Here is a 129621-nt window from a genome sequence, read left to right as displayed (position 1 = left end):
CGTTTCACGCATGCGCAGTACTGGAGCGTAAGCGTTTTCGGCCGTTTCAAGCGTTTTCAGACAAAAACGCCGTTTTCAGATCTATCCGGGCGAGTGTGGACGTAGTGTCTCCCTGTCACACTTTGAGAACCACCAGCTTCATGTTACTGCATTTTGCTGTTTAGCTACTACCCATGTGTTTGCCCGAACAACACATATTTAGTTTTCTGCAGTAGTTATCACACTACTATGGACGGCCACCATGCAAAATATAAATGAAAGAGATTTTTTAATGGTGAATAACAAGCAAAGCTTTTAAAAATATTAGACTTACGTCTAGTCTTTTATTTTGGGTAAAAGCTAAAAAAATAAATTAAGCTAGATGTTTTCAGGGGAAATCTCTCAAGTGGAACTAAATATTTTATTCAAAGACTGGTTCTTGCTGCTTTAATTTTTTAAAATTATGTTTATATTACTTTTCTCAATTATTACTTGATTTTTTAATGTAAAACCTTACTCTGAAGAGCAAGTCTTCACAATTATTTGATACCCCAAACTGTAGTTAAATACCATGCTTGAGCAGATCTAATTAGTTACTTTTTATCAGTGCCTGTGTGGAAGAAACATTATGCAGTTATCATATGGGCACTACAGAGATTTGGTGCAAAAACTTATTTTGACCTTGTAGATCTTTGCCTACAGGGTAAAATACTACAAGGTAAAATTGTAACTTCCCAGACGGGAACTGTGCGAAGCTGATATGATTCATCATATCAGCGCTCACTTCCTTTGGGCATGTTAGGATTTTAATACAATTAAGATTTCATACTCTTCTAACTTCCCTTTTACTTCAAATATTAACCATGAAACAGTGCTGTGAACAAACACTGAAAGGGCAGCTCTTTATTGTAGAAATGCTAAGGTGGTGCATTTTCTCATGAGTCTGTTTTCTTTCACTTGATGGGACGTTAATGAATGAAAACAGATGGAAATTTTGAAAGTAGCGACTTGTGTATAGTAGATGGCGTTCTGCTCACATCATGGACACTGCAGATGTCACTGAGGCACTGGAAGTCTGCTTACAACAGGAGCATTGTTTATACAGTACACCATTTTTTTTAAGTTCCAAGATTTTACATTAAAAAAAAATCAAAAAGTCTTGAAATCAGGTGAGTACAATGTAAGATGAACAGCATGACACACTACATCATGTCATTATTTACAAGAAGTAAGGCAAAATGCAGAAACACTATGTGAAAAACTAAGTATACCTTTACTGCTGCCGTAGGAATTAAGAGGTTAAATAGCAGCCAGGTGCTGCTAATCAAATGCACTTAATTATATACAGCACCTCTATAACAGCAGACATTTTGGCGTTTTGTTGGTCTGGAGCATTCGGCTAAGTGTTAACGCAATGCCAAGGAGGAAGATATCAGCAGCAGCAGCATCATCATCTTAGAGAAGCAATTGCTGCTGCCCATCAATCTGGGAAGGGTTACAAGGCCATTTCCAAACAATTTGAACTCCATCATTCTACAGTGAGCAAGATTATTCGGGAGCGGAAAACATTCAAGACACTCCCCAGGAGCAGCTGTCCCAGCAAATTCACCCCAAGGTCAGAGCATGAAACTGCAAAAAACCCAAGAGCTACATCTCAGACTCTACATGCCTCAGTTAGCTAGCTAAATGTTGAAGTGCATGACAGTGCAATTAGAAGAAGACTGAACAAGTGTGTCTTTTTCAGAAGGGTTGCCAGCAGAAAGCCTATTCTCTCTAAAAGAGCGTGGCAGTTTGCAATATTACATCTGAAAAAGCCCCATAAGAACAGCAACACAGTTTTAACCTCACCAGTCTGGTACATAATCTCATTCTTAATGATCTCCAAGTTTGATTTAGTAAAGATTTTACAAAGGATGCCCTTCCCATTTTCCAGCCTTGGGGTTGGTACTACAAATACATTTGGTTGTGGGTTAGATGATTTTATTATTATGTCCTGATACATAAAAACTTAGACTAAGAAGAGCCTCTGCCTTCTTCTGAACATTTTAAATAAAAAATAACTAATGTTTTTATTATTTATGGTGCTATTTTCTCTTTGTCATGTATGAAGTCTCCTGATTTCATCTGTTTTGTCAGTTTACAGCTGCCACAGTCCAGTTGCCGTGTTCTATTATTGTTGGAGAAGATAAAATAAAATCACAGGTGTTAAAACAAACTCAGCAATAACCCAAATCCACTTTAGCTGCTGCAGCTTGGCATCCCATTGTTCAGGATGGCTCAATGCCGTGGCTTTATCAGACACTTGAACATGAGAGCACGGCGGTTGAAGTTATTACTGTGTTATTCCACGGTTGAGAAGTCAAAGTGAAGACTAATCTGTCAGACTTGTTGCTTTGGGGCCTCCAGATGTAGCCATCTGCCTGTCTTTGTTTACAAATGCAGATAAAGGCAATAAAAAAGTTAAGTCATTTCAGAGCCATGATGTGGTTTTGAGATTTCATTTCTTCACATGCAGTCACTGTTTTGCTCTCCACAATTACTCTTTGTTCGCAAGCAGAAAATGCCTGCTCAAACGTGATTGGTCATTGGCTTCCAGTACAAAAATTCTTGCTTCTTTCCTACTGACTCTACGTATTTTTGTGCATAAATCTGCCACCTTTGCATGTCCTTTGCTTCCAGCATCTGGATGTAAATGCTATTTTATCCAAAATATGTCGTACGTGTTCATGAGGTGGAGTTCTGAAGAAAAATGACTCTAAATGCTGATGCAGTTCATTATCACTGGCTTGTTAAAGCAATGATCAGAAGGAGCCTCTCATTTTTCACTGATGTAAAGGAGAGAAAGCCCATTTTAAAAATACACATTATTAAACAGTTTTTTAACCCAAAGCTTGTGTAACCTAATAGAATGTTAAGTTTTGAACATGGTCATTAAAGAAAAGAAAAAAAAAGAATAGCTATTGGTGCATTACACAATTAAGCAGCCATATCCAGAAGTATCACATATCTGCAACCTTTAATCACCATAAAACAAAACTTTACTGATGAGTACATGTCTGATAAGGAAAAGGTAAAACAAACAAAAACAACCCCCATAATTTCAGCTCTGTTTTTTCTGCAGCCATGCTCACATTTTGGATTTTTGTTTTTAGCCACAGTTGAACTGTGCTTTAAAAATTGTGGTTCTCCTTTGGTGTAGGAGATGGACATTTTTTGTTGTGATGTGGTGCAAATGGCCTCAGAAACAAGGAGTTTCTGGAGTGATGTTTGCCAAAGGGATACCGCATTGCTTTTTACACTGGGGTGCATATAATGATAGTGCTCTTAGGGCAGCAGCTGAATGTCATTTTGTTTTTAGTTTCTTTTTCTCTCTTGCCACTTTAGGTTATTTAAAGGAATAGCTTCACAGTTCGTGAAATACTTGCTTTCAGAAGAAAAACGTGACATCAGTACATCTGTGCGCTAAATATGGAGCTATTGCCAAATAGACTGCAGGTGACTGGAGTCTGCTGGTTTGCCACAAGATTTCTTATTCCAAAATTCCTTTCTCTTCACTTAGCTTAAACTTCACTGATTGGGAAGGTTTTTGCTTCGCTGAATTTGAACGGTTTACAGGGGAGTAAACAATAAGCCTTCCCTGCATGTTTTTGTGCTGTTGCTCATCATGATTTTCCCTTCAAAACAGGTTCAGAGTTGTTATTATGGTAATTTTCCAAACCAGAGCAACTCACCTGACATTCTGCCTCCTACCAGTTTACAGAGCTGGTTCACCTGCTGACTCCAGAGTGCCGCACGCAGAGAGCAACACAGATGCTGATACTCGTGCAGAGCTCTTCACACAGTCGCACTCGTTTTTGTGCAAATTAGGAAAAAAGTAATGTGAGGAAATCACAGCGTTCTTTTCTCTTGCCAAAGACTAGATGATGTACAGTCTGACTGATGTTGTTTTTTGGGGTGTTTTTTTGTTTTTTTCAAATGCCCTGTGATGTTGGATATTACCGATAATTAGATGGGGAAAAAAACTACACTCGCCTTCGGTGGCCTTATTACTTTATGCAAAAATAACAACAGTCACCACACTTGAACAAATAGTACCTCTGGAGCAGCTTTCTTTCATGCAAATATTGAATGATAATAGGCAATAATTTTCTTCCATGTGATGAAGGCCTGATTGTAATGTGCTTTGGCATTTTGCAAAGAAAATAGGCCTACTCAAAGTTTATGGTGATTGAATGTTATAAAGAGGGAAGGTCTCCCTGATTTGTGAGAGAAGCTTGTGTGAGATGATTACTCATCACCTACTGACAAACACTTGAGATTCAGTTAACTGTTTCCAGTTGCGAGCAATTTGTGTGCCCTCCAGCCACAAACTAGCAACATTACGTTAATAGTAAATCAACATATGGTCAAGGCGACCTGCTGAAGTTCAAACTGAGCATCAGAATGCAGAAGAAAAGAAAGGAAATTTAGGTGACTTTCAACGTGAGAAGACAGACTGGGATTTTCCCACAAAACCATCTCTGGATAATGGTGTGAAAAGGTGAAAATATCGAGCGAGCAGCTTTTCTCGGGATGAAAATGCCTTGTCAGAGGAGAATAACAAGAATGCTTCACCCTGCAGGAAAGCAAGACTAACTCTACCAACCACTTGTCACAAGCAAAGTATGCAGAAGAGCATCTCTGAATGGATAACAAGTTGAACTTTGAAGCAGATGGGCTGCAACAGCAGAAGACCACGAAAGGTGCCACTCCTGTCAGCTAAGAACAGGAAACTGAGGAGACAATTCACACAAGACGGTAGAAGACTGGAAAAATGTTTACCAGTCTGATGAGTCTCTATTTCCTGCTTTAACATTAAGATGGGAGGGTCCGAATTGGATGTAAACAACATGAAAGCATGCCGCCACCCCCATTGAATACAGTACAACAGCCTTGTGGTGCTCAAACCACAAAATAAAATATAATAACAATTAAAAGAAGAAGAAATAAGAGTGAAAAACAGGATAGATTTTCCCAAAAATGTGATGAATCTGTCAAAAGAAAATGCAGTCTAAATTGACCATCCAAAAAAAAATCTAAAATGACAAGTGGGCCCTATACTGTGAAGCAATGTGAATCTCCTCAGGATATCTTTATAGTGTCTGGTTTCACCTACCCTAATACAGGCAGTCAGAATAAACGATCACATGAAAGTGATTATCAACTCCATAAATTAAACCAGGGTTTATCAATCTAGCTACAAGTGTGTTCACATGAAAAGTGGCCATTAGCAGCATATAACCAATCTTTAACATGCATAAATCAACTGGCAGCAGTGTATTGATTCTGCAATAGAAGCTTAGAGTATACTATTAGAAAAACACGCAGCCGTTACACACATAATACATGGTGAAACCAATACAGCTGCTGCAGACAAATCAGCATTATGAGTGACAGCAAAAGCATTGTACAGTTGTATAATATTAAAAGCGGTTTATCATTGTGTGTACTTCTGTCGGTTAGACTTGAAAAGACCTGCTATATTAATAAAGTTTAGCATTAATGCTCTGTCATTAAGATATTAGAGAATCAGGTGGATGGAGAATCAAACTGACATAAATGTACTGAAGGAAACAAAAGTAGCAATTGAAGACAATAATTTGAGTTTCCAGTCAATAGCAGGGAAATATAGAGAGTGAATAAATGACACGTTCAGAGTAATTTCATGTATTTATTGTAAATCAAAGCAGTTTCAATTGATCTGCAAGTCAACAATAAGTGCTCTTGACCTTTACTATCCTCAGTAAAATCTATATTGGAAAAAAAGGAAGAAAGAATAGACCGATTCCAACCCTTTGTAGCATATTCTCTTCATTTTCTTTTGGCAATGGCAGTTTTATTTATATAGCACATTTCATGACACATAAACTCAATGTGCTTAACATAAAAGATAAAAACATAAAAACCTAAGTAGGTATACCTTAAGGCAATAAACACAACAAAACAAACTTTACAAAGAAATAAAATACAAGTTAACACACACACGCACGCACGCACGCACGCACGCACGCACGCACGCACACACACACACACACACACACACACACACACACACACACAGAGTTAATAAGTGTAAGCCTGTGAGAATAAAAAGGTTTGGAGTTTGTTTTTGAATCTAGACACAGTTATAATTGACTTCAGGCGAGCAGGCAGCTTCTTCCAAAGAACAGGACCACAATAGCTGAAATCACCTTCAGCACACGTAGATCTAATTGTCGGAACAATTTAAAGATCACCACCTGATGACCTGAGAGGTCTAATTGAGTTATAGACATGTCACACATGTACTGAGAACTTTATAAGCTAATAGAACCATTTTAAAGCTAATTCTCTATTGAACTGGGAGCCAGTGAAGTGAAATACTGGAGAAATATGATCAAATTTCCTTGTGGAAATTTAAGGCTGTTGTATTCTGAACTAACTGAAGTCATCCTGCTGATGACTACTGACAAATACAGCCTTCTGACTTTTGATATTTTTTTAAAGTGACTGAAAGCAGTTCTGGTGGCCTTATTAAAACGATTATCGAGGCAAGGTTTGCAACTTGCTCATCCATTTTCCCGTCTTTGACCTTTTGAATCAACAACAAATATTTTAAAAAAAGAGATTGTTTGTGAAGAATTGAAGATGATTTCTTATGATACAGACATGAGTGAATCTATCTGGTGATAGAATAGAGTCCATCGATGATAGAATTTAAGACAGGGTACCAAAGAGCCTAGACGCTGTTGGTGATGAAGATGGAGACAACGGCTTTGATGGGTCCTGAGTGACCAGAGTGAAGTGGAGACGGAGAGGAGGTGGGTTGTGAGAGACAGACTGAAAGAGCAGCACTGAGATTTAAATCACACAGGTTGGAGGCTGACTGGCTCACTGAAGGCGGGCAAGAGAATCATTGGACTAGAGTAATGATGTCAGTATTAACTTTGACAGCGTGGGAAACTGGAAGTCATGTAAAGCAAAGACTAACAGGAAGCAGGCAGATGAGTGATTACAGATCTTCCTTATTGAACTTATGCATTGTTACGATTTAATGTTGTCAGTGTTTTGTTTTATGTTATGTTTAAGGATTTGTTCTCGTTTCCTGTTTTATTGTGAAGGTCTGCGTCTCATGTGAGTGTGTTCAGTTTTACCTCTGTCTCGTCTTGTTGATTATTCCCAGCTGTGTTCCCCACCTGTGTGCAATCTCCCTGTGTTTCCCTGTGTGTATTTAAGTCGCGTCCTCTGTCTTTGTAGTTTGGGCTGGTCCGTCTGTGTATCCACCATGTCTCGTCCGTGTGTTTCCCTGCTGCCCAACCATCATCTGTTTTCTGCTCGCTGTCATTCGTGTTCAGGTTTGTGTTTCTGTTCAGGGTTAGTAGTTTAGTTTTCCCAGTATAGTTTAGTTCTCCGTTCACCATTTTGACCATCACTTTTGTTGTGTTTGCCAGCCATTTTTTAGCCAACCTGGTTGTTCATTTTAAGATAAAGCCTCTTCTCATCCCACAAACTGGTATTCATCTTCTTTTATGTTGCGGCTATGAGCCGGGTCGTAACAGAATTGGGGGCTCGTCCGGGATACATTCTGTCGTCGCTGGAGGGTCCAAGGGACCGCTTCAGCATTCGTCATCGCTGGAGGGTCCAAGGGACCGCTTCGGTATTCATTCGTCGTCGCTGGAGGGTCCAAGGGACCACTTCAGCATTCTGTTTCAGCAGGAGGGTCCAAGGGACCGCTTCAGCATTTGTCGTCGCTGGAGGGTCCGAGGGACCGCTTCAGCATTCGTTCGTCTTCGCTGGAGGGTCCGAGGGGCCTGTCCAGCCTTCGTTCGTCTTCGCTGGAGGGTCCGAGGGGCCTGTCCAGCCTTCGTCCGTCTTCGCTGGAGGGTCCGAGGGGCCTGTCCAGCCTTCGTCCGTCTCCGCTGGAGGGGTCCAAGGGGCCTGTCCAGCCAACATTCGTCTTCGCTGGAGGGTCCAAGGGGCCTGTCCAGCCTTCGTCCGTCTTCGCTGGGGGGTCCGGAGGACCGCTTCAGCATTCCGTCTTCGCTGTAGAATAGCGGCCAGTGCCTTGTGCACTGGTCCTCCAGGACTACAGCATTCATGGCTCTCTAGGTCATGAATCAGTCATTTTCATTTGGGGTTAAATGTTTGATTTTTGGGTGGGGGGAAATGTTACGATTTAATGTTGTCAGTGTTTTGTTTTATGTTATGTTTAAGGATTTGTTCTCGTTTCCTGTTTTATTGTGAAGGTCTGCGTCTCATGTGAGTGTGTTCAGTTTTACCTCTGTCTCGTCTTGTTGATTATTCCCAGCTGTGTTCCCCACCTGTGTGCAATCTCCCTGTGTTTCCCTGTGTGTATTTAAGTCGCGTCCTCTGTCTTTGTAGTTTGGGCTGGTCCGTCTGTGTATCCACCATGTCTCGTCCGTGTGTTTCCCTGCTGCCCAACCATCATCTGTTTTCTGCTCGCTGTCATTCGTGTTCAGGTTTGTGTTTCTGTTCAGGGTTAGTAGTTTAGTTTTCCCAGTATAGTTTAGTTCTCCGTTCACCATTTTGACCATCACTTTTGTTGTGTTTGCCAGCCATTTTTTAGCCAACCTGGTTGTCCATTTTAAGATAAAGCCTCTTCTCATCCCACAAACTGGTATTCATCTTCTTTTATGTTGCGGCTATGAGCCGGGTCGTAACATGCATAAACTTAATTTCTTTCTTCTCTGTATTTAGTTCTAAAAGGTTTCCAGACATCCAGCAGTTAATTTTATCAGTGTGGTTTATTATTATGTGACCAGGGATTAGATAATCAGAGGAAAATGATAAATACAACTGTGTATCATTTGTGCAAGAATGACAGGATTCTTACTCCACAGGGTTTAATAAGATGCCAGCCGATCGTTTGCAGGTATAACGGTTTCACCTCTACCGGGAAGGCCTTCCACGAGGTTTAGGAGTGTGTTTATGGGAATTCTTTTTACCATTCCTCCAGAAGCTCCTTTGTGAGGTCAGACACCGATGTTGGAGGCCTGGCTCGCAGTTTCTGCTCTAATTCATCCCAGTGGTGTTCTGGCAGGTTGAGATCGAGACTCTGTGCAGGTCAGTCAGGTTCTTCCACACCAAACCTGCTCATCCATGTCTTTATGGATCTTGCTTTGTGCACTGCCGTGCTGTCATGTTGGAACAGGAAGGGGCATCCTCAAACTGCTCCCATAAAGTTGGTAGCATGAAATTGTCCAAAATGTCTTGATGTGTTGAAGCATTAAGAGTTCTTTTCACTGGAACTAAGGAGCAAAGTCCAACTCCTGATTAACAACCTCACACCATAATCCCCGCTCCACCAAACTTTGCACTTGGCACAATGCAGTCAAACAAGTACAGCTCTCATCAATCAGACTGCCAGATAGAGAAGCACGATTCATCACTCCAGAGAACACGTCTCCACTGCTCGAGAGTCCAGTGGTGACCTACTATACAATGACTGCATCTGATGCTTTGCATTGAACTTGGTGATGTATGGCTTGGATGCAGCTGCTCTGCCATGAAAACTCACTCCATGAAGCTCTCTTCACGCTGTTCTTAAGCTAATCTGAAGGCCACATGAAGTTTGGACATTCGTAGCAACTGACTCTGCAGAAAGTCGATGACCTCTGCGCACTGAGCACCTCAGCATCCACTGACTTACCACTTTATGGCTGAGTGGCTGTCATTCCCAATCGCTTCCACTTTGTTATAATACCACTAACAGCTGACTGGTGGAATATTCACTAGAGAGGAAATTTCACGCCTGGACTTGTTGCACAGGTGGCATCCTATCATGGTAACAAGCTGGAATTCACTGACCTCCTGAGAGCCACACATTCTTTCACAAATGTTTGTAGAAGCAGTCTGCATGCCTAGGTGCTTATTTTTATACACCTGTGGCCATGGAAGTGATTGGAGCACCTGAATTCAATGATTTCGATGGGTGAGTGAATACTTTTGGCAATATACTAAACAATGGTGATCTCCCCACCCCTCCTGTTTGGATGGGTGCAATATTCAAACCTATAATTAGTGGGCGGTGTTTCAATCACCTCTGTGCTACCACTGTTATCAAGCTTGATTTCAGCTTGAAGCAAAAAGTCCAGTTTATTACGAATAATGATGCCATTAAAAATAAGAGTCTTATTTGGTATTGAACTAACATTGGACCGAGTTATAGTGGCATTAGTGGATCGAGACCAGATGAGTTTAGTGTATACAGAGGTGTGGATCTTTGAGGTTTGCTTACTGGCTCGTCGCTGGTGTCTGGTCTGTTGTTAGTCATTACCTAGATATGAGAAAACTACTTGGGATTTGCAGAATGTCATAGGATAAAGCATTTGTAGCTCCTCAGGTTCTCCTCAGACATAAAGCAAAGATTTTTTTATTGTTCGAAATTCTGACATGCAAGAAATCATTTGAAAATGTGCTTAAAAATATATATATACACACACGTATAAATAAATCATCGAGAGAGAAAAACACAACTTTATGTTTTTTTTAAACTGTGGGTTTTGAAGAGAGGCTCTTGTACTTATGGAAGGTCCAGATAGTTTTACCTCAGATGAACAGAGAGAAAATGCCTGCGGTTACAGTTCTACCAATCTAATGTTTCAGCTCAGCACAGTATTTTCCATTAGGCTATCCTCTCTGCCAATAAAATGTGTTCATCTGTTCTGTTCTTTTCATTTTCCATACTGCTCCCAAGACCGACTAAGTTGTTACAGGGACCTTTATCTTATTACTGCAGTGAAAAAAGCTGTGGTGGATTGAGCCTGCTATGACAGTCACATAGTGTCCAAATTATTTAATTATGGCCCTTCTTGTTTGATTATTTGGGGCTGATGAGCTCAGCTGGGTGTTGTTTAAGATTGACGCGTCACGTCTCTATTTTTAGCACGTATAGTGCTACACAGTTGTCTTTCACAACAATGGGCTTATGCGCTATTCATTATGTTACTGGGACACAAATACTGAATGTTAACTTGGTCTCATAGCTGGTGACGTCCTCCCACTGAGAGACCCGATGAACTATTTAAGGGTTCAGACTTGTATTAGGTTACAGTTATGATTAAAGATTAAAGGGTTAAGGTCAGAAATAAAATGATATTTTGAGAATGAATGTTCCTCATTAATTATTAATTATCATCAGTTAATATTCATCAATCTTTGCGATCTGTGGAAATATATGAAAGTTTCTCAAGACAGTAACAGAAGGGGTGCATTTCACGGTCAACCTGCTATGAAGATACCTTTTTTTTTTTTTTTACAAAAAAAATAACTTTACACAAAAGCCAGCTACAATTTGGGAGAGAAGATCAACGCTGCTGTCGTGTGCTAGAGCCAGCAGATTACATAAGCTTAACTGCACTTGTGACAAAGGCTAGAAACTGGATGAAACGCCCAGTGTAGCTCGGTGCAAACTCAACAGCAACTGGATACTGTCACCTCACTTATTGATATGTTTTGCCTTATTTTTAATCTGCCATAAATCATAGTGTAAAATCAGCAATTTGTGGTTTTGCACGGCTTTGTGTGCATGATATTTTTCTTGTTTAGCCAAAAAAAAAAAAAAAAAACAGAAGAAAAAGAAACACTCTAATAAACACTCCACTGAAGCAAGAAAGGGTTTGTTTTTACACAGATTTTCAGTGATGTTTTCCAAAAGTAACGCTGGGAAAACAACCTTTCATGCAAGAGTGCATCAGAAAATGTTCCGCACATTTTCTATCAGATCATTTCTTAACATCCTAATTGAAAGTGTTGCCTGTAGAGCTGTCATTTATGGCCGAGACCCTTGCACTGATTTTTATGTGACAAACACTATTTGCTGCTGTTTGGAAAATGAAATCCAGCAAACAATATGCAAATGCTGACAAAGAATCTCTCATTGGCGCTGCTGTATGGGTAGATGCTTAAAAATGTGACAGATTACACATTTTCTTCCACACAGACAGTTGTAACCATCATTTTAGTGACTTGGCATATAAACATTGCCCTGCAGTGATACACATCTGCTGCCAAGTATCCACTATGACAATGCTGCGGCTTCAGGTCTGCCAGGCAGACATATACTGCTGCAGAAGACAAAAATATCATGAGAAATGAATCTTCCTGATGACTTGGAAATGCAGATTTTGTTGTGTGAACATCATCTTCACCTACCATAGAAGGATTATGTGATAATGCCTATGAACTGGACTTTGTGATAATGGCACGCTTCTAAGAGAAGGACCGGTATGATTTTATTGGCCATATAGTCTCTATCTGCAATAACACAGGTCATTGAATTTGTGGTGCACTGGATAGTTTTCAGTGATGTCAGCATGAAGATGGCTGCTGCGTGCAGAAGGTTTGGCAAATGATCTGTGATGTTTTGATAGCTCTATATTAAAACATATACAACTAATTTTGACAGTTGTTGACATTAACTTCCCAGTAACCTGTCTGTTTTCATCTCTTCCCCATTTCCTCACAGATTAGTCTCCGATCGAGCTTTGGTTAAAACCTTGCATTGATGACACTTGGCTACCTCCGTCTGTATTTGTTTCATAACCACATCTTTTCCCCTCTTGTCCTCTTTGTCCGTGTTGCACCTGCCCTACAATATCCCATCACGTCTGAGCTCTGACTCTGCCTGCTGGCTGTGTCTTCTCAGTTTCATTTGCTTCACGCTGAAACAGTTCTGTAGCTCTGGCTGTTAAATCTTTACACTCTCAAGTTTAGTTTCATTTTGCATTTTACATTTTCACATTAACCTTTCGGTTCTGTTATTTTGTATAGATTTATTCCCCCCTGCCAATACAAAGCCACAATAGAAGGCTTTAACTAGCTGTACATTTGTTTTTTAGTAGTTGTGGTTGCCTAAACTGGGGGATTATAAGGATTATAATGCCTGACATTAATTATTTAAATCTATGTTGGGCTCCTAAATTAAGAAAAACTAGGCAAACAAGCAGAAGACTTACATTTAATGATATACTAACAGCCACTGCTAATTGTCTGTTGTACTGCTTAAACAAACTCTATACAGGTAAAAAAAAAATATTCCTGCTATTAAAACAAAAGATTTGGTTGGAAAAAACCGTGACAGAGTCCTTTAATGTGAATCTGGTTGTGTGTGGAAAAAAATCTGAGCTCAACACATCTATCAAATCTGACATTTCAGGTGACATTTCACACACAACAACCTTGATTTGATAAGGGATGATGCATCGTTATATTCTTTTGTGTCCTTGTCAGGCCACTGTAATTAAGGATACACAAACACATTCATGTACTACTGCACATAACAGAGTATGTTTTTGGAGACTTTGTCCTGCGACCATAACCCCTGACTTGTCTAAGTCTGACCTTAAACCTTAAAACCTTTGTACTAAAATTTACACACATTCTGTCCTGAGTAGACAGACAGTGTCCCTTACTCTCCTCTCCAAGTAGGTTATAACATAAAAGAAGATTTGAGTCAACATTTAAGCTGCCTGCAACACTCACTTCCTGCTCTGCATAATATAAATGTTATGGTAGCCTGTTGTTAGGTGATGTGCTGATGCCATTAAACATGATGCATAATTTAAGTTTTGTGTGTATAAATGAAATGTTATTTTTCAGAAATATAGATGTTATAAAGTGTTATAAGTTGAAAAAATATGCCACAGTTGGGCTATTTTAGCCTGTAGGTTACATTTGCAGACACACACAGACAGATATTTTTAGCAATTTGAAAGTTTACATATTAGGTATGACTGGTAATTTGTATTTGGCAAATTACAGAACTATCACAATTAAATTGGTATTTAATTAACAAATTTTGATACAGGGAAACTATATGGTTATTACATATAAACTGCCCCTCGTTTCTTTATATTTGGCTTCCAAGGAGCCAGAGTTGTGTAATTTTTTAAAGCATTTTGGAGCACAAATTCTCCAGGGTTGCTGAAGGCCTTTTTAAAAAAAAACTTATTTTTATCTTTACTCAGGCACTTGCTTGCTTACTAGCTGTCTGTTGCATAAACACATAATTTGTTCCAATTTCTTTAGTTGAATGGATGAAAAATGTCAAAGATAACACAGACCAGCAATGCCCTGACACAGGACCTCAGAGATGCATCTGGCTCTTCGGTTGATGTTTCACTGAAGAAACATCAGGAATGGTCTCAGTGGAAGGCTGGCTGACAAGAAAACAAACTTAAGGATGGGAAACAGGGAGAAAAGGCCGAGGTATGTGAAATTACATAAGAACTGGACTCAAAGTCAGTGGTCAAACAGAGTAACAAATCTAGATTTGATTGGTTATAACAAAATCTTTGTTTCCTTATGTGGAATTTAGCCTTTAATTTAGACATGAGCTTTAGGGCTCACTCCAAATATTGCTGCAACTTGGTTTTGTGGAACACCAGCTTCCACTGGCCCTGTCCAGATTAGTCAGATGTGGCATTCTTGGAACAAACACCAACTGACTGCTGTAGCAGGGTCCACGCTCACAGGTGATGTTAATCAGGTGCATGATTGTCAGCACCTGTGGTACCAGAAGCTGAAGATTTGGCAAGTTTTTCATGGGTGTAACCCACAGATCCAACTCTGCTGCTTAACACATGTAGCTCCATTTAAGGTGAAATAAATAACAGTATAGGATTTATTGCCAAGAAACATTGTTACAACAAAAAATAATGAACCAAACACAAATCTCCTTACTTTATGTGCTAAGTTAGTAAAGAAATGAGGGGCTGGCTCAATAGTTTGACACAGTGCTGTAATTAAAGTATGGCAGTATGAATGCTGACCCGTGGATGCTTATCTGGAAATGGAGACTGAGCATGATCACACTTCTTGAAAACACAGACTTTCACAAAACAAATATTCTCAGACTTAACATTTTCACAAATTCAGCCTGTATCACTGCACTCCACAGGGGGAACATAGTGTAAACCAAGACAAGAATGAAGACTAACTACATTTGGCACTTAGAGTTGTTAAAGAATATATATAAGGTAGAATAAAGATACTTGACCTCCAATAAGAAAGCACAGATACAAGATTGAAACAAGTTTATCATGGATTATTAAAGGCAATCTAAGCTTTGCATGTTGACCTGTTGCTCTGACCATGTGGAAATGTTTGTATGAAGATAGATAAGAGTATAGAAAAGCCCAGGAAACAACACACAGGCAGAGAGAGAAAGGCAGCGAGGGGTAGATGAGCCTCTGCCAAAACACAGCTGCTGGCTGAATAAGTAAAACCACCTAGGAGGAACAGAATGATGAGAGGAAGCAAGACAGAGGAGCAATTCCCACAGACCCTTTCATAAACACAAAGATGAAAAAAAAAATAGGTATATGGAAAAGGTGCGAGAGCTACAACAAAAACCTTCCCTTATTTTCCTCACAGTACTCCATCACAGACAGATATATATCAAGATTGAGAAGCACAGACCTTTTATAATGGACTCTGTTTGAAGAGAAAGTAAAAAGCACCAAGAGAGACTATAATGCCTTAGTTTATTTTGTGACAAATATGGGATAGCAATATTGCAGATCATGTTTGCAAGGACACAGAGTGTCTGCTATCGGAGGGAGTTTTGCTTAATGGGGTGGTGCAGGAGATATTTCTGTGAGAGAGAGAGAGCACATAGTGAGAGACACAAGGCAACAGATGGAGGAAAGAGGCGCAGTGTGGCCGACAGCAGTACAAGTACTCCAAAGAGAGAAGACAGTGGGGGGTGAAGCCCTGCGTCCACTTGATAACCAGGAGAACTTTTAGAAGCAATGTTGTGCTTAAAAATGAGACAAAGTATTGATTGGTAGCAGCCTATTAAACTTACAATGGTGATTGTGGATGTGGGCTTCAGCAAAAAATAATTATAATGATTATTTAATGTACTAACCACTAGCGTTCATTAATTTTTTTATTTTTTTGTATTTAGTACCAAGAAAATGAATGTCATTATACCAAACTGGCTATCCCATTCCATAACAATGTAAAGGCATAATGTGCTTGCTGGAGGCCAGGAGAGATAGAAAAAGTGGGGGAGGAGGAGGGAAATGAAGATGAAGTGTCTGATGTATGGCTCGAGAACAAGAGTGGCATTAATGATAAAACACTGCCAATGAATAAGTCGGCCAGTGGACAGCACAGGCCTGTCAGCGTAAGCATAAAAGGTGATGAGTGAGAGCTTTGCACTGTTAAACCTTCATGCTCCAAGATGCACGGTGCTGAAGGCACAAGAGGAAGACGATGAATATATAACGCAGCCATAATTAAGTGCAGGAATGAAAGTGACAGTGCACACTCTGTTTAGCAACACATGAAAAATATTGCATGATTAAACAAACTATATTCTACTTTAACCAATCAAAGCTGTACTAACAATCCCACTCGATAAAACACAGGGTATTTAATCTGGTTTTTATTTTACCATGGATGCAAAATAACTGCTATCTTAGAATATCTGCAAGAGAAAATGAAGTAAGGATTTGAGTTTACTGATGAGTAATGTACTGAAAAACACTTATGCAAAGCTCTGTTGCTCCAGAGGGAACTGATAATTTGAAACAAGCTGGAAATTTAAAAAAAAAATCTATTGATGAGGATTTAGAGTGAAGAGCGCATACTAAAACCCTGCAGCCAGCTCATGATCACTGCTTGAGCTTAGTTGTTTACATCTACACATTATTTCTATATGAAGAGATTTTTTTTTTGACATTTAATGGCTTTAAGAACTTTAAAGGTACAGTCAGTCATTTTGTGAGGTCATTAATAGAAAAAAAGAACGTTGCTAATGTTGTTAATTAGTGTGTAATTATATCTTCCAACAAATGCATTCTCATAAAATTCCATTTAAAAGTGACAGGAGTGGGCACCAGTTTGATGGACATCGCTGTTCTGCATTTTATGTATGCGGCTAGACATTGGCCACATATAACGTACAGCAGAAGCAGAAGAGAATAGAACTTGAAAGGTTTTTTGTGCTGTGGAGGCAAATTTTAATTCATGTTTGTACCTTCAGACTCAACATATGAGGAATCATACCTATGTTTTATCATGGGAAGAAGGGTCCCATTCACCAAAGAAGCGATAAAGCAAAGCAAAAAAGTCAACGTAACCAGCATCTGAATAAAATGCCATCCTCTTCATCCTCACCTCAAGCCTTACCTCCTGAACTGAAGTAATAGCTCTAAAACACAAACATTTTCAGAAATATGCCTATTTATTACCAATGTTGTCAAAATTAATTATTATTAGGAGATTAGACATGTAACCCTCCCATCTCTGGACAATTGATAGCGAGTTGGCTAAACAGCAACAATAGCTAGTTAATAGCTGTAGAAATCATGCCAGCTAATGTTAGGCCACAGTGACCTATAAATCACACTTTCCCTCTGATAAATAGTGATTACATTCTCATATAGTATGAGTTTTTTTTCACTAAATGTCTGAGTCTAACTATGCTGCATCCACTTCAAAGACAGTTTCACTAAGGCTAGCTAACAGCAGCTAACACGGGCTAACAGCTAACAGAGACTAGCAGCAGCAAAAACAGCGGCACTTAAAGACAAAACTGTTGAGGGCATCCTCAAAAACTCATCTCAGTATTGCTGTCATCGAACAGACGTGAGCTTCACTGGGTCGTATCAGACTCTTTTCATAACATTTTACAGCCTGGACACTTGTGATACCACTGATTTCCTTTTTGATCTGGTATCGATGATACTGATCGGGTAATACTTTGTACAAAAACATAAAGTGTTTGGAAAATCAAAAGCATTGTATTTCAAACCATACCTTTAAATGGATACAAGACATCATCCTACTTCTTCTTATTGTTTAATTATGAAGAATTGTCATATAAAAAATGAAAAACCTGACAAGTCAATGACTGCATTTTTAAAAATAACAATCACTCAAAACAAATATGACTGATATCTATATAATTTATGAAATATTTTTGAGCTGTATTATTATTTTTAAAAAGCCTAAAATGACTGTTTTACTGCAAGTACACAGTATATTTTAATGATACCTAGCCTAGATAATCTACTTTAAATGCTCTACTCTACAACCTTTCCTGGCTAAAACTAGGCCAACTGAATTGGTGCCAGTGATCTCTGGTGCACACATAATACTCCAAGCTAAACTCACACAGCTACTTATTGTAGCATGCATTTATTTGATTTCTTATTTAATAACTATATTTATTATTGGAAATCTGAACAAATGGGATTCCATAGTTTTAAGGAATTCCCATTGTTTAAACATCAACACAAAAACCTAACTTAGACCTAAGTCACTTAAAAAATTCAGTAACAGTGCTACACGTTGCTAACAGCATCACCTTTTCTCCCTCTGTACGTGGATAGCGCCTGTCTACAGCGCCAAATGACTCCACAAGCCCATGTCTTGCCCTAGCAGCACCTGTCCCTCTCGTCCTCTTCAGTTTGCATCATCATACACTCATCATCAGGTTCTGTGCAACGATTTACTTTTCTTTGTGTTTGACAAGGTTTGTGGTCTTGCCACGTGTGTCACAAACCACGTCTTGGCTGTTTGTAAAGCTGAAATAGTTTTGCACATGACTCTGCTTACGATCAGCCATTATTGTCAACTAAGTCATTTAGTACGCGTGAGCCGCTGCACCATCACACAGTCTGTCAAATCATGTCAATCATGTGCCTTTTCTTTCATGTCTGCATATTGTTTTTGATTCAGATCATGGAAAAACAATTCCTCCTCCACCCACTAGCTACTGCCAGCATAACTCAGATCTCAGACGATAACTACTGTTGGTCTGGTTCACATAGATCAAATTATTTAAATTACTGAGAACTCTGGTGTTTTACTCTTAAAACCAAAAGATGAAGCACTGAAAATAAATAATGTGCTTTAGCCACTAATTCTGTGGACCAACATAATATTTCACTCTCATAATTTTTTATTCTGCATTGCTTTTACCAAGTCTGCAATTAATCAAAACATATTCTCATTTCAGGAAACAGCAATTTTTAACGAGATGCAAAAGATTTTGACGCAGGATAAAGTCAGTGTTTTAAAAAGTTTAGAGTTAACATGTTTTTCATTAGGCCTTGAATTCAAATGTTCTCGCTGTGTAAAGATAATGATAAAACATACACGTATAACAGTTGCCTTCAGTTTGATTCAAAACTGAACAGACTGAAGAAGTTCATGGTTTTGTTTGTGTGGGTTTACTGTTATTGTTTTTTCTTTTTGTACATGTTGTACCTTTGCTTTTACATTTTAGTACACCACACTTTTATTTACTGCACCTGAGTGTTCACAGTGCTTTGAAATATGCTTAGGAAAGAGATGACATTTGATGTAACCAGTGTCTCATATAATTATTATGCGAGCGGCTCTGAGCATGATGAAAGTAGTCTGTGAATCTATTTCTTCCTTTGTCCATCACTTTGTTCCAGACTGAAATGTATCAACTGTTATTTGATATTTTGTACCGCTATTAGTGTCCATGAGGCTAAATTTTGTTATTTTCTAACCCCCCAAATTCAGATTCTAAGCTTTGATTTATCCAGTTATTACCTCAACATAGTGGTTGCATTGACAAATGTTTTGCAGGGACATACAAAACTTAAGACCTTGTCATTATTTTTCCTCTTCCGTCATCATGAGGCTTATGTTTTTGTTTTCTAGTGCAACTTCCTAACTCCACATTTATATTCCTTAAGAACTGTAATCACCTCCTAATATAGCAGTGAGATCTTTTTACTGATTTATGACTAAATATCTGTAAACAGCATTTCTAGTCACCCTCAGCTTTATTTTGTATCAGGTTCTAATTAGCGAGCATGAAACACGAAGCAAAGATGGTAGCAGTGATAATTGCTCAGCGTCAGTATGTTCACATTGCCACTGGGGGCATGTTGGCCTGCTAATATTTAGCTGAAAGCACAGCTATCCATTATTAGAGTCTCACAGAGCTACTCGCATGGCTGTAAAGTGTTTTTTGAGATAGTCGACTCTTCACCTTGAGATTTAAACCCTAACGTGATTTTTAAAGTCGTGCAAGAACATCACACGCATACGCACAAAGAAGAAAAAGCAAACACACTGCAGCAGTTACCCTTGCATGTACACACAAAACGTGACCGTTACGAGATTATAAATGTCAGCCACAGAGTGCCTCTGATGATGTCATTGCACTTACTTTTGCTGACTGATGACAGCTCTTTGTTCCCTGAGATACAGGCACATTTGCCCATAGATCCAGAATAAGAAACCGCAGGCACAACCAAGACACTTTCCCACGAGAAGCCAAGAAAGATACACAAACATTGTGGAGCTTAAATGCATTTCTATGTCTGTGTTTTCAGCATTTAATAAAAGTCATGTCAGGCCAGATGTCAGCTGACTCCTCATTGAAGATTTAGACCTTCTGAGTACATAGGGGCCAGTGGTCAGACTTTAAAAGCCTACAGTCTGGTCGGGTGAGGCTTACACAAAAGCGCTTCCTCTCTATTGAAAGACACACAATGGCAGAGGCCCTTTTTGAGACTTTTGCTTTGAGGGTAAATTATGCAACTTAATGGATTCATCTCTGGTCCTGTTTGCTGAGATAGAAGGAATGGAAGGAGCACAGCAAAATGTCTCTGAATGTGGAGAATTACAAGTGGGATGAAGGGATGTAAGAATCGGAGTGAACGAGAGGAAGGAAAAAGGGGGAGATGGGATATCTCAGAGGTGAAGCTACAGCCACAGGCTTTAAAGCTGTAAATCCGCCTTTCTTGCAGAGATGTGGGTTTTTCATTTTTGTTCTAGCTACCTTCCCATTGCACCTCCCCGATGTTCCCTGATCACACACACACACACACACACACATGCACATAAGCATGAACACTAACACAAATGCTGAATCACACTCCTAACAGCCTTTCTGCTGCACTATCAATACAATCCAGCAAATTATGTGGAATAGCCTGAAGTAAAACAGCAGAAGAAAACATGCTCACAAGCTCATCACAAGGGAACTATTTAATATCAGTGAAGGTTCATTAAAATGACCTGTGAACAAATACCTTTCATCTTCTACTTCATTCCGTTTCCACTTTACTCAGAATCTTTGGCGACAATCTGTAATCATGAACTTCAGCATTCATGGCAAATTTCATAAACATTTGTAACGTGGAGAACAATTTCTGAAAGTCTAGAGACACAAATGTTGAAATCCTTGATTTTTGCTCCCTGTGAAAAACAATAGTAAATCTTCTTTTGACTTAAAAAAAATAATCTTAAACGCAACAGAAGACTTCTTCCTTTGGGCATGCTACACCTCTCCAACAAGTAGCTTCTGTGTAAGCGTTCTCACAAAAAACCAAACACACAAAAAGCACTAAAAAAATACCTTTGCCTTGAGTCTGCTTTGATGCAGGAACAAACTAGAAGGGCACACAGAGAGCACATCCTTTCCCAAAGCCAAAGTTCTGTATCACAGTTTTAAAAAAGAAATAGATCTGCACCAAAATGCAATGGTTTTGTCCTGTGGCCTACAACACGTTTCCACTATGTGTAAATTTGATAGTTTTGAATAATAACTAAGTAGATTTTGCATAATCCTGGTGGCAAAAATAGATGTCCATCTCAATTCATATCTATCTATCTATCTATCTATCTATCTATCTATCTATCTATCTATCTATCTATCTATCTATCTATCTATCTGTCTGTCTGTCTGTCTGTCTGTCTGTCTGTCTAATGGATGATAAGAAAATCTGACAACATCTGCCCTTACTTGTTTGTTAATAAAAATACAGCGATAGGTGCAAGTTTAACAGGGAACCAACAAAAAGAAGCCAATATGGGACAAATGTGGTCTCTCCTGTCTGTACTCTCCCCGCAGCGTTATGGATCAGCAAAATCAGTGCTGTATTGTAAAAAAACAACAAACAAAACAAACAAAACAAAAAAAACAACGTACAGATCAAGTAAGAGGAAGAAAGTTGATGTCTATGCACATTTGATGGAAAAATGAGTGATCAAACTATTGTGTTTATTAAACTGGCATTGAATCAAGACGCTAAAGACAGCGGATAAGAGCAGATAGAAGGAGTTGGAGAGGAGTGTACAGATTAAGAGTGGTATTAATTCTGACCCATAATCTCTCTGCCTCTGTAATTGAGGTCACACACCAGGGGAGGCTGAGTTAGGAGAGAGACTGGCTCTCTGCTTTACTGAGCTCTATGGACGGAGCACACAGCCACAGAAATGAACTAGGGTGATGCAATCCTCCCCAGACCTTGAGACAGTAGAGTTTGGGTTTAGAGACAAAGTAAAGGGAGACAGTCAGGGACACACTGAGGACAGTCTCAGCAAAGACCTGAAAACTACTCGAAACCACGGAATTCATTAAAAAATACAGGAGAGCCCTGCAGTGTTTAGTCTGAGTATAATCTTGAGATCAAAGATATTCAGAAGGCCAGATAATACGATGTGATCATCATGATACTTAGTTGCATTTTCAGTATGAAATGCTATACTGTCCACAACTGTGCATATACAAGAGACAGCCAGTGAATGTTTCACTGATTAAACAGGGGTGGAAATTTCATGAATATTGTAAACCAGTGCTAACATTAACTAGCTATATTTACTAGCTTTCACCAGACTAATGGAATAGACACATAATAGAGGAGTATGTCCTCCTCACTGTCAAGTGTTTTAAAAGGTCAGGCATTATATCCTGTGATATACAACCAATGGTGACGCGATCTTGTGTCAGTTCCCAGCTTGTAGAATGAGAAGTTAAAGAATGTGTATTAGCGTGTGCAGTTTCATTTCATGCAAAATGCCAGCTCAGAAGTTTAGACTCTTTTCAACAAAAATGTCCCAAATGGTTTTGCCGTATATGATGTCGCTCAGAGCTCAATATGCAACCAAAAAAGTCAAAACACATGTAAAAGAAATAAAGTTAATGCACAAAAGGCTACATGGTTAAAAGCAAATATCTACAAGAGTAGACCACTGATGTACATATGGCATCAGGAACTTCACGAGTCACCCACCATGACATCACCCACTGATCTGTGGACTGCTGCTACAAAGACTCGAGTTGAGCGTTGAGGCCATTGCTGTGTTGGATTTCTTAAAGCTGCCTGTGAGTGTGTTTGGACACTCTGAAGAAAATACAATGTAGCTGCCAGAGAAACTGAACAGCTGACTCATTCAAGCATATGTCACCGTAACCGAATGCTGAACTAGATAAAACAGAACCCACTCCTCACTCAAAGAAGCCTATCACTTGTAATTGTGTCAAACTTTGCCTTAATACAATTTAAACAAGTTGGTAATACAATAAAATACATCCATGTACAGTTACCACAGAGAAGGAAATTATCTATTGATTGTCAATCAGTTTTTTGTACCAGGAGGTAAAAATGTGTATTTCTGCTCTAAAATGAGTGATTTTAAAATCTAAGTGTAGATAGATTGAATGACTCACATTGGTAAAAAGCCTAAAACGGCTGTTTGAGAAACTGTAGTCTTTGACACTTTTAGTTGCCTTGAAAAAAGTTGTGTCTAAAAGCTGTTAGTCACCTAGGGCGTTGTGAAAAAGTGACACTTAATTCAAAATTTTTCAGATGTGAACCTGCCGTGTAATGTATATACCAGGGGTCCCCAATCCCAGTCCACGAGGGCCGGTGTCCCTGCAGGTTTTAGACGTGTCCTTGATCCATCACAGCTGATTCAAATGGATAAATTACCTTCTCAACATGTCTTGTTCCCCAGAGACCATGAACTAATCATGTGATTCAGGTGTGTTGACCCAGGGTGAGAGCTAAAACCTGCAGGGACACCAGCCCTTGTGGACTGGGATTGGGGACCCCTGGTATTTACAGACTTAAAAAAGAAGGAAAATTCTCAAAAAATGCACAGTGAAATATATGAAGTCAACAACAAGCGATGATGAGGAAGTTCTGATAGTTCTGAACAAGAAAAAGGAAGAAATGGAGATTCTGCTTTTGTACATATTTCAGGATGTCACTGTGAAGTATTGTTGGCAGATTTGAGATCTCGTCTGAGGAGGCAGAGAAACATTTTCAGAGAGCTGAGCAGCATCTAGCTCTGTGACTGAGGTAAAGTAGCATTAATTTATTATTTTCATATCATTGTATATTCAGTACTGGTGCATATTTTGAGCTAAGAGTGCACTTGTTGCAAAATGCTGTGGTCTGATTGGTCACATCTGTTTGTTCACATTTGTGAGTGGTTGCATTAAGAATAATTGAGTCTGAGAAATATTTTAAAGCACAAAATATTTGCACAAATTTTAGGCATGTAACTTTTGACACAATTTTATGAGTAAGAGCCTTAAAACCTTAAGGGTGTTTTCACACCTGTCCTGTTTAGTCAACTGAAGAAGTCTGTTTCATTCTCCCCCTTTGTCCAGATGTGAACATATTCATTGTACTCAGGTATGGACCACAGCATCTGTACCAAGAAGCTTTGAAGAAGACGGCCTTGCTTAGATTCCAAACCAACTGGAACCAATGATGCGGCGATAATGTGATCTGATGTTTGGACTAAACCACTTCCTGTAGGATGCAACAGAACACTCCCAACCCAAACACATCTAGCCAATAACCAAAAACAAAATGTCCTCAAGCTACACATTTTGTTCTTTTTGATTTTTCTAGAAATCAAAAGAAATCACACCAACAATAACAACAACAAAAAAAGCTATAAATATACAAATTCATCAGCTGATTCATACCATAATTTTGAAGCTCTTTTTTGCTGTAGCTAACAGTTGCTGGCTACAACAAAAACGGTACTAGCTAACCATTAGCTGGCGTACTTGATGGTTCCAAAAACTATTTTAGCCAGTGAGTACAAAAACAGACAAACAATAGCTGATCTTATGAGAAAATCTGAGATTAAGCTTGTACAAAGATAAAATAAATGAATAATTGATTTCCATACCTAACAAGATAAATAAATATACATATAAATGAATAAAATAAAATACATTAGAGTTTTGTTGATAAGGCCAAACTTTAGAGTAACCACTCCTGGTGTGTCGCCTCCCATAATAAAGACCTCAGAACAAAATAAAACAAGCAAACAAATAATTGAATAGCTTTGGATTGATCTCTACGAAATATCAAAATTAGCTTAGTGTGCTGGTATGTGCTCTATCCATCAATTCTTTTTGCTGCCTCTGCTCTTAGTTTCTCAGCCTCTGAAACTTCCCTGGTCTATTCACTCTGTTCTTCTGCATTTGTCTGAGATCAATATTGTAATAACTGGAGGAGAAAGTCTCATCATAATCAATAAGAGCAATGTATAGCTAGGCAGACCCAGACAGAGAGAAATCATTCTGCCCAACAGCAGAGCTTAATGTTTGTGACACCTCATTCATTATAGTATTGAATAATCCATCGGCTTGTCACCGCCAAAGAACAGAATGAGCTCTGGTGCGAGCACATAGGTGCTCACAGCAGGAGGATGATCTGACAGAACTTGATAGGATTCACACAACTTTGAGAGTATTTACATATCCACAAGTCTGAGACGAGTTGTGAGATCATCAGGGCAAAACCAAAAAAACCTTGAGGCCAAGCCAAGTTACAAGTTTAAACTGGAAGTAACTTTTATGAAATCTACAAACTCTTTTTGTATAAGTTATTAAATTATTACAACAAGGTTTCAGAATTTCATATTTTCATACAGTTATGTCCATATATATTTGGAGACTGTCGCAGTTTTTTATTTTTTTTTATTTTTCACTGAAACATATTCCAATTATAGTTATATAATAAGCATGGACATAATGTGTGGACTCTCAGCTTTTATTTAAGTGCATCCACATTCAAATTGGATGAAGGTTTTACGAGTTTCTGCTCATTAACATGTACCACCCTCTTTTTAAAGGGACCAGAAGTAATTGGACATCTGACTCAAAGGCAATTTCATGGGCATGTGTGGACAATTCCTTTGTTATGTCATTATCAATTAAGCAGATAAAAGGGCTGGAGTTGATTTGAGGTGTGGTGCTTGCATTTGGAAGATTTTGCTGTGAACAGACAACATGCGGTCAAAGGACCTCTCCATTCAGGTGAAACAAGCCATCCTTAAGCAGCAAAAACAGAAAAAAAACATCTGAGAAATGAGTACAATATAGGAGTGACAAAATCTACAGTTTGGTAGTCCTGAGAAAGAAAGAAAGAAAGAAAGAAAGAAAGAAAGAAAGAAAGAAAGAAAGAAAGAAAGACAGCAGTCACTGGTGAACTCTGCAGTGCAAAAAAACCCTTGACGTCCAGATAAGACAACCGTGGTGGATCTTAGCCGAATCATTTCCATGGTGAAGAGAAACTCCTCCACAACAGCCAACCAAGTGAACAGCACTCTCCAGGACATAGACATATTGAGATCCAAGTCTACCATAAAGAGAAGACTGTGTGAAAGTAAATACAAAGAGTTCACTGCAAGGTGCAAGCCACTCATGATCCAAACATACCATATTATCTGTAAAACACGGTGGAGGCAGTGTGGGCATGCATGGGTGCCAGTAGCCCTGGGACACTAGTTTTTATGGATGATGTGACATAGGACAGAAGCAGCTGAATGAATTCTGAGTTTTTCAGAGACATAATGTCTGCTCAAATCCAGCTAAATGCAGTCAAATTGATAGGGTGGCGTTTCATAATACAGATGGACAATGACCCAAAACATATAGGCAAAGCAACCCAGAAGTTAAAGCAAAGCAGTGAAATAATTTTGAATGGCCAAGTCCGTCACCTGATCTTAACCCGACTGAGCATGCATCTCACTTAAGACTAAACTTCGGACACAAAGGCCCTCAAACAAGCAGCAACTGAAAGCTGCTGCAGTAAAGGCCTGGCAGAGCATTAAAAAGGAGGAAACCCAGCATCTGGTGATATCTATGAGTTCAAGACCTCAGGCTGTCATTGCCAGCAAAGGGTTTCCAACCAAGTTGAAATGAAATGAACATTTAATTTTCAGTTATTTAACTTTTCCAATTACTTTTGAGCCCTTGAAATGAAGGGTTTGTGTTAAAAAACCCCCGCTTTAGTTCCTCAGATTTTTATGCAATATTGTCTCTGTCTAAGCTAACTGTATATCTGCCTAAGTACACTTTTTCAGCTCACGCTTTCAGTCTTTCAGGGATCTTTCAGTGGCTTATTCTAATGAGCACCTGCTTAAAAATTAGGGACTACTCTTCAAATGTAAAATTATAAATAAAAGCAGTACCCCCCCCCTCCACAAACACACACACACACTGCAGATGTTTGCAGTAGGTTATGTTTTCCTCCCACAGCTTGAGATGGCAACAGCATACAGGGATTTTAAAGTTTGGAGTTCCAGCTGTCAAGAGAGCCATTTCATTCTTTAGAAGATTATCCATTTACAGCACCATCAGTTCACTTAAACCCTGAGGTAAGAAAAAAAAAGCCATGCACCTCAGTGGCTTATCACCTGCCACTAAAAAACAGAAACATGGATCTAGTTTCGGGGCAGAAGTAGGACACTTGGTGGTGATCTTATCAAAATGTCTGTGAACATTTTTGTTTGATCTTCAGCTCAAATTTGACCTTGCTTGGGTCAAAGCTATTATAACTGCCATAAAAAGTAGCTGACATCCACCTCCAGTAAAATTATTACACCATGAATACGTATGCCAAGGTGGGAGGAGGAACGCTCAGACACAAGATGCAAAGTCATCAACTCAGATTCACATGTGTCTGACAGACACAGAATGAAACACTTCTTAAGAATTGCTCTTGTGGGGCCTGGAGGGCCTGTCAGTTGACTTTGGTGCGCTTTAAACTCAGGGCTAATAAGGATGTGCTGTTGGGAATTTGTGTGCATGACAGCAAAGCAGAAAGAGAGGCTTTGATTAGCTACGGGGCCCGTGCAAAGGGAATCATTGCACAGGGAGACCAGCCACAAACCTGAGCTGAGAGCGAAAAAAAAGTTCAAATACTGCTGAAGTTCAAGGCTGTTTTAGAAAATAAAAGCATGCACGCCACACAATCTATGATTTGACATTTTAAGGTCAAATAGGGAAATATCTCAAGGTCTTACTAAACAAACTGCATCAAAAAAACAGTAAAATTAAAAAAAAAATCAGTTGATTGTTGTCATCAGCAGTGCAGTCATGTCAAACACGACAGAGACCTTTTGGCATTTCAGGCAATCACAACACGTGAAATTGATTTAGGGTGTCGAACTGAAGAGCAATGAACAAGTGATTGTTACTGTCAGTGTATCATAGGATCAGCTTGTTCTTCTGCTGGTAAACAAGCTTTCAACGTGCAGAGGAGACTGTCGTAACACATTAAATGACCTTAACATGTGAAATTTGGCAGCCAATAATTAGAAAAATGGGGAGGCTCCCTGGGGGAGCCGTTCTTAACCTGCTGGGTGTTATTTTCTGTCTTTTTCACACTGTGAGGAAACCATTAAGGTCTTCTGAGTTGTTTTGATTGAGAGCCGCAAGGTTTAAACTGTGACCATTATAGTAAATAAAAAAAACAAAAAACAAAGTAATAACAGCAGCTCAAGACTGCGATTCCAACAGTGAGTTTAAGATTATGAATTATACAGCAATAATTTTTTCAAAGTTCATGTTATATTTGATGTGCATGCTTGAATTTAATATCACTGGTTTAGAATTATGTGCAAATAATCTTTAACTAACTTCTTAAGATATAATAGCAAATTAACAAGCAAGCCTTTACCTCTTGGATTCAAGTGCATTCAACTGCATGTATGTATGTATACATATACTCCATGGTAGGGTGTAGTTTGCGGCTTAGCTATAGGGGAGGGGAGGGGTGGAGCAGTGGGTTCAGGGTATGGTGTCAAGGGAGGCTGACCAACACAGCAGATTTCCATCATCTTATCATGCCTGTCCTATTTGAGTAGGATGCCGTGACCTGACAAGAGAGCTGTCTGATGTGTTGCCCTGGAGAAAAAAGTGGAGAAAAAACACTGTCAATAAACATTCATCCATATTGCAACACTGTGTGTTGGGTCCTTTTGTATCACAAGAGGTGCTGCAACCCAGTCATGGGATGATGGACCCATGACCAAAACAGTGGCAAAAGTAGTGTCGGAGCTATGCATCAGGAACAGGCAACGGTACAACAGCAATAGCTTGACCGTCTGCAGGGTTAAGGTGTGCTAGTTGAAGCTGCTGGAGGACCTAGTTGCTCAGCCTGGCTCCGCGCCAACACCACTGTCCCACCAGTGTCCCTTTCCCCAGAGACTCTCTGCTACTCACACAACCAAACCAGGGCTCCTAAATTCACACCATGTCACTGTAAATTGTATATACACAATAAACTAGTGAAAAGGTATTCTTGCCTCAGCATTGAGTCTTGCATTTGGGTCCACGCTGCCTTCCGGCCACCTGGACGTAACACCCTCAACTTTTTTGGGGGACATCCGCTGGGCGATACTGGACTGGCCCATCACCACCACCATGGCCCATTGCTGCAGAGCGACTGGGACATGTCCACCGGGAATGCCCACAGATTGGGGTGGAACAGTGTTGTCAACCCTCCAACATACAGTGTACCAGTAAGGCATCAAGGGGGTATACACAGCTTTGTTGGACTCAGGCCACACGAAGTCCTGATCCACCCAACCCTGCGTTGCCCAGGGGCATTGTATAAGAGCAAAGAGGTCGTCTGACGGTGACTCTGGGGAGGATTAGATAGGTGGGCCTTCTTGGGAGGCCTCACTGTCTCCAGTGGTTCACACAATGGGAGATTTCCCACCAGACCAGTCTCGAGACGATACTCTATGCTCAGCCTTTGACCAGGTGATGAAAATCATTGGTCAAATGGTGTGCCCTGATGTAGCGCTAACCTACCCGCATTTTGCGATGGTGACAGACAGATTGCATGAAGTGATCTGTGACACTTGAATGGAAAAGGAACACGTCCAGTTGTTGGTGCTAAAACGCTGCCTCTACGAGGTGGTGCAGTCAGACAGGGGAGTAGCCACAAAAGTTTAACACCTTAACCTGCTCAAAGCATGGAGAGGCTTAGGCCACTTCTTTGGTGAAGGAAAGAGATGAGTTGGGGCCGGAGGTGCCAAATTCCACCATTCCTATCTCCCTCCATTGTGATGACCATGTCACACAGGTTCAGAGAGTGGATGGTGCTGGACTGCAGCAGTGTTTTGTACATGTGTTACTTCACCCCTACCTAGTCATACCTCGCTCATAGAGCACCATTTTGAAATGCGCCCTGATGTGATGGTGCATTCAGGACTCTACTGGCTTCCTGGATAGAAGACAAAAAAAAGGGGGGGGGGGGGGAGTAATAGTTAGGAGGAAATGGGGGAACTGCTGAAGATGGGAGTAACAGAACAGTCCCACAGTGCGTGGTGTAGCCCCACAGAAAGGTGGGTCTATAACATTGTGCTGACAACCACAAAGTGAATGAGATGCCACGATGTGATGCCATGCTCAGGTCGATGGTTCATGGGCCAGTTATGGACTGGTCATTTTTTCATGACACTGGATTTAACCAAGGGCTACCAACTGATTCTCTTGTCTCAAGAGCTGTTGCAGAGCTGACTAGGCCTTTGACTGACCTCCCCTGAAAAGTCACCCCAGATCTGGTCCAGTCGACAGAGCAGTGCCAGGCAGCATTCGTGCAGGTAAAGAAGGCTCTCTGTAGGGAAATGCTGCTCCACACTCCTAACTTCTCCCTCCCCTTCAGTCTGCATTCTGATCTTGAACAGAAGGCTGGTGGCTGTTTTATCCCAGCAGGTAAGCGGGGGTCAATTGCCCTCTGAAATATATCAGTGGGGATTTGTTGGAGCTGAGAGAGGCCAGGTACAGTACAGTAGAGAAGGAGTTCCTGGCCATCTGGTGAGAGCACTTGACTCTCTTTGATAATACTTGCTGTACTTCCTGGAACGTCCATTCACCCTCTGTTCGGACCATGCCCCACTCCAGTGGCTCCATCGCATCCAAACATTCTCCCGCTTCTGGGTTGGGGTCGGGGTTCAAGGTGTGGTGTCAGTTGAGGCTGACACCAACGCTGCGGATTTCCATATTTCCAGCATGTAATCATGCCTCCCCTATTTGAATAGAATGCCAGGACCTGACGAGAGAGCTGTGTGGTGTGCTGAACTGGAGGAGGCAGCTGGAAAGCTGTGCAAACACAAAGTGGCAAAGAAACACTGTAAATAAACATTCATCTATGCGGCAACGCTGTGTGTGTCAGGTCCTTTTGTATTACATACCCTGTTGCTTTTGTTGTCCCTTTATTTGCAGCTGGCAGACTGAATAGAGTTGTTGACACCCATGGAACACACAGTATACTCTTTTTAATGTTTATACACCCCGTTCACACTCTCAAATCATCACAGACTGATGCTTGGTCAAGACATTATAGCCTTCACATTTTAAAGACAGTCTGACAGAGTTCAGGGACATGACTGTTGCTGTGCATTCAGCCAAAGTAATAAAGAAATATCTGTGGGAAATACTGCCCTTTAACGTGTGTTACGGTGGGTGAATGCCTGTGTTTGGACTCTGACTTTAGTGCCTTACCCTAAATAAAGAGCGACGGAAAAAGGAAAATCAAAAACCAAAAACAGAGGTGACTTGAAAAACAAAGCATTCTCCGAAATTACTGGAGGCTGTGTGTTAGTGATTGTGCTATCCACTACCCCAAATGTCTCCTGACATGTATTTTTGTTTTGGTCTGTAAGTGTTCTGTCTCCTGTCTTACCAGTCATTTATCACCCTGGTGCATAATTTTTCATTTTAATTTTTGAGCGTTAATTTTTCCTTTGTTTTTTTCAGTCAGACTCTCTCTCATTAGAGCACTTTTATAATGACAGTTCCAGTGATAATGTTTGATGGAACTGAGTTCTTTTACTACATTACAGCTGTAATAGTTGCTAGTTTAGCATCAACCGCATGGCAGCTACAGTAACTGTTTGTTTTTTGCTGGCATGCATTATCAAACGTGAATTGACAAGCTTCCCTTTGTAGATCAACAACATTAACAGTGGTTGAGTTGCAAGATTAATAAGTTAAGTTGGTAGGCAGCCTGCATTTTTGTCTCCATTGTCATCCAGCTGAACTTTTTCCCCTGCAGGTTTAGCAAGGCTGACCTTAGGAGAGAATGGACTGTAGCCTCCTCCAATTACAGCACAAAGCATGAGGATGGTCTTTATCAGGTCACACTCACTGGGAGTGAGTGGATGTGTTGACACAGCTTCCCCAGCTGCATGCCTTAATAATGAGTAAGAGTTCCTCTATATCTTTTTTTTCAGTATCTTATGAGCAAAACTGTTCTATTTAAATACAACATTTTAGTAAAGTAAGTTTTAGGGGGATATGGCTCAGATGGTAAAGCGTATTGCCTACCAGCGGGAAGGCCAGTGGATCAATCTCTGCCTCTGTCAGTCTGCATGTCAAAGTATCCGCGGGCAAGATACTGGACCCCAAGTTGCTCAGGATGTATCCAAATGTTAGAAAGCACTTCGACAAAGATAAAAATGTTACATGCTTGAGTGACTGACACTTGCAAAAGCATTTTGAGTCTTCAACTAAATGTAAGTATTAGTCTGTTTCCATTTCATCAGTTCAGTCCACATTGAAATAGTTGGTTTTCATTTTCCAAAATGGGAGTGTTTTTGAATTTAAATCAACAGCTTGTCAATCAAATCTCAACCAGAACCACACGAAAAGCTTCTTGAATTCTTGCAATTTAAACTATTAAAGATGCATTGTTTTTTTTTAGAATCAGCTTTGATTTAGCACATCTATTTAAAACAGATTTTTTACAAAGTCTTTTGGGAGCTTATACATGTATAGCAACACATTTTTCTGGCACAGCTTCACCTACTTCCAAAGTGTATGGAGAGGACAAAGATCTGATGACGTGAAGACTCCAGCAACACTTAAAGTAATAGGGAACAGCTTTATTAGGTGACCATCATTGCAGAATGTCAAACAGTTTGTGTTTAAATAAAAAACAGGACCAGTCACACCTTCACAAATAAACAAACTGACCAATTAACATTTAACGAGGTGGTACTGGCTAATTGGTTAATTGGTTAAGCTACAGCCCAAATAGATTCTGGACTGAACCACTACAGATTAAAAGGGGGAAAAATAATAAAAATTCCCTGCAGGTCTAAAAGAAATACATACTTAAAATTACACTGAAAAATGCAAATAAGTTTATATAAAACTAAAGCACAGGAACATTAAAAGAGGGAGAAACAATACAAAAATCTATGTTTTTAACTAAAGTTTTGTATTTAGCAATGACCCTGATGAAGGCCACAAACCGAAGGCTGTTACTTCAAGTGTTGCTGGAGTCTTCATGTCATCAGCTTATGCATGTAGACATCTGTCCATTGAGTACAGTGTTTGGAGTCCATCCACAGCCTGTAATATAAACACTCAACTTACAAAGCTATGCTGTCACTACTAAAACTACCTGTCTTATTTTATAGATTTAGACTTTCCAGACACAAACAGCATAATTTCATGAATAGCAACAAATCAGATAGTATTTTATTCATTTTCCTTCCCCCCTGTGTCTTGTTTGTGATGCATTGCCTATTCATTTTCAGGTCCCTTTAGATTTGCTGCTTTCTGTATTTTTGGTACAAAAAGCAAATCAGTTTTACACTTTTGTCTATTATTTTTTGCTGCAGTTACTTCAGTGATACAAAGAGGAAAAATAAGGCATTCAAAGATTAGGATGTGGTGTTTATACCTTATTAGAGCAGGAAAGCCAGAGTGAATGCACTGTAAAGGTCATGTTTTGTATTTAAATCAACTGTCTGCACCTGGCTGACTTTTCTGTTTTATTTTTGCTTTGTATTCTTTCTACTCCTTGCTTCTGCGTCATTTATTCTGAGTCTGTTTTTTCTTAATACATCATGTTAGTTTGATTTAAGAGCTCCTGACAGACCAAGTGACAAAATGACAGTCTTGGGAAACAGTAGAAAGACAGTGAGAGATTCTTCTGGACAGCATCATATTGCTTGATATTCCTCTAATGCATAATGATTCCAAAGCTGTTTACGCCCTGAACTTTAATTGGCACCGCTCGTGTAGATGTGCAGTGATTTACAATAAGTATCAAGAATGCAAATAAGTAAAATGGGGACATGTTTCAAAGGCTGTACTCTTCTGACACCCCGACACAGCTACGAATGGTGAAATTGTACTAAAAGCATAGCATGCAATTTTGAGCTTTATAGTGCTGCTTTTCCGATATAAGAGGAATGCATAACTGTCTCTTTTGACATGGAAATATAATATTTTCAAGCAGCTGTCAATCACAAATTCTTTTCAGTTATCAAGAGGCGCCCCGCTGGCCGAGTCTGTTACCTTAAAATCAGTTGAAAACCCCAAAGTGCAAAGGCGACAAAATAAGTCAGAGGAAAGAGAAAATTACAGAGAGCAGCTGTGATTTAGCCCTGCAAAATTGTGAAGAAGATGTACAAATAATACAAAGCGCAGTCAGGCCAGAGGATGCAGACATATGGCAGCATCTCAAGGCAAAGCAAAATGAGAGGAAGAAAAATGAGCGCACATACACCAAAGAAAGATGATGCAAGAAAGCTCTGACACTACTGAGAAGGATGGAAGTAGAAGGAGATGGATGAATGGATGGAAGAATGAATGGATGGATGGATGAATGGACGGATGGAAGGGTGAGAAGAAACTTGAAATCAGTGATTTTCTTTTATGTTTATCTCTCTCTCTCTCTACACACACATATATATATATATATATATATATATATACATATATATATATATATATATATATATATATATACATATATATATATACATAAAAAGCGCTGAATGTCAAGCAGCCATTCACAGAACAGACAGTTACATGGGGCAGTAGTAGAAGAGAGGTACAGGCACAGGAGTGGGTGGCTAGCCATCAGTGCACAAGCCTGAAGCAATGAAACATTACGCCAGGATAATGAAGATGGTTCTGCTCGGTCACACTCCACATTAGCCCAGAGTCAGACCGACCCCAAAGTGTCAACAAGTTAATAGACTGGGTATCAGTGACTCTTTCACACTGCTGCTCTCCACCACAAACACCAATTATTTACAGGAATTTTGTGGCTAGATATACATAGATCCCTCTTCGTAGAAATTAATAATATGGTCACAGCCTGAGGTACAGCCAGGGGTGTAAGCATTAATGAGTGTGTAGAATTTCTTGCCATGTCGAATGTGTGGTCAATGGTGTGAAGCAGTTTAATGGTATTTCTGTGTAGGCGTAATGCTAAGAGAGAGACATGATGTCAGCTCTGGATCTTGGTTTATCTTCAGCCTTTCTTCTAATGGAAAATCAAAGTAAAGTCACAGTATAATTGAGAAAAAATATAAATAATTAAAAAGAGAAAAAACACAAACACATTCTCAAGTCAGGGTGTCATGTACTGCTGTTGTTCTGTGCATGCTCTATTCATACAGGTTTTTTTTTAATGTAACAATGATGACCTTTAAAGTGAATTAAGCACTTATTTTAATCCTAAACCAAGATCTTTTTCAATGTTGCATAAGTAACATTTCTGGCTTTCTCAATTTTGTATTTTTTTTTTTTTTTTTTGGTAGCAGCACATTTATGTAAATGTTTCTTGCAGATTCAATTAGACATACCCAAGACCATAACTTTAGAGTGCATCTGCTCTAAACCGCACTTTTGAGCATTTAGCTCTCTCGCTGTCAGTAAAAGAAAGTGTAAAAGAAGGATGTAGTTACCATGACGTCACCCACTCGTTTGTAAAGTCCTGTTTTTGCCCTCAGCATCTTGATATATTTTCAAACCAGATGAGGGAATGGTCTGACTATGAAACTGCCATCATTGGCTAGTGATTTGTCGATCGCAAGCGGTTAGCAAAATTACAACATAGCATTCATAAAATGGTCTCAGTGTGAGTCCATTTTATAAATGAGTGACTGAGACCATAAGCTTGGCAGGATATCGTTCACAGAGGGCCGTCTTTCCATAAATGTCTGTACATGTACAACCGAAACTCCTGTTGCAACCAAAGCTATCGCTCCCTGGTGGCCTTTAAAAAGAATGCAGGTTTAAAGGTTTAGGGCAGGGATGTGAAAATCATTTGCCACATGCAACACAGATTGATCTTAAGTGGGCCAGATGACTAAAACTTCACTTTCTCTTAGTGTAACTACACATTTAATCCCTGAGGTATCTTGATATAAGATAAATAAGTTCAATTTCAACAGTACATACCATTTTTTCTACATGATAAATGTACACATAAAAGTTCTTGTAGCTCACAACCCACACTGTCCCGTATTTATGAAATAAAAATTTGTTTTGATTAATGAAAACATTATAGAAATTTAGCCAAATCTTTTTTATAGTAGACAGTAAAAAACAGGAGATTTTCTATTATTTAATTTTTAATCTATTACTTAACTACTTTGTTTTAGCAGTAGAAATGGCTGTGAAGGAAGTGTAAAGCTGTAAAACTTCTCAAATTAAAATGCAGTTAAAAATCCAAAAATGTATTCCCTCCTTCATGTTTTTCAAAGTCACTGAGCAGGCCGGGTTGGAGTCATGGCTGGGCCGATTCTGGACCCCAAGTCTTATATTTGACAACCCTGGTTAAGGGCATTTCCAGATACCTAAACTCCATATTGAGGTTAGCATTAGCATGTTCTAGAGAAAGCATGAAGAACAGGGTTGGTTTTAGTTCTTAGCAAGGTAGAACTTATCATGGCTATAACTTGGTCAGTTTTAAAGTGCTCCATTTTTGCATATTTACAAATATACAACAGTGGCAGGGGAAATTAAAAGTTTTACGGCTGTTTACATTCACTTGATTGTTAGCTTATGGTTGCTGAGGCAGCTCTGACTTTCTGACTAGGAAATCAGAATTAAAGGTGGTAGTCTAGATTAAAATTCTGGCTGGGACCTCAGAAATTCCAACTTCCAACATTCAGGAACGCACCATCAATTTCCAGACCCAGAAGCTGTGTCCATCTTTTATACTGTGAGTGCTAATAATGAGTCTCTGAATTTATGGGCGTGGTTATTTTGAGGTGCTAGCCCTTGCACATGGGTTTGGAAGCTGTCAAAATCTTATTATTTGAATGTTATTACTGTTTAGGACAGTCTTGAATCCTGTTTTTTAAGGTGTTGAACACCCACATGAGAAACATGCCAATCCATAATCCAATTCAAACTTACATTACTAACTGTGATGCAGGAATCTTGTAAATATATAGATCTACATAGAAATTACTAACATGGTCACAGCCTGAGGTACAGCCAGGGGTGTAAGCATTAATGAGTGTGCAGAATTTCTTGCCATGTCGAATGTGTGGTCAATGGTGTGAAGCAGTTTAATGGTATTTCTGTGCAGGCGTAATCAAAGAGAGAGACATGATGTCAGCTCTGGATCTTGGTTTATCTTCAGCCTTTCTTCTGCCATAGCAACCCTTAAGCAAGGAGGAGCGGGCTTCTCATTTAGACAAAAAGTTCAGATCCTGTCTGTGAAGTTAGGCAAACCTTTACTATGGCATTGCTCATAAAAGGCATTTACTGGCATCTGCATGCTTCTATATAAAACCCGTCTTTGCATATAAAGCAAAAACACAACACATTTTTATCTTTTTGAGGGACCACGCTGCGCAATAATCACAACGTCATTGGATCAAACACGTGCCTACATGGCGCACATGCACAGGCTTGTTTTATTTATCAGTGTAAAATAACTACCAAGTACTAGCCTATATTTGTTGTTCTGAATGTGGCTTTGTCCTTGAACATTATAACCTCATTCACACTCAATTATGCTAAAATAATGAGGTTTCTGCCTTCAAATTCTCAAAAAACATTTTCTACAGTGGCATCCTACAGCCTGTGGCTCCATCGACTGTATAAAATTACCTTTAAACAGTGAATAAGCTGTACTTAAGCACAGTCATATTTTAACACTACTGTCAAGATGCTAACGTGCTCCAAATGGGAACCCTAATATGGAGCTGTTTAGCGCTTTATTTTGCTTTCTTAGTCACCTTATTTGAGAGTGTTAGCACATTTTCCTAGCTTCCACCAAACACAAAGTACAGCCGAGGCTCATGGGAATGTCATTAATAATATGATGTAATTGACACTTACTAAAGCCATCGCTAGGGGAATATCAATTCCCATAGCACTTCATTCAGCAGCTGTATTTTACTCCAAGCCACAAATGCCAGCCTCACGGCCATGCATCACCAAAGGGATCACTGAAGTCCGCTCACAATGAGAGCGATTTTGTCTGAAGCATTCCAACGACATTACGATAAAGGCTAGCTGATTGATGTTCTGTCTTTTAAGCCGCTGTTAACACAGAGCCTCGAAGCCATAAATTTGAATTCAAATCACTGATGAAGCACACTATTCTCGTGGCTTGGATGCTTCAGATGCCACACAAATAACACACGGACAAAAAGCTTCTGTAATGGCGACGCGAGCCAGTCGTCAAATACTGAATTCTGCCGTTTGATGACAGCCAAAAGTAAACCTTCTCAAACGATAACTGCAAGAGCAACTCGGCTTCAGAAATCTAAGGTACTCGAAATTGTTGTTTATTTTGATTCCACAGAAGTAAACATTCAAAGCAGACAGGCATAAACAAGCCAGGCATCTCAAACTTTTTATTGGATGCAAATTAAATAGAGAGGGAGCTCTTTAAGACCATTTGCAATCCTCTATCTCAAGCAATTAGGCGAGGGTAGGATTGACAGCAGCAGAAAGCAGATGCAGAGATGTGACAGGCAGCCAGACGCACTCCAGTGTGCTACACCGAACTCCCCTAATGCTTTCGCTTGTAGATAACTTTACAGATCAGCCATGATTATGTTGCTTATTAATTCAATCAGTCAGCTCTGGATGGCTGCTCTTTTATTAGTGCCGTCTTTTTACTTATGCACTCTACAAAGGCAGATGTGAGTGATGCAAGCAAAGAGAAAGCAAAGGAGCGAGAGACAGAGAGAGGGAAGAGAGAGGAGACCTTTGACAAACTCTGAAGTAATTGCCTCTAGTCATTTGAAAAAGAGGTTTTAGGATGAAAAATTGATCCATAGATCTATTTAATCAAGAGCTGACTCAAGAATTGTCCTTTAGAGTACCTCTGCTTTCTGACACAAGCGAAATAAAAAATGAGACACTATGTTTTGGATTTTACACTTTTGACATTTAGAGTATTGTAACATTAATTGACCGTATCACGAGTCTCTGCCTAGCTCAGTGGGTTTCTAAGGATCTGGTATCGTGGTGCTAGAGCAGATCAAATGCAGCTTCCGCGAGGCATCAGAGATCCAGCCGAGTATTCCTTTCTCCTCTCTTTTGCCACTTTCTATAATTACTTGCAATACCACACCTCCCAAGTTGAAAAAAATAATAATTACATCAGATGTTAAAACTTCACGAGGGTGACATGGTGAGTGTGATTAATGTAATTATTCCTTCGGGTTATGTAGTTCTCTGTTCCACAGTCAAAGAAAAGCAGTGAAGTCAGATGCATCAAAGAAGTTACATAATACAACTGTGTGTCCGCCCCCCCCCAAAAAAAGTCAATTATATACAAAATTTAAGTATTTTCATATCATTTGTACTTAACTGAGAATTGCCAATATTAATTGAAAATGAGAAAACGAATTGCTTAAAAAAAGTGCTCAGTTTCAATTTCATGCCGGCAACATGTTTCAAAAACGTTGTGATAGGGGCATGTTTACCACTGTGTTGCATCACCTTTTCTTTTTAAAATAACACTCTGCATGTGTTTGGGAACTGAGGAGACCTATTGCTGTAGATTTGAAGGCAAACTGTTTTTCCATTCTTGCCTGATAGCTGCTCAACGGTCTTGGGCCTTCATTTCACACTGTGCAGCAGGATTTCAGTGGGTGACAAGTCTGGGCTTCAGAAAGGCAGGGCTTAAAGTTTCAGTACTTGGGGTCCTTTACAAAGGAATACATGAAGAATGGGGTTTAATTTTGCATTAGTGAAGCAAGAAAGGTGTTTTTGGAAAGCGTTGCTCCAAAACTTCATCATTCAAGCGTCATTCAGCATTAATGGTGCCTTTGCTGAACAAGTTACCTACACTATATGAAGTAATGGCCTGGTCTCAGAGTCAGTTAGGTTACAGGTGAAACGGTGATTTGCATGTTTGATTTGGCATGGATGCCTTTCTTGATGTAACCCTCCGCCTTTATCTGGGCTGGGGACTACATAGTGGCTTGTGGGAGGTGGAGGTGAAGTTAGTGTCGGGCAGAATCTGAAGCTAGAAATTGAAGGGGTGAAGCTCAATGTTGTGATCGCGTATGACCCACATGTTGGATGTCAGTTAAAGTAGGAAAAAGAACTATGGAGTAAGCTGGATGAAGTCCAGTCACCACTGGTGATTGATAGACTTCAGTGGACATATGTAGGTCAAGGGAACAGAGGTGATGAGGATGTGATGGGTAGCTATGGCGTTCAGGAGAGAAATGTGGAAGGACAGATGGTTTTGGACTGTGAAAAAACTGATGAAATGTTTGTGGTGAATACATATTTCTGGAAGAGTGAGGAACATAGGGTAACATATAAAAGTGGACGTAGTTTCCCGCAGGTAGAATATATCTTCTGGGGAAGGTGCAATTGGAAAGACATAGATGACTGCAAGAGGGTGTTGGGGAGAATGTGACTAGTCTCTATCTTGTGGTAGTCTGCAGGATGTGTTGGACATAACCAAGATGAAACAAGTGAAGACAAGGGTTAGATGGTGGAAATTCAAAGAAGGAATAATATTGCACAGAGTTCAAGAAGAGATGAGATGTGCTCTGGTTGGTAGAGAAGAGTTACCAGATGACGAGGTGAGTCAAATTGTCAAGGAGGGGTTTGGTGTGTCCTTGGGCAGAGAACAAGGAGACTTGGTGATGGAATGAGGAAATACTGGAAAGTATTCATGGGAAGAGGCTGGCAAAGAAAAAGTGGGATAGTCAGGGAGATGAAGAAAGTAAACAGGAGTACTGGGAAGCTACTCTTGTCTAATAGAGAGGTGGCAAATCCAAAGGCTTATAGTGAGTTGAACATGAGGCTGGACACTCAAGTAAAGGGGGAAAAAAGGCTTTATCAACTGGACAGGAGGAAAGATTGGACTGCAAAAGATTTGAAGCAGGTCAGGGTAAGGATAGAGATGGAAATGTACTAACAAGGGAAGAGAGTGTGCTGGGAAGGTGGAAGGAATTCTTTGAGGAGCTCATGAATGAAGAAAATGAGAGAGAGAGGAGGTCGGATAGAGGACAGTTAGTGAATCAGTGAGTGCAGAGGATTAGTTAGGAGGAACTGAAGGCAACTATCAAGAAAATATAGAGTGCTCCTGACATACCTGCGGAGGAACTTAGCTGTTTAGGAGGGGAATGGACTTTTTAATCAGTTTGTTTAACACAATTTTGCAGAGTGAGAAGCTCCATGAGGAATCGAGAATAAGTGTACTGGTACTGATTTTCAAGAACAAGCGCTGAGCTGTAGTAACTACAGAAGGATAAAACTGATGAGCCACATAATGACGATATGGCAACAAGTTGTTGAAGAGAGAACTGACGATCAGCAAGAAGCAGTATGGCCACATGCTGAGAACGACCACGAGAGATGCAATGTTTACTTTGAGACTACTGATGAAGAAAGAGCAGGTCAGAAGGAGTTGCACTGTGTCTTTGATGATCTAGAGAAAGCATATGATAGGGTACCAAGAGAGGAACTGTATCATGAAGAAGTCAGGAGTTGAAGAGAAGAATGTGAAGGTGGTGCCAGACAGTAATGAAGGACAGAGAGAAAGTGGAGAGCTGTATGGTAGGAGCCACAGATGGGTTTACATCAGGGATCAGCTCAGGGCCCCTTCTTCTTTGCACAGGTGATGGACAGGTTGACAGATGAGGTCAGGGAGGAGTCTCCATGGACTATGATGTTTGCAGATGACATTGAGATCTGTAGTGAAAGGGATCAGTTAGAAGAGAGTTTAGGAGGTATACTCAGGAGAGAAGAGCAAGACAGAATAAATCTGTGTGAATGGGAGGGAGACAGGTGTAACGGTGAAGTGGCAAGGTGTAGAGATAGTGAAAGCAGTTGACTTTAAATACCTGGGGTCAACCATCCAAGGCAACAGACAGTGTACAAGACAGGTGAAGAATAGAGCGAAAGCATGGTGGAGTAGATGGAATCAAGTTTCAGGGTGATTTGTGACAGAAATATTGCAGCATGAGTGAAGGGGAAGGTTTACAAGATACTGAGACCTGCTATGATTTGGAGCTGGAGGTGACAGAGTTGAAGATGTTAAAAACATTTTTTTTTTTTTTTTTGGAGTGGCAGAATGGACAGGACTAGAACTGAATATATCAGAGGGACAGCTCAGGTTGAGTAATTCCAAGACAAAGATGGTTTGGACATGGAGAGATGGTGGATATATTAAACAAAGGATGCTGAATGTGGAGCTGCCAGACTGGAGAAAAAGAGGAAGAGCACAGAGAAGATTCACGATGTAGGGAAGGAGGACATACAGAGAGCTGATGGATGCAAGGGATAGGGTCAGACGGAGGTAGATATTTCCATGTGGCAGCTGCTAAAGGGAGCTGCTGCAAGAAGAAAAAACTGAGATTTACTAGGATTTTTTTTTTTGAATTATACAACTTCCTTGGGTTTTTGTTTCCCTGTTCAAACTGTTTCAAAACATTTTGATGACTGAAAGCCAACATATGATTGCAGGTCACACAGTGAGTTTAGCTTGTGTAATGATGATAGCATGTCTTCATATCTTACAGTCACTTTTAGCACTTGTTTATAATTTAAGACAATGAAATTGGCAGTAGTACAGTAGTGCATTGTATTTCCTTGCTGGAGTCAAAGACCTGTCATTTAAGCTATGGGATGTAAATGGACGGCAGCACTGTTGCCGCACAGCAAGAAGGTCCTGAGTTCAATTCCACCATCAGGCCGGGGTCTTTCTGTGTGGAGTTTGCATGTTCTCCCCATGTTTGCGTGGGTTCCCTCCGGGTACTCCGGCTACCTCCTACCATCCAAAAGACATGCAGTTTGTGGGGATAGGTTAATTGATTTATCCAAATTGCCCATCGGTGTGAATGTGAGTGCGAATGGTTGTCTGTCTCTGTGTGTTAGCCCTGCAACAGACTGGCGACCTGTCCAGGGTGTACCCTGCCTCTCGCCCTATGACAGCTGGGATAGGCTCCAGCACCTCCTGCGACCCTGAAAAGGATAAGCGGATGGATGGATTTAAATGGACCACTGCTTATATATATTTACTCATTTCAAATAGATGTGGTACATAATACTGCGTTTTAACCCAAAGTTGGAGGCGTAGCATCGTTCTCCAGTGATACAAGTTAATCAGTATTATTAACTTAATTAATCAAATCTTACTCTTTAACAAATAAAAATCAGCATGTAGATGATGAACAAGAACCTCAGCTCATTTGACTGACAAGTTCTACATACATAATGTTAAAATGAATACACTTCTCTCTCTCACTCACGCCCTACCAAAAAACCCTGCAAGTCATTATTGAACAATAATTAAATCAGAATTTACAACAAAAGCTCAGTCTTGTGCTGTCGATTCATCTTGAGTAACAATAACACATTGTAAATGCAGAAAACAGAAACAGGAGAATAGAAATTTCCCCTTCCTGATAGTACTGCATAGGTTTGTTAATAACCCCATCATTGTGAAGAAGAGCTGCAGTTAATTTTAACTCCCTTAATAAATGAAAGATGCCATTCAAAATAATAAAAAAAGACTTTATGTGCAGTTGTAGATCAAATGCTTTTTGAAAATTTAAAAAAACACACATACATAGAAGTGCGTCGTCTGTGAAATCAGCTGTTTGGTCATCTTAATGATTCTTTTTGTCCTCATTCACATCAGTTTTTAATTGTTCTGCTAAGTTTTTAATTAATTTGTTTCAAGGCCACTGTGTGCATTAAGAAAATGAAACAAAGTGTGAAACGCAGAGAGAAAAAGAAAGTGGGAGAGAGATAGAAAGAGGGATGGGTGTTCTTTTGATTTCTAAATGAATAAAACTTCCTCAGCCTTTAAAAGCTCAGAGTGGCTCACCATGTACCCACATTACAAACCCCAGCAGCAGTCTGAATTTGAGGGATAAAATAGTGGCATAATGGGGACTCTGCGATGTTTCTGTTCTCAAACCTTGATGAGGTCTACACCATGCTGCTACTTCTGGACTTCTTCTTCTAAAAAAACAAGAGCAGTTCACTGTCAGCGGCGGTGCACATATCTTCACGCACAACCATGTGCAATTTGATGCCTTGTTGCCACAGAACTCATCAGAAGTGTCCCAGTTGAGCCGCAGTGAACATAACCCATTTTATACACTTAAAATAGTCCCCGCGAGGAGTAGCATGACATGGTCAGACAGTCCCAGCAGAGTTCGCTGAAGCGAGCTCGAGTGTTTTGTCCACAGGGACGTGTCATCTGTGGATTGTCAGGGAACTTAAAAGGCGGGTTGGGGTGGTTAATATTACTACGTATGTTAACAGTGACTGCAACTGAGGACATGAGGTGAGTCATTTCACAAAAGTAGGCAGCGGCTTCCAGTAGGATGTATACAAAGGTCACGACAATGGGAATGAACCACAAAGGAAGAATGGACTTTGTTTGTGCTTCCAGTCAAGGGAATAAAATTGTAAAAGGCAGGAAAGGGAGAAACGGCAGCAGCAGTGCATAACCACGAAGGAAATAACCTCACCTTTAAAATTAAAGTCACTTGTCAACATGAAAAATAGCGTGGAATGGCGGAGTGTAAGCTCTGGTACAGGTGTTTTCAGTCCTAATAGTTTGCAAGTAGTCCTGCTTACACTTGTTGGACATTAAATGTCTTTCCTTTCATGTTTAATTCTCACTGTATTATCTTCACTCTCGTCTATTTGGGGCTTTGCCAAAATTTTGAGGAAAGCCTTGTCGATTTGAACAATGGTTGGGAGCGTCCAGCTTAAGATCGCTAATGAGTGGCACACCAGCAGTGAGGTTGAAGGGGTCAAAGACGCAGCTGCTGAAACAAGAAAAGTCAGATCTCTAACAGCACCGAGTGCCTCAGGAGAAGATGAAAAAACAAAACTTTAAGCCCTTCGTTTACTGATGTTTGGTGATTTCACATACTGGTTCGAACATTATGTTTATTATTAGCTGAGATCCTCATCGGTGTCTAGTTCAGCACTGGAAAAGGAACACTTAAACATTCAAATTAACAGATAAAACAATTTAATCTGTTAATTTTGTAGCTTTTAACCAGCAAGAAAAGGGCTGGTGATCATATCAATAGTAATAATATTATTGTTGATCTCTTTTTATTAATTATCAGCACTGTGCCACGTAGTGGAGGGAAGAGAGAGAGAGAGCATAGTCCAATTATAAATTAGTAATATTTCTTCTGGGTTTTATGGAGGAAAGAGAATTGATATCAGAATTCATGTATAAAGTCATGCATCATAAAATATTAAATAATGTATATACATAGCCTTGGGCGCAGCAACCCATCATCTCATCCACATTCTGCGCTGCCATTTCTGAATTACATCTGCTGATAATTATATTTGAGGGGCTTATTACATGTCTAGATTCATCTGCACAACATAATCCTTGAGTTGACCAAGGACCCCTTCATGTAAAATTATTAAAACCTGAATATATAAAACCGTTACTCACTGAAGAGGAGCACAGTTGTTCTTCTGTGTGTTTAAAATATGAGGTAGCGTGTGGTTTAAATCAGGGGTGACTCAGACTGGTTTAGTATAATTTGTGGAGACCATCTGGCTACGTCGGTGCCACCAGCTAAAGTCCAAGTTTCTCACAGACCACGAGAACAAATGGTATCAAGTTACAGGATGTAATAACAGCGGTGTAAAAGCCCATTACTGACAGAGATTTTCCATATGAATTTTGTCAGTTACATGTTCCCAGTGGCCTTGTGGAGTTGGTTAAATGGGAAGGGGGCGGGACTTGGGAGGGACTTTAGAGGGGGTTGCATGTAACATTAGAGTTATTGTGTCTCTTCCTGGCCCTCGCAGCACCTGTCCCAAAAGGCAAATTAATCCCATAACCAAAACATATCCCTCTCTCTCTTGCTGTGCACAGACATGACACATCTGTCTCAGCCATTATCCATGGCGTGACATGTTGCTGGGATACATCACATGACACCTTCACATGGAGGATATAGTTACTGCAGCATTTGGTCTCACATCTTATGCATGATGCTTCTTTCATCCCCCCCACCCGCTATCTCCTCATATGACCTCACTCAAAACACTTTCTTCATAGAAAACAATAAAAAAAAAGAAATAAGGGAAAAATGTTGTTGAGAGTTGTTCACGACACAATTGTGCACTTGGAGACGGAACAAGGGGGGGCGAAATAAGACCTTGAAATTGCTTTCGTATCATGAAGTGAATAGCACTCTTTTTCCTTCTTTGGAAAGTGTGTATTTCACTATCTCGTGGAAAGAAAAAAAAAGACCCAGAGCAAAACCAGTGCGTGACTATATCCATGAGAAGGCAACGTGGTGCAGTGCCCAGTGCTCAGGTGGTGGCTGCCCTGATGAGACATGGCTGTTGGCTGTTCTCAGTCCAGTGAAACAGCATCATCAGTGGCCAATCACAAGGTCCTGCACACGACCCTGAAGATCAAAACCACAGGGACTGAGCGTGTCTGTAAAGCCGCTTTTCACGCTTACTTACATAAATGTAACAGATGTACAAAAGTGTAGAAATGTTGCCTTTTTTTTTTCCACCCAGCAATATGTTGTCTTTTTTTGCCCCAGACATTCTTGGCTGATAATATTTTCAAGTTCCTATTTCTCTTCTGTACCGCTGGAGACAAATCTACTCCACCATCTCCTTTGATATACTGCCTGCTGAAAAGAAAAATAGGAGTGAGAAATAAGTAATAGATTCTTTCCTGGGGAAGAATACATAGCTCGTGAGTGGGAACACATAAAGAACTTCACATTAATTGGAACTCTTTGAACTTTACATTTTGAAGGCAGTAGGCTATTTGTTTTATTTGTTTTATTTATTCTTTTTTTTTTTTTTTACAAATAGAAAATCGGTACTTTTCAGCTCTAAATAAAAACACTTGCATATTATGTATATTTTAGGTTAGATAAGCGTGTATTATATGGATAAATAAATGACTAGTCCCAATGTGAAGGTGCACAAACACCAACTAACAAATCAGTCATTATTGCCATATATTCCCTTTCAAATATCATCCTGCCCTTCACTGCCCCATACCTGCAGCTAAGGTGTTTTGGATGTTTGGGTAAAGTGGGATCGAGGCAAGGAGGCAGGGAAAAGACTTCGGAGATGGTTGTGTGCATAACTGTGGAAGCAGGGTAAAGCTGAGTAGAAGGAATAGACTATACGGACTGTCTCTGCACCTATTTCAACCTGCTCAGTGAGCCATGTGCTCAGTCCTGTAAACTGCAGTGCTGCTTTATTACTTTGTCAGTCTCCTTAAGTGGCTTTTGCACTGTGGAAAAAAATAGGGAGACATGTCTGACAGAGGATGTCCAACAGAGAGTGTAGAGATTACTGGAGACACTGCACCGGGAAAAAAAGGGAAATTATATTTTGCTGTCTTGTGAGCACCGTATCATCAGCCTTGCCAAGTTTTTTTTTTTTCTTAATGTGCTATAAGCGTTGTATCAATCCGAGCAACCAGAACCTTGCAACCAGAATCACGCGGCACTCCTGTGGAGGGCTTTAATCTCACTTTACTGTGCCCATAGTTAAAACTGTTCTGTCATCTTCTCATCCCCCTAAGGAGTCCTGAGGGAGCGGAGACAATTTATTTCTCATACCAAATCCCAGTTCAGTTCTTTTAATAAAATTCAAGCAAGTAATAAAAGACATCTCAAACACACCACTCTTAAGCTACCTTTCAGAAAAGGGAGGGTTTGGATGGCTACAGTCGCTGTCTGAATTGCAGGAGAATAATGATGATACAGGGAGATAATTTCACTCCAGCACTTTCCTGGAAACTCAAATCAAAATAAAACTTCTTTTTCGTTCCTTTGTGTGATTTCCGTAACGATTAAACATCACAGTTTTACAGTGAGTGAGTGAAAATTTGGGAATCCAGTTAGACAGTGCCACCTCTTGGCAAAAATAGGCACACTTTTCTTCATGCGGTCCGTACAGCTGCCAGAATTATGCTCACTGTACAATTTATCCATGCAAAACCAACTGACTCAGTGTATTTGTGAAGGAAAGAACATAGAGGGGAAAAGGCTTCATCATAAAAACAACCATGACACACAAAAAACATTCACACTTTCTACTGGGACAAGGGTGGGGATGTATATATGCTTAATATTTATATAATATTTCTATATATTAAGCTTTTATGTATTTAATAACAACAATACAAGGACTAAGATCTACACTCAACTTAAAGATAGGAACTAAACTACTGCAGTGAAACATTATTTTGCTGCAGAAATGATTGCCTTGTCTACTTTACCCTGCAATACACTGGCGACCCATTCAGTTTGTACCCTTTCTCTCCTCCTGCAGGAGGGCTGCAATAGACGCCAGCCCTCCTGCAGCCCTCAATTGGATGAGCAGGTAAAAAAAAAAAATACATGGATTTTTTTTCTGTCCATCCATCCATTTTTTTGAGCAGTAAAGTTGTGTATTGGCTACTACTGTTGTCTTACAGCAAGCAAGTCCTGGGTTCAAATCCATCATCCAACCAGGGCCAGTTTGCGTGTTCTCCCTGTGTCTGCGATGGATGGTTCCTTTTCATTTCAAACTGTAATACGAGCTGTTTATAAATACCAGATCTATTTATCTTTTTGCACATTACAGCGTAACAAATGTTAAAGAGGAACATGTGAAAGTTTATCGATCCTTCCTTGCCCGCTGTTGATGCATCAGCGTGTGTGTGGTCTGTCGTGAGACTGCATCTTTTCGTCTCCGTGTGCACAAAGCATGGCATGAGAAAAATCTTAGCACTTGAAGAATGACCTTTCTTTATGATCAAAGTGCAGTTGGCAGGTTTCATGTTGGTTTTAGCGGCTGCTCAGAGTGTAAACGGCTGTTGGTGTACTATTTCAAGGGTGCATGCTGGTCATGGATTTATTGATGGTGCTCAAGACTCTGTCATTAGTTAAGTCTTTGGAAAAAGTGGCTTTAGATTTCCACTAACTTACAACTTTTGAGCTTCAGCATGAGGCAAGCCACACTGAATTTGTAGTTGAAAAAGCTTCCATTTTTATTTTGCAAGTCTCTGTGTAATACCTAAACCATTATGTGAATCATTAGATTTTAAATTAGGAAAAAAGAGTAGTATAGATAAAAAGTTCTGCGCCAGTACTCGTGTGCAGCGTGGTGGAAATCCCAAAGCCAGTGACACTGCTGATTTTGACAGACAAGGACATGATGAGCTATGTCAGCTCTGCACCAGTGAAGCGGGGTTGAGCACAGATGCCAGTGACAGGAGCTGGGCAGGCAATCAAGTAACATTCATTATTGGTACAAGAAAGAACCATAATGATTCTGCTCTTTTCAAACTCACTGCTGACTTAGATATTGCTGCAATAAGTAGCTATTGTTTCTCTATAATAAATTGCAGATTTTAACAGAGCAGTGACAGGATTTACTGGAGCATGAACTTGGCATTAATATCCCCATCAAAGTCTTCAATACAACTGATGCACAGCAAATTAATCTGGGATTGATCCTGATTTCTATCAAAGCTTTAATTTTTTTCATTATAATGTTACTGTCTGTGTAGTAGAAGAAAGTCTAACCAACATCATCCCGTCATTCTCAGGGGAAAACAGACACAAAAGAAAGAAAGGTTTTAAAAAAGACTTCAGGTGTGCAATCAGGTCATCATTAAGCAGAGACTGTAAACATTAGTGGTTATACCATTGTTGTGCAAATGGCCTAAACTCTCACTGTGACTTGATGAAAATATTTAAAAGAGATGGAAAAGCATAAAGGTAAGCTTCTACTCAGAGACTTTCAGGATTAAGCTGAACTCTAGTGTTCAGTCCATATTAGTAAAGAAAGGCATTGCACGCTCACATTTGAAAACACAGAGCTCATCATAATGATTTGATTGGACAACAAACATCCCAGTGTTTTGTTCTAATTTCCCCTCACATCAGTTGCTTTAACTCTGATCCTCTGGGGATGCTACCCTGTAGAAATCGGGGATCAATCCGCTTCGTAGCAGGGTTAAGCCCAGGTTGGTGGTGGGGATATTTGAAGTTCTGAGTGTGAAGCAGAGGTAAGCTGTGGGCCAACAGAGCTGTAAGCCTTGAGCTAACAGGCGTCTCAACCAACAGCTAAATATAGAGTGAAAAGTCCTGATGATGCTGCGATGTCTTTATCCAGTATTTGATTGCAGACACGAAAGCAGAGTGGTACTTCTCCCAATTGTATTTAAAAACCAGTGAGCATACTGGACAGCAGTACTCAATGTGATTGCTACAAAACACTTGTGAGATGGGCCTTTATTAGTTTAAATACCTCATTTTTTATTATCTTTATTTCTATTACAAACAGCCTTATTTATTTAGACAAAAAAGAAACCGCCTCGAAGCTTCCTATAAGACGAGGTAGACCTTACAGAGCTGCACTGGCTCGGAAAATAAGTTACTGTGTTTAAAATAACAGCTGCGGTGCACTGAGTTGCTGAGGTAACGCAGTTAAGGTCCTATTCAGACTGCCATGACTCCGGTGCATGCGTTGGCAAGATGATATTTATGGATCTTGACATTATTAATATTATTTAAATGGCTTAAGAGATTTATATAATGATGCATTGCCCTTTCAAGCAAATAATAATTGACTGTTTAATCATTTCACCTGCAGAGTAATCATTCAAAATAATATTACCGCTGTTATGTACAGTGTCATTAGGGGACCACGAATAAATTGTTGCCCTGGGGTCTTTCGAGAGGTAAATAGAGTCATAATTTTTTATTAAATTAATTGATCGAACACATTTTTCTTTAGACAGGGCCTTTAGTGATTTTTTGTTGGTGTATCATTCTTTACTAAAAAAGAACATCTTGTCCCTCACTATAGCCCACAGGGTTTTCTTGATGTCATCAGCTGCTATGAAAAATACAAAACATTTGATCATCACAGAGATTCAAACTTCAGACATATTGATCTGTCCAGGTAGAAAGCAGAAACAATAGTGGCTTTATTTCACTTGCTTTGATGCAAATGAATGTGCGGGTACACTGGAGAAGCGATAACAGAACAACATGCAAAAAGGAAAGTTTTTAGTTGTTTTTTTTTTAAGGTAGTAGCCACAGACCATCCCCCTCTCTTTATCCATCCTGGGTGATTTTTCTCTAGTTTTGCTTTTTCTGTCAATACTGGGAGCATGAGAGCGGCATTTTTGTTGCACAGATAGCCTCACTCCTCCAGGATATGTGCCATCACAGAAAGGTTTGCTGTTTCTCCTAGTGCAGTGTCAAGAGTGTGGAGGATACAAGAGATGAGCCACTACATGAGGAGAGCTGGGCAGAGCATCAGCTTAGCTCCTCTGTGCAAGATGGAACAGAATTAGCACCACCAGAGACCTACGAGATGATCTCCAGTGGCCCTCTCGTGTGCGTGTTTCAGACTGGACTGTCTGAAACAGACTCCATAAGGGTAAAATTAGTTCCCGGTGTCCTTTGGTGGGACCTGTGCTCACAGCCGAGCACCATACAGCTTGACTGACATTTACCAGAGAACATCAGAGCTTCAAGGTCCCACCATGCTCACACTGCCCTCGTGTGACAGATGTGAAATGGTCTTGAGACAGTGTGTAAACTTTATACTGCTTCCACCATTTAACCTCAATCCATGCATGTTTTCGGACTGTGGGAGGAGTACTGGGGAGAACTCATGCAGACACAGGGAGAATATGCATCTCCACACAGAAAGGCCCCAAAACTGGACTTGAACCCAAAACCTTCTTGTCTGGCATTAGGTCTAGTGGTGGTCTCTTGGAAGGTCACATACACCACCACATGTTAGCCAGCAATATCCTCACAGTTTCTAGGTGCTGGGATTAAATCCTCATATCCACTGTCAGTGAGCCCTGGGGTCCTGCTGGTACAAGACAATGCCAGGATTCATGTGGCCAGAATATGTTGGCAGTTCCAGGACAGTGAAGGTGTTCATGCCACTGACTGGTCTTCATATTCATCAGACCAGAATCCAGCTGAGAACCTCTGATATTACTTATCGGTGCCTCCAACACACTAAAATAGTCCCACAAACTGTCCAGGAATGGAGAGACCTCAGAACACCATCCACGTTTTCAACCAGACCATGCTATGATGTTGTGAGGAGTGGTGATATGTGTATGATTACTGAGACAGATTGTGAAACAAGTTGAAGGGCCATGTGATTTCAGTTTTTGGTAAACCTCCAGTCCTTACCAGGTCTTAAAATTACGTAAGCAGGAACTCGAACCTGAAATGAACTACATAACATGACATGTAACAGCATTTCTTTATTTGTTTGACAAAAATGTTGCCAAAATGCAGAAATATTGTATGTCTAAGTACAGAGTAAATTATCTTCCACAGAAATTAAGAGATTAAATAGCATCCAGGTGCTTCTAATCAGCACTTGATTAACTGATCATCAGCAAGTGTGAGCACCTTCATAAAAATCAAGTCTTGGCAGTTTGGTGTGGAGCATTCAGTGTGTGTTAACAGAATGAAAAGGAGGAACGATCTCCGCAGTGATTTTAGCGAAGCAATTGTTACTGCCCATCAATTTGGGAAGGGTCATAAGGCCATTTCTAAACAATCTGAACTCCATCATTCTACATTGAAAAAGATTATTCACAAGTGGAAAACATTCGAGACAGATGGCAATGTTCCCAGGACTAAATGTTCCAGCAAATTCGGGATCAGACCATAAAATGGTCAGAGAAATTGTAAAAAATAAAATAAAAATTTAAAAACAAAAAAACAAGAGCTACACCTCCGACTCTACAGCAGGCCACAGCTAAAGCTGTTAGCTTTAAAGTTCATAACAATACAATTAGAAAAAAACTGAGCAAGTATGGTTTTGATTGCAAAAGAACATGAAAGCATGGCTTAGGTTTGCAAAATTGCATTCTGAAATGCTTGACCATAATACAGTGCCAAGTCTGATGAAAACCAAACACAGCATATCAGCACAAACATCTCATAACAACTCCACGGTGGTGGAGGAGTGATGATTTGGAATTGTTTTGCAACCACAGGACCTGTGTGCCTTGTAGTCACTGTGTCAACCATGAACTCCTCTGTATACCAAAGTATTCTAGTGTCAACTTTGAGGTCATCTGACTGAATGGCAGAAAATGATAAGAATCAAGGTGTTGCAATGGCGCAGGAAAATGTTGTGGTGAGACAGTAGGGGGGTCTTTGTGCATAAACAAATGCCTGCAAACCTCAATGAACTCAAGCAGTGGTGGAATGAGTGTGCTAAAACTCCTTCAAAATAATGTGAGCGACTGATTAAGTCATACCGAAAAAGATTTCTTCAAGTTAATTTGCTATTGCTGCTAAAAGTTGAACTACAAACTGTAAAACCACGGTGTGTAATTAGTTTTTCAACTGCTTTGCATTTAGCATTTTATTTTGTTATCATTAATCTTTCACTCTCTTCCACAGTGTGCCTTTTATCCTGCCTTCCTCAACTCACTCCTAACCGGTGGAGACAGATGGCTGTCCCTCCCTGAGATTTTTTCCCGTTAAAAGGAAGTTTTTCCTTCCCACTGTCGCCAAGAGCTTGCTTATTGGGGATAGTATGATTGTTAAGGGTTTCTCTCTATTATTATAATCCTTCTTTACCTTGCACAATAAAGACTATATGTTGTTGTGATTTGAAGCCATATAAATAAAACTGAATTGAATTTTTCTCATTTTAAAATCCTCATTTTAAAATCCAGGACAGATCCATTTTTTTTTATGTCCTTTTATGCAAAATCTCAGAAATGAACGAGGGTGTGCTTTCTTTTTTACCAAGTTTTTACCTTTTTACTAGTTTTGAGACGGAATATTGACAGAGAGGGTTTTATTTTGGAGGAAAAGCGGAAGAGGAAGAGGGACAGCCTCTTTGAAACTTCCACCAATAGCATACTTGCTTGGTAAAATATGAAAATGGCGGCTCTCTGTAGTGAGTTTGGGGATCTGGTACAAATCAAAAAACAGCTAATATCGGTGATATCGCTTTGCAAAGAAAGAGGACTTTTACACAGCGCAAAGTGGTGAGACTCCCAGTGAATAATGTGCCATTAGCTGGCTGTCATTTTGCTCTTTACAGTCAGTGTTGACGTCTAGTTACGTGTTAGCTGCGTTAGCACTGATTAAAAAAAAATCAGTCTCTGTATTAGCTAGCTGTTTATTGCCGTTAACTTTGCTGTCAGTGTCACCTTAAACATAAGCAGACCATATATGTAGATTTACTAGTTGTGCTGACAAAGTCCACTATGTGTAACGTCAGTGTTGCCTGTGCCTGAGGCATAACTTGGTTCAGGCCGTCTCTCTAGTCAGTTGTTTTTGATCAGTAAATTGAAACCGGAGAGTTTAGATGAATGGAAATAAACGAACTGATGTCAGATTAGGAAGAAATCTAATGCTAAATGTTGCACTTAGGTGTTAATTTTAAAAATTGCGGTTGTTCCTTTACATTTTAGGGCTTCTGAATTGGCATTTGCTTTGGATCCTCTGCCAAAGGATGAACTGCCACCAACATCCCCTTTAACAGAGGTTTGTAAAACTGTCATGACTGAGGACCTTTCTGGGTTTCAGTTGTTACTGATGTTTTTTTTCTTATTTCTTCGTTCTTTCACATGCAGTACGGTTTGTTCCAGTTCTTCATTCGTGTCTGTGAAACGGTGCAAAATTGTCACTTGTAAACACGTGTTTTATAGCTCCATTATTACTACATTACATTGGAATCTGATATATTACCTGTGGCATGACTCCCTTCTTGTAGTGGAAAACCCTTAATGCTTTATGGCTCAGGTCTAGTTTTATGTTTGGATTCCTCCAGAAATACTAGTGCAAGTGAACTGCAGATCCAGAGTGCTTAAGGTTTTGCACAAACCGGTCCAATGTCGTACAAACCTTCCTAGAGTATTATTTTCATAGAAAAACCGACACCCTGGTTGTGCAAGAAAATTGAACTCTAGGCTCATCAGTGAGTTTTAATGCCACTGGAGTATAATCAAGATTTTAACTGGGTGTAAAAGGTTAGTACATTTACTAAAATGGATCAAAATAGCAATTAGTAATTAAAGTGCCGTATTTGTTGTATTTTCATTAATGACACTTGCGTGTTTGTGTATACACCTGAAGGATGTTGTGTAGAATCTCCAAATAAACCACAGTGCCAGTGTCTATTGTGATAAAGGAAGAAGTCACTCAGTGGCATTGTGGGAACTCTGATGTTTTACTGTTTAGTTAACAGTTGTGTAGAACAGGAATTGGCTATATCAAGATTTGTCTGCGCACACAATCTTTTCAAAATGTGTTTGTCTTTAATTTTGATCTTTTAGGATATGTGGATATGGGTGTGGTGATAATTTTCATACTATAATATAATATGAATAAATAAATCTCTGGAATTTATCTAAAGTTTGCTAAGAATTAAAAAACAATAAAGACAGACAGATTTTCTGGCAGGTGGCAGCATATTATTTTTCACATGTGTATATTGCCCCCTGTTGACAGTTCTTGCAATGTAGATATTAAGATGATCTTGTAATAACTTAATGATGTTATTCAAATGGCTCTTATTTGTCATCATGCAGGAAGATGCACAAGACCTGGATGCACTTACACTGGCCAAATCATACTTTGACCTGAAAGAATATGATCGTGCTGCTTACTTTCTGAAAGGCTGTTGCAGTCAGAAAGCTTATTTCCTCTATATGTATTCTCGCTATCTGGTAAGATTCTGTAGATGTCGAGCATGCCCACGTCCTTTTGATCCTTCCTTTTTATTTCATAGGAAGCCTGATTTTACTTTGATCGTTGCATTTGTAACACATTTTGTCATTGTCCTTCTGTTTTTTCTTTTTTCAGTCGGGCGAGAAAAAGAAGGATGATGAGACTGTGGACAGCCTGGGTGAGGAATTCTTCTTTTAGACCCATAAAAGATAAACATGAGGAATTGTATTCGTCAAATAGCGTATTTGTATATTTTCTGTGTTTTAGGCCCTCTGGAGAAGGGTCAGGTGCGCAATGAAGCTTTGCGTGAGCTAAGGGTCGAGCTCAGTAAGAAGCATACTGCAGGAGAGTTGGACGGCTTCACCCTCTATCTGTAAGATTGCTCCTCCATAGTGAAACACATTACTGCCATTATGCAGACGTATACAGTGGATTACTTACAGATGATATCATGTTTGTGTCTGTGTGAACACACAGGTATGGGGTGGTTCTAAGAAAGCTTGATCTTCCGAAAGAGGCCGTGGACGTGTTTGTTGAGGGAATACATGCACTTCCACTGCACTGGGGCGCATGGCTGGAGCTCAGTAACCTTGTCACCAATATTGAAATGGTAACAAGCCTTATGTTCTGACACAGAAACTGTGGAAACTGATAGCATTTATTTCCATAAGCTAACTCGCCAAATCCACAGTAACCATTTCAATTAAAAAATCAGTCCTTTTTAAAAAATGATTTTTAAATACAGGATCCACATATTCAATAAATGTTCAGAAATATTTACACCTTGAAGTGACTCTGTCTGCTTCTATCGCTTCCCCTCAGCTGAAGTCACTGTCTCTGCCAGACTGCTGGATTAAAGACTTCTTCATGGCCCACATGTACACAGAGCTGCAGATGATCAAAGAAGCATTGCAAAAATACCAGAACCTAATAGAGGCTGGCTTTTCGAAGAGTACCTACATCATTTCACAGATTGCTGTGGCCTACCACAATATCAGAGGTTTGTTTTTTCTACTTTTTCAGTGGTAATTTTGAATTTCTGATGAATGGCATGTAAGCGGGCCTAGTCTTACAGCACGCTGTCTCCCCTTCTTTCAGATATTGATCAAGCTTTGGCTCTGTTCAACGAGTTGAGGGAGCAGGATCCATATCGTATCGACAACATGGACACATTCTCAAATCTGCTTTATGTCAAAGTAAGTGTATGCCAATTGCAATGTGAGATCTAAAGAACATTAGTCAATAATCAGTAGGACGGATGTGGTTTGCACAAAGACATGGGGGCCAGTTTCTGCATTACTTCAGTGAGGAATCAAAGTAAATAAAAATGTAGAAAATAGGAAAGTCAGGATCATAACTGAAATTTTGTAGTGTTGCTGATTGTAATCCATGTTTCCACAGAGCATGAAGCCAGAGTTGAGCTATTTGGCCCACAACCTGGTGGAGATTGACAAGTACAGAGTGGAGACGTGCTGTGTTATCGGTAAGCACTGAACTAATGAGATTAGAGGTCACCGGCTGCAAGAGGACGTTACTTATGCTAGTTTTAAAACAAATGGATCGTTCATTATATACATGTAATCCATAATATATGTTGTAAAAGAAAACTAGTGTTTCCTGCACTGCAGTAAGTTGTGTGTGATCCACAGGTAACTATTACAGCTTACGCTCTCAGCATGAGAAAGCAGCTCTCTACTTCCAGCGGGCCCTCAAACTGAACCCTCGCTGTCTCGGTGCCTGGACACTCATGGGACACGAGTACATGGAAATGAAAAACACTTCAGCTGCCATTCAAGCCTACAGGTCAGTCTGGATATCTCACAGTCGCGCTCAGTATCTGGATCATCGGGATGTATTTATTATCAGGGGACACAGGCCTGGAGATTTAAACGGGTATTGTGATTTTAAGTCTTGTGTCCTTTTTCTTCCTCAGACATGCCATTGAAGTGAATAAGCGAGACTACCGTGCCTGGTATGGTCTGGGTCAGACATACGAGATCCTCAAGATGCCCTTTTACTGTTTGTACTATTATCGAAAGGCTCACCAGCTCAGGTTTGGACTTAAGCTAAGCAGATGATATTTCATGCTGCTGTTATAAAGAATGAATGGTTTTCGGAAGAAAACTTAAATATTAAATTAAAAAATATATATATAAACACTTGTTGTTGTTTTTCTCAGGCCGAATGACTCTCGCATGTTGGTTGCACTGGGTGAAAGCTACGAAAAACTGTCACAGCAAGCCGAAGCCAAGAAGGTACACATCTACCCACTGCCAGTACTTAAAAGTAGTTTCTGTAGTCAGTTCCAAAGCTTTTGGCTTGATTTTAACTTGTGTCATGGATTTATTTTTGTGAAGTGTTACTGGAGGGCATATTCTGTCGGAGATGTAGAGAAAATGGCTCTGCTCAAACTGGCAAAGTAAGTGTTTATCACTATATTGAGTTGAACAAGAGTGCTCTGAAGAAATGAAGCTCTGATGTGCTGCTCGATATTTATTTTCCTTTTTTATATATTTATTTTTCTGGTTGTTTGTTATTTTTGTCAGGCTCCACGAACAGCTGAATGAGTCTGATGATGCTGCCCAGTGTTACATGCTTTACATTCAAGACATTTTCTCTTGTGGGGTAAGCACTTTAAATTAAGCTCTGACACTCATATTCTCAGGGTCTAGGATTGCGATGATTTGCTCTTTCAAGTGAGATCACGATGCTTCAGCTTGCTATTATTATGTATTAGTTATTATGCATTATTATTATTAATTTGTTTCATGTGATAGAGCCTGACTGGCCAGCTAAGATGACTTGGTAAACTGTAATCCAGGTTTTGTCTCCCAGCGTCACTGAATGCAGCATCCTTTCATATTTCTTCCCAAACAGAAGGGGCTTTAGATCCAGTCTATTAATGCGTGTGGATTTGGAATCGGCAATCATTAATGGGTGTCATTTTATCTACTACAAACAAAAATTGGCCAGCATGTTTCTTTTCCTGGGGACCAGACAAAGTTTTAGACAGTAAACAAAGGCCAGATCTTGAAAAAGGCATTTCACATTTTTAAACTCTTGTACGTGGCTGTCTGGTTTACAGTGAAAAGGTTCATTAAATAAAATAATCCCTTTAAATGCTATATTAACTTTAGCCTACGTCCACACAGTGTCTGTGTGATTATCACCGCTGCGCAGGCAACTGATTTAACACAATGTTTTATGTTGTAAATATTGACTCCAGACAACTGTTCAGCCGTCATCAAACTCCAGCATCACCCTTACAGGACATGACTGCAAATTAAGACACTAATTGAGCTAATACATGATCATAAATATGAAGGAAATCCAATTATGCTGTTATTTAGGTGATCTCTATAAACAGATTCTTTAATATAGAGAAACTGTTGACAGTGTTTTGAGCATTTGGACAGGCTTCAGTTGCATGCAAGTGAAATCTGTGTAGGGGAATGTGTCACATGACTAAAATAACTTAGCTATTGTTCTGCAACAATTTAGCTTTTAATACTTTGCTAAATTGTATTATGTATTATGCTCTGGTCATTATTAATAAATAATGACCAGAGCTCTGGTCATTATTAATAAATAATGACCAGAGCAATGAAAATCTTGACCCAAGTATTGGCTAAATTATTAGAAGGCCTCCAAAATTAGCTGTTGCCCCCCCAGGGGCAAAGCCAGCAGATTGTTTTTGCTTGCAGAGATAACTCAGACTTAAATACCAATGAAATACAGAAATGCATCATTGCAGTAGTTCATTTTCTGCTGTTTTACTCGTGTGTTAATTAGCCAAATGGGAACAACTAAGATGATGACATTGGTGGCTGGAGGTTCCAGCCCTCTGGCTCTGTTTTTCCCATTTGTGCTCCATGTCATGCATTGCATTAATATAAAGGAATATAGTTCTAACCAAACTAAGTCTTGTCAGGAACAACTGGAGCACGCTGAGGTGAGCACAGCCCTGCGGTACCTGGGCCAGTACTATTTCAAGAACAAGCACTATGATGAGGCATCCCTTTGCGCTCAGCGTTGTTGTGACTACAATGACGTAAGTGTTCCTGTACGATTTGAGCATCTTGTTTTAGTTGCTGTTGTGTGGTCGGTACTAATCGGTCACGTCTCGCCTTGCAGGCACGTGAGGAAGGAAAGGCTCTGTTGCGGCAGATCTCACAGGTCAGAGATCAGATCGAGACGCCTTCAGCAGACCTGTTTGCACCACTCTCAAACAACAACACTCCAGTCAGGAGGGTGTCTCCCCTGAATCTCATCTCATTTACACCCTGACACCAACTCTCTTCTTTATTGGCTTAAAAAAAAATGGACAATTTATCTATCCTGTGACATGAAACTGCTCTGGAGTTTATCTTGACGAGGGCTGCGTTGGAATTTACATAATAAACTGCATTTGTTTTTGTAAAACTAGCAATCCTGACCATTTTTGTCCAGCCCATGACATTGTCTTTGCTGGAAATGTGAAAACAATCAACGTACCTGCAGTAAGCACAGAACAGGTCAGTATGCACGGTGCAGCATTGCATACAGTAAATACTCATTTCTTGTTTTTGGTAAGGTTTAATGGTCAATAGTGCAATAGTACAAAAAGAATCCCAAATAAAATGTTCAAGAGCAAACATTCAGACAAGATTAACATGTATATACGAACACGCGCACACACACACACAACAGTCTAAAGTTTACAGCACAGAGCATACAAATGGGAATTTGACTTCTCACTTCATTGCTCATCAGTACTGTTTATATGTAAATAGTTTACAGCATACAGTCTTTGCAGGGACTGACTGGAAAGGGTAAAATTTACTACAGTTTTAAAGCATGATTATATTCAGGCTGGTCAAATGTGTTTGTAGGATTTATTGTTTGGTGGGGGGAGAGTACAGCACAAAGGCACAAAGTGGAGTTGCAGAGGCAGAGCAGGTTGATTAACACACATGCACTATTTTAACCATACAGTCACTAAGCCACTGAGCAGCTTTACCTCAGCTTAAAGCATTAACAGTTCCGTTGATGCCAATAAAACAGTTAAAGTAGAAAAACAACATAAAAAAATATTATAAAGACAACAGCAACTTAGTTTTGCTTTAAAGCTCAGTACTTCCCCCTGAGATTACGAGGGGTGACGACCGGACTAGGAGGTGGAGATGGCTGGCGGGACCGCAAAATCCTTGAGGAGGGGGTCAGGTTTGCATCCTCGGCAGCACGGGTGTTGTATTTACGTGTTGGGGTGCGAGATGGGAACAAAGACTGGAAAAACGGTCGTTTTTGCGGCGGTCGGTTTTCGGGGTCGCTCGGTGCGCCGGCGCCACAGCCTCTCTTTTTGCAGGAGCCCGGCATGCTGGGGGCAGCAAAGCCAGACGGGGGCAGCTGGGGAGGGAGGGACTGTGTTTGGGCCAGGGTCTGCGCTTTCCGCCTCAAGTCAGCTTTGACCAGCATCAGGTCATTCTGGAGCTCCATAAGGATCTGGCCCTAAGAAGAAGAAGTCAGTTGACAGGGGGTGGGGTTAGACAGGAGCAGACAGGGAGGGGAGGGAGGGCTGTTTAGTTTCAGAAGGTGAGGCAAAAAGCAACAGCTAAACATGCTCTAGCTCAGTGACAGCTTGGTGCAGATGTTAGAAACCTTGTTTTAGTTTAAAATCTGCCGGTGCAAGTGAGTTAGACGGAGAAGAAAACGACAAAGTTTAAAATGAGAACTGCTCATAATATAATGCATGTTTTTTTTTTTTTTTAAAAGAGTTCATGCATTTTATCCTCACAAGCTGCTTCTAACTAGGAGGAAACAGCACTTTTAAACTGCACTGACGGAAATTTAACATGCAGTTTGCAAAATGTGTTCAGTACTTTCTCAGCTGTTGCAGAACACAGAGGGCTGAGCACCCTGTTAAATAATTTAAAGAAAATCTTAGTTTACAAGTAAAACTGAATATGCAAATTGCACACTGCACATTGCTTGACTCTACCTGTTTGGCTAAAGTCTCATCTGCAGCTGTTAAAGCGTGGCGCAGCCTCTCCCCTCCTGTGTTGCGACAGCAGGCTCTTTCACCAGACTGCAGGTCCACCCCCAGCCTCTGCAGATTGAGCCGCAGCTGACGCAGGTTCTGTTGTAAAAAAACAAAAAATATATATACACACTTACAAATTTTTATCTTTCAAAGAGTCCAGAGACTCACATGCAGCAGTGAGTTTGTGTAGAGCATGTACTGACCCGCTGACCCTCCTCCAGCTTGCGGTCAGCAGCAGAGGTGAGAGTGCCAGCACTACCTGGTACTTCTAGCTGCATCTTAAGCTTTGTCACCTCTGCACAGACAAACAGAACAAATCAGTCAGCCATCATGAACAATAACCTTGTGCATATAATCAGAAATGTTCCAGTCAGACTGTACCTTGAGTCTTGGTGCACAGCTCAGTGCGGCACTGGTCGAGTTCAGCGCGCAGTCTGCCGAGTTCAGTCTGCGTACTGACGCGCTGAGAGCGGCGAGGGCCCTCAGAGTCTCCAGGTGGCGCCGTCATGGGGGCTGCTTCATTTGCCTTCTTTTTTTCCTCAAGAGCAGCAGACAGAGCTTCAATCTCCTGATCACGTTCCTGGGAGAACAGAAATAAATTTGGTAGAGATTCAGCGAGAGCATTGCAAACCGTTGCGAATGCTTAATTTGCAGAGAATGCAAAGCATTAAAAAACTTTTAAGTCATTAACTAACCTTCAGCTCCTGGGTGTAGAATTTCTTCAGGTGTTTCTGCAGGCTATTTATCTTGTCTTCATATCTCTCTTCAATGAGCGCCCTCTCAGCATCCAGTGTCTCACTACAGGGTGAGAAAATATGAAATGTTGCTATATGTAGTCATTACAAAAACAGTTAAACAACACATTTCTAAATCCCTGCTAAGAAAACACCATTAGATGTCCCTACTGCTCCTTACCACTAAAAAGTATTACAAAAAAAGCCTTTAAATTGGCATTTCAGATTTAAACAAGCACCCACACACACCTGAAACCATCTTGCATTCTAGAGATGACCTCCATCATCTCAGAGACCACCTGCTCTCTCACATTTGCTTCTAGGACTTCTTTCTCTTCCCGCTGGCGCTGCACCTCTCTCTTCAGAACATCAATGGCCTGCAGCAAAGACTTAATGTAGAACAGTCGGCTGTTAGAACAATGGACTTTTGACAGTTTGACACATTTAAGATCTTAAGGTTACTTGGTTTAAGTAGTGTTTCAAAATAAAAGGTTGATTTATTTTGTCAGTGAAATAAAAGTGCTTAATATTTAGGTGTTACATAAAAAGCAGAGGATGTTACCTTAGTATCTAACATGGTGATATCTCCATCGTCGACATCGCTCTCATCCTCTTCCTCCTCCATCACCGTGCTGTCATTACCATTTCCTGTTGGATCACGAAGGAGAGACAGGATGTAGGCCACTCTGGTCTTCGTGGACGGGCCGTGGACGAGCTTAAAGAAGAGAAACGGCACATTTGATTGATCTCACACAGGACGCAAAACTAAACCAGCCACTCAGGTACTCGTGTACAAATGAGTTTCTTACTTGGGTAGCAATAGCAGAGAATTTGAGGGCCTGGAGGGTCTCGTCATAGATGGATGCACATGGATTGATGTTGACCACCATGGTGGAGGTTCCTCGCCCACAGAAGAAACCCTGCAGGACACGGGTCAGCTTACTGTCCCTGAAAGGCACCACTTGAGGAGGCCGTGACCTGTTGATGTAGTAGGAAAACATATAGTAAAACCATTTGGTCATTAAATCTTTATATGTACACTAGCAAAAAACAAAAACGCCCTACAGGCTGTAAAAGTTGATTTAGTGTAGGAAATCCACATGCCATAAATTAGCAGATCAATAATTTAATTACTGCAGAAGCTGACGTGAAGAAAATTTATAGCAATTTAGCATTTTCGATCTTGAGAGCAGAAAAGCAGTAAAAAGCTCCACAAGATGATCTGTTTCAACCATTTCTCTAATTTACTACACCACCTAAAAATTTTAAAACGTACTTATTGCTCTGGTTGTGCCTCAGGGCAGCAATGCAGCGCCCCAGTGTTAGGAGGGAGGTGTTAATGTTATTGGCCTCCTTCATCCTCTCACCATTACGCTGATCTTTACAGCGTTCGGACCCAGCCAAATCACACACAGTCAGCCTAAAAAGGAGACAGAGACTTACATTATCACCTTTACAAACTAATCAATATAAGTTCAAATCAAGACTGGGTAATTAAAAGCAAACTTACTCGCTGATGTGCATGGCCTGGCCTGAATTTGCTCCAGGGTGGACGTGCAGGACACGGAGGGAAAAGATGCTGTGGCTGTGTAAGCGATACGTTTACAATCAGAGTGGCCGCAAGTGTAAATCAAATTAACGTTTCAATAGGTAAACAAGCCGTTTAACATGCTCCTACCTGCGACTGGAGTTCTGGTTGAGGTGAGTGCTGGCGAAGCTTTGGTTGCGACGCCCAACTCTCAAAATCCTCCAGGCTTCCTCGGCGCTGCGGATCTGGATCCAGGTCAGGTCTGATACAACAGGAAGAAGCACAATGTGGTGCACGTGAAGGAGCTGCAGCAGTAGTTACACATGCCGTTATACAGGAAGCACATGAATAAAGCTAACGTAGTGTTCAAAGTCGTAACCATCTTTTGCACAGTTCTTTATTCATGCATTCATTCATCATGGTGTGTTGTTGCACTCCCACAAACACAAAGTGTACAAAGACTGCAGGTAGAATTGAGGAAAAGGCAGGGGGAAAATGAAAGAAGCAATTTACAGTTTTTAAACATCATTTCCTGCCTGATGAAGCGTAACATACATCAGATGAGAGCGGCTGCCTGGTGGGAATGAGCCTCAGGAAGTGCAGGCCGACGTGCATACTTTGATCTAGTTTTAACTCCATTCCTGTGAATGAGCCACTGTTACCTTTCACGTAGGGGTTGCCCTGCTTGTCGTCACTTAGCCGCAATGTGACTCTTTTCCGGGGCTGCTGGGAGGGCGAGGCGTCCAGTAGGTCGTACAGGAACTCGTTGTAGATTTCATAAAAGGACACCCAGATTGAAAACTGCACTCCTTCCTCGAGATCCTCCCCTCCGCTGTGCGACAGGCTGTCCGGCTCCAGACAAACACTGTCCGTGTCTGCAGAGGCAAATTAAAAGTCACATGTTTGTTTGTTTTTTAAGGCAGTAATGATTTTAATATAAAGAAAGCGGTGTTTAAACTGGAAATTGGTATGTGCTGCACAAACAACGCTGATGTTGACTTCTTTTTGTGTTCTTATATTGTAAACAGTGCTGTGTACTCATCAAACACCAACTATTCTACTCTAAATACAGCATGTGGTGTGTTTAGCAGAAAATTTACTCCATTTAGGAATGAAAATCTCGCCTTTATCCTCACCTTCCAGCTGAGTGCCAAAGGTAGTGGTAGCAGAGAGTCCTCCGATGCCACTATCCCAGATTGTGGTGGTGCCAGTGCAACGAGAATTCCCATCCTGAAATCCACAAGAGGAAGGACAATCAGAAGATGCATAATTCATCTGCAGGCAAACATTTAACCAAGTAGCAGTCTGCAAGGAAAAGAATATGCCAAATATACCAAAGTGTAGTCACATACGTTTGGAACACCACAATGTCCAACTGTATCCTGAAGTTCACCTTGTTGCTACAATGTGTTCCAGAGTAATGCTGTAAGGCCTTTAAAAGTCATATTTCTGTTTACCTCTTTGAGCAGAGAGTTTCTGCGGATTTCCTCTGCCTTGACCTCACTGGCACTGAGCTGCCTCACATCCTGATACAAGACAGGCTTCAGGTTCATGCCACCATACAGACGGCCCTGCAGTTTCCTAAACAGGGACACTAAAGCCCGGGGCAGCAGACCTGCCTCTCGACCGCTGCCTGCAGGCCAAAGTTTGATAAGCATGGTTTATGTTGTGCGATTACATAACGAACAAACCTCATAATTAACCCTGGGATTTATGTGTCCAAGTAATATCTGCAGAACAGAAAATAACTCACCCTGAATGGTGTAGGTCTTTCCAGAATTGGTTACACCATAAGTGTAGAGAAGTCTATTTTCTCCTCGAAGCACATCGTTTATCATCGCCTTCATTGTGCTCTCATAAAACTGTTGCTGCGCTGTCTCAGGACCAAATATCTAAGGGGAAATTTAGAGAAAAAACATCTTCACTGGTCTGTTTCACTCCAGCATTCCCATTTTCCCCACTACATTAAAGTTCTTCTCTGAAAATATTATTACGCGATTACCACAGTTTTTTCTAAATGAGTTTTCAGGTTGGAAACAGTATGTTTAAGTAAAGAGGAGCTACATATATGACTCTCCTACCTTTGTGAAACTGAACTTGTGAATACTTGGAGTGATGCCTCGTTCTGCTGCTCTCATGTTCTGAGAGTCATTTGGAGCTTTAAGCAGCAGGGTCTCTTCGTCTTGGATAGCCACACAACCCTAAAAGAAAAACAAAATAGACTCAAGTACAGTTACAGAGTACTGAAAGCTTTTATCCTAGAAGAAACGAAAATGTTGACCTTAATGTCTTACCTGCTCTTCCCCTCTCGATCTCTCCGTGTCCGTAAGTGGTCGGATGCGCAGGAAAACCTTCACCCTCTCAGTGGCCCCTTCATCGCAGCTTTGAGATTTCACTGCTACTTTCTAAACACACAAGCATCTTTGTAAATGTTTTGATGGTAGAATGGAAAAATATTAGCAAGTGTAACACCACCAAACTGCAATCCCAGGGTTTAGAATTTTACATATTGCATCTCGCTCTACTGCAATACCCATTTGGGGTTTTAATGTCTATTTAAAGCCTGCCAGACTGAAGAAAGCAGCAGTGTTTAAGAATCAGAGAGGTAGCAAGTGAACTGGAAATGTGTCAGAATGATGTAGTTTAAACAGAATGTTTCCCTGCCTCCCTTTATTATTTTTTTTTGGGGGGGGGGGGGGGGGGGGGGGGGGCTGTTATTCATCTCCTCTGAAGGAAAAGCGAGGTATGAAATTATGGCTTTGAAAAACAGTTACACCTCTGGCAATATTGATCAATTATATATATAGACAAAGCAAAAAAAAACCCAAAAAATCTCATATAGATTTGTTCTGAACATGTTTTGTTATACCTGAGGGACATATGTTTTTTTTGTTGTTGTTTTTTTTATTGGGAACTCTTACCGGCCCTGTAATGGATGGCCTGGTGTCCAGGCCCGGGGAAATAACAGAGATCTCTGGTAGACGTGGTCTGGCCAAACCTCCGTGCTCTGCTGCTGTAGATTCAAACACAGCCATTTCCTCCTCCTCATCAGAGGGGCATCCACACGGAGATGACAAAGACAGCGCCATGCCCGTCTATCTGTTCCAAGAATAACACGTTTTCATTAGTATGTAGTAATTGTATTAAAAAGGGATTACAAAATGTTTCAAACATGGGCTTGACTGAGGGCGTGTGCACAAGTCAGTTCGAAAGAATAATATAGGCTTGTGTTGGAAAAGCAGCAATATACAACATAAAAGATGAAAAACTAAACACACACACACGAGTGTGTCTCTGTTGTTTGTAATAATGATGTAATGTCGTCTAGTAGTAAATGGGATTATTCTCTGTTCAAGCATTTCGTTGCTATGAATTAGTTAAACATGGGTGTGTTGTGATCAAACAAGCTGACAGGTAAAGGAACACTAGTTTACTGTTTAAAGCCAAACTGAACCTGCTTAAGTAGTCAAACAGGAAATATTTCCCAGGCTTTCACCAGACCAGACAAGTTTGGCATTAGTGCTGATCAATACAACTGCTCTACAGCAGGTCCTACGGCACTGGGTTTCTGTAGTGCTTATTCTTTGTAGCTATTAAGATGAGCGAGTTTAGAAGTCGCGGTTTTTCAATTTCATTCCCTTTTTTTAATCCAAATGGTATTTCGTGTTACACTGAGCAGCATTTAAAAAGTATAAAATCCACGTTTAGCATTCAAAAATCACTCGAGCCATCTTCACCTTTCACTGCTTGTTACAGCAAGCCAACTTTGTGCCTTCAAAAGAAGGTGTCTCAGAACTGAGTGCAACTAAAATAAAAACCTCAGTGCTGCACCTTTACATGTGCAAGTAGCCATGTTTAGCCTCCAGTAAGCACGTAGTAAACGGAGCCTATATTGCAGTGAATTAAACAGAGTCACTTTAATGTTTATACTAGCTAACATAAATATAATAACAATGATTTCTACTACAAGTACCAATACATGCTAACAAAGAGATTTGCTTCCTGGTTTTAAATGGGAAAATCGTGCAGTCACTCAAAACCAAAAACAAGCACACAAAAACCGTAGATATTGCATTTAGCTTAACACACACTTACATAACTCCGTCAAACAGTTATAGTTACAATCTAATATTAATTTTTGTAACTATTACGTTAACTTGTTTAACGTCGTGTGGCCCACATTTAAGTAAAACTCACTTTAACTTTCCTGGAATATCCAAAATGTGCCTGGTTTCCAGTAAGCTCGTTAGCTTAATGTTTACGATAGATCGCCAAAAACCAACGCTGAGGTAAAACTGTATCAGTTCAGAAAACCCCCCTCGTCTCGATCTCTTAGCACCAGCTGAGCCGCTTTACCCGATTGCTTTTTGGGTTTTTGAACAATGCGCTTCCCCACAGGGAGAGTCGCCGATTGGTTAAAGTGTATCGCTGTCTTCCCTTTGATTGGTTAACAGGGCCTCGCATGGCGCATGAGCTTTGGAACGTGACGTCGTGAGAGGGGGTGCGGCCAGGATTTTTGGTCGAGGTGCCATTTTAGTAGGCCAAACAAAGCGAGCGAAAGCACACGAATAATATCAGCTATGGTTCGTACTTGCTGTGTGATGGGTTGTAACGTTAGATCGCACGACCGGCAAGGGAATAAGCTTGAAAATGGGCTATCTTTTCATTGTTTCCCCACCTGGAAGCAAAACCAGGGAGCTCATGTGTCGGATGTTACCAAAAGAAGGCGTATAGCCTGGATAGCAGCTGTGAGACGAGCTGATATCCAGTTCTCTACCATCCCCAGATATCTGTTGGTGTGTTCCAGACATTTTCATTCGGGTAAGTTCTAAATAAGTTCATATTACTCTGTATAGCCTATTAGTTTTATTTGCGATGCGCTCTGAAGTCATAGCAAATTTGAACAAATATCTCAATGTGTGGTTTTGCAGAACTGCGTTCTATTTATAGAGTTGCTAATTACTTAGCATAATTGCAGGCAAACCAGCCTATGAAATGGATGAAACAAATCCTGACTGGGTTCCAACGCTATACCTGGGGCACTCCGAAATCCCTGCTTCAAACTTGGACCGTCACAGACGACGAATGCGACGAAAGCAACAAAGAGCAGCAGTCGGAGGTAAATACAACTCCCACCACCACCAACATAAAAAATGCTCTCACTGTCCGGTAAGCAGCACATAGCTTTTTGATGAGTCATGCACTTTTAATTGGACTTCTGGTGTACATTTGCCTTATATGTATGCACTCATTGTATCTGACAGGCTTTAGTAATGGAGGAGCAGAGTCTGAAGGTGAGGCCTGCATAGAAGTTACATGAAGAGCTGCCAGAGATGGACACGACAGAAGACCGACACCTTAATCACCACGTGATGGAGGCTGAGGTAGTAGCAGCAAATGTAGAAAATGGAGATGGACAGAGAGAGACACAGAAGCTAAAAGACAGCCGATGGATTGTGTGTGCTGTGAACAGAACAGAAATAAACCAGCTGTTGGAGGAGAACAGAACGCTTGAATCACAGTTGAAAAAGACAGCTGAGTGAAAAATGTTTTAAAGGATGACACCAAAAAAGTAAAATATTATACTGGAATACCTTGTTTTACTATTTTACTGTCCTTATTCAACAATGTAAAAGCTTTCCTGCCAGCATCAAAGAAACTGTGGCATTTCCAAATGCTTTTACTCACACTCATCCGCCGTTTGATCTTCCTGTCCAGCATCTTTGTGTGCAGAGGTTACGATCCTTGCTTTACAAAAGGCTTCTGTCAACTTGATGCCAAGGACATTGAAGATACAAGAGCTATTGCCCACCATAATTCATGTCGAGCAAGTTGTAGGTAGTTTACACAACAAGTACAAAATGCTGCATACCACCATGCCAATCAGATTACTTCTTCCATGTGAGGGTGAAGAGGAGACCCTTCAGGATAAGATAGTGAAGGTTGGCTGCCTTTTTGGTGAACACGTGCCCCGTTATGGTAGTAAAACCAGGGAAAAATGTAACTTGCTCTTAAGTACTATTAAAAGTCTTGTGCTGTGTGTGTGTATATATAGTTATAATTTTTCAAAAGATACAGTAAATTTACAGAATGTTAGTGGGTGTTATTATGTAAATGCTGTCATTATTTTATGTAAAAATTTTGTCATTCGTAAACTATAAATGACATTGATTCTACATTGTAACTGATTTGATGTTCTATAAAGTGGTTTTAATAAAAGGCAGAAATTTGTGTATTTCTTTATTCAACTTTTGAACAGTGGTACTTAGTAAGTACATATTTAGTAAATGCAAATTATTTGCATGGCAATGCACTTCAGGCATAAATCTAGACCCTCTAAATAAAAATTTATGGGGCATTCAGAACAGAACTACGCTTGGAGAAATATTTTCCCACCAGTTCTGGAAGGCACACTTTTTTTTTGAAGAACTCTTGTGCTCCAATGCCTGCTTAATGCTGTCTGTTGTGTATTTAAAAGGAAACTTAATCTCCAGGCACCCCTCCCTACAACAGTCACACATTGTGAGATGCTCCAAGTTCAGGAAAAATGGTGTTCACAATAAAACCGCATAAACGAACCTGCAGTTTGTAGTGATGTGCTGCAATTTTTTGGGTGTAGGCCTTTCATGCGTCCTCTTCATGCTCCATCCCCATCTTGTTTGTGTAACAGACACCGTTTTCAGGGTAGCACACACAATTAACAACACTTTGGGCTGGTGTTTCCAAACTTGTGGCAAATACAGCGTGCATCACTGAAGCTGTGATTCTTCCTGCACACCATCAAAACCAACCTCTTGTGCTGAAGTCTTGTGTGTCCTTCAGTAGCTTCTGCCTGCTCTTCAGTCACTGTTGCAGCATTTAGACACAGTGCAGCTGTAGATCTGTAAGGCCAAGGAACTGTGTGCCTTTGTTGTGTAAAAATGCCAGAGACAGGGGTAATGTAGGTGAATATACAGTGTATTTAGTGTGATATTTCTCAGTTCCTGACAAACCCACAGCTTTACTGTGTTCCAGCAGTGTATCCAACAACTCCTCCAGAGTAGCAGGTGGAATTTTTCTTTTTTGAGGACGGCTTCTTTTGCCTTTCACTACAGACGGTCTGTTTATGTTTTGATCGAGAGCATTTTTTAAAAACGGTGCCTGCTTAAACAAAGCACGCCTTTCATTGGTTCCTCTCATATCACGTGTTGTAAATAAATGTGGCATTTGATCATAGCGTGGAGGAGGCATGGCTGTGGGCATGTTTACAAAGGTTGTCATAGGGAAGGTATGTAAGAAAGAAAAAACTAAAACTGAAAATAGGGAGACAGGAGTCATAAAGTGCAGAGCATCTCATTCAAAACTTAGAATGCCTTTTTAATTTCATGCATATCAAATGTTTATGGCAATAGAAAATGATTACTTTAAAGTCCATTTAATAACACAGTATTGGCTATATTGGCAGTTAAGTACAAGGCAAACAAACTAAACCTATGCCATTACAATGTATTATATACAGAAAAATAAAATAGTTGAATTGCATTTAAACATGAAGGAATTGTGAGTAATATGACTCTGTCACATAAAAGAAATGAGCATCGTGAGTACAATTCCTTTTGAACATCTGTGACAGAATGATCACAAAATCCCCCTTTAGGACTCAGCATAGGGGATCATCTGCCTCCATCTCACCCTGTCCCTAGCATACTTTTCTGTCCTCCTATTTCACTACATGAACCCTCTCTGTGGTCTTCCTTTTTTCCTCCTCCCTGGAAGTTCCATCTTCAACATCCTTTGTCCAGTGTATCCACCATCCCTCTTCTGCACATGTCCAGGCCATTTTGGCTCTCTGACTTTGTGTCCAAATGGCTCAACCTGAACTGTCCTTCTGTCCATTCTGGTCGCTTCTACTAAAAACATTGTCATCTTCAACTCTGTTGTTCACAAAATCCAAATTTCTTTAGATTATCTACCGTTTACTATATAAGCTAAATGTTTTGGGGTTTTTTTTTGTTATATAGTACTAATAACTATGTGATTATACTTGAAATACTTGCTGAATCCTTCCTCATTCTTTCCTTTAAATATGTCTTATACAAAGCAGTAATATAAAAGCAGAGTATTGCATAAAGCCTTGCATTGCTGGATGCTGCCAAATAAAAGTTTGTGAATTCCTGAGACAATCACCATTGTGAGATTTATGCAAATCAGGTATTCTTTTTAAAATTTATGTCATTAAATACACTGTGTATTTATCCAGTTACATCTTGTCCGGGTTTCATGCTTTGTTCCATAGCAGCAGCGATGCTGTGAATACTGACTCGATCATGTGAATTTTCAAGCCTTTGTTTCTGCACACTATGGCGAACACCATAACAAAAGTAGATGATCAAACCTGTTCAAAATTTTAAAAGAAACGTAGCGGTCAAAATGCATAAAAAGAGATATTTTTGCACATGTATAATCTTTTTTATGTATTTTGTAACAGAAATGTGCTGCACATACCTACTCCCATCCACACTGTATAGCGGATCCAAGTGTCTGATCCAAGCTGAACCATTAGATGGACATTGACAAAGGTACTAAAAATAGGAAGTAATGGGACAAAGGGAACCTGGGGATATAAAAGAGGAGAAGCATTGTTAAAAGATATTAAAGAAAAAAAAAAACAACCCCCCAAAATTCAGAACTTTAGAGCTTAAAAAAATAAATAAACATGTAATGATAATACAGGTTGGCTAAATTTCTGTTTCTATTTCTATGCTTTCATTAATCAGTCTTCACTGTCTTTCTTTCATACCATGAAAGCAGCTTCTGCTGTATTCTGCGGTTGCCTCCAGACGATGAGGATGATGAGAAAAATCATTGTTACTATCATAGAAAGACAAAGTAAGCTCCACCACTGCAGGGCTTGCAGGTAATCTACAGCCTCAGATACGAAGACGCTGAGAACAACTGCTAAAAAGACTGAGGAGAATCAATAAATCAATAAGTTTGAGTTCTATTAATCAAAAATTAAATAAATAAAAAGATCTACGTACAGTACAACAGAAAGATGATAACTCACTAATAACAAAAGTTAAAAGGGACACATTTTTTGATGTCCTTGTAGTGGCTTGGTATGGAGGACATAATATCCCTCCAATGGTAAAAGGTTCTGCTTTGCTTAGACTAGAATCATCACTGAGGCCAGTTTGGTACCTGTAAAATTAAGGAAATATAATTAAAAAATGTGCTAACATTTAAGGTGTTTAGTTAATTCTACTTATAATATTCTCGTAAAGCACTAAATTATTATATTCCTGGTTTTTTTTTCTTGTTCACATCCTGGAGTCTATTTTTAATGTCTGAACAACACACATCAAGTCAACAGCACTTCATTACATGATCTTTTGTAATTATAAGTGACTGATTAAAGTAAAGAAAACCTGATATCTTCATGAACTCTTCAACAAAGCAAACCCTGAGTCATGCATCTGTTTAATTTCATTACGCTCATTATTGTGCATTATTATTTCCCTACCTAGCGTACGCACACATTTTATGACAGTAATATGACCGTATTATAGTCAATATTTTGAGTTTGTTGAGAAGATAGCCACTTTGCGACTGACCTGTATATCTAAAAATATTATTAGGTATACTAGAAGCATCATAGAAGGCAGTGATAATACTCATTCAGTTGTATAAACAACTTAATTCTGTCTCTTATCACAGGTTCTTTGTAACCACTCATAAAGGTAAGCTTGTTTCAATAACAAATATACCCTGTGCATATATGTCTTGAGTGACCACTTATTTCTCTGTATTTTGTTAAGCCCTAGCAGCCTTTACTAATGAGCCACCACTAGTTGCCACTCAGTTTGGACAAGATCTCCAACAGCACTGGCTATAATGCAGCCCCACAACATGACAAGGTCTCCACCGTGCTTTAGCTGCAGACATCACTCCATAAGACCCGTTGCCACTGGTTTTTAGTCTAGCTCTTGTATTGTGTTGAGGTATTTGGCAAAGCTCAGCATTTACTCCTTGCTCCCGTCAGAAGGGGAGCCATCATTCCAGTGAGATCATCCAGTGGCTGGAACAACTGAGGGGACAGATGAATCTCTCAAATCCTGTGTTGGCTCTTTGTATATTTTTCTATGTCTTAAGGACATGACTTTCAGATACTGTTCATTAGCTGTAGGTAATATTTTAAGCCATGTCTTCTTTTGTCCTCCACATTTCCAGTTTCTTCACTTATTAAGGACAAACTGGACGCCATGCCAAGATTGTGGTGTAGTGTTGTGTTTGGCATGCTGAAGCTTTATGCAGGATTCAGAGGCAGGACTGGACTCAAAAAGCAGATTTATTGCTGGACTTACAGGAAAGCCACAAACTCGAAAACCTGGAAACTCAGAATGGAATTAATAATCAACTAGGCGAACAAAACACGAGGGAGGCACAGCATGATGGTGGTTGGAACAAGGAACTAAGGAAACTGAGGTCTTAAATATACACTTGAGGCAAACAGGTAGATGAAACACATAAGTGGACACAGCTGAACTAAATCAGGGAAACAAGACAGAGCAAAACAAACACAGGAGGTGAGACTATCAAAATAAGAGAGGAAGCATAAACACAGGGACGGAAACACAGACTCAAGACATACAACCCAAGACAAGGAAAGGGTAAACAAACACAGAGACATGACTGAGCCAAGGGAGAGAGCAAGCAAGGGACAGAAAGAGAGAGAGAGAGAGAGAATGGACACGAGGGGTGACTAACATAACGAGAAATCAAGAACTATAACCAAACTCAGAAGCACAAGAGAACAATACCGTCAGTAACCATATATACATAAATCATCTTATACTTCTCCAAGAAATAACTAACAAGTCCTGTCAAACTCCAGTACTGGGTCAAAGACAAAGATACGCTAATTTCTGGCTAATAGCTCTTAGTGTTATCTTTGGCATTAACTGAAAAAAATGGCAACCAATGTTGGGGGGGTCTGACAGGCTGCTAGGAACAAAGCGCATCAAGGTACAGTTTTAAACTGATGCTTTGTCTGTTAGACATATTACCATTTCATCCTTTCAGTTAGAAACCCTTTTTATATTTGAAGGATTCATAGGTTAGTGATTTAACAACCAAAAAACATTCCTCTGAAAATGGTCAGGTACAAGGACTGGACTCAAATTGAGTGAGAAAGCAGCCAGTGTCCAAAGAAAAACTTCAGAAGACCTTCAGAAAGCTGGACAAGTAATGGTGAAGACCACTTTTAAAAAAATGCAAGAAAGTCTTGTTTGTTAGGTGCAAAATATAAAGAAATAAGCTGATTTTTCCCCAGTGCTGAAGCAATTATTTAGGATCAGAGTAATAATAAATGCTAACACTACTAATAATAATAAGCAGTAATAAGTGCGGTGCCAACATGCATACTTGTGATGATCTGTACCTTAATATGAGAATGCAAATGGCAACAAGTGTGTAGGCAAACAGGGTTCCAATCGACATCATGTCAACCAACGACTTCAGGTCAAACAATAAAGCCATGATAGCTGCAAAGAAGTAGGAGAAATTAAAATAAAAAAATAAATTAAAATAAAATAAAAATAAATTCTGCAACCATTTTATCAGTGTAGTAGCTGATGGCCTTAACGAAATCAAATAATTAAAAAATGCAATTAAAAAAATTATATTATAATCTCTTTTAAAGTTAGTTATACCTGCTACAACCCCTGAAGCCAGTGTAGCAATGACAGGACTTTGTCTGTCACTCATGTTACTGAGAGGTCTGAAGAGCAGTCCATCCCGGGCCATGGCAAAGAGAACACGAGGCATCGGGAACATTGATCCTAGAAGGCTTCGGAAAAAAGCTCATAGCTCATTAAGAGCAATTCAGTTATTCTTGTGTCCCTGTTTTAATTCCTAGTAATGATCCCAGTGATTTTATTTGGTGTATGTGCTATAAATGTCACCAAAGGAATATTGTAATGTATAAAGAATTGTAGGTTTGTTTATACATGGTACTTCATGCATTATACCTTGTTGAGAGCGCACAGAGTGATCCCACAGCAACTGCATACTTTGCAGGGCCCCAACCGATGTATGTAAAGGCCACAGGCAGTGGGCTGTGAACGCTTAGCAAATAGTATGGCATCAAAAGAGTCAGGGTAGCAGACACACCAAAATAAGCCAAGAAGCAGATAAGGAGAGATGCCACAATCCCAAGTGGGATTGACTTCTGAGGGTTCTGAACCTCCTCTCCTAAAGAAAAAACACAAAATTATCCCAGTGTGGTTTATCATCATTTAATCTTTAGATGCATTTTTATGACATAGCACCATGTCTATAAAATAAACTATTTTAGAAAATGTATATGCTGTAGAGAATATTCTAGTGTGCAAAGATCTCTGTGTTTTTCTGGACAATTGAAATTGCCACAAACATCTTCTGAAGTCATTGTGATCAAATTTTCACTTTCCTTATGCAGTGCATTATAATTACTGGCTTTGCATTTAAAGGGTTTTGAAACACAAATCCTAAAAGTTACCTGTTGTTGCAATGCAGTCAAATCCAACAAATGCATAAAAGCAAGTGGCTGCTCCTGCTAATGTCCCCTCAAAACCAAAAGGGAAAAATCCTCCACTGCCATATGTGGTGGTTTTATTCAGGGTCGTATAGTTCCTGTAAACAGTGATCAACAGTCAAGCAGCTAAAAAAAAAAAGAAAGAAAAATACAGCAGAAGCCAAAATAACGGGGGAAGGGGGAGGCCATACTCGGATTGGTTTGGAAGGGTGTCTTCATATCTGTACCAATTGTTGATGTCCCCCTTTATGAACCCAGAGAGGATAACAAAGAGCAACACCAGGATGTTAACTGCTGTAAAAACTTTATTTACAGTGGCCGATTCTTTAACACCAAATGCAAGAATTCCTAGAAAGAAAAATATATAAGAATTAATTTCACCATGTCAATGAACCCAGTGGAAACTCATTTGTCAAATATTTACTTTAGTCAAAAATATGTAGGACACTTCAGCCTCTTGTGTTTTTTTTTTTTATCATTTTTTAAACTTATAATAAACTAAGAGTACCTGTATTATGTTAATAAATAATTAGGTTTTTAGTATATGAAACTTACCTGCCAAGAGCATTATGATACCTGCTGCAAAGAAGTCTGGATAGGGAGCCAATCCAGGTAAATCCATTGCAACCTGTTTGCCCAAAGAGTTGGCAATGACATTTCCAATGAGATCATCAAAGGTCCCACTCCAGGCTCTGGCTACACTTGATGTCCCTTAACAACAGAAGCCATTAGCAAACAGTACCTGGTGTTACTTAAAATCACTTGACAAATATTATTTTAATCTATGATTTTTCCAGGATTAATATTCATTCAATGGCCTTATTGTTACCTATGACATAAGACAGCAGGAGGTTCCAGCCCGTGACAAAAGCCCATATCTCACCCACAGTCACGTAGCTATAGAGATAAGCAGAGCCAGTTTTGGGAACACGAGCTCCAAATTCAGCATAACACAGTCCTGCAAAGATGGAGGCCACTGCTGCTATCAGGAAGGAGATTATGATACTTGGCCCGGCCACAGCTCTGGCCACTTCTCCTGAAAGCACATACACACCGGCCCCCAGTGTGCTGCCGACCCCAAGAGCCACCAAATCAAGGGTAGTCAGACACCGGCAAAAGTTGGACACTTCACCCTCAGGCTCCAAAGGTTTTCTACGTGAAATATTCTGCAGGAACTGCAGCACCTTTGCACCGGACATCTATGATAATTAGGAATTATTCAGTTAATTGTGTGGGTACTAGAAGAAAATCAAAACTTGAGAACTGGCAGTGAGAAAATTGTGAATACAACCAGGACTAGTTTTTAATGATATTTAATGCTGTTATCTGATCAAACAAAGTAAACTTGTTTTGTTTTACAGTTCATTTAATCCGAGTTGGTAAATGATAAATGGACTAGTTCTCACATAGCACTGTTCTGCTCTACTTGAGCACTCAAAGCCTTTATGCATTTAATAATTATTATTATTAGTGTATAAATCACCATATGACTTCACATATGAACAAGCTCACATTTCATACCATCAACAGTAAGCTACAACTACGCATACAGAAACTTTACTGAACAGTAGAAACTAAAAGCACTAATTTTTTACTTTGTTATTCATGCAAAGTATATTTCATGGTCTATTTACTGAGTAAATGAGGGCAGATAGTGCTTTATCATAATAAATTTATAATTTTACAGTGTTTATATAATGTACCGATGATTCACCGTGACTCAGATAAGATGACATTACAAAATAAGCCATGCAAACTAATTACACAAACTAACAAGCTGAGATTACAGCTGATATATTAAAGCCACATCAATAAAAAAGAGAGACATTCCTTACCTTTCTAGCTGAATGCTGCACTCTGTGTGAGTCTGTTTTGATCTGTCCCACTCCACACTGTGTATGAGAATAAATTCATTCACCGTGAACTCTTCACAGCCCAACATTTTTTTACACATTATGTTACATTTCAGACTTATGTGCCATTTCTGAAAAAGAGTGGATCAGAATGAATTGTGCGAGCACTCACATATCAAGACTTTATAAAGGTGGGAGCAAGCGGGAAAAAAAATTATTTTAGCTGTTTTTTGTGCGTAGATGACATTTATACTAAACATGTTTTTACATTTGAATTAAACTGAATGCTATAAAAAAAAGCTATTGAAACCTTAATGATGAATTACTCTTACTGATTCATACATTCGGTCATAAAAACGTGCTGGTGAATTTATTAATTCACTTTATAATTTATTTTCACTTCAAATCTAGAAACACATTTACTCATTTATTGTCATTTCTTTCAATAATATGTGAACAAATTAACCATGCACTAATTTGCTGTAAGATTATTGGCCTCATTTACCAAATGTTACTGTTAATGGTTCTTACAGTACTTTATACGCCTGCTGATTAGCAGACCAAGGTCTGCATGTAGTATGACGACCTTCCTCTAGCTATAAAGAAGTTGACTGAAACTTAGAACAGACTTATTAGACTTATTGTAACCTCTGGAGAGCTTCCGTGTGCCTGATGTCTCGTGAACACACAGTCGCCTTGGGACCCTGGTAAGTCAACATGTTGTAAAGTGAAATGGTTTTCACTGGAGACATCTCCTCAGCAACAAATTGACTTGTTCATCAGAGCGGGAATCAACTAATTGTTCTCCAAACAATTAGTTGAACATAAGGGTACAATCCATTGCTTCCAGGAGTTCATGGAATCACAATGCAGATGAAATACAATAAAAATGTAAACGTGAAAAAGGCACTTAGTTATTACATAATAAAAATAGTAATACTACTACTACTACTACTAATAATAATAATAATATTACACAGAATCCTGTTCCAAATCCAGTTTAAAATACCATTTTTATCAAAGCCCATACAGAAAGGCAATCTACACAACATGTCTTTTTTAATCCAACAATGAGGCTGTGTACTAGGAAATACATTAATTTTCATTTGTAATAGCGTAGACAAAAGAATAGATTTTAAGCCCCAACCTATTCTCTGCCACTTTAGATGTGATTTCTTTCAGGAGGAGTGAACTGTGAGCTGACTTCATTAGCTGAAGGAAATGGCCTATCCTTCTCTTTGTTAATGATTCATCTGCAGAAAGAGGTTCAGAAGCCAGCAGCATTGTCTAGTGAAATCATTCAGCAGCCAGGATATTTTGGAAAAAGTCCTTAAAATCGGCGAATAGCTGCAGATTGACTGTTTCACATGTCTTTAAGTAATACTCGGGAATTTGGGAGGTAAGTTTTATTTGAGCTTATATGCCATATTTTTGTTGTTTTAAATGGATGTTTAAAAAGCAGGACATTATTTTAAACAATAGACCCATAACTACTTTCTGATTTAGGTTTTTAATCATTTGAAACCAGTAATAAAACCATGGTTAGTGGCTTTATTGATTTTAAAACGCTTTTGAGTCAATTTTTAATCACAGTTTAGTTAAAACTGTTCTTTGAATTAACTGAGTTACTTTCTGTTTTTTTTAACATTTACCTGCAAGATGTAATAAATCCTAATTGTGGAAAATTAATGTGTTTTTTTTGTTTGTCCTTAGTGCAATAAAAATTCTTCTTCTTCTCCGTAATGTGGCAAACAATGGCTCCTAGGGGTTGTAGTTACTTCATTATCACGGCTCTGCCCCAGCATTTTTCCAGCAGTATTAGCCAGCTGCTGCAGGGCCGCTATGGCTTTTCTCCATGGTGACTGGGTTCACTGGCCATAGCATTTGCAGGAAGGTCATTAGAGTGTGACTTCTCTCTTGGCTCATGTATATCCTGTGCTTGTTTCAGTTCATCTAGGATATTTCAAGAACACTATGACACTGTTAGTGAGGTGTGAAATATTTAAATGTATCTCTTCTTAGAATTACAACTAAAGAAGTCAGCTCATTAAGAAAAATCCTAACTCTTAGAAAACTTCTGTATCTGAGTGGTCTGGCTCAAGCAAGAAATATAGCCTTAGGCCATAATGGCTCATTACAATATTTTGTCCCTGCTTAAGCTGGAAAATGAACTCAATAATCAGAGTTAAATCAGTATTACACACTCTGCATATTCCTGTGTTTTTCTGAATTAAAAACGAAAAACTCTAACGATTTCACCAGTGGTACTTATTTCTAACCAATGAGTTGTTCATCTCTATGTTTCAAACAGGTAGACCTTCATCAGCATAAACATGAATAACACAAAACAACACAGCAGGCAGATTGATGGGAGAAGTTAATATTGAAATTTTCTTCACCCTGGGAAGTCACAGAAAACAATCGTATCCAATCAAAGAAAAAAAAAAAAAGATGAGACTGCTTCTGTATTATTTGACACTGCTGGGGTCCAGTTATGTGATTTCAACGTACGGACCCCACCAGAGAGCACAGATGACTGGTGATATTTTACTTGGAGGTCTTTTCCCCTTACACTTCGGCATTGCATCCAAAGATCAAGACCTTGCAGCCCGGCCAGAATCCACCCAGTGTGTCAGGTAATTTATGCTCTGAGTTAACAAAAAACGCTTTTGCAAACCAAGTGTGTCGTACTCATGCCTTTTTTTTTTTTCTTTGCACAGGTTCAATTTCCGTGGTTTTCGTTGGCTCCAGGCCATGATTTTTGCGATTGAAGAGATTAACAACAGCAGTACGCTCCTTCCCAACATCACGCTGGGCTACAGGATTTTTGACACTTGCAACACTGTGTCAAAAGCCTTGGAAGCCACCCTAAGTTTTGTGGCCCAAAATAAGATCGACTCTTTAAATTTAGATGAGTTTTGCAACTGTACTGATCACATACCATCAACCATTGCAGTAGTAGGAGCTGCTGGATCTGCTGTCTCCACAGCAGTTGCAAACTTGCTGGGTCTATTTTATATCCCTCAGGTGAGTTTCTGGGTAATAGCTATGTCAACAACACGTCATTACTTTCTTATCTACATCCATAAAAATTAAGTCTACATATAATGATTTTCGTGTTTGTTCAATAAATGATTTGAAAGTGGCTAAAGATAATTAAGAAGATGCAATGAAAACCTGATAGATTAACTGAGCAATTTCCTGTTTCAGATCAGTTATGCCTCGTCTAGCCGCCTACTGAGCAACAAGAATCAGTACAAGTCCTTCATGAGAACCATTCCTACAGATGAGTACCAGGCCACAGCCATGGCAGACATTATTGAGTACTTTCAGTGGAACTGGGTCATTGCTGTGGCCTCCGATGATGAGTATGGGCGTCCAGGGATTGAAAAGTTTGAGAAGGAGATGGAAGAGCGAGACATCTGCATTCATCTAAATGAACTTATTTCTCAGTACTTTGAGGATCACGAAATCAAAGCTCTGGTTGACAGGATTGAGAATTCCACAGCTAAAGTAATCGTTGTGTTTGCCAGTGGCCCAGATGTCGAACCTCTAATCAAAGAGATGGTTAGGAGAAACATCACAGATCGGATCTGGTTAGCCAGTGAAGCTTGGGCAATCTCCTCCCTTGTTGCTAAACCAGAATATCTTGATGTTATGGCAGGGACTATTGGTTTTGCTCTAAAGGCAGGTCGTATACCTGGCTTTAGAGAGTTCTTACAGCACGTCCAACCAAAGAAAGACAGTCATAATGAATTTGTCAGAGAGTTTTGGGAAGAAACCTTCAACTGCTATCTAGAAGATAGCCCAAGATTCCAAGAAAGTGAGAATGGCAGCACTAGTTTCAGGCCTTTGTGTAGTGGTGAGGAGGACATCGCAAGTGTTGAAACACCATACCTGGACTACAAACACCTTCGTATCTCCTATAACGTTTATGTTGCAGTTTATTCCATTGCACAGGCGCTACAGGACATACTCACATGCACACCTGGACGTGGACTTTTTGCAAACAATTCCTGCGCAGATATAAAAAAAATGGAAGCATGGCAGGTACAATGTATTTAATTTATGTTTAATAAAAGGGGTTAAATATTAGATATGCCAATGTGTGAATCGTGAAAGCATGTTCTTCTATTTCTCAGGTCCTTAAGCAGCTTAGGCATTTGAACTACACCAACAGCATGGGAGAAAAGATGCGCTTTGACGAGAACTCAGATATGGAAGCAAATTACACCATTATAAACTGGCACAGGTCTACTGAAGATGGCTCTGTGGTTTTTGAGGAGGTTGGATATTACAACATGCATGCCAAGAGAGGAGCCAAGCTGTTCATTGACAGGACAAAAATTCTTTGGAATGGCTATAGCACAGAGGTCAGTGAAACTCTTTTGTATGTCCATTAAAACACTGTTATTTCTTGTCATTGAGCAGAAACAAGGGAACGCGGCACTGACATATTAGTGTCTCAGCTGCTAAATGGTACTTTTTAAGGTAAAACAGCTGTCTGCATAAGTACTATCGGAGCAATAAGAGTGAACCAAAACTAAAGTTGTGATTTTATGTGAAGCTAAATACAGATGTCACCTCTGTGGTTGTGGATTACCATTTTTCAGCTCCGAGTTTTGCATTTTGGCCTTTGCCATCTGGGAAGTAGTCCCCCTGTTGGCCTCCTTTCACCACCACTGGAAATGCAGTGTATGGCCCACCTCCTGGGCCAGTATTTGTTACCTTTCCACATTGGATAAAATGAACATCACACTATATTTAACCCATTAGGACAGAGTAAACACTGAGACTCACATGTATGGTATAGTTTCCACATCCATAAGTCAGGTGGTGTCTGCTTCAGTCTCTGTTATGTAAGATGGTGTGTGTGAAGCCCATTGCCTTCCGCTTCTGTAACGTAGACTTCTTTTTAAATTGTTACTGGGGGATTTCTTTAAGTGCCATCTGCAGAGTTCTGTGTCCGTGTCCACAACACAGTATAATCCACGCTCCAAGATAGTTCCACTGGTTTTACATTTCAGAGACACAGGCTACAACCATCTTTTATGCACGATTATCATACAGCTTTCCTGTCATCATTCAATATGCTATTATATGCATATTGATTCCTGACTTAAGGTAAAGATAGCAGAACTTAGACTTGATAAAGCTGGACTGGTCTTTAAAAGGTAGACAGATGTACTTCACATCTGTCTACCTTTTAAAGACAATAACTTTTTATGGTGATGTTAAAAACAGCTGCATATATAATATACACGATCACAGAGAAAAATGTAAAATTTCTATTTTACATTTGAACGCCCATCTAAATCAACCCTTCTCATTAACCTTCCTGTTTGTTTTATCTTCTAAAGGTGCCATTCTCTAACTGCAGTGAGGACTGTGAACCTGGCACAAGAAAGGGGATCATAGACAGCATGCCTACTTGCTGCTTTGAATGCACAGAGTGTTCTGATGGTGAATACAGTAATCATAAAGGTATGTAGGTAGATGCAAAACACTCTCTGCTAATGTTAGACTTGATGAATGATAAGAGTTTTAACACAGTTTCTCTTATACAGATGCCAGTGTTTGCGCCAAGTGTCCAAATAACTCCTGGTCAAACGGGAACCACACATTCTGTTTCCTCAAGGAAGTCGAGTTTCTCTCCTGGACAGAACCATTTGGGATAGCTCTGGCTATATGTGCAGTACTGGGTGTCGTCTTAACAGCCTTCGTGATTGGAGTCTTTGTCAGATTTCGCAACACCCCAATTGTGAAGGCCACAAACCGAGAACTGTCGTATGTGCTCCTTTTCTCACTTATCTGTTGCTTCTCCAGCTCTCTCATCTTTATTGGAGAGCCACAAGACTGGACATGCCGTTTACGCCAACCTGCCTTTGGGGTCAGTTTTGTTCTCTGCATCTCCTGCATCCTTGTCAAAACTAACAGAGTCCTTTTGGTATTTGAGGCCAAGATTCCTACGAGTCTCCATCGTAAATGGTGGGGATTGAATCTGCAGTTTCTCCTGGTGTTTCTGTGCACATTTGTCCAAGTCATGATATGTGTGGTCTGGCTTTACAACGCCCCTCCTTCTAGCTACCAAAATCATGACATCGATGAGATCATTTTTATCACATGCAATGAGGGCTCTGTGATGGCTCTTGGGTTTTTAATTGGCTACACGTGCATATTGGCAGCCATATGTTTCTTCTTTGCATTTAAGTCACGGAAACTTCCAGAAAACTTTACAGAGGCCAAGTTCATTACTTTTAGCATGCTCATATTCTTTATTGTTTGGATCTCTTTTATTCCTGCATACTTCAGTACTTACGGCAAGTTTGTTTCAGCTGTGGAGGTCATTGCTATCCTGGCATCTAGCTTTGGGATGCTAGCCTGTATCTTCTTCAACAAGGTCTACATCATCCTCTTCAAACCCTCCAGGAACACGATTGAGGAAGTCAGATGCAGCACTGCAGCCCATGCTTTCAAAGTGGCTGCCAAAGCTACATTAAAACACAGCACAACTTCAAGAAAAAAGTCCGGCAGCCTCGGTGGGTCTTCTGCCTCAACTCCTTCCTCATCCATCAGCGTCAAGACCAATGGCAATGACTACGACACTGCTTCAGGAAAGCACAGGCCAAGGGTGAGCTTTGGGAGTGGAACGGTTACTTTGTCCTTGAGTTTCGAGGAGTCCAGGAGGAGTTCTCTGATGTGATTGTTGTGTCACCTTCACTGATCCAAATTAAGTAGGAGTGTATTTTTTTTAGACTTTGTTTTGGAATTTATTTTAATGTAGATTTTTTCTTTTAATTTTTTTCCCTCTCCATATTTTATCAGAATGATCAGTCGAAACAATATACTGTCTATGAATTCTGTTACTTTTAGTATTTCTGATTAATGTTAACTCTGCTAATATGGTAAAAAAAACAACATTACAAGCTAAATTTTCAATTGTTGCTTGTTCTTTACAGGATTATCCACTTTCTAAAAGGCGTTCGCACTGTTTTACGGCACAGTGCTCCCTCCTCTGATAAATATCCTGCTATAATCCATCTATTGTATTTTGTTATGACATTATGAGCTTGTAAAATACAAGCTAACTACCTATAATGTGTTGTACATAATAAAATTGAACCAAGATGCAAGTAAAAATTACCTAAATTCTCTTGGAAATAGATCTTATTACTAGAAAATCTGGTGAACACACTGACTAAAGGGGATTCTGATCTTTCTAAGAACTTGCTCTGCTTGTGGTTTGCTTATCACAAGTATCTGACAGCTGCAAACAGTGCAGGTCTATTTCACATGTTAATGTCATTCGTGCAGTAATCCTGCCCTGCAGTCATTTCTTTACAATGTGCGTGAGATGTAAAGTGGTAGGAGGAGTAACCATCTGCTTGCCAACTGTAAAATCTGTAACTTTTCTAAACTCTATGGGACGTGTTTATTTCAGGGCTGCAGAGATAATTTTACATATAAAGCTTTTTAACCAATCACTGAACATTTATTGAACAGACGATACACTACACCCATAAATGTTCATGGGTGTACTGAGCACAAATAATAGTGTATGGCTATGTGGAGTCTGCTCTCAAAAAAATCCCATCATTTGTTACCAGAATGTTGTGAAAGAGCACCTTGTACCTCTACAAAGCTAATGATATTTTTTGTGAACTTTCTACTTTAAATTAAGGTTTAACTCCTTAGGAATGATAAAGGATGGAGAACTGAGTATTAACATGCATACGAAATTATCGACACAAAAGTAAAATACAATAGAGAAGGTATCATAATGTAAGGCTTCTTTGATGGTGCCGAATCTCCTGAAACGCAATACAACAAATTACAATTACAACCCTTAAAAGAAATGAATACAGGCAGACATAAAAAATAAGAACAAATCCAGTCTTTTAGAGTACCCAAAATGTAATCAAAATTATTACTTTGGAATGACCTCAAGCTGGTCAGTAAATGACACACCACAATATAGTTGAGTTTCAGCAGTTCAATCTGAATATATAGTCAAAAATGTCTCTTGCCAGTTCATCAAGTCTGAACTACACCAGAATGAAGTGCATGTTTCAAATGAATACTGTTAATGGATGTTTGGCCAGTTATGAAATGAAATTGTTTCTTTAATTCTCCTGTTGTGAATGTTTAACGTGTGTATTTAATAAAGGCAGAGATAGCCACGATGGTTTACATATTATTAGTGTCAGTACACTGACGTTGTCTATTTTTCTGACTTAGATGAATGTCCAGTCATATTTTATGACTAATTAAAACAGGCATTATATAGCCCACACTGTGTGAACATGAAAGCCAAGACTTGGAAAATTTATAGCTCAACACCACCATCTAGGAACACGGCCAAGGAAATATTCCTCTGAAAAGTAGTGACATCTATTGTTTCAGTGCTCTCCACAACTGAAGTCAAAACCACAACCCCACATCCAAGTCTCAAAATATAATAAAATCCCTATGCATGTAATAGCATAGTAATATAATATAATACATGTACACTATATTACAAAAATAAGGTAAAAGGGCACCTCACAAGCACCAGACCTCCCACATGTCTCAATAAGAGGTCAGCGTGCTCAGTTATCCAGGACCACCTGCGACCTGAAACTGACTGAGGTGCAGCTGGACAACCAACTCCTCTGTTGACAGGAAGAAACGAGCTTTATCTGTAGAGGCACAAATATAGCTCTGCAGCACGACCAGCATGTTGCTGACATCTGAACTCTAGGGTGGGATGAACCGTAGACTGAACAAAATAACCAGGAAGCATTGCATGCTGTGCACATCTGTCAAAGCTTGCCCTAGCTGAAAAAGGAGAGGGTTTTGTCAAAGTACTGTAATTATTCAAATGGAAAACACTGGCACACCTGCAAGTGGAAATAGGGAATTTGACTGAATTTTAACTACAGTGGAGTAGTAATTTACCCTTTCACAAAGTTTATTTAAGCTAAATCTTTCATATTTTATTCACATAAAAATCTCACAAAATTAAATGTGGAAAGAGAAAAGACTGGAAAGCAAACTTTCAAAGGCTGTAGTGCAGTTGTATTTAGCTTTTCTACAAGCTGTTTACTTATGACTCTCCATCAATGCTCAGAATTAGCAAGAAAACAAACAAACAAACAAACAAAAAAATTAAAAACCCCGAGTACAAAATCCAAATTCAAATAAATAAACAAGTCCATATTATAGTCCATTTACACCAATTTGCATAGGTATAATAGACACAAATTAAGCTAGAGTCATTTATAAGACATCTTAAGTGGAAATAAAGATAAGATAAAGATAAAAACGTTTAATCTTGTTAGAGATTCTTCTGCTTTTTTAGAAATATGAGCAGAATCAGAAGCACTGTGTGTAGAGCAATGACTGCATAGTAGTGAAAATTTATGTACCAACGTAACAACAGTTAAAAATTTATCCGTGAGTTTTGTCCTCCAGTAGTTTTTGGTGTCATCAAAATATCGCACACTTAAATTTTGAAATTTTCACACCGGAAGTATTTATGTGACGCTCATCATCATCATCAACTCGCAGACTTTCTGCCTCAACAGAAAAACGGCGCTTATGAGGCATAAACAAATAATACAAAAAGCAGAAATGAAAGAACATTTACTCATAATAAATAATATAACCGTTAAACCCCCCGCCCCCCCGAGGTCTCTTCAATGTCGAAAAGGTAAAACTTTATTATGAAATGCGTGGAACGGAAGTCCTTACTAATTTACGTTTATTTGACAGGTGGGGTTGTAGACGGGCTAATTATAGCGACGTTGTAGTCTATGAAAGGCTACTTAAGTATCAGGTAAGGAAATTAGTGTTTTGCGCTAAATTGAAATAAGGCCAGACTGTACTCGGCTTCCAAGACACGTGTCTCTTTTAATGCTAATGTTTTATTTTTAATAACCGTTATATCCGCATTCGTCAGCTAGCTAGCAGGTAAGCTGTAACTACAGGTGGAGTTTATGTGAGGGCATCAACGTATAAGTTGTGAGCTTCTGTAGTCATAAAAAGGACTGCAGTCAAAAGAGAGAGGAGCTGGCACCGGTATAAGGAAAACACAAAGGTACTGTTCGTTGATCTGCACCTCGTGTTATGGACGAACTAGTCGACGTTAGCTTGACTGTGTTCTCAAAATTAACTCAGAGAAATCTTACTAAAAATGGCAGAACATTAATATTTAAATTGTAAAACGCTTTCCTGCTAACGATCCTGCTAGCATCCCAAGAGAGGACAACCATGCTAGCAATAGCATAATGGCTTTCATGTGTTTTGTTTGTCGCTGGTTGTGAGTTAAAAAAAATTATCATAATAATGATAACGGAAAAAAGAGTTAGCGTTAATTGTTATGTCAGCTGATGGCATCTATGTTTGATTTGATGGAGCGAGTGTATTATTATAGTAGTATGTCAATGAAACTGGAGTGTTACTCTGCTTTACATGTTTTTGGTTTAAATAGGAGACCTGGGGGAAAAAAAGCCCATTCATTAATCTCCTCTGTAATGGACATTTGTTTTTGGTCTATGTCTTTTGACTTATTTGAGCTACCCTACTAAATCCTGATGTACTCAATGGAGGGCATCCAGGGCTTTCAGTTGGTCTCTCATGTGTTTGGGTGGGCTCTTTTAGTTCGAAAGAGGAAGGAAATCACAAAAAAGGTTCAGCTTTTTTTTTCTCGGTTCTCAGGAGGACCTAAAGAAAATTACTGCTATTAACAAGCAGTCGACAGTTTTGATCAACTTATCAGCTGTTTCTATATCTTCGGGCATTTTCTGTTTTTGAAACGGGATAGTTTGTTTTATTATGCAGTCATTTTCTGTAATGAATACTTTACCAGCGAAACTACCATATGAGCAATAATCTGCTCAAATGGTAGTACAGGTTCAGAAAGTAGACGCATCAGTTCAAGTAACACGGTAAACTACTTCCTTAATGTGGCTTTTCCTGCTAATGTGTCACATATTGTTAGCTAAAACCTGCCCTCAAAATGTGTTGCATGTTTCCAAGCAAAAACACACCATTTTTTTGGTTCTAACATTTTTATTTTCTGTTCATCTATTCCCAGTTGGTGGAGTGCCCAAGCTTATGGCCGCCCCCCGCCTAAAAGTGGATTTTTCTGATTCACCAATGGAATTTCACAAATAAGTGCTTGCTCTATATTATAGTGATTATAATAATTAGTTTCTATATAGTCAAGGAGCATGTCTCATCAGCATGGGATGTCTGGTCAGCGAATCTATGGCTGTCACTGTTTTTGCTGAAACGTTCTTTGTGAAAGAAGTAGCGTAAACTATAGCTTAAAAAATCTACATTCACTTTTTCTGCCTTCACATCAGCAAAGTCACATAGCCATGGGCTATTGTTCAAGTGCGAGGAAGATTTCACGCAAGAGCAAGTACGTCATACTGCTGATTCTTGTGCTGTCAGTACTGGCATGGATAGCAATATTTTCAAGAGAGATGGTGAAACCTATCTGGCATTACCCCGGCACTCAACAAACTCATGTCAAAGAAGAGAGTCAGAGGAACGAGGTCGACTTGCAGATAGAAGCAGCTAATGAAATAAATACCCCACCACAAAAAACCAAGTGCCCTCGGGTGTCACCATTGCTGAGTAAGTATAGAACAAAATGCTATCTAGATGCCTTTGTATAGATGAAAGAACTACCATGTAACTCAAGGAATCCATCAATCAACCCTTTCTCTCAAACATGTCATGTCATGTTGTCATGTTAACAAGTGTTTAATACACATTAAAACAAATGTTCACTGTTAAACATGTGAATGTTGTTCCTCTAGTGGGGGCTGTGAAACTGTCCTTTGAGTCCTCTCTGAAACTGAAGGATGTAGAGAAAGACAACAAAGAAGTAAATGAAGGCGAGTATGAGCCCTTGTATTGCACAGCGAGGCAAAGCGTAGCAATCCTCATCCCTCATCGCAACCGAGAGCGACACCTCCTCTACCTCCTGCATCACTTGCACCCCTTCTTGCAGAGACAGCAACTACACTATGCCATTTATGTCATCCAGCAGGTATTTGTCACCTTTGTGCACAGCTTTTATATAAGGTCATGCTAATTCAGTTCTTATGCTTGTAGAACAGACATTTCTTGGTTATTTTGCATAAAGCTGTTGAAACTTTCCGGTTACATACATAGTGTTTCTTTGTAACAATATAAACATTACTAGGAAAAATATAACCGGTAACACTGAAGGAACTGTGTTCCGAAAAGCCAACAGGCAACAGTTCACACTCTTACATGATCTAATACTTTTATTTGGAGTTAACTTTAATTTAGCTCTTGAACTTAACTGGCAGAGTGATTCTTAAACTGCCTCTGCTCAGCTCTGCTGAGAATCATTAAAGCCATGGCTGAGACTTCCAGTCAATCACTCACAATCAATCACATTATTATAGAATTCAAAATCTTATTTGGCTTTCATATGTACCTATTTTCAGTGATATCCACTTTTAATAGCAAGAAACTAACTGGCCATATTATTCTTTTTTTTCCCCCCCTCTTTCTGCCATATTTTTCAAGTAACCTATATTTTTGTCAACAGCATAATTAAACTGGAAATTCTGTTTTTGATGTGCCAGCCGAATGGCCCCATGTGCCCATCCCAATGAAAAAATACTAGGGGCACCCCTGCTAGTAAAGTACTAGAATTTCAATCACTAAAACTGAAGCACAAACCTCTTGGACAGTCAGTACCACAAGGCAAGCTGTAGTGTTTGTTAACTGATTCCATTAAAAGTCCTCCAAAAGGGACTGGCATCTTGACATAGATTTGGTGGGGGTGTCTGCATGTATGTAGTGACTGCAAACAGGAAAAGCAAGTATGTCAGATTTGATCTGTTCTCTCATGTCTCCAACGTTTCTTACAGATGTTTCCAGATGTTAAGAATAAGTAAAGATGTTAATCTTATCAATGCTAATAATAGTTCGCTGTCCAACTTAATAGCCCCACTCAGGCCATAAAATTTTAATTCACTATGTATGGGGTTTTTCTTTTTTTCTTTTTTTTATATGATTGAGTTCGAGCTGGAGTTGGGCAGCACAGTGGTTAACACTGTTGCCTCACAACATGAAGGCCCTCAATTCAAACCACCATCTGGCCGGGGCCTTTATGAGCAAAGTTTCTGTTGTTCAGCCTAACACTAACCCTCTGTGTTCCAGCTTCCTCTCACACTCCACAGTTAGTGGGGTCAGGTGAATTGGTGTTTCTAATTTAATCACAGATTTGAATGTGGGTGTGACTGGTTATGTCTCTCTATGATAGCCCTGCATCAGACTGCCGACCTGTCCAGTAAAGTACCCTGCCTCTTGCTCTATGGTAGCTGGGAATAGACTCCAGCCCCCCTGGATCACTGTATTTGATATGCGGAGGAAAGTGGATGGATGGAGTTATTTGAGTTAGTCAGTGAATTATTGTAGCCCTAGATATGAAATGAATTCACCCACCTTACGGTTTCTGTACAGGAGGAACCCAAAACTGGAATTTTTTTTTTTTTTAAGTCTCAGAGGTTTTCCCAAAATAGGCTGATTATTCATTACTAATAGCTATAATAGGCTTTCAGTAATGAATAACCTTTTTCTTGATAAAGCAAGATATGCAGTGATATGCAAGATTATTATTTCTGCTTACACAAACAAGCAGCATTAAGTCATACTTTGTCCCTAATCACTTTTACATGTAAAAGCCTTTTTTTTCTTTGCAGTGAGTAATGCAGCCCATCACATACACCTGGAGAACACAGACATCTGCAACGAGCTCTGAACTTTCCACAGTGTCTTGCATGTTGTAATCTTTGTACGTTCTTCTTCTTTTTTTTTCTTTCTTTTTTTTTTTTTAAAGGCTGGTGATGTAACTTTTAATCGTGCCAAGTTATTAAATATTGGATACTTGGAGGCACTAAAAGACTACAACTGGGATTGCTTCATCTTCCATGATGTGGACCTGGTACCTGAAAATGATCATAATTTATATGTTTGTGACACGCAGCCCAAACACTTGGTGGTTGGCCGCAATGTAACAGGATACAGGTAAGAATGACTAAGAGGATATTTACTGTAAGTCATGAAAAGTCATGGAAAAAAGCAATGCTTTCTTTTTCCACATGTGCCATTCTCTTTCCTATGATGATACATTCAGAGGTTTTATTGTCTTTCATTTTTTTCTCATGTTTGTTCACTTTCAGGCTGCGTTATAAAGGCTACTTTGGAGGAGTCACTGCCTTGAGCAGAGACCAGTTTTTTAAAGTGAATGGGTTTTCAAATGCATACTGGGGCTGGGGTGGAGAAGATGATGACCTTCGCATCAGGTGAGGCATGAATAAGTGAAAACATGACCACATTACATTTTAAACATTGCTAGTAATACGTATTCATTCAGCATGCGTGTTTTTGTCTCATGCAGGGTTGAGCTACAGAAAATGAAGATCGTTCGGCCGCCCTCTGACGTAGCTCGCTACACAATGGTGTTTCACAAACGAGACAGTGGCAATGAAGTAAACCGGGACAGGTCAGTAGTGTAGAGATGGCAATAACGTGTGCGTAGCGTGTTACAGGTCATTTCATAGTATGGATTTTGTGCTTTTCAGGATGAGGTTGTTGGGTCGAACACCGCAGTCATGGAGGAAAGATGGACTCAACAGCTGCTCATATAAGACTTTATCAGTTGAGAGGAGGCCTCTCTATGTAAATGTTACTGTGGACATTGGCAAGCCATTAAGTTGAAATCTTAAATAGAAAGCCTTCCTGTGACCAAAAAATACTTTGCTATATTTACAGACAACAGAGTGCAGGAAAACTGCTACACATGCAGAAGACAATATGTTGAGCTTGCAAAATGCACATTGTTTTGATTTAGTTTAAATACTAGAATCAAATTAAACCAGCAGCTGCGTTCAGAGTTAGCTGAAACATTTGAGTTGCGTCCAATCTTCATGGTGTTACCAGCATGCAAAAAACCAAAAGATTTTTCTGACAAGGAAAGTTTAGCTTTTGTCAAAGTATCCAAATCCCTCATTTGAAATTGTCTAAACCATTTAAAAAGTCATATATGATAGTTAAAATCAGTGCACATTTTTCTTTCTCCATTTAAATAATCTTTGTGCCTTACAATGGCTAACTACACATTTTCCTCATCAACCTTTATGTCGTTATCTACTATAAATATGCAACTTAGTCCCGACCCCGGCATTTCACAGTTGGCTGCTAGGTTGGCAGTTGGCTAACTCTTGATTTATGAGCATTCCTCAACTCTGCTCTTGTAAGAGACCCGACTCAGGTCCACACCTCTACAGTCTGTCATGTTAAGAAGCAGAGTAAAAACAAATGCTTAGGGGAGAGAAAATATCATGGCGGACATCAGTATTGACAGTGCCAGGAGCACACTGGATAACTGCTTGGTTCTGGTTAAAGTAAACTAAACTGTGTAGATGGATTAACAGTCATTGAGATATTTATTACACATTTATTACATGTAATAAGTTCCCATCAATTCGAGAAACACTTTCTTCACCTGTCTGGCCTACCCTCTGCTTTATCCGTGTCTCTGTAATACAAGCCGAGCTCAGCAGAGACACGTACACAGTGCAACAGTGGAGAGGAGGGGCGCAATTAAAGTAAACTGAAACAAGCTCCCACAGAAAACAAACTGATGGCTTATAATGTGCTGCTACTGCTGGATAAACCTCTTTTCTTATCTGCAGCTCTGCCTCACCCTACCTGGCAATTTCAAATATTTTGATAGGGCTTCAGCTGCCAAACATTGATTAATTTACGCTCCTGCCTTAACATTTGTTAACAGCATGTATCTTGTGTGTTTTTATTATGAGTGCAATATCATATAACTCTTCCTACAGTTACAGTTTGGCAGTTATGATTGTTATGATTTTTTGACATGCATCTCGATCTAACACCTCTTAGATGTTTGCTTCTGTTTTTCCGCTCCACTAACACAGCATGTCACAGCATATTTTCCCCCAGCTTTAACTTTAACTTGAGCAACTGGCTCATAAGTCAGATAACTGAGACGACATCTGACACAGTTAATGTTCAAGTCTGATGGCAGTTGAGAATTGGATTATGAATGTAATGTGCACTAAAGCTGTATTATTAATTTTGATACATCCCCAAACTACAAAATAGCTTAAATTACTACTTAAAAAGTAATTTAAATACAAAAGCACAAAGTGCCTAATAAACAGCACACATTTAAATCATCATTTAGTTGTTTATAGATAAATTACACCTGTATTTATGGGATTCAACACTTGGTTTCTCACTTTTCTAGCAAAAACAAGGACATGTTTGGAATATTAGTAAAATCACAGTAATCATAGTAATGATGCTATCTAAGGTCTTCCTTATTCTACATTTGGCAGCAGTATTCTAGCGTTTGTATGCTTTTTTTTATGCTTGCTTTGTTCAGTGAGTGGTAAACAACCACTTTAAGTTCAGCATGATAATCGTCTTTTTCACCACTACTACATCAGATTAAGCAGAAAGATTAAAATCTCATGCAATAATAATATATAAAGGATTCCATTCAGATGTTATTTTGAAAATGAAAGGACTTAAGAGTTAGGAGTTAGGGAAAAAAACAGGGTGATGTAATAAAGGAATTCAAAGAGTTAATTATACCAGTCATTATGAAAACAAGTATAGGACAGTAAGCTGCCTTATTATCACGATTGCTATTGATGAAACCTGTGCACACCATAATACTGTGAATATTGGTCAATTAGAAGGTCAACTATGCTTAAGTTGTGTTTTTAGTGCACACTGTAAGCTCCTCTAGGATCACAGTAAATGATCCTACATTAAAATTGCTATAAAAAACAGCTTTGCTGCATTAATACACACAACTACAAAATTAGCCCCATGAGCCATGTTTTCTGATGCAGCGTGGTTCTTATAACGACTAACATGCTTGATTTTTATCTAGTAGAAAATGTTGGGTGGTGGATTATTTATTATTATTATTTACTGGCATCTCAGACTGGAGCAAATTGCATACGTGCTTTGATCACTGCATTGTTTGATATACAAATTTGTCATATGTTTTTATTTTAATGCAAGGTAGTATAGCTGTTAACTTGCTATTAAGATATGTTCTTATTTGTATCTTTTTCAATGAGCAATATTAGTAACTATACTGGGATATAGATTACTTCTGCTGTTACACGATTGTGAGTTACAGGTCACAATGAATTTTGTGTGTGTGTGTGTGTGTGTGTGAATTCTTGCACTGTTGATGAACCAACTACTCTTTAAATCTGCAGTGTGTTGTAGCCATTATGAATACAAGTTCTCTGTGCTGGTGGCCATACTGTCTGTTATTGTAGTTCTATTTCCACTCCTTGATGAATGTTATGTTTGTTTGTTTGTTTGTTTTTATATGTACTGTGGTTTTAAATCTTTTATTTTATATGACTGAAACATTTGAAGTAGTTACATTTTCAACTGTAACTTCTTGATCAGGACTGACAAAATCATGTTGTGATATTGTAGCATTAAGAACCTTAAACTTAAATTCTCTCGAATTCAGTTTATACTTTGAAATTCAAAGTAGTTTTATTGTGTAGTTTTTGTGTTTAGAATATTTTGTTTTTGTTTTGGATTATGGGATTTCTGAAGAAGAAAAGGGATACAATTTGATTGACTTGAAATGGTATTTTCTCTTTAGGCAACGTAATAAAAATATTTTCTCTTATGAACAGTCTTATGATTATGTGTTTCAGTGTTTAAAATACAGTTTGGGATCATCTTGTACAATATACTGTATTGTTTAATTTATGGGGAAAAAGGTATTTCTCTGTTTTAATATAAAAAATACAGTCTGGCTAAACTAATAATACAAAACCAGTTTTCTCATCTTTACTGAAAACACTATTTTATCATTTACTGGAAAAATTATAAAACCTTTACATTAATGAGTTGTTTATTTCCAAAAAAGGAGGTGTGTCAAATAAGGGTGTGAGAGTGGAGGTATGGGTTATAGGCAAGTTACTCTAAATGGAGCAATAAAAAACAAAACAAAAAACTGTCTGCTTGGAAAGCCAGAAGGAAAGAGTGATTCATTTATCATAACTTAGAAATTATGTCAATATTTTTTTTATGGTAATTCTATTTTAATGAAGAGAGAGAGAGAATATCAAATCCCCCCCCAAAATTACAAGGTTATGAAAAGATTTCCAGAAGGACACATCCCACCCAGCATGCACCTATTCCAGGAAGGCAGTACAATACAATAAAAGCTAAAACAAACAGACTGGGAAAAAAGTACATTTGCCAGGGCTGTTACAATAGTAAGTAAACAATTAATGAACATCCGTTTGTCCCCCTTCCACTAACCTGTTCAATCAACAATTACTCAAACACGCATGCATTTATTTATATTTTTATGTTGTATTTATTAGATACTCTTGATTTGTGTGCATGGGATGAAAGATTCTGAGTTGTGTCATTGAGTAAAATAAGCATTTGATTCCCTACAACTTAGCTAGAATTATGGCTCCCCCACATTGCCACACAGAATACAATCAATCAATCACAATACTTCTGATCTCAACTTAACTTATGTTTATAAAGCACAGCTTCCTATAGAATCAGTTTATTCCAGTTCAAACTCAATCTTCATGGGTAAGGCCAAAGAGCTCATGAGATCATGGAGTGGCCAGGCCAGTCTGCAGACCTCAGTCCCATAGAAAATCTGTGGAGGAAGCTGAAGCTTGGCTAAGAAAACTAAAGGATTTAGAGTTTCTGTAAAGAGAAGTAGACCAAAATCCTTCCTGAAATGTGTGCAGACCTGGTGACCAACTTATAACTTCTATGTATTGTTTTTTCTGGATTTTTGGTTGGTTTAGTTGATTTGGTTTATTTCTTTTTCTTGCCATTAAAATTAAACTAATACAAAATTAGAGACTGTTTATTTCTTTGAGCAAACTTACAAATTCACCAGGGGATCAAATAATTATTTCCCGCACTGTAAATATGCACAAAGCTGGAAAAGACTTCAAAGGCACGTCTGGAGGACAGAGTGTTTATCAGTTTCACAAAAAGACAAATTATGTACAAATGAAGGGAACTCGGGCCTGCTCTAAATTATTTAGTAACAACAGTCTGCAAAGATCTCATGAAGTGCACGCCATGCACATTTGAGAGAACTGAAAAGCTGAACCTGAGGATAACAGGAAAAACAACTGTGGAAAATAATTTCCCAAAAGCAAGTGTTCATCTGCAGCTCATCTCAGAGGACGAAGGAAGGAAGTTTTGCTTTTTGGAAATGATTTCTAACATTGTATCTGGAGGAAAAGTGCACTGCACATCAACACAAAGTACCAAAATGTCCTTGTTTGGGCCTCTTGTGATTACCACAGGACCCTGATCTTATGCACTTGTTAAAAAAAAAAAAAATTGGAACGGTCAAGTCAAAGTACTATTAGGCACTTAATGTTCATAATTAATAAGAAGGTAAAGAAAATGCAGGTTATTGCTACTAGAGGTCTGTGAGTTACCAGAATCACTGCCCTACACAGTGAACGGTTACTGAATGTGTTCAGTAAAGACGTGCAATGTCCAGCTGTTTGTGACGCATTCAATTTTGAACATATCTATGCATATTTGTTGTAACTGTGCACTACATAAGAAGCACAACCTCACTGTGCAACTTGCTGTAGTGCAAACATTTGACCAGAGGAGGGCGTGGAGAGCACAACTTCCAGTTTAAAGAGGACATCTCAAGGTATTTAAGAAAATTGCATTTATTGCCAGACAACTGGGACAACAGTGGCCTCAATTCATTATAATAATAATAACAGGATTAAGTATTTTGGCTGTGCAAAGACACACAGCCAGACATGGAACATAACAATAAAAGAAAACAAAACAATAAAACAATAAATGATCTTTCTTGATGTTCAAATAATGTAAACTTATATCTTATTTTTAGGATTCTAATATTCCTGCTTAGTTAGAAAACATGGCCTAATCAGGTTTGGGATGAATAGGCTATGCAAACAAAGAGTTAGACTCTCTGTTGATATAGTTTAAACAAATTGACATAGCACCTCACGCCTATTTAAATCACTAAAGCCAACATAGCCACTTGTCTCGCATCAAATACAGCTGAAATATCAATCTTCTGTCTTGAAAACCTTATATCCTCATGCAAAATCAACAGTTTTTTGTATATGTAAAGAACATTTTCTCCCTAGTTGTGTCATTTCCCTTCTTCCACATTTAGCTGGAGCCAAATTGTGCTGCAGATCTACCAAGGCATTGCATCACTCTGGGAACATGGAGAACTTGTCCTAAAAGACTCAAAGTAAGGACAAGAATAACTCCTTATTAGTCGCACACACAATGAAATGGTCTCTTAGCATAGACACTTTTTTATTATTAACCAGTGCAAAGAAAGAGCGGGATGTCTGAGGCTTTGTATGAACAGCATGATGTCATCTCCTCTTCCTATGGTGCAGAATGAAAGCTTTGTCTTGCTGAGGCCAAGCTTGGTCATGTAGCTCACATGTGACATTCACAAAACACTCACAAAAATATCAACTCTGCAAGCTGTGATGTACTCAACAAACCACACAGTTCAGATATTTAAAAAAAGGTCCACAGCTACCTACAGTGTGTACCTCGTTGTTCTTGCTTTTAAATACTATATCGCTTGTGTAAGAGCTCCTTTGTCAGATGTTCTCATCTCTATTTGTAGCAGAACAGTCATTTAAGTATGTGGAAGTTTCCTCTTGTTGCTCCAGTTGTTTCAAACTGTTCAGTTACACAGGTCAGATGAGTTGAATCTGAATTTTGTGTGTGTGTGTAGGTGTGTTTGTGCCTGAATGTCAGTATCAGCCACGTCTGTTTAGAACAAATAGATCCTGGGAAAAGGATTCCTTGTTTTCATAAATACGTAGAAGTGAGAACAGATGGATGGATTAAGAAAATGTTCTCAGAGGGGGAAAAAAAGAAAGACATGGAAACTGGCATTTTTGACAGCTGTAGTAAAAAGTGGTGGTTAATATTTTATAGAAACAAAGGATTATTTGTATGTAAAGAATCCACATAGAATCATCACCCAAGTCTGCCGTTTTCTCTCTGCTCTACTGAGAATTCGAGCTTCTGTCAACTCATTGTTTTGGTTTTCCGGCCTGTTATTTTACTTTGGTTCACTCACACTGCTCGTGTTAGCGACTGGGCGGGAGGCAGACAATGTCAGCAATGAGCTGGTAAACAGAGCCGAGCATTTAACAGCTAAGGAGCCAGATATTTCCCCAGGGAGCAGGAGGAGGCCAGAACACAGCTAAAAGAAGCATGATTATTAGACTTATTAGGCTTAAGTCATGGGGTGGACAAAAAGCAAAACTCTAGATTAATGCTAACATTACTACATATCTCCTAGACGTGTAAAAGGCAGCACTACTCCCTATCTGGTTTACCATTAAAAAGTGATACCAGGTTTATGTTTTTAATGTTTGGTTTGCAGCTTTGTTCCTGCTGCCTGACAGTGGACACATTAGCTTTTTATTTCTGTATAGGAAAAAGTTGCTTTTACTCCAAATCAGTTTTTCAAGTTATGTAAGGCTGGTTTAACATGCTCTTTGGTGTCTGCATATGCATGTTTTTCTGGCAGGAGTAAATGGTTTTAATTCGATAAATGTCTACAGTTAATAAATCACTGCACTCGGTGGTTTGTCAGGGGGAATCGGCGATTATGTCCAAAAAATGTCACTTCATGGAAAATTCAGTTTTTTACGGCTTTAAAATTCCAAGCCTCATTTGTGGAATATGTTTCTTGGGGTCTGTAATTTTCCCTGTTAAACCGTCAGAGTTCCACAACGCTCAAGAATACACTCACTGGCCATTTTATTAGGTATAATCATATCACAGCGACTCAACGCTTTAAGGCATGTAGTCATGGTCAAGATGATTTGCTGTAGTTTACACCGAGCATCAGAATGGGGTAGCAGCTGATTTCAGTCATTTTGAACATAGAATGGTTGTTGTACAAATCGCTGATCTGGTATTTTGTCCCACATAGTCACCTCTATGGGTTACAGAGAATAGTCTGAAAAACAAGAAATTGTGGATTTAGAGTTCGTAATGATGTCAGTGGTGTAGTGGTCTATGGGCCTCTTAGTAACAACTGAGCATAAACACCACAGCCTACCTGAATATTATGCTGACCATGCCCATACCTTTATGGCTACAGCGTACTCATCTTCTGATGTCTTGAGAGAGGCAGGAGATTCACCTCATTGATGTACAGCTGACAAATCTGCAATAACTGTGTGATACTGTCATATTTATACGGACAAAAACCTCCTTAGGAATGTTTCCATGAAAAATTAAGGCAGTTCTAAAAGCAAAAGTAGGGCCCAACCCAGTACAATATAAGGTGTACCTTATATTGTGGCAGGTGAATGTATAGACTCACTATTTATGGAGTTGGGCATAATGACCCCCTGCAATTGTGTTTGTATTACATGGAAAATATTACATAGAAATCATTTACATTCTATAACTAACACGATTCAGTGTTTTAGCCATTAATTCATTATTTGTTTGAATAGAAACTGAAGTCCGGCTGAAAAAGACAAAGATTACATATGTAGCAGTTAGTAACAAGAACCATGTGTTGTCCATCTCGTCACGCCACCCCTCCCCATTTCCCCCCCATTTCCCATCTGTGCCCTTCAGGCCCTTACTTCAGTCACCTCCCACTTCCCTCTTCCTTCAGAACCCGTCTGTTTTTGTTTTCGAGCCGGGGCTCTTTGCACAGGAAACTGTATACATTGGGAGCATTCAGGAAGGCAGAGAGAAGTTTTCCCGTTAGCTCCAAGTTTGGGCACATTAAAAAAAAATGAGGAGAAGAGGAGAGTAATTACTAAACTAGGAGAGAAACACAAGTGTCAGCTGTTCTCCCTCCCTTAACTTCACATCCCTCCCCTTGCATAGTCTCAGCATTTAAAAAAATCCCAGGCATACCACTGCCACAAATCAACACGTTTAGGTGAATGTATTTATTTGTGAAAATAGAGAAATCTGTGTAAAACTAGGGCCATTCTTCATGGGGGGGTCTTGCCCCTCTTGACGCATGTTCGCCTTAGCTACAGAGAATCTGTGAAGAAAAGGAGACAGTGTGGAATGAAGGAAAAGAGGAGGAGAAAGAAGGAGCAGAGCGAGACTGGTTGGGGGTTAAAAAAAAAAACGACAGGAAACCGACGGATCCTAACGCAGTTTCTGCAGAGCTTTCAGAGATAATGCCACATCCTAGAGAACCAACAGTCACACCGTGTCTTTTTTGTGTTTGGCTTTCTGTTGAAGTGCCAACACTCTAAAGGACTTCAAGTTTAAAAAGTGACGTCACTTCTCCTCTCCTCTTCCAGCAGTGTGGTCAGACAGAATGTGAGCGGATGCAGATTTTTTGGGAGCTGTTTGCTGGGATTTCTATGTGGCTGCTTTTTGATCTGCTAACTCAACTTTCTAGAGGTCATATGGATCATTCGGTGTGCTCTCAAGGAACTTTTTGCTTTAATCATCTGGACTACTAACTGGATCCACATGAAGAATAAAGGGACGAAGCAGAAGACCAAGAAGAAAGGAAGTGAAAATGCGTTCGGCTGTGACCTGATAGAACATCTCCAGAATTCAGGACAAGATGGTAAACTCTTTTCTTTCTTTTTAAAAATTGCTTCCTTGAAATCTAATTCTACTTTACCAGAGCTATTACTAAACCTCAAACTATTCCTATTAATTCGTATTTCCCATACAGAGAGAGGCTAATGAAGATAATGAGGGTAATAGGCTTTACTAGTCGTTTCTTATGTTGTTGTAGCTATTTTAACAAAAAAAATTGTACGAGTAAAAGACAAAACATTCCTTCATGTAATAAACACAGTCTTTGTTCAGCGGTTACATATACACACTGTATGTATCCAAGGATTTTACATTTAGTAAGGTCATTCATTCACCCACTGACTAAATTAAATGGTCATTTGCGACGTTGGGTGTGGCTCTTACATTTTTGTGTCAGTTTCCTATGGTGACTATAGTTCCTATGAGTAATTCTAGGACTGCGGCTCCCTGCTTATGTGAGAAAATAACGAGCCAAGAAAAACAGACCAGAAACAAAGACTTCCTGACTCATTCAACAAATTGTTCAACTGACCGGATTTTCATTAGGTTTCTGGGGTTTTTCGTGTCCGTTTATGTCATCCTCGTTCTTTTATCACGACCGTCATATGCGAGGTTTGACATCATATGTTAAATATGAAAAGAGTGAAGAAAAAACCCTCCCACGTGCAGATATGAATAGCTACGCAGAGGGTAACTTTAAAGATGACCTGTTAGAGTGGACACACTGCAAGGCGGGGTATTCAACACAGGAAGTGAGGGAGGAGGTATAGGTTGTACTTCTATGTCATGGAAGCATATTGGGCTTTTGTACTCTTAGTGACTCTCCATGAAAGTAGCTGCACACCCCTTAGAGCAACCGGCAAACTCACAGCAACACAACATAGATGATAAGTTGAGTAAAGACTCAAAAACCTATATATTTTGATGCATTTGAAAGTGTTTTCTGCATTGCTCTTCTTGGTATGGTTAAGTGCTGAAACAGCTTTAAAAGCACAGCGTTGTGCACAAGTGGCAATAATGCATTCAGCACACTTGTACATCTACAATAAATGGTATTTGACAGAAAGTACTCTCAACTTTTGCATTTTTAAGATTAACTTTAACCAAAACTGTCAAAAAAACAAATGATAAATAATAGTTGATAATATTTAATGAATAAATATTGATTTGATGCCAAGAAAGTTTAAAACATACACTTCCTGTCTAGATGAAGTAAGGTTTTTTTCAGTTTTTCACATTAGGAATGTGATGTTGCCTGTGTAAAATAACAGCATCAAATACTTTGGTCCACATACAACACTGTTTCTGTAACATGTTCAGTGTTTATTGAAACATTTAAGATGACAGTAGCAAGACATGCAAATACCTGTTCTTTACAAAGTTTTGTGTATTGATTTGTTGCCACATGCTGTCAAATCCTGTTTCAGAGGCTTCTTTGTAAAACAGATGAAAATCAAATTGCATTTTGTCCTTCTGCGAGAGGCAGAAATCTTCTCTAAGTCGGGAAACGCGGAGGCACAAAATGGAAACTCCAGAGTGCCTCATCGTCCAGAATTTAACCACAAGCATGCTATTAAAAGTCCAATTAAGTCAGAAGGAAGAGAATTTAAATAGCAGATTGTTGGTGTCTGTGGTGATGAATGAGAGACTAACTCCTGCAAGTAATATTCAAGCATTCATTTTGTTGAGGACACAGTCTATGTTTTATTTGCAAGATCATTCGTTTTGTACGAAAAAACTGAAACACTACATAAAATTCAATATCTAAAAAAGCTAAATGTTGATTAAAACTTTTTAATTTTTTTTATATTCAAACTTTTATGTCAGGCAAACAAAAACATGGTATTCTTTTTTTTTACTGTTTTAGCCCTTATCAGTCAGAGTCCTAAAAGAACGCCTTCTAATCAACAGATATGAGTAGACTTTTAATTTGGAATGTAACCTTTAGCTTCCTGAGACCTGTGTTTATGTTTAAGTTGCATTTTTTTTCCCATACTAATTTCTCCAAGCTATATGGAAGTAGTTAATGAGTGAGTATAAAGATAAGTATAAAGACTAAACTTTGTAGAGACTAGAGAAGTCTGTCCTTCTATGGGGCAGTGTGTTTATTCTACAACATAACACAATAATGTCACAATATTTTAATAAAGTATATTATGGCCTCTTCTTTAAGTTTGTATTCAGCCTAATAACGTAGTTTTGCAGCAATGGCAAGTGTGTATATGTAAGTATCTATGAAAAAGCAATTCTTCAGGAACTGTGGTGTTGAAAAATATGCATGACTTTTTTCCAAGCTACCAGTTCCTTTGGCTATAAGTCAAAAAGTTAATTTCGGACACTTCTTTCAGTTTCCTGTCACACTTTAACTGACTATTTAGCCAGGATGAAACTGACAAGACACAGTTAAACAGTTCAACACCTGCCACTATCATAAGTTTATGATAGTGGCAGCAAACCTTTACACTAGTGTACAGCCAATATAACTACAAATGGAATAAGTTGGGGACTGACATTCAGTCATACGTAGCAATATACTTTTAAGACTTGTAAGTCAATATAGGAACCTTAAATATTATTATAAATAATAATGCCTTAATTATATTCTTTCATCTTTAAGTACGACAAATAAACATGTCAAATACATTCTATAAACCTTCATTAATGCACAGTTAATTAATGATAATAATTAATGACAGCAGTTTGCTGATCTGCGTGAAACTCGGAAGATGATAAATCTGATTAAATGTTGGAGGTCATTTCTCTCATTCAGAAGTTTTTTAAAGCAAGAGTAAGCTGACCCAGGAAGTGACTTGCAGTCAATTGTTATTTTCATAGTTAGTTAAAGGGAAGCTGCGATCGGATCGTATGGTTCAACAAACAGTAGAAAATTGCAGTCCATTCTCATAAGGTTTTAAAATAGTGGAGCGAGACAAAGTTGTGTTCAGAAGGTGATGTGCTGTCGTTTAGAAAGCTGCGCAGGTCAGTGGTAACATTTCAAAAGCCGTTTTCTATTAGAGGAAATGTCGTAAGTAATCCCAGCTACAAGGACTGGGTGTGTCAACTTTCCTCTGAAACAAACAAACCATTTTTAACTTCCTGTCCACCTACAATCACCAGCCCCAAGGAGTCGAAAACAGTCATAGTGGAACAAACCACATACCATGAAGTCGACCTTATGCATTGTTACTGTGGAAAGTTAAACGTACAGCAATTTCCTCCCCTTGCTTTTCAGATTAATGCAATGTGGATATGCGTAAAAGAAAAAAAATCGTGAAACACAATGAAATATAATCGTTCAGGTTTCTCTACGATTAACATTGTTTCTTTAATGAAGTTCCTCAGGTCCTGAAGAAATGTGCAGAGTTTATTGAGAAGCATGGGATTGTGGACGGGATCTACAGACTGTCGGGGGTTACCTCAAATATCCAGCGTCTCAGGTAATCCTACCATGCTTTTTTGAAGATTTGCAACAATTAGACATGACATGCTAAGAATTACGATTTAAAATCTTAGACTAATCCTGATGGTCTGTATGTATCGCTTCTGTTTATATGCAGCTTCTCTGAACAGTTACTGGTGTATGTATTCTTCTTGAAAGAAACAACACACATAAATCATCTGCATTATGCATGTGTGTCCTTAGATCTTTTTTGCATCTTTTTTAGCATCTTTGCTGGTGATTTTTTCCCCCAAAATAACACAAGTCGACTGAATAGACTTAAATCTTACCAGCTACATTCTGCAACCGTAGTTAGCAGGGGTGTTAAACAATCAAAGCATTCAGCTAAGTCTGTGTGTGTGTTTGTGTGTAGGCAGGAATTTTGTTCTGAGGCGTGCCCTGACCTTACAAAGGAAGTGTACCTCCAGGACATCCACTGTGTGGGTTCCTTATGTAAGCTGTACTTCAGGGAGCTACCCAATCCTCTGCTCACATATGAGCTTTACAGCAAATTCACCGTGAGTACATTCAAGTCACATCTGCTGTCGTGATGGGGGAGGGGGGATCCTGTGTGACACAGAAGTGGTTTGACTGCACGTTCAGCTGGTCATATGTCACTCCCAAGAGACCCTGTAGAAAAGGGTACAATTAGCAGATATCAGCTTCATATTGGCTAATTTGCATTTAAATGGTATTTTTTGACCTAATGACACTATTCATAAAGATTTTTCATGTTGATAACAGCTGTAATTTTACAGTAATGACAACCATAACCATAACCACTTCCAAAAAATGTGTTACTCATGATAAAAGCTTCATTTAAAGATGAAAAACATCTTGTCTGTTTCATTGTTGCATCAGATGCACAACGAAGTTAGAAAAACACAGTTAAAGCGTAATCACATCTTCATAAATTTCGATTTTTAGAACCGAACCTTTGTGAATTTTCTGGATAAAATGCAGGCAAGAAAGTAGGAAAGAAGGAAACAGGAATATCAAACTCTAAGACCAGGATCATATTTTCTGCCCAGTGTTCTGTGTACTTTCACGGGGCATTTGCATACCTTGGCATTCATACATTTCGTGCCGCTGGTTCCTGAAAAACTGCAGGACTCCAGTGTTTTAGGAAAAATCTGCCCTTCGCACGGTGCACTAAAAACATCATAAGAACAGTTTAGAAAACTTTATTGTTTTCTTTAAAAGAACAAAGTTGGTGCTAAATTGCTTTCAGATTGCAAACGTTGCTCCTTTTTTTGCATAAAACGTTATTTTTAGGTGGACTGTTTGTACTTTGACTGTTTGAGTTAAATGCAACTTACAAAAGCTCAGCTGTTTGAAGCTCCACTGCATTCGTTTTACAGCAAACATACCAACCTATGCCTGTCTGTTAACAGGGCTAACAGCCCTGACAGCTCGATTTTTTTTTTTACCCTACAGATAATTATAACATTAATCATATCGCGCGTAATCTAAGATAAAAAAGAAAAAGAAAGTTCAATGTTGTTTTAGTGCAGAGCAAAAGTCGTTCTGCAGCTATATTAAGGTTTTCTCTGATTAATGATTAGAGAGCTGCAGAGAAAACGCTAATGCTTTTTTAAAATATAATGGTACTCTATAATTCAAACAATCTTCTAATGTACTTCCTCTAACATATACTTAAAAGAATGCTTGCGTTCATGTATCTCAAAGTAACAAAATTAGGCTGACGTGAATTATTTTGTGCGGTTCGCATGCAGGAAGTGGTCTCAGTCCAGGATGATCATGAGAGACTTTTACACATTCAGAAGGTCATCAAAGAACTGCCGACTGCTCACTTCAGGTGAACCTTTAACTTCTTAAACTTTAATGGATGTGACAGTCGTCCTGCTGACAAACTCTTTACTGTGTTTGACTAATCGTGTTTAAATAAGTGTGAAAACACATTTTTTCTCACCTATCCTTAGGACTCTGGAGTACCTTGCAAAGCACTTGTCCCACCTCGCTACCCTGAGCACCCAAACAAACATGCATACACGTAACCTGGCTTTGGTGTGGGCTCCAAATCTGCTGAGGTGAGTTTAGATGTGGTTGAGACACATTATACGCCATCCAGTGTCAATGCAAGTTTTTACTGTTGGATTTCAACACTTTTGTATTTCCTTTTTTAGATCTAAAGACATTGAGGCTTCATCTGGTAATGGAGACATGGCTTTCCAGGAGGTGCGGATACAACAGTCGGTGGTTGAGTTCATTTTAAACCACGCAGATCAGATCTTCAGCAGTGAACAAATTAAAGTCAAAGAAGGTATGACACTTCTTTTGCTGAGGAGAAATGTTGAGCTGAAGCATTTTCTCAGTTACCAGCACAAAAAACAACATTTTATATTTCTCCAGGACCGATTTCGAAGTGTGGGGAAAAGTACGCCACGCTCCCCATCAGTGGCCAGTGTGGGCCAATGAAGTTGATGAGTTTGGAAGAAGCTCAGGCTCGCTCCTTAAGTCCAGACCACCCTCTCCATAAAGAACGCCAGCGAGAGAACAGTTTGCCTGATACAAGCACGGCCACGCTCTATCACACCGTCATAGACATATCAGACAACAAGTAAGATTTGGGCTCAGCCTCACGTGTGTTTAAAGTGCTGTGATGCTGTGACATGTGACAGATGCCAGTGAGCTTAATCTTCTCTCTTCGTCTGTCAGGAGAAAGTTTTCTGGGAAATCGAAGAAGTGGAAGTCTATCTTTAACATCGGAAGGTCTTTGGACCCAAAGGGAAAACTCAGCCGGAATGGCAGTGTGCTCATAAGAGCGCAGGGAATGACAGGTAAAGATTCCGACAGGAGAGAACTATTTAAAGGAAAAATAGCTAAATATACGTCCCCACCACTCTGAGACCGGGCAACATGAACAGCCAAGCAAGTTAGAAACAGTTGGACAAAATGATTTGCCTTTACCTTTGACCTTCTTTAATGATGTTTCAAAATTATGCAGGCCTTAAAGCGAATATCCAGCACATGTTAGTTAGTGTTAATTTAATATTTCTTTTTTGTTTTCTTACAGAAAAAGCTGCTCTCCGTCCATCCAGGAGCATGGAGTCCTTGTACACAGGTGGGGCTTAAACCTTGTTGTAACTATTTGCATGGAACTGAAACAAACTGCATAAATTTTGGGTGTTTTAATTTAGCAAAAGACTTTCTCTTTGCCTCGTTATAAGAGAGTACCATTGCATATACTGTAGTTCTCAGAAATCGTGTGTGTAAAAGGGCACGACATTTTCTTATACTAATATTTATCACTTTTGGACTTTGAATTGCAGATGATGACAGAACAGGAAGCAATAGTCCAGCTGGTGGACCAGGCAGTATTTTCATTCCGGATGTAAAATCCAGAACGCTGGGATCCGACTCGCTCTGTGACATCAGCGAACATGATCAAAACTGGGAGTTTAAAGGGAAGAACACTGGGGGGGCAACGGGTGGCTGGAATGTCAGCGAGAACCAGAAGGGGTCTGAGCCCCCTCAGAAAAACCTGCCAGAGCAGCTCAAGGTGTTTAAAGGTGACGACCTCGGTGGCTACAAGCCCACCTCCCCAAAAAACAGGAGGATGTTGTACTCGGCCTCCTCGCACAACAGCTCCTCCCGACCCTCCTTTCCAGGAAGTTTCTTCCCACTGGAGTCTTCGCCGAGGCATCAGCGCAGAGCCGTCAACATATCTGAGCCTTTTGCTGTGTCTGTACCTCTGCGTGTGTCAGCAGTTATCAGCTCTAACAGCACGCCATGCAGAGGGCACGGCAAAGAAAAGGCAGCTACTCTGAAACCCTGCAAAGAGACTTCAGAGCAGAGCGGCAACAGTGGAAAGAGCAACACTTTCCCCCAACTGGAACGGAAGAGGCAGGAAAGAGCAGAGAAGAATAACGTAGAGGAGGTGACGTCCAGGGTATCGTCACAAGGTAAGGCCATCTTTCTTTTTTTGTGTGAATTGTTGCTCACATCTAAAGTCATACTTGTGTAACCGGTTGCAATGAAAACAAAAAACATGTTTTATTCAGATATAAGGAAAGAAATGGTCCAAGACGGTCAAGGAGAGAGGAATATTTCTCAACTGGAACTGCAGTCCCTTGCAAATGCAAGAGAAGGCAAAGATGCAGCGCCATCTTCTGGGAAAGAACTGCACAACCTGCCCACAGAGAAGCAACTGGTAAATCATCTCCGATTACAGATGTACCATAATAATTTGTGAAATTATTTTTTTTTAAAGAATAAGTACTGTATTTGCTAGTATTATTAGTATTTTGCCTCACGTTATTTACTCAGGTTTAGCCCTGATTCATGCAACGTTTAAAAAAGGAACTAACCAGACCCAATAACACTGCTTTAAAATATCAGAAATGTTTTACTGTGGTAACTCAGTTGTTCTGGCTCATGTAAATTTGCTGTAATTTGTTACTCTTTGCTAATCTTTGCTTGCTTATCCCTTATAACTTCTCAGGATAAGAGATCTTCTACTGGCAAAGACCTGTGGTCTGACCTTAACCAGGAACTGAAAATAACTGAACCCGAATTTGACCTGCTGGATGAGAATGTTAAACAAGTTAACGTCTCAACAAGCACTTGTGTGAACACTAAGTTAACAATGGATGTTAAGGCGAAGCGCAGCCGCAGCTCTCCATCTCTGTCTTTGCTATGTAGAGAGCAGTCTTCAAATACCTCTCGGAGTGATTGTGAAGTCTCCGCAAAGAAGCAGCCTTCAGAATCAGACATCTTACTGTCTCTTCACAAAACTGCACCACCTACTGACACGATGGATGAGAAAGAGAAGAAACTGAATCTTAAAATCCCACCCTTAAACAAAGATGACTCAGTTTACACCAAGCAGAGCCAGCTTTGTCCAAAGGAAGCCAGTTCAGAGCAAGTCATAAATCATTTAAGAATTGAGGATGTTCTTGTGGTTGCAGATAATATAGACAGGAAATCTCACAAACACGAAATTCCTCAGGAGAACCAAAATGCCTTCAGTGATGGAGCGAAAAAAATTGTGATTCCTGAGTTGGAGATCCCTCAGAGGCTTTCAGTGTGTTTGGAGGAGAAACGTAACACACTGGAGCTGCCAAACCTCGACGATGATGAAGGAGGGACTTCAGAGGAGCTGGACCTGGTGGAGCCCTGGGAGGATATTAGCTCCACTAAGCAGTGGGTTACAAGCCCACTCCACTCACCTGATGTGGAGCACTTATTTAACCACCTGTCACCCTTCAGCTCACACGGGGAAACTTTGAGCTTAGAGGTGGAGAAGAGCTCATCTCCTCAAGCTGATAACAACAAGTTCTTCAGGAGCACCGAATGCTGTCCAGGAAACCTTCTTCAGACTACAAACAGCAAACCAGAAACAACGTGGATGTACGTTCCTTCAGCACCTACACGGTCGAGCTTGAACAGCAATAGCACAACACAACCTCAAACGGGAAAGTGCAGCACAACAAAATCGAAGAACACAGCGTCATCTCAGAGGTTTAATAGACAAATGTCGTATGAGGCAGCAGCTTCAGAGAAAAGAGAGGAGAAATGCTTTTCTAAACACAGGCCCTGTTCGCTTAACTTGGATCTGGGACATAGGTATATCAGAGACATTTCTAATCAGCAAAACTGTACTTCATCAGAGTTTTCCTCCTGTCAGAGGGGGCTAATGGCCTCATCTGGAGCTGTGAACAACGGGCTGCCCTCAGAGTTGGAGCTGTTTCTGAACGATCGGCAGGCGCCTCTCCGGCGAAACTCGGCCCCGGTCAGCGTGTCGTCTGTGCGGACAGCCTTCATGATAAAAACATGCCAGGCCAAAGCTGTCCCTGTCATCCCCCCAAAGGTGCAGTACAGCCAGATACCTCACTGCAGACCCGAGAATGAATTTGACAGAGTGAAAGAACAAGAAAAGGAGAATCCTAAAGTGAGCACGGAGAAAAGCAATGCTGCACCTCCTCCGAGCGTGTCAGACCTAAAGGAGGAGCTGGAGAATAAAGAGCCAGCCCCCATACTCCAAAAACAGCCAAGTGTTGAGAAATCTGCTGAGTCTTTGAAGATCTCATCCACTCCAGAATTGCCTGTGATAACCAGGAGGCACACACCCAGCCTGGAAGTGTTTGTGGATTGTCCCAGACCCAGCAGAGGGAACCTCTTACAAAGACCATCCTTTAGGAACAGACAGAGACCTCAAAGTCTTATCCTGCTCAGCCCTCCTTTTCCCATCATGGACTATCCGACGTCGGGGGATGACGGCAAGCTCCTTTCACCCATCAAGAGCCTGAATGACGCGTCAGCAGCGAATGTCTTTTCTAAAGAGATGGCCGAAAATTTCAGGACAACAGAGGGGATCGCTCTTCAGAATAAAATGACTATCCCAAAAAGCGGACAGAGACTGGAAACATCAACCAGCTGCTTCTACCAGCCTCAGAGAAGGTCGATGATATTTGACAGCAGGAGCCACAGGCAGATTGAGTGACTGGAGATCCACTCACTGACCATGTATGTAAATAGATGCGATACATCAAGATCCTAAGGAAGATGATATGATAACCTATTGTAAATTGTATGACTCACACATTCCTTGAAAGGCGGTTTAAAAACAGGAAGTAAGTGGGAAAGAGGAAAAGGAAGCCACGATGTGCCTGAGTGCCATTTATCCTTGAGTGACATCTGCAACCAATGTTTTTTTAAGTCTCCATTAGTCTATTATTTTGGTCTCTATTGTGTTAGAGATTGATTTGCTGTCATCTATTTGTTTTTAGCTCATTTAGGAAATTTATTTAAAATTCATTTTAGGATAACAGACATTCTGTCTCATTCCCAAGGCGTGTTAGGATATATTTGAGATTTAAATCCTACCCTGTCAAAGAAAATCACTGCCAGACTGGAAAGTATGAAAAGCATCCTTTTGCTATTAAAACTGCATTTTTTAAACTTGCAAACTGGCTGCTGGGCAGCTTTTGTCATAGAAGAAATACTGAGCTGTGCTAAATATTTTTTGATGAAAGAAAAATCACTATTGACCTTTTAAACCGTAAAAAAAGGAAAACAAAATCTTAACTCAGGGTTGAAAAACTGGTTGTTTATCCAGAGGCTTGAAGTACCATTTTAACCATACACAGCTTCAAAATCCAAGTTATACATGAAAGTAAAATGTTACCAGCAACACAGATGAGACGAAAAAAATGAAAAAAAATGTCCCTGGAGTGATTTTTTAAAATTTTGTATGGCGTTATTTGGTGTAGCAGTGTCTAAACCACATTTTACTACCACAGTTAGAAGTGAAACCTGAGGGGTCTGGAGATGATTAATGAAGTAGGAAAGAAGAAGAAGGGAATATCTGTTGCACTGATTAGTAGATGTATTTCTGCATAAAAGGGTTAGTAGCTGTATCTGTCTGATATAACAGAAATGTAGTTCAGTAAAGTAGAAGTGTGGAGAAGTTTAAAGATATGAAATGGAAATATTCAAGTCAGGCACACTTAGTTCAAAATGGTCAGGTTAGGAAGGTTTGGTATGGAGTAAGTAGGTAATCCATCCTCACACGCATATTTAAAGAAATACATGGACAGCAGATAAGCACGATGCACCATAATGAAGACATAAATAATAAACTAGAGGATCCACACAGCAGCATGTAGGATTTTAAAATAACTATAATATGATTTGCGTAAATGAGTTATTGCTGCAGGAACAAAGCTGGGTTTTTTAAAACAATGTTGTTCTGCACTTTGGGACTCGGAGCCTTTGTCCAGAAGGAAGAAACTGAAACTCACGATGGAAAGCGGTGCTGTAGACGTGGCTCACCCGTCAGCCCGTTAGACCATTTGATTCAGTGAGTTTCTGTTCTTTATAGAGGAAAAGGGCAAAGCAGCCTCAATAAAAGCATGATACAATAAACTCAAGGTGGCTTTATCAATGTGCAAATATGACAGATGATAGAATATGGGTTTGTTTTTTTACACGCAGCTTTTTAGTTTATTAAGATCAGCTTTAAATCAATAATTATTCCAAGAAATGTATAAAACTGAAGATATTCCCTCTTAACCCCTAGTGAATGGATATTTGATGCATGAGTTTTGGGGAATTGTAAAATTTAAAAAAAAAATACATTGCACAATACAAAAAAAGCAAATTAAAACAAATGAGAGCTCATTTATGCAAAATTATATTTAATTTTTGTTTAGTTAAGTCAATAAACACTCTTTTTTCCCCATAAAGTTGAATATTTTAGTATCATTTCATTTTTCAGGATTTAAATGGATGTTGGATGTGAACATCTGTGTATGAGTACATTTTCTAAAATCATGGATCATAGTATTTATCTTCAATTTTTAAAAATAGTAAAATATAATGAAATCATCAATGTACCAGCTTGTGATCGGTCTCATTATCCTGGAGTAGGCCAACAGGAGCAGAGTCATCTGGATACTTTAAATTGTCCTGTGTTCATACCCGCCCTGTCACATAAACAATAACAGTGAGATAATAATATACACATTTCAGTTATCCGTTAGTTGCATCCAGTCAATTTACAAGTCAAGAATCCAGCCCACAAGATTTTTATTGAGGCCAAATTGTTCGAATAGTTTGCTGATTTAACTCTAAGGCAGAACTGTGCTGAAGGTTGAAGAAAAATTGACCCACAGCAGACGAGCATACCTTTACGATTTCTGCTCCTCTATGCGGTCTGTAAGCAAGCTCCACGGGTTGCAGTGACTAACCACTGATGGTTGGTCATTTGTTATGGAGAGAGCTGAGTCTGCAGGAGCGCTGTCTGGATTCTGGTACACTCATTTCTAAAAATGTCAGAATACAGACACTGGAAAGAAACCTGTCCCATACTCGTGAGCGATGTGATGACACAGCATGAGATTATGACCTTTTTACATACTTGTGTCAACCTAGTTTGTTCTCAATAACCTGAATACAGATAGTTTATAGTGGTGGTCAGTGGAGAGAGCTGGCAAACAGTTTAACAATCTCAAGCCTGATCCTTTACAGGAAAATGACTTTATTTATTCCTTTATGAAGTTTCACGTGACTTTACGTAAACCTGATACTGTATATTACACATGCAACGACAGGCTCAGTGAAGAGCTGGTGGCGGTTTTTTTTTAAAAGAAGTATTTAAAAGGAAATTTCTATTTCCAAAGTAAATATATCAGCACATGAATTAAGAGCTTTAATTCGTGTGTCACTTTTTTCTGTAATATGATTGAATGGATTTCACTTTGGATTTAATGAGAGGGTTTTATTTGGTCATCTGATGATGTGATCAGCGCTGCTCGTCAGACAGTAAACTGGAGCTTGAGTTTGTGCGTGCTGACTGTATTCACTGTGCTTGGATCTTAATGGTGCTTTGTGTAAAAGTCGAATAACACCATCTCCGTTTTACATTTTCTGCTATTTTTGAGTGAACAGCCCAAAAAAAAGAAGAAAATTTTTTTTTGTTAATCACTTTGTATGTTAAATTGTATTTAAGATGTCCTTCATGTAATTAAAGGTTGCAGTGTTTTTATACTGTAGTTTGGACAGCCTGGATGTGTGATTAGTGTCATAGTGTTTAATTACTTTGTAACTCATGTATACTTGTTGATACTGAAAATTATTGATTGAATTGTGTGTAATCATGGAGTGGGGGGAGCCTTTGAGATGAGCTTTGCCTTAATTATCTGATTATGGCACCTAAAGTAATGTACATAAGATGAGTTTTGTTACAACAGAAAGCTATGAAAATAAAATGTTAAAAAAAAATCACATAAATCAGCGTGTCAATGACTGTTATTAAAACACGGCATGCCCAGCTCACCACTTCAGAGCTAGAGTTTAATTATTTGTTAATTATTAGTTTACTGACGTTTCCACTTGAAGCATGAAGTGTTTTGGTACCCCCTGAAAATGAAAGCAACCAATCCCAAAAATGCAAAAGAAAGAAATACTTCGAAATATTTTAAGGAAGAAAACTTTTCATCTGGCTATATCTTCCAAAGAAAAAGTTTGGGTTCCATAAGTTCTTAGTCATAATTCCCCTCAGAATCACATCTTTCAGCTCTTCTTTGTTATTTCAAAAGGCTTCTAGCGCTGTGATCTTTGACCACTGCTGTTTTATATTGGTAAACATAAAACAGATCCCGTTTCTGTCTTTGGTGTTTTCTCTTTTTTTACAGACTCTTTAGTGTTTTGCTTCAAGAATTTGCTGATATCTAATAAAAGTCTGTTCTTTTCTCATCCAGTAAATTGTCCCCTGACCCAGTGGCTGCAACACAAGCCCAAATTCAGCCAGCAAATTCTGTTTTCATTTCAGAACTTCACAGACTCCACAAAAAACCCACCAAACATGTTCAGATGCTTGTTGTTTATTTTATTTCATCATCAAAGTTTTCAGTGATGACTGTAACAAGGCCCACCCATACAAAGCTGATTCAAGTCTGAGATTTTGGTAAAAGTCATGAGTGCTGCACATATTTTGTGTAATGCTCCTTTTCACCACTTTGACATGGCACAAAGGATCAGTACACCAAGTTCGCTTTAAATATTGAAACAAACGCTTCATCTTCAACTTTGTAACTTTTTGGTGATAACTTCATCTTCTACTTTACAGTAAGAGAAAGGAAAAGTGAAGTCTATGAGCTGGTTTTTGGGAGGTGGCTGCATCTGCACGACTGAAAAAAGGTTAGATAGTCAAGCTCCTAGTTGTTGTGCTTTGCCAGCTGAAGCATATTTACAAAAAACAAAGCAGGGTTTTTAATTTTCCTCTGAAATACTTGTTTTTCTTTAATATTTCCAATTCTTTCACCTTTTAATATTTACACCATTGCTTCTCTTTCACTTTGAAAGGTACATGCAGGCTAAATACAGTTTAATAGGTTTTTAAAGAGTGCCCTCCTGACTGTTTTTCTCCCCTACTTAAAAAATGTATCTGGATCTTAGTGCCAATCTTCACAAGTGGATGGTTAGATAGGAATTCTCTGTTTTCCTCTCCTTTTCAAAGCAGCTTCCTGAAAGGAGAATAACAGATCTGACCGGTGCTGCTGCCTGAATAAGAAGTATTCCTGTAAGGGGGCCCCCCGAGATTTTTCATGTCAAAACTCTGTAAGCCTGGTGGAACACACGCTTCCATTTTAATCGCCTGGCTCTGTGCTTTGCCACCAGGTGACGCTCCTGCTTCACAGTGCATATCCGCGCAAGCCACCCAGCTGCGGAACAAACAAACAGACAAACGCGCTGAAAACGGAGAAAGTGTGCGCTCCAGGCACGTGAAAGTGTTTCAGCTGCTTGGCATACAAGGCGATGAAGAAGGTAGAGGTGTGGTGCCCTTTATCTGTCAGCCCAGAGAATCACTCGGGTTGTCTGTCACTTTGGTTCCAGAGTGTTTTTACTGCGTGTACTTTGCGCGTGTTTGTGCGTCTTTAGGGGAAAGACAACCGCTTGTACTCTCTCCTGACCCCCCCCCCCCCGCCCCCTTTTTTTTTAAATTAAAAAAGGGTTTCCTTCTGCATGCCCACACAGTAAAAGCACAAGGTCTACGTACTGCAGCAGCACCTCAGCAACAATTCTGCTACTACCTGGAACAGAAACTGACAGAATGCTTTAAAACGCAATGACACACAAGTCTTTTTTATCTCCATCAAAAGCAAATGAAAACTCTGTAATTGATTTTTTTTCTTCTTTCTAACCTAGACACAATAAATAGGCCACCACCACGTTTCTTCTTCGCATCTCAGTGCGCACGGCACAGTTCTGTTATCCCCAGTTTTTATGTCTAAGTCTGATATTTACATCAGTGGCCTGTGTGCAGGTGCCACAGTCAAACGCCGACAGAAAACAAATAAGTTTCTTTGTCCAAATGTCAAATCTCATACCTATTTAGACAGAAAAAAAGACAAATCATCCTCGAAGGCATTCAGGTTGCGTCAGTGGTGGCGCTCGCAGAGGTCTCTTCCATGTCTGAGCAGTTCATTATTTCTCAACCTTTGACACTGCTTGTGTATGGGCCGAGAATTAAAAAGGCGTATTCTGAGCACACTGAAAAAGGCAAGCAGAGCACAGTGCGCGCATTGAATATTCAATTAGCGAGGGGCGACTGAGGAAAAGTGAAGCTGCGTGCCAGTCCTTCATCTTACACTGCTGATTAGCTGTTAAACAGATTATATACAGTTGAATGGGTTCAAATGTTGCAGCAGAATGCAGCCGGAGTTCAAGGCAATGACGAGCGGTTTTCTTCCTTGCCACTTCAGCAAGCTCAACACACTTTGTCACCAACAACAGCTCCGTAATGAAACGTGTTGCTTTTGCGGGTTTTTTTTTTCTTCTTTTTATTTTAATAACATTCATTTTATAACACAGCGTGAGCAGCTGAACCCATTTCCAGTCCATCAGTGCAGGTCGAGATGTTAGTTGAAGCTGCAGCGAAATATAAAATGATAACCGTGATAGACTGCAGACTGCGGGGATAATATTTTTCTGCCTTCTAAATGTTAAAGCAAAATTAAACCTTTTTTTTTTCATTTATTACCACACAAACAAGCCCACTATAGTTTTATCAGTAAACGCGTTCCTTAGGCTTACTGACAAAAACTGTTACAAGTCTTTTAAAAACGCCTCACATCCTCAAGTGATGAAATGTTAAGCTAAAAGTGTATTAAAATCACTAAAGTCCCGATTGAAAATTATCTACTGGAATTCATTTCCCCCCATCCAGCAGTAAGTCTGGACTCTGCATTTATAAACCAAGTTGGAAGTGTGGAACAGCTTGTATTTGTTTCTTAAGGCGAGAGTAAACAAACACGTTAAAGTGTGTAAAAGTTTACAAACTGTTTTGTAAAAAGTTAGTGAGTTAACTTGTTAAGATTTACTACACACTTTTTACTAAGCTGGATAAGTTTAAAGTAGTTGAATGTGCAGTGCCACAGCAAGCCACGCGGGTCCAAAAGAGCTCTCATTGAGAAGCCACGTGTCCGTTTCCAAAGCCTCTCCAACTTAACCACCTCCTTTGTACGACTAACCCACATCGGCAGCGTCCCTCCACATAAAGGGATTTGCAATTTCAAGATATTTCAGCTTAAATGTTTTTGACAGTTCCCTCGCTTTTACCTCGGCTTGGTTATTTTAACTGTGCCAAATGGGTCACCTTGGGTTGCTGTCTGCGCGCAAAGGGCTTTTGCGCGCATTCAGTCTGAATTTTTTCCAACTTTCCTTGACGGGGAAACCAGCTGCTGGTCGTGAAAAGACGGCTTATTAATTGTCCTTTGTCATGCAGAATTGCTTGATTTCTAAAGAAACGTACAAAGGCTCTTTTTCAGGATTCAAGTATTTTGTTTCGTGCGTATTTTCAAACCATCGAATCAGCTGCAGCGCCGCGCCGTCTACCAGACTCTCAGGTACTGACTGCCTGCTCCCTTTGTCCCCTTTTAATGCTGTTGTAAATCGTGCAGACTGATTTGTTACAAGCTGTTCTTTTAATCTGATAGATAAGAGACATGTCAAAGAAAAGCCGTAAATAAAAAATTAGCCAGAATAAAGACAAGGGCGAGTCTGCTAGATGGGCGCCTGTTGACTCAAGCGGCTCTCCAGCGTCAGGGGAGCCCTCTCCTCAGCTCCGTCAAGGTTACGTCCACAATTCCCTTTTCTTCTTTTTAAAAAGACACCGTAGTCCTTTTTGCTTCAATGAATTGATCGGCACAAAATTAAGAATAAATAAATTGAGCATTTGAAGCACCGAGCGTATAAGCTCCCCCAGGGCGCATACCCCCGGGCTATTGAATGGATAAAGGGCGCTTTGCAGAGGACGTTGTGAGCAAAATGGAGCTCTATGGTGCAATTAACAAAATGGTCTAATCCCATATCTTAACAAATGCAAATATTAGAGTTTTGTTAAAATGGTTAAGTGAACAATTAAATGAAAGTTTACAAGTGGAACTTCACATCCAAATAAGGCACGCTGATGCAGATAACGTGCTGTACGCAATTTAGGAACAGTTTTTAGTCTCTTTAGAAAACTCTAGCAGTACATTTATACGGAGTAAATATAATTTAAAGCCTATTCAGCATAATAAATATGACTTGGGCAGTCAAAGGCTCTAAAGAAGAGCCGCTGTTGCGGTGCGTAAAACGGGCAAAGAAATATGGAACTATACACCTAACTCATAGTTTGATATTTTGGACTTGTTTTATTTATAATATAATATTTATTTTAAACTGAAATAAAAAAAAAATACACATACACTGATTTTCCACTCGTTTTTCACCAGGAGAGCATTTTAGTTTTTTTTTAGAAGACTGGGTTTCTTTTTTTTTAATGACTGCCGCGTATTATTTGACAAATAATTCATTTGGGTGGTTTAAATCATTAACAATTTTTTAAAAAAATGCTATGCTAATTAATATTTTTTTTATGTTATCAAGTTACACGTGTCGAGTTTTGAAAGGTTTGTATGGGTCTAAAACACACAGTTTATAAAACCGACAACAATCTTGTGCACAGTGCTCCGTTAACAATTAGAACAATCTGGGTCACGGACACTAAACTGCGTCCTTTTCTCATTTATTTTCATGTTAGATCGATATCTTAAGTTATGCGCATTCCTGATGCACCATTATACACCCACAGTGATTATTTACTCGGTCACACGAGACAGATCGTTTCAGCTGGGATGAAACTTTGGGGGGGGCGGGGGGGGGGGGAGCTCAGAAGGGCCAGGCAGCTATAGCTGGGTCGAGTGCCCCCCAGGGAAAGCGCGTAAGAGGTGTCCACGTTAATGCATTTATCGCTTCTGAGTGATAAAGATTATGAAGTACTTAATTTACTCCTTCTTAGGCACGTAATATCCAGCGCGCTTCTTCGATGCACAAGAACATTTTATTTGTGTGTACGACGCAGGGCAGTCTGGGAATCTCACGGGGGGAAATAGTAACACCAAATTTGTTTTGGGTTTCTGTGGGGAAAAATGGACTCTGTTAAGCACCTTTAAAATCTCCCCAAAGCACCAAACACACCCTGCGACCAGCAGCTTTAATGTTTCGTAAGGGAATATTAAAATATGCGTGTTTAATTTGCACAGAAACAGTGTAAGTTCTGAAAAGCCGAGCAAAGCGAACGTTTTCACGTAAGCGCAGCTATCCAAAGTTTTAATATGTGAATGTCCCTATATCTTATTTTACTAGTTTAAATAAAGGTTATTAGATACAATTTCGAATATTTTTAATTGTACCTTTTTGGCTTTTTCCTTTTAAATTAATACCCAAACTAATATTTTCAGACGGAATTCATGTTTATCCCCGTGCGCATTCAGTGGGTGCGCAAAAAAACATAAAATAATAACCCACAAGACAACGTAGTCTACCGCTCAGAAATATTTTATTTAAGTATGAACATTTTTAAATAAATAAATATTTTTTTTCAATTACACTGAAGATATAATTTCAGAGTGGTGTCGGCGGATTTCTCTCCAGCTTTCCATATTTTAAGTCACAGTTCCATCCACATAGAATGAATCTAACCAGTATTTACCAAGTATAGTACAAAATACTGTCTTCCCCAAAATACTCATTAACAATGTTGCTATTGTTTGTTTGGGGGGGGGGGGGGTAGCTTTACAAATATGTCTACCATATTCATCGGATTGGCAACAACAAGTGACTGTTTTCAGAAAAAACTACATACAAAACGTACAACATGTATACAGCTATACAATAATTAGGGGCAGTCCCCTGATTTTAAAATATTCTCTCTCTATGTACAGACGACTGAACACAAGTGGAACAGTCTGTTTGTTTTTGGCTGTATTCAAAATCATCAGGAGCAAAATCTTTCAGAAAGGGGGGATCAAAGAGGGGGGCGTTCAGGGGGAGACGGACAGGTCCACATCTTCCTTTTCGGACGAGGAAGGAGATATGGGAATGTCATCGTCCTCTTCCTCCGAGCACCTGGCGGTTGACAGGGACGAGCATTTGCAGTTATGTGATCCAGTCCTTTGGCCGCTGCTCTTTCCCTCCTTTTTGTGCTTCACTCTGCGGTTCTGGAACCAGATTTTCACCTGCTTCTCGGACAAGTTCAGGTACGTGGCGATCTCAATGCGCCTCAGTCTGGAGAGGTACATGTTGGAGGTGAACTCTCGCTCCAGCTCCAAAAGTTGCGTGCTGGTGAAGGCGGTGCGCATGCGCTTGCTGCTCTGAAGTTTGCCGTTACTGTTTTCTGAGAAAACAAACATAAACTGTGAGCCACGGGGGGAAATTGTGGAAACAAATTTAATGAAGCGTTTTCTGAACTCGATCAGTAGTTAAAACAGCCTCTACTCACCGATGGAGATGCAGTGGAACTGTCGAGGGTCTGGGACCGAGTAGGCAGCCTGGTATATCCCCGGTCCGTGGCTGAGGTTGACGCTGTTGGATGAAGAGTGTTGCCTCGACAGAGCCGAGTGGCAGTACTGTGAGCTGAAGGGAGGAAACGATGCTTTGAGAAGCGGCAGCGTCGGTGGAGATGGATGGAGCTGGGAGGCGGTCATGCACAGCGGGCAGAAGCACAAAAGCCCGGCTTTCCTCGAGTGGCAGGAGCCTGGCAGCCCGTGCGCGTGATGCGGCGAGTGCACAGCGTACGGGAATAAAGGTGGGTTGTTCTCGTTCCCTTTGTCGTTGGCCTCCCTTAAAATCAAGGAATCCACGAGAAAAGATCTCGGCATGTTTGCAAACTTGTTGCTCGGCGTGCTCTAAAGTTTAAGTCGTTGGTGCTCGTTTGGTTGCGTCAGCGTGCTCTCTCCGGGACTGTGGACAGCGAAGTGGTGCTGAAGGCGCACAGCCTCTCCTTAAATAGCTGCCGTGGACTCGGTTCGGCCATGTGACGGTTACGCTGTAAGCGGCCAAGAGCTCTCAATAGGGTTTTGTGCCTTTCTCTCGGCATTCCCACTGCACGCTTCCCCATTATTTCACTTGTTAACTAAATGAACTGCATAATGTAGTCTATTCTTGTCAGCCCCACCCACGCCGCAAGAGGCGGCACAGCCCATTCTCCCTTTTATCATCATTCTCATTTTATCATAGAGACGAGCTTAAATTTGCGAGAGAAAACGTTTCTGTCACATTTGGAGAGCCGGCGCGCATTCAAGTTTTGTCTTAGACATTAACCAGTGTGTCTGAGTTAAAATCTAAAGTAGGTCTGCGTGTCCCGGGGCGAGAGGTAGAGGTGGAGAGTCGCTGGTACACATTTACATTTATTCAAATATTTCAATCCAGCAGGTAAATTAGAAAGCAATTTCCCCGCAGTTGCTTTTAAAAATCAAAAGTTAATCGTGTCTATATTTGGTGGAGCTGTCAAGGTAAAGCCGTCAAGTATTGTTAAAGTTTTTCTTTTTTTTAATTAACACCAGAAAACACCCATGATTCCAAAACCTACGTCTTTTATTTCTTTTCTTTTTTTCTCATTATTTGCGTCTGCATCCCGGCAGGTCTGTGTGTCTACTTTACTGACAGTGCAGAAAGAAGAAGAAAAAAACATAAACGCAACAGCTGAATGTAAAGTTTATGCATATCCATTTTAGGGTTAATGTGTCATTTCTGGGCACAAAAAAAGGGACAAGTCATTGCCTGAAGCCAGTGCTGTTAAAGAGCAGTGATTAATTCCTTTGCTCGGGCCCCTGCCGAGTCGGGGGAAAGAATATGTAAAAATAACCAGGTTTTCACTCCGCGGCCCTTATTGAATGTCATTGTGGAGGGTTTTCAATGAGAGAGAAAGAGAGTCGAATTAAAGTGTGTGACAGCGGCGGATAGACCCAACAAAGGCGACTCTGTCATAGAGGAGCCCAGTGCGCGGTGCGTGAAGCCCCCGCCTCGCGCTCTGATTGAATTAAGTAATAGGAAAACATTTTCTTTCACTTTAAGGCTTTCTGAACAAGACCTTCAAAGAGACGTGGAGCCGTAATATGTGAGTAAATAGTGGAATGCGATTCTTCTTCTGCAGAGCTGCTTCTTTCCTAAGCACACAACGTTAAACTACGACTAGACGTGACATAAAGTGCGAAACTCGACGCTTGTTTTCCCCTCTTTTTCTTTCTCTCTGATGTTCCTATACTTGACACGTAGGCCATCTTTTTTTTAAAGTAAGAAAGGCTCCTCGTTGTCGCTTTATTGTTTATGTGTTCTGCTTTAAGCATCATTTTCCATAAATTGTCACGTCCAGGGAATTAGTCCTTCAGCTCCACACAACACAGCCACATGACGGTGTGATGCTATCTGTTCTCTCCTCATAAAAGAGGCTTAATGCGCTCAGCTTCACACCACTAATCTTCCATAAAAAATAAAAAAACAAGATCTGTAATTAGGTGGCGCCATTAAAGTAGTTACAAATTAGGAGCAGTTAAACCCTTTAACGAGATCTCGTCATTAGGACAAAAACCTGTTATAAGCGCGAGAGCCATTTTCAGATTTTTTTTTTTTTTTTTTTGCATTAGTCCATCCTTTCATTTCCTGCCAGGAATGAGCCATTAACTAGTCTGTCAATCTTGCTGCAATCTCTGAAACCTGTAAATACGAATCTGCCGCTTTTATTACGATTCCTAATTAGTTAATACGTTAATGACATGTTTTCATCATACCTCAAAACACTCACCGAGAGCTTGCCAGCTTGTGCGCTAAAGCCCCCCAAAATAAAATAATAATAATAATAATAATAATGATGATGATGATGATGATGATGATGAAAAAGGAGGGTAAAACGCGTCTTTCTTTTTCAATTCAGGCCTCTAATCGCTTCAGATTTGAAAAGAATTATGCCTCATATCAAGCTTTCCCAGATATGCAGCCTACGCGGTGGCAGCTTGACGCATTGCTCGACATAAAGATGTTATCAGAGGCCCTAATTTTCAAATTATGTGCAGCAGTCATCCCGTGGATAGGAATAGAGGTTTCATGGGTCTTCTCGCAGGGGAGGCTCATCCTAATTTGCAATCCCAACTGGAGACTGACAAATAGTTTTGACCTCCCTCTGGAGGCGCGGGCCAGAAGTGCAAAGAATCTCATCCTCCATAATCACTTGTTACTGAGATAAGTAATCGAGGGAAAATAGCCTGCTCACATTATAACGGCTCATTTTTGCACTAGTTCCAAGCTACAAAAATACACCTGTAGGCACTTATAAGGTTTATGCATCATCACCTCCACATCCACATGCACTTTTCTTTTTCTGTTAATTTATTTAATGTTTTGTCACAAACCAGTGAGCGGGACTAACTCAGCATAGCTTCATGCGTTCAGTAACTAGCAGCTGTGGGTTGGTAAAGCTTCTTAACATTAATGTTTGATGGGGAGGGGAAGCCATACCCCTGAAATAGTAAATTATTTATAAGATATTAAGTTGGAACAATTGCTATCACTCAAATTCATCCCTGATGATAACACTGACCAGTGCCTGCTGTGCTGTTGGAGAAGCACATTTTCAGGGGCTTTTACGCAATTATACCCAAAGATCTCGTGCCTGATGACATAAAGAGAGCAGTCTGTTTATGGAGATGTAGTCAATATCTCCTTTTCTTTTTGGTATGAATAATTCATAGTTTAAGACACTATCCCTCCCTCACTTAATATGTACACACACTTAAACACCCACACATCTCTAATACAAATGATGGTTTTAGCTGACAGTGTAACAGGATTTAAGGTCCCAGTGGGGTTTGGCCCAGCCGCGGATGGGCGCTGTGACTGTCGACGTGACACAGAGGGCCGGCTGCCCCTCCTAATCTCCCCCTGAGGCAACATCACAGGCTGCAGATCCTGCTGCACCTCTATGGACACACAAAGGCCTGATTATCATTCATATGCTCACCAGAAACACCAGTCCAACAGATAACAGATGACACGTAAGTACCAGCTGAATGGTGCAATATGTTTAGGCTGCTGGAGTCTATAGGGACTAATGAATCCTTAAGAGAGAGGGAGACGGACAAAGAGAGGCTGTCAGTCAAGGTACCATAATGTGACAGATATAAGGCTCTACAGGTGAATTGGGACTTGAGCAGACCAGAGAAGTTTTGTGTTAAATATTCTGTTGAAAATGTAAGTGTCATATTTTTATGGGTTTTCAACATTCAAACAGATCTGTAATGAAAATTTCTAATATATATATATATATATATATATATATATATATATATATATATATATATATATATATATATATATATATATATATATATATATATATACATATAAATAAATAAATACCTTTTTTTAGTAGGGGCCTGTCAGTGATTATTTTGATTTGAGGAAAAATTCGAAAATGACAAAATTTATGTATAATCACAACTTAACTCAGCTTGGTCTCACAATTAAACAGATCAAATTTAACCTTTACCTAAAGTTTCAAGAAACTGCTAAGTGAGACTTACATTTTCAACACTTCTGATGTACAGTTCTTAAAAAATGTCTTTTTTGTTGAAATTTGTTTTTATTTTTATAGTCTCAAAAATGAATGTTTTGTCCTTGAGTCGGGTTTGTACGTTTGTTGACATCTGTTTGCCTTTTTACTGACGAGGAAAAACTCAAAATACCATGTCTATGAACTTTTTTACATTCCCTGTTTCAATGTCGCTGCATCAGGAGTGGAGACAGGCAAACCAGCAACATTTTACAAATCAATACATTACAAAACATATGCATTATGGTTTGCCTTTTTGTAAAACTGATTTTTAAAGGAATCACGTTCAGAAGATCAGAAATGTGTCGAAATGTGATTAAAACTGATTATTCCATTCTTGTTTTGCAAGCCTGAAAATGGTGGAATACGTGAGGTTTTCTTTGGAGTTTCCTGGTGTCTTTGGCCCAACACTGATATGTATAACTTGGACCACTTTTATTGATATGAATGTAACATTTCCAGAAACATTCAATCCAAATGCTCTGCCACAATGTTCCCACTGTAAATCAGTTTTCATCTGTAAACAAGTAAAAGTACACAACCCTTTTTTTCAGCACAAATCAAAGCTTAGATTTGTGTAAACCATGCACAACACTTTTTATTGTAGCTTCAGATCTCTCTAAAGATGACACCATAAGTACACATAACTGCTTATGAATGCTTTTTAAGATGCTATTGTAATTTCTTTTTTCTCTTTTCCTCCATTAGTTTATTTTAGTTGAAGAGGACTGATGATTAAGGCAAGTGAAGTAAAAAATATAAACAAGTCAAATGATGATGAGATCGGCCAAGCGGTCAAAATGCATTTGGAGTAGACTGTGGTATGTGTTAACTAAATGTAACCTCATTATTGGCTGATAACTGATCCGAAATCACTACATCCTGATATGAAGCATTGCCTTCTTATCTTGCTCTCCTAGTTGTTAGCAAAGTCCCAAGTAAATATATAGTATTTTTAATGTTTTAATAAAACCTTTAAAATCGTGTATAACTTGTTGTCCCTCCCTTCTTAATTAATTTTTCTGTAATTTTCAAATGCTTTCTGATTGCTTGAAATACTCCACTACACCCTCTAATCATCAGTAACATGAGCACAATCTTTGTCACTTAGTCATTTTTTATTACTGTAACTAGGTTCATAAATTGCAGGATAAATGTCTGACATTCGACCACAAGCTGAGCCCGAATGTCTGGGTTGCTCACTAGTATATTTAATATTCACGATCAAATCTGCTGAGAATTTTAAAAAATATATTTGTGTCAAATAAGGCGGTGTGAAGAGGGAAGGAGTCGATTGGACCCAAAAGTGCAGACTCTCAGAAAACTTAACTTAAAAGCAGCTTTAATTACTGGAATGCCAAAAATACAAAACTAAACTATGAGGCACAGGAAAACTAGATAAACAGGCAGCACACACAGCCTGGGAATGATGGAGATTGCAACACAGGACAGAGGGAGACGCAGACATTAATACACACAAGAGCTGTGTCCCAAAGCGTAGGCTGCATCCTTCGGAGGCCGCATTTGAAGGCCGATTACATCACAGCCAGGCGACGAAGGCTGTCCCAATTCATCGACTCCTTCAAATGCGGCCGACAAATGCGTCCTTCATTTCCCCGAATTTGAAGGATGGGTCGGGTGTTTCCTTCGTGGCCCACCATATCCCAGAATTCATAGCGCGGCCCAGCCCATTCCAGTTTCCAACAATGGCAGGCGGGTCACAAAATAATATTTTCAGGCGAGAAAGTAGCCGTGTAAACTTCAAATATCTGCTTGGTTTATCAAGACATCGCATATTTGCAAAAGTGCTCCAACGTTTTCGGAGACGTCTGTTACCCACCCGCTCGATAGCTAGCCGGGGGGTTCAATGGTCACTCGAACCGGCGAGAGCAGCAGACTCCCGGCTTCATCATTTTCAGACCCCCGCTGTCTTTCATGATATATAAGTCACTCGGATAACTTAAAAATGCAATTGTTTAGCTTTTTTCGGTGTTTTATTTGTTCCGCAGTAAATCGGTTTGGCTGAGATCAAAGTTATTATATTAGATTAAATAAAACTTTATTAATCCATCAGGTGGGTTCCTCCGGGATTTTGACACAGCTGAATAAACGTCAAACAGAAAACTGATTAAACAGAAGTGTGAGACGGTCAAGAATTTACGCCAGTGTCCTGTTATACTTTAGATAGCAAGGAGCAGACGGCTGAGTTTATTAAACTCCACCGAGACAGCAGGGGATGCAAATCTGAAGGCTAGACTGTCCCATTTCACAGCCTCGCACTTCCGTCCTTCTCGGTCTTCGAAGGACTCGGCCTTCGTGGTCTATGTGGGCCGGGTCCTTCGAAGACCGAGAAGGCCGGAAGTGCGAGGATGCGGCCTACGTTTTGGGACACAGCTATTGACAAAGGAGGTAACACACCACAGGAGGGAACACAGCTGAACGTAATCTAACTATCAAGACAGGAACAAGGCTGAACATGAAGATCATAGGACAAGTGACTGTCAAAGTAAAGCAGGAAGTGACAAGCACACTGATACAGAAACTAAGATACATGAACTTGACAGGCAAAAGTAAACCACAAAGAAAAAAGTGACTTAACACAGGAGATAACACAGAAACACATAGGGGGCACAGGAAAAACTAACTTACAGGATCAAAATGAGAACATAACCTAAGCAAAGAAAAATATCAAACTGAAAACCGAGTCCAAACAGGAAGACGCTGGGTGCAAACCCAGGATGACGACAACTTGATCCAAAACTCAGATAATCCCCTTCGGTTTTATGAGGAGACTTATATAAAATGACACATCTCTGTGTTTTGTAAATATGACAAATGACCCGTCATACGTCAAGCTGACACAAGTAGCTGGAACTCCCAGAGGTGCATCCTGCAAATCTTTTAGAAAACCTCACAGTGAATCAATATTGGGATGAACATAAAAATATACAGAAGGTATGAACACATAAGTCTAAAAATACAAATCTAAAGTGTTTCTAGAATGAGCAGCAAACCAGCGGATGTGTTGATGACATGTTAAAAAGTTTGGCTCTTCCCTGATGGTGAATCTGCTTGCTGCATCCATCCCTCAGTCAGACATGTAGAGCCTCTCTGATCTGGTTGAGTCCAGGTCAAGTGCTGTTGCTAGGTGCATCGTCAAAGCTATGTCTGTCTCTACACAGCTGGCCACACAGAGCGTCTCGCTGACAGCCACACTGTGAGTGCCAGCGACTGGTGCAGTTATGAATTACTGCTAATTATGACAAAAACATATCCTTGGAATGTTTTGAATGGATGAATAATCAGCGATGAATAACCTATTTATTTATAAACTATTAAAAATGAAAATAACAGTGGTTATTTAGATTTATCTTTTGCATGAATATGTGGATGAAGTGAGCTATGATGCATTTTCTGTCCTGGCTG

The 129621-nt window shown here is 39.6% G+C and overlaps 7 protein-coding genes and 1 long non-coding RNA gene across 9 annotated transcripts; 5 read left to right on the top strand and 3 right to left on the bottom strand.

The window, feature by feature from the left end:
* The first annotated feature begins 54210 nt into the window (after positions 1-54210).
* On the top strand, positions 54211-60304 carry cdc23 (CDC23 (cell division cycle 23, yeast, homolog)). The gene is made up of 16 exons (XM_063486615.2): positions 54211-54323; positions 54753-54825; positions 55872-56009; positions 56146-56188; positions 56278-56383; positions 56488-56620; positions 56833-57010; positions 57109-57206; positions 57412-57493; positions 57660-57813; positions 57944-58063; positions 58190-58265; positions 58368-58429; positions 58557-58635; positions 59942-60061; positions 60145-60304. Exons 1-16 carry the CDS (start codon positions 54211-54213, stop codon positions 60295-60297), a joined length of 1728 nt encoding a protein of 575 aa, XP_063342685.1. The 3' UTR covers positions 60298-60304.
* A 798-nt stretch (positions 60305-61102) lies between these two features.
* kif20a (kinesin family member 20A) lies at positions 61103-68595 on the bottom strand. Its single transcript, XM_063486614.2, has 19 exons — positions 68489-68595; positions 67213-67390; positions 66586-66696; positions 66373-66492; positions 66045-66183; positions 65749-65924; positions 65428-65521; positions 64954-65166; positions 64442-64553; positions 64274-64348; positions 64040-64183; positions 63573-63741; positions 63326-63478; positions 63013-63152; positions 62725-62827; positions 62411-62609; positions 62233-62324; positions 61988-62125; positions 61103-61497 (listed from the first exon to the last, which is right to left on the bottom strand). The coding sequence occupies exons 2-19, from the start codon at positions 67378-67380 to the stop codon at positions 61120-61122; spliced, it is 2724 nt and encodes a 907-aa protein (XP_063342684.1). The 5' UTR covers positions 67381-67390; positions 68489-68595; the 3' UTR covers positions 61103-61119.
* A 248-nt stretch (positions 68596-68843) lies between these two features.
* Positions 68844-70387, top strand: LOC135933663 (uncharacterized). Its single transcript, XR_010573872.1, has 3 exons — positions 68844-69112; positions 69270-69410; positions 69556-70387. It is a non-coding gene; the product is annotated as an uncharacterized LOC135933663 (long non-coding RNA).
* A 2135-nt stretch (positions 70388-72522) lies between these two features.
* On the bottom strand, positions 72523-87346 carry zgc:175280 (cationic amino acid transporter 2 family protein). The gene is made up of 12 exons (XM_063486616.1): positions 87311-87346; positions 77674-78043; positions 77400-77555; positions 77036-77192; positions 76809-76942; positions 76300-76522; positions 75982-76118; positions 75711-75813; positions 73338-73471; positions 73071-73237; positions 72776-72884; positions 72523-72665 (listed from the first exon to the last, which is right to left on the bottom strand). The coding sequence occupies exons 2-12, from the start codon at positions 78041-78043 to the stop codon at positions 72523-72525; spliced, it is 1833 nt and encodes a 610-aa protein (XP_063342686.1). The 5' UTR covers positions 87311-87346.
* On the top strand, positions 81149-85400 carry casr (calcium-sensing receptor). The gene is made up of 6 exons (XM_063488037.1): positions 81149-81333; positions 81418-81724; positions 81908-82747; positions 82840-83070; positions 84058-84181; positions 84265-85400. The coding sequence occupies exons 1-6, from the start codon at positions 81149-81151 to the stop codon at positions 85398-85400; spliced, it is 2823 nt and encodes a 940-aa protein (XP_063344107.1).
* A 1091-nt stretch (positions 87347-88437) lies between the features above and the next one.
* On the top strand, positions 88438-96404 carry b4galt4 (UDP-Gal:betaGlcNAc beta 1,4- galactosyltransferase, polypeptide 4). 2 transcript variants are annotated; one of them, XM_063487856.1, is made up of 7 exons: positions 88438-88514; positions 89775-90322; positions 90508-90740; positions 92568-92755; positions 92911-93033; positions 93129-93233; positions 93313-96404. In XM_063487856.1, the coding sequence occupies exons 2-7, from the start codon at positions 90061-90063 to the stop codon at positions 93446-93448; spliced, it is 1047 nt and encodes a 348-aa protein (XP_063343926.1). In that variant the 5' UTR covers positions 88438-88514; positions 89775-90060; the 3' UTR covers positions 93449-96404. The 2 variants fall into 2 exon arrangements, with proteins under 2 accessions (XP_063343926.1, XP_063343925.1); XM_063487855.1 differs by lacking the exon at positions 88438-88514 and adding an exon at positions 88522-88775.
* A 5597-nt stretch (positions 96405-102001) lies between these two features.
* arhgap31 (Rho GTPase activating protein 31) lies at positions 102002-115545 on the top strand. The gene is made up of 12 exons (XM_063487189.1): positions 102002-102386; positions 105696-105798; positions 106174-106318; positions 107537-107619; positions 107744-107851; positions 107948-108084; positions 108174-108381; positions 108480-108601; positions 108838-108885; positions 109094-109726; positions 109826-109974; positions 110266-115545. The coding sequence occupies exons 1-12, from the start codon at positions 102287-102289 to the stop codon at positions 112264-112266; spliced, it is 3837 nt and encodes a 1278-aa protein (XP_063343259.1). The 5' UTR covers positions 102002-102286; the 3' UTR covers positions 112267-115545.
* A 6088-nt stretch (positions 115546-121633) lies between these two features.
* On the bottom strand, positions 121634-122470 carry gsx1 (GS homeobox 1). The gene is made up of 2 exons (XM_063488081.1): positions 122092-122470; positions 121634-121986 (listed from the first exon to the last, which is right to left on the bottom strand). Exons 1-2 carry the CDS (start codon positions 122468-122470, stop codon positions 121634-121636), a joined length of 732 nt encoding a protein of 243 aa, XP_063344151.1.
* Positions 122471-129621: the final 7151 nt, after the last annotated feature.

Source organism: Pelmatolapia mariae, linkage group LG10_11, assembly GCF_036321145.2.
Source record: "Pelmatolapia mariae isolate MD_Pm_ZW linkage group LG10_11, Pm_UMD_F_2, whole genome shotgun sequence".
NCBI lineage: Eukaryota > Metazoa > Chordata > Actinopteri > Cichliformes > Cichlidae > Pelmatolapia > Pelmatolapia mariae.
The sequence above is the reverse complement of the archived record's forward strand: the minus strand, read 5'-3'. Positions and strand labels throughout refer to the sequence as shown.

Coding starts and splice junctions, on each gene's coding strand:
- cdc23 (XM_063486615.2), top strand. CDS start 54,211: ATGAAAATGGCGGCTCTCTGTAGTGAGTTTGGGGATCTGGTACAAATC. Junction 56,010..56,145: donor ATATGTATTCTCGCTATCTG/GTAAGATTCTGT, acceptor TTCTTTTTTCAG/TCGGGCGAGAAAAAGAAGGA. Junction 57,494..57,659: donor GGAGACGTGCTGTGTTATCG/GTAAGCACTGAA, acceptor TGTGATCCACAG/GTAACTATTACAGCTTACGC.
- kif20a (XM_063486614.2), bottom strand. CDS start 67,380: ATGGCGCTGTCTTTGTCATCTCCGTGTGGATGCCCCTCTGATGAGGAG. Junction 66,493..66,585: donor GATCGAGAGGGGAAGAGCAG/GTAAGACATTAA, acceptor TTTTTCTTTTAG/GGTTGTGTGGCTATCCAAGA. Junction 64,184..64,273: donor CAGGCCATGCACATCAGCGA/GTAAGTTTGCTT, acceptor TCTCCTTTTTAG/GCTGACTGTGTGTGATTTGG.
- zgc:175280 (XM_063486616.1), bottom strand. CDS start 78,043: ATGTCCGGTGCAAAGGTGCTGCAGTTCCTGCAGAATATTTCACGTAGA. Junction 73,472..75,710: donor ATTTGCATTCTCATATTAAG/GTACAGATCATC, acceptor TTAATTTTACAG/GTACCAAACTGGCCTCAGTG. Junction 72,666..72,775: donor TACAGTGTGGATGGGAGTAG/GTATGTGCAGCA, acceptor AATTTTGAACAG/GTTTGATCATCTACTTTTGT.
- casr (XM_063488037.1), top strand. CDS start 81,149: ATGAGACTGCTTCTGTATTATTTGACACTGCTGGGGTCCAGTTATGTG. Junction 82,748..82,839: donor AAAAAATGGAAGCATGGCAG/GTACAATGTATT, acceptor TCTATTTCTCAG/GTCCTTAAGCAGCTTAGGCA. Junction 84,182..84,264: donor TGAATACAGTAATCATAAAG/GTATGTAGGTAG, acceptor TCTCTTATACAG/ATGCCAGTGTTTGCGCCAAG.
- b4galt4 (XM_063487856.1), top strand. CDS start 90,061: ATGGGCTATTGTTCAAGTGCGAGGAAGATTTCACGCAAGAGCAAGTAC. Junction 90,323..90,507: donor TCGGGTGTCACCATTGCTGA/GTAAGTATAGAA, acceptor TTGTTCCTCTAG/TGGGGGCTGTGAAACTGTCC. Junction 93,034..93,128: donor GATGATGACCTTCGCATCAG/GTGAGGCATGAA, acceptor TGTCTCATGCAG/GGTTGAGCTACAGAAAATGA.
- arhgap31 (XM_063487189.1), top strand. CDS start 102,287: ATGAAGAATAAAGGGACGAAGCAGAAGACCAAGAAGAAAGGAAGTGAA. Junction 102,387..105,695: donor CCAGAATTCAGGACAAGATG/GTAAACTCTTTT, acceptor TCTTTAATGAAG/TTCCTCAGGTCCTGAAGAAA. Junction 108,085..108,173: donor ACAAATTAAAGTCAAAGAAG/GTATGACACTTC, acceptor ATATTTCTCCAG/GACCGATTTCGAAGTGTGGG.
- gsx1 (XM_063488081.1), bottom strand. CDS start 122,470: ATGCCGAGATCTTTTCTCGTGGATTCCTTGATTTTAAGGGAGGCCAAC. Junction 121,987..122,091: donor GTTCCACTGCATCTCCATCG/GTGAGTAGAGGC, acceptor TTGTTTTCTCAG/AAAACAGTAACGGCAAACTT.